This window comes from Marmota monax, unplaced genomic scaffold (assembly GCF_021218885.2).
Source record: "Marmota monax isolate L192 unplaced genomic scaffold, Marmota_monax_Labrador192_F-V1.1 WCK01_AAM20220418_F8-fsc00011, whole genome shotgun sequence".
Classification (NCBI taxonomy): Eukaryota; Metazoa; Chordata; class Mammalia; order Rodentia; family Sciuridae; genus Marmota; species Marmota monax.
The window spans coordinates 13,894,120-14,038,298 of NW_026693082.1; the positions used below are offsets into that span (position 1 = coordinate 13,894,120).

The 144,179-nt window shown below is 36.2% G+C and overlaps 1 protein-coding gene and 1 long non-coding RNA gene across 2 annotated transcripts in view; both read left to right on the top strand.

Annotated features, from left to right (window-relative positions):
• The first annotated feature begins 13,507 nt into the window (after positions 1–13,507).
• Positions 13,508–87,694, top strand: Cog6 (component of oligomeric golgi complex 6). Its single transcript, XM_046454222.2, has 19 exons — positions 13,508–13,711; positions 16,303–16,446; positions 18,315–18,386; positions 21,504–21,562; positions 29,194–29,305; positions 31,044–31,126; positions 31,503–31,573; positions 33,948–34,041; positions 40,002–40,130; positions 40,209–40,300; positions 41,888–41,952; positions 46,803–46,894; positions 51,530–51,647; positions 65,652–65,783; positions 66,088–66,255; positions 69,412–69,519; positions 70,462–70,515; positions 73,308–73,387; positions 86,590–87,694. The coding sequence occupies exons 1-19, from the start codon at positions 13,559–13,561 to the stop codon at positions 86,735–86,737; spliced, it is 1,974 nt and encodes a 657-aa protein (XP_046310178.1). The 5' UTR covers positions 13,508–13,558; the 3' UTR covers positions 86,738–87,694.
• Positions 87,695–141,010: 53,316 nt separating this feature from the next.
• Positions 141,011–144,179, top strand: part of LOC124099213 (uncharacterized) — a 3,191-nt gene continuing 22 nt past the window's right edge. Inside the window, exons 1-3 of the long non-coding RNA XR_006853874.2 lie at positions 141,011–141,702; positions 142,327–142,491; positions 143,733–144,179. The exon at positions 143,733–144,179 is cut by the window's right edge and continues 22 nt beyond it. This is a non-coding gene — a long non-coding RNA (uncharacterized LOC124099213). The remainder of the gene's footprint in view (positions 141,703–142,326; positions 142,492–143,732) is intronic.

A 144,179-nucleotide genomic window follows, 5' to 3' on the forward strand; every position in this document is an offset into this window, starting at 1 on the left:
TGCTCCCGTTGGTTTTAGACCTGTGGTGAGGCAGTGTATTGTGGCAGGAGTTGTGGTGGAGCAAGTTCCCCTCTTCATGAAGAGAAAGGGACAGGAAGAAGAAGGGACTAGTGACACATAATTCCTTTCAAGGATGTACCCCAATGGCCTATGACTATCCTCTAGGCCCTGCCCACCTCTTAAAAGTTCCACCACCTCCTAATAGCACCAAGGTGGGGACCAAACCTTTAACAGAAGGACCTTTGGAGGACATTCCACATTTAAACAATAGCACCTCTGAAAGACCCATTTCCTAATACTATCACCTTTGGGGTATAAAAATTTGGGGGGAATATAGACATTCAGATTGTAGCACTTGAACAATTTCAGAGAGTACATAAGTTATCAAGTATTTGAAGACCAAGTAACTCACAAACTAGTAGGAATAATGAAAAATCAGTGGATAATTTACAGAACATGGAAATTATAGTGGAGAAATCACTTGTAGGATGATTTGAAAATGCACCCAACTTGGAAGATGTTTGGGAGATGAGATTTCTGAGCTATTGAGTAAGTGCTAAGGAAGAAGGAAGGAAGTGCATTCCAGGCAGAGGGGCAGGATGGCCAAGGAACAGCACAGCATGTGTAGGAAACTCAAGTGGAAAAAGAGTGCAACAGAAATCAGAGTGCCTCTGATAGGTTGCTTAGCTCTGCTAAGATGCCATGGTCTCATATAGTCTGAAAGAAAAATCAATACCAATCAATTAAAAGCAGAAAGCTGTCAGGTCTATGCAGAAAAGTCATGTGGATGCCTCCCAGAAAGAAGGGGGAATAGATAGTTTATATGGTAAAGCTGTTGCATAGAAATGAAACCTTGAAAATACTAACTGTGGATATTTAAATTGAAGACATCATTACACAGATATTAAATGTGTTATATGTTAAATGAGAGGGGCCAGCTGGCAACCCTGTAGATTGGGACCACAAGAACAGACTGTGAGCCCAGTGAAAGCTTGCTTTTATAGAATAAATGCATCCTTGCCATGAAAGAGGACCCAGCCCAAGCTTTAGATGGTACATGAATATTTACACCTTAAACTATGCATTTATGTGCATGCATGGACATGTGTGTGCCAGATGAAACTAGAAACTGAAAGGAAATAGAAAATGTGTGAAAATATTTATGCATTTTTTTGAGAATGTGGAAATGTTCTGCAAGACTTGGGCAAGAAGGAAGGCTTGTTACATAGTTGCACTGTACAATAATAGCTAGTGGTGTGAAATTGCTTAGATAAATGTGGCCACTGTGTGCTACTTTATGGGCTAGATAATACAGCCTGTACACAAAGTCTGATTACTCTATAATGTAGGTATTGTTATGGTATTTTGCAGATAAGGGACTAAGTCCCAGTGGCGTAAATTGATTTGGCTGGTGTCATGTGGTAAGATCCAAACCATATTTTATAACTCTCAGATCAGGGCATTTTAGCTGTGGTTTTCAAACGTTCTTCATGGGCCTTTGGGTTTTGCACATTTGCCTCAGGGACAGCATGGTGAACATGTGTGACTTTTTGATTGTCAGACAATATTTTTCTTTTGATGACAATGCCTCAGTATCCTTTAAAAAAATTATTAGTTGAAGCTTTTTAAAAAATATATATCTAAAAATAAATTTTGTGTACAGAAAGGAATCCTTACATCTACATTCATTTTCATTAATAATCCAGATATTCAAATTTTATTATTTATGTATTTATTTGTTTAAAGGCCTACTGGATTTAAGCTAAGGAATTAAGGCTTTATTCACCAAGTATTGAAGAACAATTAAACTCTATAGCCCAGAAACTTTCCCAGAGATACTTCTTTTTTTTTAGAGAGAGAGAGAGAGAATTTTTTAATATTTATTTTTTAGTTTTCGGCAGACACAACATCTTTGTTTGTAGTGGTGCTGAGGATCGAACCTGGGCAGCACGCATGCTAGGCAAGCACGCTACCGCTTGAGCCACATCCCCAGCCTAGATATTCAAATTTTAAATGTGAATTGTAGACAAAATTTACGAATCAAGTAAATCTACTTACATATCTAGTAATTGCTAATTTATACTTGTGTAGTTTCTGAATTTAGAGTATTGTTTCTCCAAGCATTTATATGCAACTTTAGTTTATAAGTTATTTTGAACATTTCATATTAAGTTCACCCAAGTCATATATTCTCCTAAATATTCAAAGGTCTTTGTAAATGTGATTGATTTAACAATCTGAAAATTTTTGACTTCAAGGAAATATCTAATGTGGAATTATAAATTTAACACAAAAACAAGCTTTTCTTAAGTACTCAAATTTACTTGAGCACTTATAACTGGTACTAAGAAGCCTAACCATAAAGATTTAATGATTCAGATCATTTAAATTTGATAAATAAATTTGATAAATATAGTAGTTTCCTCTTATCTGTGGCATCACTTTCTGCAGCTTTGGTTATCTGTGATCAACCACAGTCCAAATATTTTAAATGGAAAATTCCACAAATAAAAAATTCCTAAGTGTTATTATAGCTTATCATTATAATTGTTTTAACATTATTTATTGTTGTTTATTCCTTAAAGTGACAATTTACAAATTAAGCTTTATTATAGGTATGTAATTATAGAAAAAGACATACTCCAGATAGGGTTTGGTGCTATCCATGGTTTTAGTATCTACTGGGGGCCTTGGAACACATCCCATGCAGATGAGAGGGCATTAGGTTCTCTCTTCAAAACTTACCAAATAATACTACATATTTTTAAATGAAAATCATCATTACACATCTTTTCAAACTGAAATTAGATGTTTAGTTGTCAGATTTAGAAACAAAACAATGTATATTATTCAGTTGATTCCACACGGTTTGAATGGCTCTTTTTATTTTTCATTTATTTTTCTTCAGTTATGGCACCTCAAATGACTTTTTGCTTTCTAAATTTGGTACAAAACTATAGATACCAAGGATTTTATCTCGATTTTTGTCTGTATGTTTATTTTTACACTATCCTGGATTACTAAGTCACTTATCATCTCTTTACTCAAAACGAATCAGGCTGTGCTTAGAGATTTTGGATGGGGACCTGAAACCTAGTGGCAATTTGTAGAGATATTCAACCTGTGTTGTGGGGTAATACACTGAGCCTGTTCATGTAGAAAGGGGGCTTTTTAAGTCTTTTCTTTTTCTTGCAAACTGCTACAACTGACCCCTCCTTAGCTATTTTATTTTTATTGCAACTTCTGATATAACTCTTAATGTAATTTTTCCCATCAATCTAGTTGCCTAATTTGGGTACACCACTTCTTATTTCTAACCCACCTCTTAACCCCACCACCCAGTTGCAATTGATCTCGGCTCTCTGCTCAAGTTAATTGAAATCTGCGCATTGGCCCTTTCCACTCCCCCAAGCTGGAACTGTGACTAATCTTTTTACTATCTACTTGGATTTCGCACCTTTCTTATATAGATTACTTTCTTACCTGTCTCGTGGACCACAAATGTATAGTTATTACGTTGACTAGAATTACCTCTCTGGTGGTGTGCTGTCGAGTTGGGACAGTAGATCATGGTGTCATGACCAGTGAGCAGGCATTTGGCCAAAGTGGACTTGCTTCAGGGCTTTGAGTGTTGAGCAAAAGCAGAAAAATAACTAGCAGCAGTGTTCAAAAAACTGGCAAATGTTTCCTGCTACTGAGATCTCTTGTTGCTGGTTGGTTTCCAGCCCAATTTCCAGTCTTTTTTTTTTTTTCAGTTCTTTGAGCTGTTTCTTATCCTTCCAAGAAATTACCCTCTCTGCTGCTTTGCAACTGCAGCCCCCCTGCAGCCACCGGGGGCTGCACAGACGACTAGATGGGTACACTTAGCAGAGAGAGGGCTGGAGGCCATGTTCCTGCTCCTCGGATCAGTCACTGCTACCTTTCTGCAGGTTTCATTTGAAGAGGGGACTCTATTGCTAAAGGTTTTGAAATCTTTACATCTGTGACTTGTGAGGTTTCAATCACTAAACCCAAATTTGGAGAATTTCAAGGACAAATTAGAGGATAAAAACAACCTCGGAAAAAAATCTCTGAAGCAGAAAGAAAATGGAGCAGGTTCCAAATTGATGAGGTAACAGAAAGAAGAAAGAAATCAAGGGATATTTCTTTGTGAAAATCTTCAATGCCTAAAAATTGAGGACTCAGCAGTGAAGGCAAATAATAGGAGGCACAAAGAAAAGGCCAAGAGAGTCATGATGAAAGACAGGTCGGAAACATGGGATCCGCACTTCAAAATCCCTGAGGGAGAGGGAGCACAGAGTACAGGGACTCCAGAACGAAAAGTTAGTTACAAGGACTTTTACAGAGGAATTGATGGGACTAAAATAAAAGGTAAGATTTTGTCCTTGATTTCTCAGCGTTTCTAGAAACTAGAAAATGTACTTTAGTTTCCACCAATCAGACACACAAACACAGACACATGATCCAGGGACACAAGGAAACTGGCATTGTGAGGAACGGTGATGTTTGTGTCACAACATCAGTTTCCAGGGCCGGTAGTGCTGCTGTGGCTGATGACAGGTGTGTAGAGAATCAGCTAAAGAATCTAAGACTCAGCTTTCAGGCCACTGATGTCCTTATCAAACTGGATCTAGGGAGGCCTTTCTTCTGTGCATCTGACGACTGGATTTAACTTTGTTTCTGCTAATTTTCTAAGTTTGATTCTCCAGGTTTCTTTTTTTTTTCAACTGTGATTTGCTAAATTTCTTCCTATTTTCTGAGCTTGATTCACTCAGTATCACAGAGCATCTTTGATTTGTCCATTAACAACTAATTCTGAAGGAAAACATGGGAGAACTAATATTTGTCATCTGGTCTGATGGGTGCTGAAGACATTAAAACTAGATGTTACCATTGGATAGTGCTTGAGCAGCTTGGGGCATGTGGTAACTCTTGCTACCTGTGGTGAGCCTTGAGAAACAGGCCTATTAATGGCAGGGCTTTGAGAGGACCATGTACCTACTACTGGAAGAAGAACATAAAATTCAGTTATCATGGAGTGAGTGACTCTGTCTTATATTACTGAACAGTACCAAGAATGACAAGCACAGATTCCTAAATCTTTGGTTAAAGATACAAACTGAGATTCAACAACTATGTATGAGATATGCCAAAAGAATTTCTGTCCTTTATAGCTACAGGACAGAGGGAACCAGAAAGAAAAAAGAAAAGGAAATAAAAGGAAAGAAGGAGAGAAAGAAAGAAAACATGGCAAAATTTGTCAAGTGATTTGCCCAATGTCAATCAATGCACTGTCTTACCAAGTGACTTATGTGAGAATTAGGACATTGATTGGTAAAGACTCCAGAACTGGAATGTACATATGCAATCAGATTTGGAAAACTTAGAATACTCAAATCCTCAACCTACACCAGAACGTCCCTTGACATCCCAAACAGCACATACTCTCCTGTATAGGATGATGATCTTCAGCCTAAACTAGTCAGATGTCAGCCTTTGCTACTTAAAAGAAATCATCAACAATTTATGTAGTATGTGTAGGAATACACTTCAAGGGTGAATATAATTTTAGCTCTGACTGAATGTACTGAGGTAGATACACTTATTATAAATTCTTGTTTCTGTAGACCATGTGCTGGCTCTGATAGCTGGAAGAGGTTAAATTGTTCAGTTCACAGATTTAAGGTTCTCTCCATTCTTGCCTATGATAAAAGAAGTTGAAGTACCAGAAAATACTTGGTTTAATGTGGAGGAAGGACTCAACATGCTTAAGGAAATAAAGATATTCAAGTGTTGGGCTTTATTTCCTCCTGATTCTAGCACCTCCCTAATTTTGTCTTTTAAGGAGAATCTAAACACTGTCTTCTCTAAGGACTCAAGGCATAGATTGGTATGAAAAAATCCTTGAAAAACTTGGAAAAACTTGTGAATACTGATGGAGATATAACAGTTCAAATGGTTTCCACAATTTCAAACAATATGGTGTAATCATTTTGCATTCTAGCCAAGCAATAGCACATAACTACCAGGCAAGATGCTTATGATCACTACACTGGGTAGCATGGCAGATGTTATAATATGATCCAACTTATAAAAATATTCAGCAGTGCATAGAACCCAAATTAAATACTTCATTAAGGTCTTTTTGATTCCTTTATCACTCCTACCTCAGCCATACTCTGGCCTCAAGAGAAGTTCACTGTGGTTGATCACATAGAAAGCAGAATATTTGAACCAAGTGTGCATGCAATATTGATGCCTGTAATTCTTCTACCAGATAAAAGCCATCTGCTGTAGATATCGATCTGTTTCATGGATGTTTCTGAAGGACAGTGGAAAGGGAAATCTTCACATTTTGCTGTTCAATTTACCTGAGAGAATAGGATCGAGATAAGAATTTATGCTGGTTCACAAACAGTGGATAAGGGTTTGGTTCACTGGCCAAACACCTGTTCAAAACAAAGAGGAAATACTGGTGACAAGAAGGCTTAGAGAAGAAATATGTGACTGTGTCACTTGGGGTCCTGGGTTAAAATTTTTCTGAGTCAGATGAATATGTGTATGAATGAAAAGGCCCCATTGCAATGAATGCTCTCAATAACCAGATGGAAAAAAACAACAAACATTCACTCTGTGGACTTCATTCATTTTTCTTCCTAACCACCCCTGATTTACTAATTTATGCCCATGCACAAAGTAAAACAGTGACAAGGACATCCAATCTATAACCTGTCTTTCCCTTCACCTGACTTCCACCACTGCTGAGTGCCCAATTTGCCAGTGGTAGCCAAACCTGAGCCTCTGATACCATTTCTAATGCTGCCCTTGAAACTCTTTGTTTATTAAATCTCTGCTGCCTCTTGAAACTGTTAAAACAGATGTTTATAACTGAGCTTAGGTCTTGTGATTTAAGCTGTTAGGATGCTTGGATTGAGAACTTATAAGGTAAAAACATTCCTTAAGCATATGTGTATGGGGGTGGGGAGAGTATATGTTGATATTGCCTATCTGAAGGACAACCTCTGGTGGACATTTGGCATCCACCCATCCATTCATCCATCCATTCATTCATTCATGTGCTTGTTAGTGGGAATGGAGCTTGCACAGTACATAAATTCTTTTTCTGTATTGGATCAATTTTCTATTTTCTCAGTTCTCCTGGCATTAGGTCCAAACCTATTATCTAAGCTCTGAAATGAGAAGCATCTGTCCTTGACCTTTTTTTATTTGTTTATTTTGGTACTGAGGATTGAACCCAGGGGCACTCTATAGCTGAGCTACATCCCCAGGTCATTTTATTTTGAGACAGGGCTGTTGAGCCTATTTATTTATTTGTTTGTTCTAATTAGTTACACATGACAGCAGAATGTTCTTCAATTCATTGTACACAAATAGAGCAGAAATTTTAACTTCTCTGGTTGTACCCAAAGGAGGATTACACCATTCGTGCAATCATACGTGTACCTAGGGTAATGATGACTGTCTCATTCCACCATCTTTTCTACCCCCATGCCCTTTCCTCTCTCCCCTTTGCCCCATCCAAAGTTCCTCCACTCATCCCATGCCCCTGACTCATTTTGGATTAGCATCCACTTATCATAGAAAATATTTGGCCTTTGGTTTATTGGGACTGGCTTACTTTGCTTAGCATGATATTCTCTAACTCCATCCATTTACCTGCAAATGCCATAATTTTATTCTTTTATTGCTGAGTAAATGGGGAAGAGAGGAAGAGCATGGGAAGAAGATTACCTCTACATAGGAAAGAGGGGTGAGAGGGAAAGGGAGGAAGAAAGGGAATTGCATGGATGGTGGAAGGAGACCCTCATTGTTATACAAAATACATGTATGAAGATGTGAGAAAAAAAAAAGAATAGTGTTACCCTAGATTAGGTAGAGAGAAGTGTTGGGAGGGGAGGGGAGGGGTTGGGAAGATAGGAAGGATAGTAGAATGAGACAGACATTATTATTACTGTGTATATACGTGACTGCATGACCAATGTGATTCTGCAAACTGTATACTCAGAAAAATGAGAAATTATATCCCATCTGATTCAAATGTTTGATATGTCAAGATCATTGTACTGTCATGTGTAACTAATTAAAAAAAATACTTCATTGTGTATATATACCACAGTTCTTTACCCACTCATCTATTGAAGGGCATCTAGGTTGGTTCCACAGTTTGGCTATTATGAATTGACCTGCTGTAAACACTGATGTGGCTGCATTACTAGAGTATGCTGTTTTTAAGTCCTTGGGGTATAGACTGAGGAGTGGGAGTGCTGGGTCAAATGGTAATTCCATTTCCTGTTTTCTAAGGAGTCATCATACTGCTTTCCAGATTGCCTGCACCAATTTGCAGCTCCACCAGCAATATGTGAGTGTGCGTTTTCCCCCACACCCTTGCCAACACTTATTGTTGTTTGTATTCTTGATAATTGCCATTCTGACTGGTGTGAGATGAAATCTTAGTTTTGATTTGCATTTCTCTAATTACTAGAGGCATTGAACATTTTTTCATATATCTGTTGATCGAATGCATATCTTCTTCTAACAAGTATCTGTTCAGCTCCTTAGTCCACTTATTGACTGGGTTCTTTGTTTTATGTTAAGTTTTTTGAGTTCTTTATATATCCTGGAGATTAGTGCTCTATCTGATGTGCATGTGGCAAAAATTTGCTCCCCAAATGTAGGTTCTCTATTCACCTCATTGGTTGTTTCTTTTGCTGAGAGGAAGCTTTATAGTTTGAATCCATCCCATTTATTGATTCTTGATTTTATTTCTTGCACTTTTGGCTGGCCTTGAATTTAACAATCTTCTTGCCTCAACCTCTGGGGTCACTGGGATTACAGATGTGCATCACAGCACCCAGCCTGTCCTAGACTTTGCATCAAGAGAAAGTGACACAAAAATCATGGATAGTGGAGACTTCTTCAGGGATAATAGAATTTTAGGCAACACAGTTTCCAGGCACAGCATCAGCAGCTGTGCCACAGAGGAATCTTGTGTCTAGGATCACTATGTGGGTAGAAAATCTGATGACAGTGGATCTATGACAAGCTGTTCTGTGCAGTGATTTTGTGTATTTGCTTTTGGTGGCTTCTGCCTCTCTTACAAACTTGGTTCTTTCTCTTTCCTATTGATTCTAAGACATACTCAAAATTCCTTCAGTAAATAATTTTCTACTTAACTCATGCACAGTTTGCTCCTTTTAGCTTCACTTATGAACCATAACTTATAAAACCATAAAACTTCAATACTTTTCATTTGTTAAGGATTTAACTTACTGATATATGTTATGCAACATGCTGTGCTGGAAACTAGGAAGGTAGAGATGCCTGACAGAGTCTCCGTTATGTAGGTACTTTGAGTCTAGCTGGAGAACAGCAAATACATAAATCATTTTTTAAAATAATCAGATGAGGCAAGTTATAATAGGCATCATATGTTAAGGGCTATGGAATTTGCGTAAGAGATTAGTTAATTCTGCTTAAGGAGAGCTGCATTGTGAACATGCAGAGAAGAATTGATATCTGTGGGGAATCCTGAGGATAAATATAATTTGATCAATCTCACAAGAGCAGGCATTCCTAGGACAGTGGTGTTAGGTCTGAGTGTTTGTTAAAATTCATATGTTGAAATCCTAATCCCCAAAATGGGGATATATGGAGGCTGGCAGAGCCTTGGGAAGTGATTAGAGCATAAGAGCAAAGGTCCCAGGTTTGGGATTATAAAGGAGACCCCAGAGAACTAGCCAGTCTCTCCCTTCCACCAGGTGAGATTAACAATGAAAAGATGACTGTCTATTGGATCACGAAGTAGGCCCTCATCAGCACTGAATCTGCTGGCTACTTGATCTTGAACTTCCTAGCCCCCAGAACTGTAAGAAATCAATTTCTATTATTTATAAACCATCCAGTCCAAGGCAATTTTGTTATAGCAGCCTGACTGGACTGAGACAAGAGGGTTGTAAGAGTGAATGAATGGAGACTTAAGTTTGTGATGTGTTTGTATCCAACAAATACAGTATCACAGTCATGGAGCAGGTGCCAGAATTAAGGTTAAAGTGATAATGTGAGATCTGATCATGAAGGTCTGATTATGAAGTCTCATGTGTACCCTGCTAAAATGTTCTTTTATTCACTAATTGCCATCATGGCTTTAAATTTTTTTTTATTTGTATATGACAGTGGAATGCATTATAATTCTTTTTTATGTAAATTTTTTATTTATATATGACAGCAGAATGCATTACAATTCTTATTATACATATAGAGCACAATTTTTCATATCTCTGGTTATATACAGCCATCATGGATTTTAAAGCCAAAAAAAAAAGCACTAAATCTGTGTTTTAGAAAAATAATGCTGCTGTCAGTGTGAAGACATTAAAAACCATGTCAAGACCAACACAGAGCACATTTGAAACTTCACCTGCAAAAGTTTTTTTTTTTTTTCTCTTTTGCCTACATTTCAAGGAGAGGTGTATACAACTCAAAATTGGAACCAAGGAAGCAGTAATAGAATCTTGTTTCTAACTGCCAAGTGAACGAGTAACTAGCTATGTGATCTGAGGTTAGTCATATGACCTTGGAAAGATTCCTTAGCCTTAGATTACTCATCAGTAACAGAGTACTAATTACATGATAACATGGGAATGATTGTAGGGTAATTGTGAAGATAATAATAGTGTATGAAAAGAGTCTAGCAGAGTCTGATACTCAATAAATGCAGATGCTAAGTAATGGGAGCTATTATTATTAATGTAATGAAAAATGCAGAAGGCTGAAAATTCTGATTCACTAAATGTGGATTTAATAAATGTCCTTTTGATGAAACCACAGTGGTCAATGTAATGTGACTTCCACTTATCTTGGAAGCCAAAAAGCAAGTAAGCTTAAATAAGCACTCACATGAGGGTGGGAAACCGGATGGGACCTCCCTCCATTCAACTATCATTAAGAAAAAAAATGCTAATTTATCTCAGCTTGCCGTAGCTTGGCAAACATCCTTTACTCTTTTATATGCACAGATTTGTTTTCCCATTATTTGGGTCAGAGCCTTTCTTTTAATTCTGTTAGTGTTCTAGTATACTGTGGAACTCAATATACAAAATTATCTTAAATATTTTTGCTAAAAGAAAAACTTCATTCAAAAATATATGTAAGTGATAAAACACTTGAGTACTTACTTTGATTTTAATATTGATTTTTTAGCGCTTACACTATAACTTATAGTTAGCGTCACAAAATTATGTGATACCAGCTAAAAGTTGCAAAGTGTTATCCTGAATGAATGAAAGCACTCTAATTTGTTTAGTCCCCCATAGATAACACTTTGGTTGTCTGCCTCCCTAACTTTCTCCCCACTTCTCTCTCTTCCCTCCCTGTGTACTTCTATTTTGTTTCTTTCTAATACAAAACATGATGTGGTGAATATCTTTGATCGCACACTTTGGGAAATTTTTGTATTACCTCTATAGTAGATACCTAACAGTAAGAGTGCCACATAATGATGACATTCAGTCAGCTCTGTGGAGAGGCCCACAGAGCTAACTTATATCAACATGTAGCATTGAGTTGCCAGCTATATGAGTGAGCCATCTTGAAGCAGATCCTCCAACCCCCACTTTTAGATGATGCAGTCCTAGTTGATACTGGACTGCAACTTCATGAGATACCTTGAGCCTAAATCACCTAATAACCTTGTCAACTCATGCTGTAGTTCCTGATCAATAAACTGCAACGAATATTCTTTTAAAACACAAGTTTAAGGGTAATTTTTTCTTTTCTTTTCGTTTTGATACTGGGTATTAAAACCAAGGGTGTTTTACCCTGAGCCAGATCTCCAGTCCTTTCTATTTTTTGGAAGTACTGGGGGCTGAACTAAGGGGCACTCAACCACTGAGCCTCATCCCCAGTCCTATTTTGTATTTTTATTTATAGACAGGGTTTCACTGAGTTGCTTAGCATCTCCCCATTGCTGAGGCTGGCTTTGAACTCGTGATACTCCTATCTCAGCCACCTTAGCCACTGGGATTACAGGTGTGTGCCATTGTGCCCAGCTATGTTTTATTTTGCAACAGTTTCATGCTAAATTGCTGAGGCTGGCCTAGAATTTGCGATGCTCCTGTCTCTGTCTCTGGAGGAGCTGGGATTACAGGTGTGTGACACTGTGTTCAGTTTGGGTAATTTGGCAAAAGTAGTATTAGGGAGCTAATATCTTTAAGGCTTAGAATAGTGGTTCTCAAGCCAGGGCAAATTTGGCCCTCAGGGACATTTAGCAATTTATGAAAACATTTTTGATGGTTCTAACTGGGGATGGTACTACTGGCATTTAGTGGGTAGGGGCCTGGAATGCAGCTAAACATCCTATGATAAACAGAATACATCATGATCTCTTGTAAGCTTTTCTCAATAAGTCAGAGGTCTCTCATGCAATCTCCAGGTACCTTTTTGTGTCTCTCCAGAATCTACTCCACTGCCCTGGCACAACTGGGCTATGCATGTGACAATTGGTGAGCACTGCAGGAAGTCAAAGAAAATGCTGAGCACAGAGACTATGGCAGTTGGAAAGGGGAAATGTGGTGTGTGAGGCCGGGGTGGGGGGGCGTGGCAACTATTATGGATGCTTGGGGACCATCTTTTGAATATGGCGATTGATGCACCAAACACCCCCAAAAGTATGGAAAATACTGTTGCTAGTGAGCAAGCATGTATAGCCTAAAGAGTTATGCAAGATAGCAACAGTGTGGGATGAGCAGCAGCTCACTACAGAAGCAGATCTGCAAGCCCAAGTCCGTGTTAAGCAGTTGCAGGAGGAATTAAAGTTGGAGCGTGAAGTGACTTTAACTCAAGCACGGACTACAGAGGCCTGGGACAAGCTGATGGAGGAGCCAGAGGCAGGAGCCAGAACAGTTATAACCCCAAAGGTAGAGACGGATAGACCTTGGCCGGTGATGCTCCTTTCCATCCAGCACACACAAATTCTCCACGAGAAATCATAGTGCTGCTGAGTTGGCAGAACAACTTTAGACACAAAGCCAGAGAGAACATAGCAGGATGACTGACGTGTCTCTCACACATAACGTATTTTCTACAGTCTATCAGAATCATATACTCTGTATTCAGTAAATACTCTTCCGAAAGACGAAATTTGGATAAAGTGAACTTAAGAAGAATTGTTTCAGTGAACGCGTATGCCAGGCACAGGATTCAGTACAATTTTGCGTTTAACTGGCTCAGAATTTCTTAGATTCAGGAATCACGAAGCCCCTTTTAATACCTCGAATTTCTTCCTCTCACTGGAGCTACTTCTCCCCTTGCTCTCTCCCCAGGAGCCGCAGCCGGTCAGCCTGGATGAGCCCGCCACCTCTCCCCTAGCTCTCTCCCCAGGAGCCGCAGCCGGTCTGGACGAGCCCGCTCTCATCAGGACGCATGCGCAGACCGATATGCACATGCGCAGTTCTCGCTCTGCCCGCCTGTTACCCAGTTAGGGCTGAGCTGGCAGCACCGCCCCTGGGGGCGGGTCGTGGGTCGTGGCTCGCGAGTCGCTATGGCAGAGGGCGGCGGGGAAGTGGTCGTTGTGCCGGCCTCCGGGGCCACCAACGGCTTCAGCAATGGGGCAGGCGGGACGTCGGCGCAGACCAGCAACCCTCTGTCGCGCAAGCTGCATAAGATCCTGGAGACGCGGCTGGACAACGACAAGGTAACCCGGGCGAGCAGGGCCGCAGGTCCTAGAACCCCTCTTCTCCCGGGGTTGGAGCCGCACAGGGGGCGTTGTCGGTCCGCACACTCTGACCTCTACGCGGTGCCGGCTGCGCTGGGAGCCGCGAGTGACCCGAGACCCCCCCGGCGCGCGGCTCTGCCAGCTCGGGGCAGGTGAGAAGACAATCCCGAGAAGACCCTGGAAGGGAAAGGGGCTTCCAGTTGTGGCCTCTCGGAAGGCGCCTCCCCTCACCCCCAGGTGTGAAGGTGTCTGAGATGGATGAGAAACCCCTGCCCGAGACAAAATTCTTGGACTGCTTGGTAGGGCGTCGCGATTGGGCGTTAGTAGGGCCGAACAGTGTGAGCAGGGAGCATTTTCACTACCGGGTGAGAACAGCAACAGTTTGCAGCGCCAAAGATCTGCTTTCTACCCAAGGCGTGCATGAACTCATCTACTAATTTTTGTTGTTGTAAGCTAAGTGCTGCTTATGACTTGTGGACTTATCCACTATTTATTTTTTTTAAAGATAAGCAACCTACCAAGTTGCTTCTGAAACTAGGGTTGGACTTTCCAGCTCCTGTCATAGCTAAATATCATTTCTATATCACGCAGTCGCCTGAAGAATGCCAAAGGGCGGGGGGAGCTAGTAAAAGTGAGAGCTTTATAGGTAAATATGTAGGTAATTGGAAAACAAAAGGTCAGTAAGAATTTGTAACATGACAGTGTCATGAGTTGGAAAAGAAGGGTTCTAAGGCCATCAGTAATTGTTAGCGGTAACCACCACATTTGTGCATGGTGATTTGAGCAAGTTCCTTAACTTCTCTAAGCTTCTGTTTGGGAACTGGGAATACTGCTAGTGACTTTCTCAGGGTTGTTGTGAGGATTCTAGAGAATATCGGTGAAGTCCTAAGCACAGTGCCCAGCACTTGCTGTTTCTTAACAAATGTTTATTTTATCATAAATTGGCATTGCTTAATGTGTCTAACATTGTTATTTACTGTTTCATGCAATACAACTACTCTAATGTTGATAACATTCTCTCCTTTTTACCCAGGAGAAAAAATAAGGAATGGAGGGAGTGCAACTAGGTTAAGTCATGTAACAAATAACTTTAGGATTCTGTCCATTCAGCCAGGCCCTAGAATATTTTAAGGCAGTCTTTGTGTGTGTGTGTGCGTGTGTGTTTACAATAAGCATTTGTAGTTGTAAACATTTTTACTAATATTAAATTGCATTTAAATACTTTATTTTTGTCAATCCAGACAATATTTTAAATTAATGTTAGGTGCAGGACAGGCTGAACGAATGATAGCTGCAGGATAATGTTAGCCCCTAGTGTGGTGGTCACTTTCCTTTCAAATAACATAACTGAAAGCTGGAAGGGTAAGCCTCTTAGAATATACAGTAGTTCAAGTGTAGGCATTTTTATCTGTAGAATGCCAGGTTCTATGAGAATATCCTGAACAGAATTCTGCTCTCTCCTCCAACCATATTCTCTCTGTAGGTAATAGATCTCCTTTAATTTTATAAATAGCATTACATATGATGACTCTCTAATCTGTAACCCTGTTACTGACACCTGTACCCAGTTTCAGATTTTGTAGAAATAGTTGTCAATTATTATGCCTTCAATTGAACACCTGATTGACATTATAAAAACTTAACAAGGACAAAATTCTTGATTTTCCCCCAGACCAATTCTGCTCTCACTGCTAAAAAGAACATCACCATTCATCCATTCAGGCAAGAAGCATATAAATAATTTTTGGTTTTAGTTCTTTTTTTCACCTGTGCCATGCAACCCATAAATGAAACTCTTTTATAGACTGTACATTTAAAATTTTTGGGGGGCGGTGAATATTTCTTTTTCATCTGCGCTGCTACCGTCTTGGTGAAAGACATCATCAAGTCTTGCTTAGATTATTTTAGTTTTATTTGTTTGCTTTCTTACCTTCCTGTACCATCCATTCTTAAAAAGTTGGAATAAACTTTTTAATATATATATATTTTTAGTTGTAGTTGGACACAATACCTTTATTTTATTTACTTAATTGTATGTGGTGCTGAGGATTGAACGCTAGGCGAGCTTTCTATTGCTGAGCCAGAACCCCAGCCCCTGGAATAAAGTTTAGCTGTATATAACATATTGTGTTACTCTCCTGCTTAAAACCTGTAATAGTTTTCGGGAGCTTTATACCTTGCAGTTTCACTTACTATATCTCAGCTCATACCAAGTACATAAAGGATTTCTTCATTTTGAAAAATTAATATGTCATCACTTATTTAGCCAATTTTTTTAGGTGGACATTTCAGTTATTTCCAATTTTTGTAATTCCACACAATTTTGCAGTGAATAACCTTGTATTTAGGCCATTGTGTGTAAGCTAAGTATATACCTATTATATTCCAGAAATAAATTTACTCTTCAGTAGTTTGAAGGTCATCCAGTAGTTTGAAGGTCATCCAGTAGTTTTTGGATTGTTGAATGGAAACAAATTCATCAAAAGTGATTTCAGTACATTTTATCTTGAGATTAGGAAACCACCTAAAAATTACTCTCAATAATTTTCTTGTATTATAAATTGAAACAGGAGATGTTGGAAGCTCTCAAGGCACTTTCAACATTTTTTGTTGAAAATAGTTTGCGGACTCGAAGAAATTTACGTGGAGATATTGAACGCAGAAGTTTAGCCATCAATGAAGAATTTGTAAGCATTTTCAAAGAAGTGAAGGAGGTATGTGAATTCTTTTTGTTTAGCACTCCTTGAGAACTTACTGAGTATTGTTTGGATGAGTATTATTTTGAATTAAGTTGGTTTGTTTGCTGTTAATGTACCATGTTCAAATAGAAAATGACTTGCTGTACTCCAGCTGTATGTTTAGCCTTTATTTGAAATAGGGTGATTTCTGAATCTAAACTCTGCTAATGCTTGTTCTTAGAAAGTGTAACATTTGTTCTAGGAAATTCTCTTAGGAATTTTAGTGTTTTAACAAAAAATAATATTTCTCTAAATAGTTTTCCAATAGAAAAATCTCCTCATTGAATAACTTTCCTGTGGATAACTACTTTTTCATGGGAGAGTAATTAGTATTGAATCACTTTTACTTCATCCTAAATTATGCAAGTTTCAGGGATCAATTATTTCAATGTGTAAATAAGGTTTCATCAAACTTGAGTGCTGTTTATTCCCCATGAAAATAAGTTTTATTTATTTTTTTAATTCTATAGTATTTTATTATGTTAATATATAATATTGTTAATACGATATTGACATTTCTTTGTGAATGACATGGAAGTGTTATACATGGTTACAATAAATATTTTAACAGTTTCATAGGATTTTATTGACTGCAATAAATATTTTAGCAGTTTCATAGGATTTTATTGACTGAAGGTAAGCTTAACAATGAAAAGATGACCGTCTGTTGGATCCTAGAAGGGCAAAAGAAAAGTTTGGTAGAATTCATAAAAAAAGGAAGAGATAGTAGTGATAAACACATCCAAATTATGGTCTCTAAACTTGATTTTATCATTGCCAGAAGGTAAGGAAACTGTCTAGGAAGACTACTGGGTAAGTGTCGAATTGACTCTGGAGGTAAGCTTCTTAAAGAGGCTTCTACTGACCAAAGATAAGTCAGTTTGAGCATCAGTAATTATTGTAACTGCATTGAACTGAAACACATCAAACATGAAATCTATGAGTTTATAATGATATTAAAAATCAAACTGAATCTTCATTGGTTATCTTCAGTAGATATAAGGAAACTAGCATACTTTGAAAATTGCTAACTAAGACGAAAGGCTCAAGCATTTATTTTGTCTTTTTTACCAATTGCATCATGCAGTTGTTAAGGGGAGCCTTGTTTCTATAGAAGTGCTTTAGCTCATAAATAAAGAAGGAATGATGAACAATTAGAAGGCAATTGTGCAACCACTTTAAAATTTTTTTAGTAGTAGATAGACACAATATCTTTATTTTATGCGGTGCTAAGGATCAAACCCAGTGCCTCACACATGCTAGGCAAGTGCTCCACCCAGTCTTGCAACTACTATTGAATTTATAAATCTAGATATTTAGCCTTGGCACTGTTTACATATGGGGCCAGACAGTTAGGGACTGTCTCTGAGCTAAAAGATTTGTGGTAGCATCTTTGGCCTCTCCCCCTTGATTTGTTCCCCAGGGGTCACTGGCAATGTCTGGAGATATTCTTTGTTGGAACAACTAGGGGTAAGATGGTCCTACTGGTATCAAGGCTATATCTCAGTGGTAGAACATTCTTGGGTTCAATTCCCAGCACCACAAACTAAAACAAAACAAAACAAAACAAAAGTCCATGAACAAACAAAAATTATGCATATTTTTTAGACATTTATGTTTTCTCTATACTCTCTGAGAGAATAGATTAACTTCTTTATACCTTTTTAGAACTAGGTATTTGTCTTTTTAAGCATTTCTAGTTTAAATGTGGAAATCTCTTATTATGCCTTGACAAAATGTGTGTGTGAGTGTGTATGTGTATGAATGACTAAGGATTTGGCCAAGAGAGGAGACATTTATTTAATAGTATATATAATATTTGATGCAAATTTTCTCCTTTTCAGGAACTTGAAAGCATAAATGAGGACATTCAAGCAATGAGCAGCTGTTGTCAAGATATGACAAGCCGCCTACAGGTGCTGTAGAATGGCTAGATTTTAAGCATAGTTCCTGGTGCAAAGTAAGCTTTCAAAATTATTAGATAGGTCTGCAGAATATATGGATATCTGATGCATTATGCTGTAAAGGAAGTTTGAATATAAATATTACACTTTTTAAAAATACTTATAAATGTTTGAGTTTCTCTGGGTGCTGGTTTATTAATATTATCCAGTTAATTCTAGAAACCTTTATATTTGGTCTTGTCAGTACAGAGCTAACTGTATCCACTTGAAATGTTTAAATTGCTTTCTACTTCTAGGAAACAACCCCTATAATCAAGATGTAAAGCATTTTCATCACTTGCAGAAGATTTTCTCCATAGCTTTTTAATTTTTTTAGATAGTTGATCACCTGCTACTGTTCACATTCAATTTTGGTGCATGAGTCATTTCTTAGCTCAGCAGGCCATTAGAGCCATGATTTTGAGTTTTGTTCATTCTCCCCAGTTTTTCATAAAGTTAATTTATTTGGTTGTAATGTTATTGAAGTCTTAATAGCTCCCATTCATCAACTATAATGTTTTTAATTTATCCATTTATAAAGAGAAGTATTTCTTAAAGTGTTCTATCTCTTCTTTTTTTCATAGTGGTTATTATAAGGGTTAATTTAATTACTTACTAATTGTTAAAATACTTTAAACATGGAGCATTTAAAAAATGACTATTATTATGAGATAACATTTAAGAATTTAATCAGTATGCTGGGCAGAGTGGCACATGCCTGTAATTCTAGTGGGTTGGGTGGCTCAGGCAGGAGGATCACAAGTTTAAGGCCAGCCTCAGCAATTCAACGAGACCCCAAGCAACTTGGTAAGACCCTGTCTAGGGATGTGGTTCAGTGGTTGATGCCTGGGTTCAATCCCTAGTATTAAAAAAAAAAAAAATTAATCAGTAATTTTTTGTGTGCTATGTTTTACTCCTTTGGGTGTGGTTTTTCTTTCATAAATTACATTTATATCATGTTTATTACTTAATAATAACCATCCTTAACATTTAAGATAAATTAACTAGAAATTATTTTAGGATGATAATCTTCACTTAGTACTATTAATTATTATTTTGGAATTAAGACCACAATTTATAAATAGAGAGTAAGGAAATATAAAAAAAATGGAAAATATTGGTTCTGTTACACTATACTATTATACTAAAATATCCTATTTCATTGATTAATTAGACTTTCTTTTTTTTTTTTTTTTTGGTACTGGGGATTGAACTCAGGCACTCAACCACTGAGCCACATCCCAACACTATTTTGTGTTTTATTTAGAGACAGGGTCTCACTGAGTTGCTTAGCACCTCGCCATTGCTGAAGCTGGCTTTGAACTCTCCATCCTCCTGTCTTAGGCTCCTGAGCCACTGGGATTACAGGCGTGCGCTGCTGTGCCTGTCCAATTAGACATTCTTGATTGTAATGTATGCCACCAATTTAATGACTAGGAATAAAAAGAAGCTAATTAGCAATTTTGATATTGCTTTTGTTAAGCATTCTTTTTTCCAGAAATATTAAAATGTAAACATTTCTGAGAATTAAGTAAGTAGTATATTTGAAAAAAATTGTACAAGACAAGTTATGTATAATGGTGAATGGTAAACTTTAAAGTGAAATGATAAAAATGTAAGCCTTTGAAGAAGTTATTGCATTTAAAGATTCACAATTCAAAAGAGTGTCTAGGAAGCCGTCATGTTCGCCTGTATTCTTTAAAAATCAGTGTTATTCTGAATTATCGAAGTTTAAATTTTTTTTTTATGTAGCCACTGTTTGATAGTAATATGATTTGGTTGTAAGGAACACACATTCAAAATTTCTTCACTAAAGAGTGAGATGTGGGCTCTCTTATTGTCAGGATGCATGGGAAATAATAAGGTAGAGTTTGCAGAAGGAGGACGAGGCCTTAGCAGTTCAGAGCTGGAGTGTCTAGATTTGAGGCAGCTGTAGAAATCTCAGCAACTGGAATACAACATTATAGTATTCTAGCATGAAAATGATCCAATATCTTCAGGTATTTTCTCTGGTATCCACCCTTTTAGCAGATTGACTCACTCTCTGTAGTTTCCACTCTGCATAATTCTGGCTTAGTGTCCCTTCAAGGCATGAACCCTCTGTTTCTCATGTCCTCTTGCCTCTTTTCTTGCTTTTTGTCTTTTTTTTTTTTTTTTTTTTTTTGGTACTGGGATTGAACTCAGGAGCACTGGACCAAAGAGCCAGAGCCACATCCCCATCCCTTTTTTTGTATTTTATTTTGAGACAGACTCTCGCTAAGTTGCTTAGTGCCTTGCTTTTGCGGAGGCTGGCTTTGGACTCATGATCCTCCTGGCCTCAGCCTCCTGAGCCGCTGGGATTACAGGTATGTGCCACCATGTCTGACTGCTTTCTGCCTTATTTTTGTAGCATTCTCCAGTTTGAGACTTTGAGAGAGAGTCTTATTTACTACACGTGTGTTTTGTTTGAATCCATTTCATAAATGTTTGACTGATCTTTGGATAGAATTCCTTTTCATCATTTTTTTCTGATCTTTTCAGTCTGGCTTGGGGGAGGGAGCATTGCTTGGTATGAATTTTGGTCAGGAATTGCCCTTTGTCTTTTAGATGGGGTATCTCTGATCCTTACCAACACTCTGTTTGGTAGGTATCTTACATATTCCAACTCGCAAATTTTTGTCTCCATCTCATGCATTTCTGTTGAGCTCCATACCTACATTTTAGTGACTTAATTTATGGCCCTGTTTAGAGGTCTCTTGGTTTCCTAACCTGGCATATTCATAACTAAAGTTATGTTCTCACCCTTAACTTGCTCTTCAAGTGCTTCTGTTTCACTGAAGAGTTATGAACTGTAAGTTCTTTAGACAGCAACAGATACCTTTTTCTTTTTTGTAAATTTTAGCATTATGTGTATATTGAGACTTATGAGGGAACTCCTCTTATTAAAATTAGTGTATGAGCCTTGAATCATCTATTTGGGTCACTTGGATATTTTAAACTTTCAAATTCTGGAGAGTCTGAACTCCATAGGTGTTGGTATTCGTTTTCTAAAATATAATGCAATTGGAATGTATATATGTTTATGTATGTTTTGTATGTTTATAATTTTAGGCAGCAAAGGAACAGACTCAAGATTTAATAGTAAAAACCACTAAGCTTCAAGCTGAAAGGTAAGTTTTTATTTGTATACTCACCTCTTAATTAATTTGGAGGTTAAGTGGAAAGAAAATTTTCCCTAACTGCAAATCAAAATTAAAATAATATAAGTATAGTTAAAATTGATACAGCACCAAAACCCAAGTTATTATTAGTAGTAATTTAAGCATAAAAACAGTAGCTTAAGGCATTAAACATGTTACTAAGTTTGAGAGATCCTTTTTTTGGAACAGAAATGATGATGTGTTGTTTACTATGAAGTTCAGAAACGATTGTGTTTTAAAATGTAATAATTTTCTTACACTGTTTTTTCAGAATTATTGCCTCTTAGGTTTTACTATGATTAATCCTTTTTGGTATAATTAAGTATAAATATTCCTTGTAGTTTATGAAAGTAAGTAGACTGTTGATTGACAAGTGAATGAAATTAAGTGCAATATGGATTATTATAATATGTTGGTTGAATGCTGTAAAATTTGTTAATAATTAAGGTAAAACTCACTAACTGCATTCTTATGTCTGGAGTTTATAAAGAGGGAGAAGCGTTATACAGTGATACAGTATACCTGTCATTCACTCTGTAGCTTGGTGTATCATTTTAATCTAAGAATTCTGCATGTTCCATTGATAATGTGGAGGTATTACTACCTTAACTGCTTATTGTAGAGTAGCTCAGTGTACAGTAACAGATTATAGGTTGTCAAACTATGACCACTGGTCAAATCCAACTAGCACCTGCTTTTTTAAATGACGTTTCATTGGAACACAAGTGTTCATAGATTGTCTGTGGCTGCTTCTATACTCCTATAACAGAGTTGACTGAGACCACACATGGCTAACAAAGCCATGTGTGACTTAGTTTAACAGCAGGGTTAGTAGTATGATAAAGATCTCATCAAGTGGCATAGAGCTGAAAAACCAGAATTATGTATTAGAAGTATAGATCTAAGAAGGACATGGTGTTTCTCTTCAAATATTTGATAATCTGTCTAGTTTTTAAAAAGCTAGATTTATTCTGTGATTTTGCTGAGGTTGGAATGAAGTCTCAATGGAGAAATTTGCAGGTGGTACCTTTTGGCTCACTATAAGAAAGAATTTTCCATCCATTAAATTTGAACAATTACTTCTTTGGGAATAACTTAGTCTGATGTTACATGTACCCCAATTTTCCTCTTTTTTTTTCCTCACAATGCTGCCATTCTTGTTCCTTATACTTTATCATAGCAAATGTAGAACCATCTGGAAGCTTAATAGGATGGCACATTTTGGCCTTTTCCTCAAAACTTCTCATTGTATAAAAGTAAACAACTATTTTCTGATTAGTGATTCAGTCATTCTTGGGTTGAGCTCAGGATCCTGCCCTGTTAACACTATCCCTGATATTTTAATGCAGGTGGCCCAGAGATGACAATTTGAAAAGCTTTGCCTTAGCCCAAATGGTATTCAGATCTTTCATATTTCTTGGGATGTGCCCTCTCCCATAATTCTCCCATAGTAACTGTTAAGCTTGAAAATACATTTTAATATTTTTAATTAAACTTTTAATTTGAGATAATTGTAGATTCATAGGCAGTTGTAAGAATTCAAAAATCCCTTGTAGCCTGTACCCAGATATCTTTCATGGTTATCTTGAAAACCACGTAATACCACTACTAAGATAACGACTTTGATAAAATACGCTAGTCATACTTAGATTTCCCAGTTTTGCTTATGCTCATTTATGTGTACATATGTAGTTAATACATAATTTTTACCAACTGCATAGGTTCATGTGTGCACCACCACAGTCAAGAGACCAAGTAGTTCCATCACCACAAAAGTGTGTCTTGTTAGTGGGTTGGATGGTGGTGAGGAGAGTTATACCTATACCATTGTGAAAGGATGGTTGATGCTACAAGGTGCCAGCTCTACAGGAGAGGCAGTTAACTGAGTTTCTGTAGACAGAGTGAGCCTATGACCTTAGCACAAAATTATGTTTTTCATATTACAACCACTCTTCTGAAAGAAGTTTACTAGAAAAATAACTTCCCAGTTATAGATCGAGAACATAAATTTTTCTCTTTAATGTTGGCTAATAAACCAGCATTGATTTAGTTTAAAAAATGTGACTAAAACCAAGAAGATAACAGGTCAGCCATCTTACATATAAGGCTGATTTAAACTTTTCCTGTTCCAGGTTCAATCTTTCTGTTACCATCTTTATTGTAGTGTCTTTTACAGTTTGCTATTAATTGTTGTTGGTTTTTTCTTTCTAAACTATAAGCCCCTTACGAACAATGACAGTTTCTTGTTCTTTTTTGTAACTCCAGTGCTGATGCATTAGATTATAAATATTTTTTGAGTGAATGAACTACTCCAGCGTCAGAAAAGGAACATAAAATGAAAACAGTAAGCATTGTATTAGCTTGTAACATATGAAAATGAGACTGATTAATGTCTATGGGAGACGATATAAGAACACTATGCTTGTTCACATTTTCTCAAAACTAAGCAAGGTTGTTTACTTTCATTATTTTAGTAAGCCTCTGAAAGAGTTTGATCTGATATTCTTTTGGGAACTGAAAATTTGGTGACATTGTAGCATCCTCAGAGCTATAGATTTGATGTGCCAAGTAAACATTATAGTGTGTGTGTTTTAGAAAAATTACATAGCAGAAATTATGAAACAGGTTCCTAGGGGTTGGCAAAGAATTGTTTTCCTTTTTAAAATATTACCTTTTCTTTTAACAGGATTTTTTTAAAAAAATGAGCAGTTTGCTTTGGAAATAGAAATGCTATGGGCTTATTTGGATAACATGATATCTAATTGTTTTATTCAGGCAATTTATTTTGCACAAATATACATGTAAAAATGTATTGCAGAAGCTTGTATGAGGTATTTTCTCATTGCTTAGTGAAAGGTTAGGGTAATCCAGAGAGCATCACTTCTTCCTTCTTCAGACTCTCTGATTTGGACCTAGAAGCAATTTGGACCTTCTGCCTATCCTACAGAAGATACTGTTGGTGATATGGAGGGGTCCCTCCAGCTTAGACAGTTTATAAAGTCTCTATTTTCACTGGAAATGAAATCTGGGAGGATAAGGCACAAAATAGTTTATTACAGTGACCATGCTGTAAAGGAAAAGGATAAGAAAAATGTGTAAATAACCTTGAATTCAAACATTCTTTAAAATTGGATTTGGAGATTTAATTAATTTTTAAAAATATAATTTTGATCTTACACATTTTATCCCCCTCAATACATAGGAGCTTGCTTTTTTGTGGGCATACATATTTAAAGTGGGTAATGTTGTATGCTTCCTGATTTGACTGTGTTTATTCACCATACAGACTTTTTCTATGTTCTTATTCATTCTGTCTGGAATTCTGTTTCCCAGAATGTATTTGTTGAAAACACATTGTCCTTTAAAGTCCTAGTATGTGTATGTTATATACGCCTATCATACATTTAAAAATATTTTACACAATTAAAAATTCTAGGCAACCATGTGTATGTGTGTGTGCATGCATATACATGTTCCTTGAGAATTATGTGTATCTATGTATGCATATATATATTTCATGTGCTTCCTTATTACTTTGAGAATTAGTTTATTTCATAGGAAGTTTAGTCGACCTTTGTAGTTCACAGTTCTCTTATCTAGCTGTTTTCCATGTACATCCAGCCACCTTTACTCAGTACAAGAACAGGAGTGAGTGATTTCTTCTTTTATTCCCACAGGTTGTTGCTCTCATAGTGCATATCTTCTGCTCTCTAATTCCTGAACTCTTGCTGGGTGTAGTGGTCTTTGATTTCTAACTGGATATTAAGGGCAGAGTCTTACTGCTCTTTGTACTAGCTGCTTTTTACATGACAAGGTTTTTGTATTGACTGTGTTACTTTTAAATTTTAAGTTCTTATTGCTGATATTGCCTATGATATTCTTATGTCTTGAGACTTTGTGGGAGTAATACTGATTGTGCTCAACTTAAATAAAAGTTAATAAGAATAAAAAGTATTAAAATAAAAGAAAATATCAGATGATTTTTAAGGCTATATTTTATACAGTGATGCTAAGTGGCATTTTATGTATTTTGGTGTATTTAAAAAACATCTTTGTTGATATAATTCACAACCATAAAATTCACTCAAAAGTGTATAATTCAGTGTTTTTTTGGTATACTTACAGAGTTTGCAGCTATCAAATTTAGAACATTTTCATTACCCCAAAAGAAACCTTGTGACCTTTAACAAATAGTCATCAGCCTTAGTCAACTATTGATCTACATTTTCCTATATAGCTTTGCCTGTTTTCTAAACCTTTCATGTAAATGGAATCATACATGTCTAGCTTCTTTAGCTTAGCATGTTTTCAAGGGTCATCTATGTTAACATTATTGCTTTTTTTGCAGAATAATATTCTGTTGTACAAATACATAAGATTTTGGGGATTGCTCAGAAGTTGATAGATAATTGGATTATTTCTATTATTTGGCTATTATGAATAATGATGCAATGACTATTTATGTACAGGTTTTTGTGGAGACATGTTTTTATCTCTTAGGCACATACCTAAGACTTGCTGGATCAAAAATGATAATTCTATGTTTAACTCTTCAAGGAACTGCAGACTGTTTTCCAAAGAAGCTATACAGTTTATAGTTCTGATGTAGTCCAATTCATGCATTTTTGTTAATTATACATTCTGTATTTTAAAAAAAAGTTTTTGTGCCAAAATTATTTTATCTGCTAGTTTCTAAAATGACAAGATAAAAGATTCACAAATTTATTTTATTTGCTGGATTTTTTAAACCATAGCATGAGTTGGAAAGGGTGCTGTATTTTCTCTTGTGAAAGAATCCACATATTTAACCATTCTTAAATTATTGAATATTCATATTATTCCCATTACTTAAAATAATGGTTCAGAAAATGTTTTTAAATCATTATGTACATTTCAGATTACTTGCTCAGGGTTAATTCTTAGCATTGTAATGAATCAGTGATATAAACTTTTTAAAAGCATCCTTTTTTAAAAAACTTTGATTTATTTATATTTGGTGCTGAGGATCGAACCTAGTGCTTCACATGTGCTAGGCAAGCACTCTACCGCTGAGCCACAACCCCAGCCCCAATGATATAAACTTTTAAAAAGTATCCTGATGTGTATCGCCTAAATTTCTGTCCAAAATGCTATACCAATTTATACTTCCAAATACATGAGAATATCTTTTACTATACCATCATCAGCAGTAGGTATTGTCATCAAAAACTTTGCCAATTTTATCGAGGAAAAGTATTATCACACTGTTTTAATTTTGCATGTCATTGAATAGTGGAAAAATGACATGTTTTTCATTTTGTTTTGCCATTTATATTCCTTCATTTTTCATTTTGTCTCATACACTGCCTGTGTGTGTGTTTTCTTATTATTTTGAAATTACTTCATTGAGGTGAACTTAGAGTATATCTTCAGGAAAAGAAAAAAGTATCAGAAGATTTATATGTTCTGGAATTATTTGAAGGAATCATGAAGACTGAGTAGTCTTAATTTAAATACTTGGGCAATATGTAAGTGCATGTATTGGAAATTCATATGTGTGTGTAGTTTCTTTGTAAGGAACAATGGAAGTTCCTGTGTATATATTTCTGCAACTTGTCTTAGATCACTTTGTACTAACATCTATTATCTACCTCATATTTTTAAATGCTGTATATTATTCAGTACTATATATTTTCCATATGTATATTATATTACATGTGGTAATTGTGTGAATATATCTCAAGTACTATAGAAATTGTAGTTTATGATTGTTTATATTTTTGTATTAGCATTTATTTTATATAAATTTTAGATATCAAAACCCCTCAGAAGTTGTATATGTCAGTGTTAATGTGAGGTGAGGGCAAGGTTTGCATCTCATGTGCCTTTTGTCACAGCAGGCTCTGCTACAGCCTACAAGTTGTAAGTCCCCACTAATATCATTTCAGTGCACTAATGCTGCCAGACCAAACCATTGAGCCATCTAGAGGTAGCTTTCTGTCAGAATGGTTGTGGGAAAGATTTACTTGGAAAAAGTAAATGTTATAAAACTAAAGAGTTATATGATTTTAAAATATATTAGAATTTATTTTTGTCACTACTTTAAAAGTTGCCATCTTTTGATACCTAACCCTTGTTTTAGCAGAATAGCCATTCTTGAAAATGTTTTTGGGCCATCTCTTTTGTAGATATAAAGTCTGTGGTTCAGTCTTTATCTCATGGATTGATTTTTAGATCCAGTCGACCATATTATTTGGGATCAATTTTAGTGATTAAGGGGTATGATTAAGATGGGTAGCACTAGTTTTAGTTAAAACAAGTGAAAACATAAAGTGATTGATTTTCCTTGGCCCCTAAATAAATTGTTTCTAAATATTGATTAAAAAAGCTCCAAAAGGGATTTTAGTTGAGTCAGTTTGTATTATCTCAAGGAATTTTATGAAGTTTTATAATTACTTTAAATCTTGTGTGATAATGATTACAACTTTAAGAGTATAAAATAAACCCTCTGAAGGTGACTTTTAGATAGTAGTAATAGGACAGTTATAGACCTGTGCTCTTCAACTCTTCAAACCCAGTTAAGTTTTATTGTTTAAAGTGAAAACCTGGACAACTGACTTTTCCTTTGTAGATTTCTATGTTTGTAGAACTATAAACTGTATAGCTTCTATGTTATTCAACTGGAATATTTAGTTTTGTAAACTCAAACCCTCCAGATCCGAAGGTGCAAATAAAATAATGAGGGCTGACTTGTCGTGTTATCTGTACATGTTTATCTTTGTTGATTATACTTTTACAATCATATTTATGTACTTCCAGATCCAAGATAGAGAAACCAGGAATGTGGAACAGGTTCTGTTCAGGGAGTTCATGTTCCTAGGTGACCTTTAGATGGTTGGCAGTCCACCTAATCCTTTATGTCCATATAGGTTGCTTTTCAGACTAGAGTATGCCTTTTTCTGATTGTCAGCTAGGCTATATAAGATTGTATTTAGATAATATAATTTAAAACATTATTTTAATTATCATATAGAAAATATGGGGAACCCCAAGTAGAGAAGAGACTTTGGAGATTGGGGAGAATCAGTAGGATTCTTCACTTCTCTTTTAATCTAAAATTTAAAAAATGAATGGACCTGATTTTTGGTGTTTGTGTACTTCATATGAAAACTTCAAAGGTTAGGATATTTTAGTGACTGGGAAGAAACTGGTTGAAAACAGGAGTATAATTCTGTCTTCAAAAATAACCTTGTCAAGTTATACATTTAAATTATCCCAGTACTCATAAGTGGCTGAAAGTTTATAATGCATAGACCATTTATGAACTTATTTCTGCTTTTACATAATGATTGAGTCCTTTAAATATCAAATGTTGAATAATGTCAGCTAGTTTGTATCACATACTTGCCTGATGAGTTTCCAGTTACTTTATCACCTGATGCATTTCCAATAAAATGAGTTTCCAACATTTAAGGTAGAAACAAGGTTTTCAAAGATACTTAGAATCTTTAACAAATTTGTTTTACAAAATTATTGTCAGAGGGTACAATTTGTTTTATAGATATGCAAATGCATTGCATGCTTGATTTCTATTCCTTGTTTTTTTTTTTTTCCTATTGTAGTCAAAGATTAGAAATTCGAGCACAAGTTGCAGATGCCTTCTTGTCTAAGTTCCAACTGACTTCTGATGAAATGAGTCTTCTCCGAGGTACAAGAGAAGGGCCAGTTACTGAGGTATCCTTGCTTCTATTAGAATAACTTTAATTTAAGAGTGTAGCAGCTACACATGTTACTTTAAAGCTTATTCTAAATTGAGAAATTAAGATGCACATTTTAGCTTTTAATTTTTATTTCTCAGAGTTACATTTGTATTTTTAAAAAGTCAGGGTACGACACAACTTATAAAGGAACCTGGGGCTGGGGCTGTAGCTCAGCGGCAAAGTGCTCACCTAGCACGTGCGAGGCCCTGGGTTCGATCCTTAGCACCACATAAAAATAAATAAATAAATAAATAAAGATATTGTGTACAACTACAACTAAATATATATATATATATATATATATATATATATATATATATATTTAAAAAAAAAAGAAAAAGAAAAAGAAACCTGCCTCACTGTTCCATTCCTGTCTCTTCAGTCTCATCAGCTGGTTTCATCCTTGTTAACTGCTGCTTTTGCAAATTCTGTTCTAGATCTTGAATTTAGAATATATTTTTGTTATTTATTGACTGTTTTATGTTGATTCACTATCATGAAATATGATTTAGTCTTTTACTTCCTCTTCTCCTCCTTAAGCACAACAGTACACACCTGTGTTCTCTTTATCCCCTCCGCAGCCCTCAGTAGTCTCATCACATTTCCTATTTGTGAGTCACAATGAGGTCACTTTGAGTAGGTGTTTCTTTCTTTCTTTCTTTTTTTTTTTTGATTTTTTTTTAGTTGTAGATGGACACAATACCTTTATTTTATTTACTTATTTTTGTTTGGTGCTGAGGATTGAACTCAGTGCCTCATATATGCAAGGCAAGCACTCTGCTGCTTAGCCACAATTCCAGCCCGGAGTAGAAGTTTCTTATTTTATAACTTCTATCTTTCCTGGAGTTGGAAATTGCTTATCTTTTCATATAATTGACTTTTTAAGCTTATGCCATTCTTTGCAAACTGACCAACAGAATTATGAAACCTCTCAAAATGTTAAATAAAAAAGAGAAATTTCAGGGTTTTTTGTTTTGTTTTTTTTCCCCTTGAAGACAATGTGGTTTGTTCCAGAAAAGAATATTTTGGTCTCCTGATTGGAAGGAGCTATATAAACTTAAGCCTGATGTTATCAGGGATCAAAGGGCAAGAAGGGTTCTTGAGGTGGTGATGGAATCTCACTGAGTGTCTCAGTAGTACATTTTCTGGAAAGTAAGGCTCTAATATGTTTTCCTTAAGGAAAAAAAAATCAGTAATCAGTTCAGCATCAGTCAATTCTTGGTATGTAATGAGCGTCTTTTATGTATCCAGCTTTGCATTCTGTTCATGGGTAAGGGGGAAGGAGAAGAGAATGGCTGCATAGCTGACATATAAAACAGCATCTTCAGCAATTAGAGTGATGTGCTTAAGTCATAGATATGTAATAGTGGGCGTGTTTTTGCTTTTTGTGTTAGTCTTCAGGTTTTCATTTGTCTCTCACTAGATTATACACTTTTTGAGGACAGGGACTTTTGTCTTTAGAAATTTTATATTGCTGGCAACTTAGCATGCTATTTGGTACATGGAAGGCATCAAATTAATGTGTCTTAAAATGTGAAGTGATACCTCTTATACTTTGTATAAAAATTGGAAGAAAGTTAGGATTGGTATAGAGAGACTTCATTAGAATATATGAAAGTCTGTCTTCTCTTTATAGTGATCTTTTAATTTAGAATAATATAATTTTACCTGACAGCATGGACATATTTAAAGTCATCTTCTTAATTTTAAAGGATTTCTTCAAGGCATTGGGCCGAGTAAAACAGATTCATAATGATGTCAAAGTTCTCTTGCGAACAAACCAGCAAACAGCAGGGTGAGTAACTGTTTCCTGCACTAGTAGTATTGCTACTTATGTTTCCAAAGTCTCAGACACTTTAGATTGTATTTAAAACTATATGACATTTTGTGAAATAAGGACTTAGTCCATTATTATTTATCTTTGGGAAAGACAGAAGTTATACTCTGACATTAGTTATACCCTAGTAGTAGTTGATAAGTAAGTGATACTATTAAAATTTGACATTTATTTAATTAGAAAAATTATTGAAAAATTATTCTCCAAAATGAAGTTAACATAGGATAGCTAAATCATTATGTAATTAAATAAAAATAGTTAGGTGCTTAGATATAGCTATTGACTGAAAGTTTAAGTTTGTAATCTTCAATTTATTGTTTTTTTTTTTTTTTAGTTTAGAAATTATGGAACAGATGGCCTTACTTCAAGAAACGGCATATGAAAGACTTTACCGGTGGGCTCAAAGTGAGTGATTTCCTTCATGTTGTGTAGTTTCATGAATATCAGTATTTGATAATTTTATTTGGCCTTTATTTGCTGTAATTAGATTTTAGTAATCAAAAGTAGTTTTGAAAAGAAAAGTGAACTTTACATTTGAACATATTGTCTTCGTGTTTATATCATGAGCATCTGCTCTCAGCCAAGAGCATATTTGATGAAGGATGATGATAAAAAAATGAAGGCAGTGTTTCTGTTTTAGGTTATCATTAAAGCTGATTGGGCATCTCTTGTTATTTACATAAAGTTACAAATGATGAATTCATTTTCTTTTTCCACTGTAACAAATTACCACAAACATAATGGCTTAAAACAATACAGATTTATTATTTGGCACTTCGAAATCAGGCATAGTCTCACCATGCTAAAACCCAAGTGTTGGCAGGGCTGCTTCAAGGGACGGTCTGTTGTTTCCTAACTCATTCAGTGTATTGGCAGAATTCAGTTCTTGCATTTGCAGGATAGAAGTCTAAGTTTCCTTGCTGGCTGTCATTGAGGGGTTTTCCTATTTTCTTGAGGCCTCCTGCATTCGTAGGCTTATGACCCCCTTCTCTGTCTTCAAAGTCAGCAGTGATGAGTCAAATCACTGTCTCACTTTGAATTTCTTCTGCCTCTTTTCCCACCTCATATCTCTGACTAACTCTTCTTCCATTTTAAGACTGTGTAATTGCCTTAGACCCAGTTGGGTAATCAGAGAAAACAATCCTACTTTAAGGTTTATCACCTCAATTACTTTGCCAAATCCTGTTTGCTGTGTAAGGTATCATATTCACAGGTTCCAGGGATTTGGTTGTGTGTAACTTTGAAGGGCTATTATTTTGCCTACCACAATACTCTATTTACATTTGTTTTAGGATGTTTCAGTAAATTGTTTGCAAAATAGCATGTTAAAACGAGAGAAGATAGTTGAAATGAGCAAGAGTGGAATAGGTACACATAATATTTTACTGTGTGTTTCTACCAGCTCACTGTTGGAAGGACCTGGAATTAAATCTAGTTAGCCAGTTACACCTGTACTACTGTACTGGGAAAACCCAGTGCTCTGGTTTGGATGAATTTATCTTTTTTTTTTTTTAAATATTTTTTTAGTTGTAGATGGACACAATTTCTTTCTTTCTTTCTTTCTTTCGTGAGGATCGAACCCACTGCCTTGCCCCTGAGCCATAGCCGCAGCCCCTGGATGATTTTATCTTTGAGCCTGCTTGTTTTTCTGCCTCTCTTCTTCTTTACATTGTCTGCTCCCATCAGGAGTTGTCTGACTTTCTCTCTTGGAATTCAAATCCTGTCTCAACTTTCAAGTTAGTGCTAGGGTTCTCTGTCTTCTAGAATTATCCATAACTGTAGTAAAGCATAGTGACTTCCCCTTTCTGAACATTAACCTCTGGAAATATTTATTTAGCATCCAGAATTATGCTACACTGTTATGATATAACTTTTCACACATACATCTTATCTCTCTAGTTGGATTTCTACTTTCTCAACAGCAAGGACATTGCCTCACATTTCTTTCTGCGATCTCTACAGATGACATAGTGGTTCTCAACATTTACCATTGGACCTTGAATACTACATTCTGTGGAGCCACGTAGAGATGCTTGGGTTTTTCTCAGTCAGTGCATGCTAGAAAATAAACTATTGGTGCAAGGTCCTCATATACCAGAAGATTGGGAATTTCTGAACAAGTCATAAGTTCTTTGAACATAGTAGTTACTTGTAAGCACTTTATGGATAAAATTGAATAGTAAAATAAGGAAAATGTTGACATAGAGATTTTTTAGTTTAAAATGTAAATTTTTGGGGTCTGAGGTGTAGCTCAGTGGTGTGGTTAAGTGCTTGCTTCACATGGGCAAGGCCCTAGGATTGATCCCCAGCACCACACACACAAAGTTTCATAAAATCCAAACTATTTTGAAATCATAATTTTATTACCATATATCAGTTATTCACACTAACATTTTAGCACACTATTTAAATATTGCTCCTGAGGAAATGCACTGGTAATATATTTTTAGTGTTCCTTTCCCCTCCCTTATACTACCATGTATATGACAGTAATTCAGTAAATGTTTATTCATTGATTTTTTTTTTCCAGAACTGTAGTTTTTCTGTAATAAAAAAATACAGATCTGGAGTATGGTTGACAGCATTTGTGGTTATGTAAGGTTATATAAGTATTTAAACTTACTTTTCTAGTTTGGTTGACCATATAAAATAGGTTTTGATTGACATATTCTCTACATTTTAAAAGCATTTTTGCTATAGAATTTAGATTGCTGGTATACAGTGGACATAATAAATATCCAATTTTAATTTTAACAAAGGTTATAATGTTGTTTTACAGGTGAATGCAGAGCATTGACACAAGAGTCATGTGACATATCTCCAGTTTTAACTCAGGCAATGGAAGCCCTACAGGATAGACCTGTGTTATACAAGTAAGAAGGCCCTACATTATAGACATGTATTATATAAGTAATTTTCTTTGATAATTTTTATTGATTTTTTAAATACTAACAAATTCATGTATAATAGTTTAAGTAATTATGCTTTTCAGTGATATTTTCACCCTGTTGTATATTATTTGAATGTTACTTGCTACAGAATACAATATGGATGGGAAGACCAAGGTGTCCTGTATCTAGTTGTCCTCCTAGATATGTGGAGGTTGAGTGGCTTAATTAGCCTGTTATCTCATTAACTGCCTTATAAGTCACTATAACTCCTATATCAACTTTTCCTTTGAGAAGACAGTCATATAGGGTCTGTGAGATATAATCACCCAGAGATGAAATAAGAGTATTTCTATCAGTAGGTTCCATCAATAGGATTCAAGTAAAGAGAGGATCCTGGTCTTTGACCTTATAAATTATTACCAATCAAGAACTCCATGGTAATGTTTTAGATGAGAATCCTATGCATTTAGCTTGTTTATTTATAAATCATCCTGTATTTTATTATTTCTCATAAAATAAAAAGTAAATATTTTTTTTTTTAAGTGCCTGGAGTAGTATGAAAATAAGCTTTCAGAAACCCAAGTAAACAGCCAAGGAACTTGTACAGAGCCATTGATCGGATCCTGCTCTGAAACATCTCTTTCAGAGGATTTCTTCTTTACTTTCTGATTGGAACATTACTTATTCTATCATAGACTCAGAGAACACAGGGCTTAGGATGTAGCTCAGAGTGCTGGGCCAGCACATATAAGGTACTGACTTCAGTTCCCAGTGTGTGTGTGTGTGTGTATGTGGGGTGGGGGGAGTTACAGAATACAAAGGTTGGGACTTCTGGATAAAATAGCAACACTCTAGTGTGTTAAGCACTGTTCTGAATGCTGGAGACACAACATCAAACTGCTTTATTTTATAGAAACAGACATAAGAAAATGCATTTTAATAAAATATACTAATTGCTGGTTTAGAGGGAGAATCTCAGGTGTTGGGTTGTTCACATATTCTGGGATAGGGGAAAGAAATGATCGTCAGGGAATATTTCCTGAGGGAAAGAGTTATAAAGTGATTTCTGTGGTTGAATAAGTATTTTTCATGGAAGAAGCTACTGAGTAGAACATCCCAGCTTGAGGAAATAACAGGTGCAAAGATGTGGACTGAGAGCGAACATGCGCTTTTGGGAGATTCATTGCAAAAGTTTGCCCTTGATTTAGCAGTAAGAGCCAGATCATAGTACCCTGAATGTTGTGCATGGTCACTGTTGATCAGCAGCTTAGCAGCTTGTTTCTACTTTGAAATTTCTTTCCAGTATTTTTACTTCAAGATATTGGCAATGATTATAAGTCTCTTGGTATGTAAAACATTTGGTGTTTAATTTTAATCAAGTGTTAGTTAACATTGTCTGCAGATTAATATTTGTTCATAAGGTTTTGTTCTAAAAGATGCTTCTGTGCCTTTTTGTGTTTCAGACACATAAAAAGGACAGTTGACTTCTCTAGTCAGCATTTTTACAGAAATGTAACTTTTCCATTTCCCAACACATACTGTATATATTAATGGGATTCTCTGTGCTCTTTCCCTACATGCATACAGCATGCAGGGATTGTATCCATCCATCCTTCTTCCAGTCTCCACCCTGCGGCCTCCTTCCCAATCTCTAGTAATCACTGTTCTGCTTTCAGCCTGACTTTTTGTTTGTTTTCAAGTGTGACAAAGAACATACAATACTTGTTTGTTGATGTCTGGCTAATTTCACTTATGATGTCCTCCAGTTCCATCCATTTGGTGCAGATGACAGGATTTTATTCTCTGTGGCTGAACAATGCTCCATGTTTGTATACACCATATTTTCTTTATCTGTTCATCTGTTGATTGAGTCCATATATTAGCTGTTGTGAATAGTGAAGCAGTAAACACAGACATGTGTGTATCTCGTTTGCATTCTTACCTCATTTCTTTTGAACATCCAGGAGTGGGATAGCTGCATCACATGGTGGTTCTACCTTTAGTTTTTGAGGAACCTCCCTACTGTTTTCCATAATGGCTCTTATAACTTATATTCCCACCAGAAGTGTATAAGAGTTCCTTTTTCTCTACATTCTCATAAGCACTTGTTACTTTTCTTTTGCTAATATCCATTCTAACTGGGGTGAGGTGGTACTCACTGTAAGTTATCATTCTTGATCAACCCTTGGAAAGAAGCAGTTCAATATGAATTCATAAGGTGAATTTTTGAGTAAGATTTCTTTTTTGGGTGGGGTGTGGGGAGTACCTGGATGGAGCCCAGGAACACTTTCTACTGAGCATTAACTCCAGCCCTTTTTATTTTTTATTTTAAGATAGGGTCTTACTGAGTTGCTTAAGGCCTTGCTAAGTTGCTGAGGCTGGCCTCAAACTTGTGATCCTCCTGCCACAACCTCCTGAGCCAGATTTCTTTTTAAATTTGTAGTTGTGAAAATTCTTTCTCGTTTTTTATTATTGATATTTTTATATATGACAGAATAATGCAATACAATTTATATTACACATATAGAGCTTATTTTTTCATATCTCTGGTTGTATACAAAGTATATTTACACCATTTTGGGTCTTCCATACATGTACTTTGGGTAATGATGTTCATCACATTCCACCATCATTTCTAACCCCCTGCCCCCTCCCTTCCCCTCTCACCCCTCTGCCCTATCTAGAGTTCTTCTATTCCTCTCATGCTCCCACTCCCTACCCCACTATGAATCAGTCTCCTCATGTCAGAGAAAACATTTGACACTTGTTTTTTGGGGATTGGCTAACTTCACTTAGCATTATCTTCTCCAACTCCATCCATTTACCTGCAAATGCCATGATTATTCCTTTTGTTGCTGAGTAATATTCCATTGTGTATAATGCCACATTTTTTTAATCCATTCATCTACTGAAGGGCATCTAGGTTGGTTAGATATTGTGAGTTGTGGTGCTGAGCCAGATTTCTTAAGCAAGCCCTTGAAAGCTTCATTTTCCTTAGCTGTAAAATGAAGATACTGATGGTACATACTTTGCAGGGCTCTTGTGAAGATTAAATTGGTTTATTCACATGAGGTGCTTTAGAATATTGCTTGGCATAGCATTAATTTTAGATATTATTTATTTGGAAAGGAGATGACTAAGAAACTGATAGTTAAGTAGGGATGTATTTAAGGTCTATATGACAAGCAGGGGAAAAGCTTGAAAGATGGAATGGAGAGGCAAATAGAGTGGTAAAGGTTTATCTGGGAAAGACACATGCCAGGAAATGGGCAATGATGGCAAATTTAAAAGACTTTAAGAGGCATTAGGGAGTGGAATGGGGAAGTAGTTTTTTAAGAACATTTACTGGGATATGATGAATGCTTAAAAAGAGAAAATTTGCCTTTTCTTAAGTAATCATCTGTCTTCCAAGGAGTAGTTTCATTAAATTTAGGAAAAACTTAGTATTTCATGTTAACCACCAGATGGCAGTATTTGAACTTCTTTTAAGTTATGTGTAAAAGCTTCTCTGTACATTGTGTCTCAAATGTGTTATCATGTGCAAGAAAAGTATCAGTTATTGAAAATAACCTAACTCAAGTGTTTCTTAGGTAGTATATAACTGTAATACTAATGTATTATTTTAATAAATCAAGTACAGAAATTTCTTTAAAAAAAATTTATTATAAATGGAAATGAAAAAATAGATACCTTCTCTTTCTAAACCCTCAGAACATAACTTATTTGAGAATGTAGTAGTTTTTACAAAACTTATTTTTCTTCATTTTTATGTGTTTTTGTTGCATTCCAAAGAAAAACAACTATACTATTCTTTTATCACTTGACTTTTAATCAAAATCTTTCTTTTAATTTGCCTTTTAACCAGAATTTTATTTTATTTAATATAGATGAACACAATTAAAAAAATTACACTAGGGAAATTTTAGAATGTTTAGACAATATGAGTGTTTATAACCTTTATAAAGCAACATTTTGAAATTTTGAATTTTATTGGAAGAGAGTCTGATTTTTATCAAAATTTTTCTGTCTTTGAGAAAGATGTTTCATGGCCACGGATATTTTGAAGATTCTTCATGGCTCAGTCTGTTTTGCTTAAATTATATTTGTTTTGCAGAAGGATTATAATGTTTACTAATATCCCATATTATATCTGTTAAATTGCAGTGTTTACCTGGGTTGCTTATCCCCTCCCATTTAAAATAACCAGTGAATTTATGTGTTTCTGGTATAACTGTCCCCCCAGTGAACATCTTGGAACAGAAATCATGTTGTTTTTCTTTACTATGGTAGCATTTTAGGAAAGGAGATTAGTTTTATGTATTTAAAAAGTGAAAAGTTGGGCTAGGGTTGAGCTTAGTGGTAGAGCACTTGCCTAGCTCACATGTATGGGGCACTGGGTTCGATCCTCAACACCACATAAAAATAAATAAATAAAATAAAGATGTTGTGTCTCTCTAGAGCTAAAAAAAAATAGTTAAAAAGTGAAAGGTTTATGAATTTTTTACTGTAGTGGGTTGTCTGATCATAAGTGCCTTATTTCATAGGATCAGATACCTTATTCACATAGATCATATGTGTAACTGAAGAGTAAGAGATCCAAATAGAAGTGTGCATTTTGATCCTCATATGTTTAAAAAAAAATGGAGGGCGGTCATGTAGTTTAACAGGCCTTTCTGGTAGTGCATTTTCCCTTTCCTAGGCTGGTGTGTCACTGCAGAGAATTTCAAAACTATTTCCTTTTAATTGAAAGCAAAAACACACACAAAGAACCACAGTCTAGTTAATAGTGAACAGTCCTCAAAAAGGTTTGGATTCCTAAAAATTCTAGTTATTTGCCACTTCACTACACTTTTCCTTTTAGTTGAAAATAATACATCTCCCAGCTTTCTCATATTTAACAAAATGTGGAGTTTTCATTAAGTTAGCAACATGCCAAAGAATGCAGAAGTACCTAAGGAATGAATTCTGCTGGAAATCTTTGGGAAATGTTGGTAACTTTTGTTAAGGTATTATTGGTTAATAAAAAATAATTCTTAATATTTAGACTGGGAGAAAATGTTAGGAATTTAAAAGTCGGGGTGTGAAATCTGCTGACTTTAGGTTGATACAAATATTTTTCCTGCGTACATTAAAATAAAACTTTTAACTGGGGAATGGGTGTTAGGAATGATAATGATAAGAGCAGAGTCCAGTCAGTGAAATGGGTACTCCTGGCAGCTCCAGGCCATCCTCATAAATTGCTCCCCAAATTTTCCTGTCTTCCCCTCTTCCCTGTAGAAAAACTTTCCCCCATTTTCAGTTACAATAGGTGACTTCTAAATGTCTGTTAAAATAAGAGATATTTGTTATGTATGAATGATTGGTTAATAAACTTAAGGAACATCTAATCTCTATTTATTGGAGTTAAAATAAGGTTTTAAAAATGGATAACAATCTGGGGGGCAAATTTTAGTGGTAAGTTGTAATAGTATCATAAGGAGAATTTTTTAATGTAGAAGAAAAAGTTTTAATTTTGGATTACACAGTTCTAATCATAACCAGCTTCTGAGAATTAGGTATATGATTTCACATAAAACTCTACATATTTTGGACTGCAAAGAAACCAAAACCTGAAGAGTTCAGGATTCCCACCTTGACTCGATTTTCTTACTTTTGCTAATCCAGGATGCTATTCCTTGTTGCCATTGAGGAATAAGGAACTGTTTTAATCCCAGTCCCAGCATTCTTTCTTGGGAGAAGCATTCTTTCTTGTACTTTTAGACTTAATTTTCAAGATGCTAAACTTACCTCACAATATTTATTTTTTAATTTAAAACCAATATAACTTGAAAGAGAATACCCAAAGATGCTTTAACTGTGTTTGCTTATCTTAGAAATTATGTGATTAGCTTGATGTAATTTAGGAAAAAACCCCAAATCTCTCATATAACCTTGTCTTCTAGGTATACCTTAGATGAATTTGGAACAGCCAGGCGAAGTACAGTTGTTCGCGGGTTTATTGATGCTCTTACAAGAGGGGGCCCTGGAGGTACCCCCAGGCCCATTGAAATGCACTCCCACGACCCTTTGAGGTACAGTAATCGACGTCAGTAGAGACATCAGTTGATCTTTTTCCCAGGACATTTTTACTAACATGTAGTTGTCATTAGGTATGTGGGAGATATGTTGGCGTGGCTTCATCAAGCTACTGCTTCTGAGAAGGAACACCTGGAAGCCCTCCTGAAGCATGTAACAGCACAAGGTGAGTGCACAATTGGTGTTGTATTGCTAACACCAGGCAGAAAGCAGCACTAGGCTCTTGAGGCTCTCTATTTCTGTTCTTGTTGCCCATCTTCTTCACTGAGATAAACACTTCACATATAGATGGTCTGGTAAACATCCTCATTCCTCGTCCTTGCTATGACTCCCCCCACTGCATGCTGCTAATAGACTTCCTCCTCATTGCTGTCATCCTGTCATGCACAGTTCAGTTTTGTAGCAGACCCTCTTACCTTCCGCATCAAGCCTACGCTCCTCTGTTTTGCTCCTAAAACATTTTTGGAGTGTCTGGTGTATTATTTCAGATCCTCACCCTGACACTTTAAAGGTAAAAATTGGTATTAATTTCATTGTATCTGTGAGTAAACAGGCTGAGTAACTTGCTTACTGTCATTAAGTTGCTAATTCTTTTATTTCTATCACCAAGCATCTTTTTTCATTCTCATGAAACTGTTATAAAGAGGTTTTGTTACGACGTGTACTAAATGTACTTAAAATTTTTGTCTTGGTTTCAAGGGAGAACAATGACTACATTTAATAGCTGCTAATATCTCTAGAATTTCAAATCTTCTTAGTTGTGACTGCCTTCGAAGGCCTGGTTAGAGTCTGAGGGTTTGATGTGTAATTGAGAGATGCTCCCTTTGATAGGAAGTGAAGGGAAATATTTCATCTGGTAATACTTGATTGTTCTGTGTGGCTCAGCCGTACATCACTGTGGTTTATCACATGATATATAAGAGGCCATGTACAAATTGGTGATAATACTTTCATAAATTTCAGCTCTTTAATATTAGATGCTATATATATCTTAGATTGGCATATTCTCCATTTTTAAATTTTTAAAAATCTGTTATTATCCAGTTTAAAAAAATGTATTTCTTTAAAAGTGTTTTAGAAAAGTATACATGAGGGGCAATATTAAGAGGTAGAGAAAATAGTAATATATAGTCTACTTATAGTATATATAGTATGTAGTAGGATGTATAAATTAGATGAAAAAGGTTATTCTACAGCAGTGACTTAAATCTTCTGAGCCTGTTTCTTTATATGTAAAGATGAAGGTAGTTATAAGTAGTAAATGTCATTACCCAGTACAGTGCCTGATAAGTAGTTGGTATTTTAAAAATGTCAGTGTCTTCTGTGAGATTGCAGTGTTTGTTTTTCATCTTTGTCCTTGTCAGTTTTTGTGCCCTGTGCTGCACCTTGAAAAAGGTTTTTGTAGAACAAGTGCTAGCACATCTTCACATCTTCCTTCAGTTGATATGTTTCATGGTCTTTTTTACCATTTCATACAGTTACTCTTTTTTCACGATGAATGTTCATTTTATTTATTTAACAGTCAAAGGAATTAAGAAGACTTTTTGAGACACACATCAGTCATTGACACAATTAGTAATATGTTATTAAGACAACTAGTAATGTCCCCAAACATATCAAACTTAATACAATATTGTTAATGGTTATTTTAAATGTCACTAATGCCATTGATCCTGGTATTATTGTTAGCTTTTAGAACTTATGTGAAAAAGTTACATGGAAAAAATTTTTAATTTTGAGTACTTAATTTTAGGTGTTGAAGAAAATATTCAAGAAGTTGTTGGGCATATCACTGAAGGTGTGTGCAGACCTCTAAAGGTAAAATATTTTGTTTTTATATGTTAAAAAGTGTCTGGTTAAACAGTGCTTTATTCTCATGAGTTTAAAGAAACTGATAATAGCTTGAGCTAAAGCTGTTATTTTGTTAATACATTTACCAAGCTCAAATAAAGTACATTTAAATATAATCATTGTCAGTTTTTTCTCTAAGAAAGAAAATTAAAAATATTCTTAGTTTGCATATATTGACTTATTTTTTTACAGATTACTTCCCACAGTTATTTACACTAATCAGTTGAGAAAAGTGTTTTAAATTAAAATAACTAATGTTTTAATTCTTAAAGATTTCCTATGAAAATGTTAATTTGTTTTATTACTTCATACACAGTAATCTTTTGTTTATTATAGCAATAAATAATTATTAATCAACGGTTAAAATAATATTGTATACTATTATCATCATCAATATTATTTACATTAGAGGAACAAAATTTGGAATCAAACTTGGGCAGAATTTTCCATTTTACCATTTAATTGTATGTTGCTTAACTCTTCTGCACCATTATTTTCTAACACTTAACCTGAATGTGGGAATAACTGCTGTCAAGGGTCACTGTGAGGACTAAATGAGATAACTGTATACTTCCTAGTGCTAAACTTCGGAGCAGATTTTCTTTTCTTTTATTAGTATTTATGGAATACTTGGTAATTGTTGTCTTTTCTTTGTTGACTGATCTCAATTTAGCATATAGAAGTTGAAATTTGTGACTTTTGTGGCTTATTTATATCAAGAATTAAGGTTCAAACTAATTTCTTTCATTTCTGAGATTTTTCTTTATATTTTATCTCAGGAAAGAAAATCTCAGACAACACACCCAAATTTAATTATTACTATAACTTGATCATCTTTGGGTCCAGTTGTGTAACAACTATAAACAAATAGCAAAGTATTTAATACACGTTTCCCAAATGAACTATTTTTTGCCATAGTTTGATTTTCAGACATTTATAGCTCATATAAATGTTGCTTGCTTTGTATACTAGCAGTTATTAGAAAAGTAAAAAAAAAAAAGGAAAAATAAAAATAAGATTTTTTTCCCCTATGCTTTTTAGACCTTTTTATAGTCACTTACGGTTAAGTGAAACTCCTAGTCACTTTGATAAGTAAATTGTACTTTATCTGCCTTGCCTATCTCCTCCTTCCTTACTTATAGTATTATTTCTATTGCAGCTTTTCTTTTTAAAAAAGTAATTACATAAAAGATTATAATTCTTTGACATTTCAATGGATCTTATAGTTTCCTGTCTTAGTCTGATTAAGAAATGTTCTATGTTAAAATTGTTTAACACTTGGGGCTGGGGTTGTAGCTTAGTGGCAGAGCACTTGCCTCGCATATGTGAGGCACTGGGTTCTATCCTCAGCACCACATAAAAATAAATAAACAAAAAATAAAGAAAAAAAATTGTTTAACACTCATTACCTACATAAAAAATTTTATACTCAAGTCTGCCTTTGTTTTAAAATGTACTTAGAAATTCTTATTTCATTTTCCTTAAATGTATATACACAGAAAGGTGTTGATAACAATTATAGGACATTACTATGACCATCCCTGGCAAATTGTAATGTAAGATACCAAAGGTAAAAAAGAAATACAGTTAACAAATACCTTTTTTATTTGTAAAGTGTAAAAAGAATCCTTTTGGTTTCTGAAGTGGCAGAAATCTTAAATCTTTCCATATGCTAGTAATGTTTATTGCATACTGCAGAGAATGCTTTAGAGGTGTTCACAGTTGTTATAGTCAAATGAGCTTGGTAGTGATTTATTTCATGATCCAACAACTCTTGTACCTTCCCTTCCTTTATACACTCACAGAAAATGTTAACTATTGAAGAATTTTCCTCTTATGTGACTTCATTTGGCTATCTGATATCATCTTCAATGATGTAGTTGTTAGCTGAGGAAAAAGAAATCTTACTTTAATATTTTCTTTTGCAAGTATAATTCTGAATTTTTTCTTAGAAATTATCTGCTTTTGCATTCCATTAATACAACATTTCTTTCTTTTAGACGAACAACTAACCTTTTCTTAATGACATATGATATTAGATGTTTTGACTGCCTTTCTGTCAATTCAGTCTTTTTTCTTTGTAGGAATGATTTTTTTTAAAGGACAGGGGACATTTTGATTTTGAGACATTGTTTTGCTTTGTTTTCTTTTGTTCATTCTGAAACCCAACAGGACCTCATGCATACTAGGCAAGCATTTTACCAATGAGCTACATCCGCACGCAGCCCATGGAATTTTGATTTTTTGAAGCATAAAGAAATGGTCTCAGTGGTCATAGATACATTTGAGAATCTTCATTTTTTATTTGCTCTATCCTGTTCAGCCTTTTCTTTTCCAATAAAGAAAATTTCATAGGTTGTAGATCTAAATATTTGCAAGCATATGCATTAAGACATGATCTTTATACTTATTTCCTGTTTAAAAAAAATCTGTGCCCTAAACTTAAAATTAAATATATTGTGTTAGGATTCTATGGCTCATCAACATCCAACCCATTACTTTTGAAGGTGTATTCACTGCTAAGTTATAGCTAGAAACATCAGAATCCATACACACACACAACCTTTTGTTCTTTAAGCCCATGGGTAAGATGGTCCTTTAATGTAAATGTAAATGTAGATTCCTGAAAGATGCAGCCCTCATTTGGATTCTATTTCTTTTAATAAAAATTTAATGTATGTAAATTACAGTGGGTTCTATGAAAATGGGTGTTTATGAAGGTAAATGGTATGGGAAGTAGAGCTGAATACTGTACTGCAGGATACACTCATGGTGCCCCCAGGGACTACTGGAGACCTGGGGATGTTTTCCTACTCTGTGCCTTACCTGTGAGACTGAGGCAAGGGAGGCTTGTCAGTATCCCTTCCTGGCTCCCTTCTCCCCGGGTCCCCAGGAGCACCACTTCTCATGCCTCCTCACTCCTACTGGCTCTGGAGAAGAGAGCCACTGTTCCTATGTCTTGCCCAGCTTTTCTGCTGTTGGACTGCCTGTTTTGCTACTTTAAATGTCTGCCTGTCCCGTCCTTGCCCTTCTCATAGTACAGTTATGATTTACTGAGTGGTTATTATGTGCTAGAACTGTTATACAAACTTTAGATCTACTTTAAAGTTCTGATAATAATGTTTGTCCTTCACAGTCATTGCCATTTTAATTTCCAATCAGTCCTTGCTGCTACCACTTCTTGAGTCTCTTTTTATGTTTTTTATTTTTGTTTCTCTGGTCTCTGGTTGTTTTTCCTGATACTTCTGGCTTTTGCTTAATGGTTGGTCTCTTACTAGCTCTCATAAGACATGTTGCTCCTTTCTATGTGGCAGACAAATCAGTCTTGATGTGTCATTTGTGAATCTCCTGATGCTGCCGCCCGCCTCTGTCGTAGTGTCTGCCTTCACTGACAGAGGCCGCTTTCCCTCAAAGCCTTTGTGGCATGACCCTTCAGGTGGGCATTGCTTTTCTTTCCTCTTTCTTCTTTTCTCCCTCTATTCCCTCTGCATTTTTTTCCTCCTTTCCTGCCCGTCACTCCTTTCTCTCTGTCTGAAGAGAACTGGAATAAAGAATATTTTCCTGATGCTTCTAAATTCTAGAAGGCAGGTTGCCAGATAATCTCAGATGGTGTTATAAATCTGCTAAGGAAAAACTCTGTCTATAGTTAACAACCTTTATATTTTGCTCTAATAATTATATTTGATATTTAGAAAAAATATCATTTTATTGATGGAAGATATAATTTAAGTTTCCATGAGGCCTGGATCTAAAAAGAAATCATCAAGTGGAATTACGATTTTTAAATTCAAATGCCATTCATGATTTGCAGTATAGTGTAATTTGCTCTTCTGTTGCCTTATTCCAAAGGATCAATTTTATAAACACATCAGTGTAAAGATAAATTAATTTCTGTAATTCGAGAGGTTTTGTATGGTGTTACGCATACATTTATAAATCTCATTTTATCAGGTTTCATTTGTTGGCATTGTGACATATTCTGAAATCCAATTACAGAGAAACTTCAACTTTCAAAAGGATTTATTAAATATCTGTTATGTATGTGCTGTTCTACCAGATGCTGCAAAGATGTAAAGGAAGCAGAAAACACAGTGCAGTGTCTGTTCATATGTAGAATTATGAAAGCAAGAAGCTACAATATAAGTAGTAGCTTAAGGGCAGATGCAACATATAAGTAGATACATATCAGTGTGGTTGAGAGTGTGTTCATTAGCAATGAAATACAAGGGAAGAGAAAGATCAGTGAGAGATGGAATTTTAATTAGAGGAGAGTCCTCGTAGCTAATGTTGAGCCAGATCTAATTATTACCCCAGTAGTTTTATAGTTAGGTAAATATGCTGATACTAATTTACAGTTTATCTCCTTTCCTATACTCTGATTAATAGGAACAAACTTGGCACAATAGCTTAAGAAATTCTTTAATTTTGGGAGGAATATTTTGTGACAGAGCATTTATTTTCACCAATTATATGTGTTTTAAGAATATAGCAACTGATTTTGTGATTTATTGTTGAACTAAATTTATTTTCAAACTGGTAATAAACTTCAGAATGACCCCATTTTATGTGATATTTCTGATGATAATTGCCCTAAGCCAAATTCTGCAGATCACAGATCATTTTTGTAGAGTATACCTATGTTTAAGATGTTTATCATCTCTTATGACTTACTATTAGTAAATATTATTAAGAAAGTATTTTATGATCTCTGCATGAATGAAATTGTTCTTTCAATTTTGATGCTATTCATACCACATCATTAATAAAGAAAAGACATTTTTAAAGAAATGTTTAATTTTTGTTACATATTTTAATAGGTTCGAATTGAACAAGTGATACTTGCTGAACCTGGAGCAGTTTTATTATATAAAATTTCTAATCTCCTAAAATTTTATCATCATACAATCAGGTAAGTGGAATAATGAAATGTGCTTGTTAAATCCCTTGGGATATTTCTTATCAGTTAGAGGACAGTATAAGATATTTTGTTTTCATTGGGTGCTTAAGTGTAACTGGTAGAACCTCCACATGGTCTGATTCCTTATGTGCCTGTTATACCTGCATATTTACCTTGATGTCATTTCGCTTTCTTTCTTTCTTCTTTAAGCATAACCACACATATACAAACACACACAACTTGTATGACAATATAGATCTTCAAAGTATTTGAGTTTTCCTATATTAGTAAATAAGGTCCATGACAACTGAAGCAACTTTATAGGACGTAATGAGTGACATATCCTATTCTGGATGTAAATAACCTAAATTGTTCTTTAGCATTTGGTTTCCTATCAGTGATAAAATAGAGTGATAGTTTTATCTTCTCTACATAAAAGCAACTTTGTCTTATTCTAAAATTTGCACTCATTTTTGCTTTGCATGTCTTTTGGTAGTACACACTTGAGCAGTATTATAAATGTCACTGGAAATCTGCACTGTATGTGGAATTGTTAAAACAATGTCCTTCTAAGCTATATTTTTTATAATCTCTATATATTTCCATTAAAAATTATTTAAAATCCAGTATGCCTGTATCAGGATCAGAATTCCAACTGTTAAAACCCAAGAGGGTTATAACTGTCTGATCCAGAGAGGTTCAGGGATCACTAATTCACAGAACACCACAAAAACTACAGTGATGACTATCTACCTGTTAGAGACTGAGAGTAGCCACTCAAATGTCAATCTAAAAAAAGGACTTCACATCCCATTGGTAGATTTTCAAATAAAACTAAGCCACAGGCTATAGCACTAGATTTGGGTTAATATAACATTTTAGATACAAACTTATAATTAATATTCCTCATACTTTAACAATAAATTAGCTCCAGTTGTAATGAGTTAGACTTCTTAAAATGAGTATGATAAATACTTAGAAAACATAGGAGCAACTAAAAGCAAATAGACATAGTAAGTGGTATGTTATAAAAAAGTTATAAAGTAATTTAAAAAAATTGTTTGGTAATACCCATGATTGGTGCTTCATAAAAACCTATTTGAAGGTAATGACAACTTATTTTCTAATGTAGAAAATGCTATAAATAAAATCAGTTGGATTTTAAATATAATAATAGGTTTTTTAGGCTCTGAGAATTATAATTGTTCTATATTTGATCATGGTATGGAGGATAACAATCAAAATCTTTTGATATAGTGTTTTTGCATGTTCCTTTTCTACTTGGTGACACATTCCCTCATTTAGTCAGTTAAAAAGTTGACTGTAAACTTGTTGGTTTTCTAGTTGCTAAGGAAATAGCAACGAACAAAACAATTCCTAATCTTATATTCTAACAAGGGAAATGTATGATTTTAGATAGTGATAAGAGCCCTGAAGAGAAATATAGCAGGAGAAAGGAAATAGAAATTATAGGAAGTGACCGTGTATGAGTAGGTGCGTGTTTGTGACAATTTCTGAAGCTCTTTCAGTGGAGGTGACGGTTGAGAGTCCTGAAAAATGTGGAGAAGTTGGGCATGGAAAGATCTTGGAGAGGGATCTCCTATGCAGAAGTACATTGTTTCTGAAGCTAGGAAAAGGTTGCACTATGGAGACTCAGAACGGAGACCAGTGGTTGGACTCTATAATGAATTGGAAGGAGTAGGGGAGTCAGAAAGGTAGAGAGAGGCAGGTCATATGGGACTTGTAGACCAGGCTGAAGATCTAGATTTGACTTTGAGTCGTTGAGAAAGATTTGAGAGGATTTTGTGTGACCAGAGCTGAGTAATGAGTAGAGTTATTCTGGAAACTATGTGGATAATATAATGTAGTGGCATTAAGGGGAAGCAAGGCAGGTATTTAGGAAGCATAGACAATGGGTTAGACAAGAGTGATAGTCTTCAAGGTGGTGATTCTGGAGTCATTTTATGTTATAGCCAGTAGGACATAAATTGTTCAGGTAATGTGAGATGGGAGTAGTCAAGGATGAGTTCTTGGCATTTGGTTTGAATAAAAAGGTGGATGATATTGTTGCTTGTTGTGATGGGAACTGTTGGAGAGGAATAGGCTGATGGGGTGGTGGTGGTAAAGAGTCCAGTTCCGTTTGGGCCAAGTCAGATATGATATACCTGTGAACGTAGAGTAGAACTTGAGTGAGTGACATAACAGAAATGAGGGCCCAAACTATAAATTTGGTAGTCTTCAGCGTATAGGTAATATCTGAAACAATAGAACTAGGTAAGATTACTTAAGGAGTGAAAGAGTGAGGAATAAGGCCTAGAACTGAGTCTTCAGGCATGCCAGTGTGTAGACGTCAGGAAGAGGAGAAACTCATGAAGAAAAGTGTAGAGGAATTGCCAGTGAACTTAGGGGAAAAGCAGGAAACATGCACAGTCTAACCAGTGTACTTCCTGGATGTGGAATCCAAGAAACAAGGAATCTAGCACACTTAGATTCTGTATCCTTTCCTAGAACATTTCGCCCTAAGTCAGTAACTGCTCTGTTTTTGTATTTGTTTACTTTCCTTTGCCCTTATCACTGTTTTAGATCCAGTCTATTAAATGGGCTGTACACTTCCAAGAGATATAGCCTAACACATTAAGCAATCCCCTTGCCCTCGTTCCTCCTGACCTTCCTCTTGGAGCACTCTTGTCTTCCAGTCCAGGTGGTTACTCTCCAGGCCTACTGCATGGCTGTCAGGTGGGGTCCATCTTCTTCATCAGCCTGCTTCTTCACCATGTTGGCTGGCCCCAATTCCTTGTTCAGCTCTGAATAGTATTAATGTGCTTATAAAGGTGTAAGCATTAAATATTTATCAGAACCCTATAATCATAAGTGTATTAGGAAAGCTGGGGAAGGTCATGTTTGGATATGTGGTAGGAAAGAACTGTATGAAAGAGTTTTAACTCTCGTCTTCTATATCAGTATATAATACCTAGAACTAAAACAGCAATACGCAAATAAGCATGTTGGGTGGAAATATGAAGTGAAATATCAGAAGAAATGTCTGTAAGTATCTGGACCAGTTACTGAACACTAGTGAGTACTCAGTAACCGGTAAATTCCAGTCCTGAGTAACTGTAAATTACAACCAGTAACTCCAAAATACTGTAAATATATCTTGATATTTCTTCATTTTTTTCATCAAAGTATCAGTTTCTTTTTGCAATCATTTAATTTACATCCACTATTGCTTAATATATACATTTATTTTGAGGAAGTCATTTTGATTGTTTGCATAGGCATTTGTGGGAATTCTTTATAATCTATTTTAGTGTTTCACTTATAATATTTTTAATTGAAATATTTATTTCTTTTAAAAATACAGGTATTGTGACAGATACCTGTTTAGTAATTCGATTGTATTTTACTGTTTGCTTTAAACATTTTTTAACTGCTAATTTGCTTTCTTTGTATGAACTGTGTAAGAATCTATCCAATTTATTTCAGTTGTAGAATGTATTGAGATATATAGTATAAATATTTGCTTTTGTAGTAACTCACATGTAATATATAATTTATCAATAAATTTGCTGTATTTTTAACTTACTATTTATCATTATTTATAGATGTCATCATATTTATCTTGAGCAATCTGGTTTAGGCATTATATGATTTTATTGTGCCTTTACAAATTATAACTTGCTACCAAATTATAGTATATTTTCACATCAACAAAAAATTTCCCTAAAAACAATTTAAAATTGTTTTTACTATATAAATTAGGAAAATAAAATTGGTATTTGTTTTATATGGATATTTATCTTAGATTCTGGCAAAAATGGAAAACCATTTGGATGGATGTAAGAAATATTTTATAGTAGTAAATTAAAAATTATGGAATGTACTAATGTAATTGAATATTCCAAAATATCAGATTTTTCATAATTAGTCTAAGGGTCCTACTTTTTAAGCAGCCATATTAAAATTGAGAAGCTATAATTTTAGTTGTTATTGATATAGCAGTTGGTAATCAAAAGAACTCAGTATTTATACAATTTAATTATTTTATTAGTAGAGCTGTTGATGGAATGCCTTTCTTAGAATTAAAAATAGGCCTTGGATAATCAAGACTCATTTACTCTAATAGAGGAAAAATAGAGGTACAGTTTACACATTGCAGAGGTAGGTTCTAACCTACAGTTGTGCTAAAAGAGATTGTGAAATACTAAAAATAGTGTAGGTTGAGGATCCCTTATCCAGACTGTTTAAGGCCAGAAGAATTTTAAACTTAAAAGTTTTCAGATTTTGAAATATTTACATAGACTTTATCAGTTGAGCATCCCTAATCTGAATATCCTAAATCCAGAGTGCTCTGAATCAACTTTTGAATATAAGATGACACTCAAAAGTTACAGATTTTGGAGCATTTTGGATTTTGGATTTTCAAAATAAATATGCTCAACATATAGTTTGTTTTCAGTTTTCCTTTTTCATCATTAACTAAAAAAACCCATAATTTTATATGAAGCTGGAATAATTTTTTTGATTCATAAATTGTATTCTAAATAAAAACTTTCATTTTAATATAGGTCTTTTTAAAGCATTATACTAAAAAAACTGAATTGTTTTAGTTTCTGTTTTGCAATCTGAAATATTGTTTGCTTTTAGTGGCATTGTTGGAAATAGTGCAACTACTTTATTGACTACCATTGAAGAAATGCATTTGCTAAGCAAAAAAATATTCTTCAATAGTTTGAGTCTTCATGCAAGTAAATTAATGGACAAGGTATGTTTGAAAAATACAGTTCTTAAACTATGTGACTGTGAATTTTTCGCATTTAGAGATGTTTTAATGTCTTTACATTGGTTAATGATCCCCCCCCATCTTATTCAATATTCTTTTGAGTTCTTACTTTGAGAACAAATTCATATTGAGTGGCTTACTGGATCCAAGTTTATAATCTGTCTTCCTGGAATAGTATAACATTGAGTCATAAGTGGAGATAGAATGTCAAGCCCTAGTTTCACTACCATTTTTTCCATAACCAAAAATGTGTAACTAAAGCAAACTTACTATATTTAGGTAGGAGCCAACACACCACACAGATTAGAAAACTGGAACTCTTAAAAAACTTTTTTTCAAACAGCTTACATTTTTACCCTCTGATGTTATAACATTGTTCATAAGAACTTTGTCCTCCTTTGGTTTTTATACTATAATTATTTATAAAAACAAATAAATTAGAAAAAATACCCCACAAAGGATAAATCAATGACAAAAACCTGGAAGAATCCTATAAGATGTAATATTTTAATTTGAGCAGGGTATTGTGGCAGGGCCTGTGGAATGGGTTCATAATGGTTAAATTTTTCTTTATTTTTGTTTTATTATTAGTTTTTTTCAGAGATGTGTCCCAATCACCATGCTGTTTTTTTTAATTTGTTGAGGACCTTTATTTTTATTTATTTATATTTGGTGCTGATAATCAAACCCAGTGCCTCTCACATGCTAGGCAAGCACTCTACCACCGAGCCACAACTCCAGCCCAATGCTGGCTTTTTGATTGTATAACTGTATCCAATAGTCCAATCATATTATTTTTGATTGTATAACTTCATCCAGTGGTCTGGTCGTATTAGGCATAGGTTTTATCCTGAAGAATAGTATTAGATAGTGTCAAATAGTTAGTAGCAGAGAACGTGGTCCATCTTTGTTTTTTTAAGCTCAGTGAAGCCTTAATAGGAGTCTACTTCATGGTAACTGTGCATGACACAGTTCTTTTGGAAAGCAGCGATAATATATGGAACTGAAGTATCTATCTTATATTTTTTTTCTTTGTGTATGTGTTTGCACCAGACATTTATTAACAGTCAATTCTGGTTCTGTTTGTTTATATGAGTTCTTATGTAAATTAATTTTTCTGAAATAATTCATACATGATACAAACATTGAACATGAAGAGACAAACACTAGCTAATAAGAGTGCAGTGGCCTCTGTTGGCCTTAGGTCGTGTCTCCTTTATGGGAGAATGATCAGTGGAATCAGTGATTGCTATACTCATCACATTTTATGAAACTCCTGTGCTTAGGGTGCTGTGTTAGCACAAAAGAAGGAGTGTGTGGCAATCCATGCATGCTTCTTTTCCGGGAGAGAGGTGCTAAAGGGAACTTTGAAGGACATATAGGATTTTGATGTTGAAGAAGGAGGTAAATAGAGGGTCTTCTAAGTAGAAGAAATAAATAGAATATGCCAGAACACAAGCTACAAGTCACCAATAAACACATTTTTTTTTATTTGTTAAGAAAATCACTTGGAAATTGGTGTGTTGTGTGAGTAGGAGGGAGGCCAGATGGGAGACAGGCATTGAAGGGAGTACTGAAGCCATTTGTGGAAATACATGACCTAAGAGGGATTCGGAAATACCCATGATGGACAGATACTTGAGGGGTGAAGGTAAAATCTTCAAAACTTGATGACTGATTGAATATGGATAAGAGAGAGGAATGGGTCTGGAATAATTTCTCTGTTGATCGTAAATCTTTGGAATACAGAAAAGGGGTAAAATTTGGGAGATAAAAAAAAAAATTGGGAGATAAAGTAGAAAAGTTGAATTTGAGGGACCTACCTGTGGAATATCTCTCTGGAATTGGAACTCTGCATTTGGATTTAGAGTTTTGCATGAAAGATGTATTTGAACCCTTAGGTTTAAATGAAGTTACTAGGGATAATTTTTTGTAAGAATAAAGCTACCAGGAATCACAGTTGGGGGAACACTGACATTTAAGAGAGGAAAAAAGTTACCACTATGATGCTGAGAGAGAATAACCAGTGGAAGGAGGAAGATGAGAGTGTTTTATCAGAAGGCCAAGATCGTGGAGCTTCCAGGAGGTAGGCTGGTAGATGACAGGTGCTGCATGAGGAGTTCTAGTCAAGACAAGGCAGCAGGCTTGCTCTCTGGCACTGTGTAGATGACCAGTGGCCTTGCTGAACAAGATTAGTCTTGTGGTAGGGACAGCAGCCAAATTTCAGTAAGTGGAAAAGCACAGGGATAAGTATATTACTCAAAGCTGCATGAGGGACTCAATGACTGAAAATAAAAATGTATTTGTCTTTCATATTTAGATATTCAAAAGACAATAATAATAACACTGTGATAATTAGGAAGGATGAAATCAAATTTCTCTGACAAATTGGAAAAGAGAAAAGCAGAACTATTTAAAAGACCAACAAAATTGATGACCTTCTAGCAAATCTCATTAAGGAAAAACAAATAAAATTTAAAGATTATAACTTTAGAAATCAGAAAATTTGCAGAAGTGGATTAAAACTTTGTAGAGAATACCATATGCAATTTTATGCTGAAATAATCTGGAAAACTGCGTAAGAAGAAAAATTTTAAGATGATATAAATTGATTTTAAAATAGTTAAAAGATAAGAGGAAACAGGGAGACTAGCTTCTCATCTTGTGCTGCAGCCAGGGCCTCTCTCCAAATGATAAACTGGGTAGATGTAAGCCTGCCTTACTGTTACCTCCTCACAGGATCACTGTCCTTCAATTCCTGCTGTCCAGTGTCCAAATAGTTTTTAGAAGTGTATTACTTGTTTGGTATATGAGGACCGTTGCACACGTAAAGGAATTAAAGTTCTGTCTCCATCAGAAAAAAAAAAATGAAATAAAAAAGGATGGCAAATGTAAATACACCTTGGGAGGGAGGAAAGGCAACTAAAGAATATTCTGCACGGCTGATCTCAGATTGCCAAGATGTTTCATTCATATCTGTGAGGAGTGGACAGTTTTATACAACACAGAGAAATAGGAGGAGCATTCCAGTTCTTTGACAGTATAATACTGACATTAAAACCTGTTAAAGGTAGTGCAGTAGTGATGACCACAAGTCAGTCACTTTTTCACTTTCCAAAAAATGTGTCATTAGGTCAGACCCATCATTATATTAAGACCAGGTGTGATTTATTCCATAAATAGATAAAACCAGGTGTGATTTATTCTACAAATATAAGAATATATCAGAGTTAGAAAATAAATGTTTTAGGTGATCAAGGATACTATTATATACATGTTTATGTGTGTGTATATATGTATACATATATGTTAAGTGTTTACACATTAAAATATGGTGATTAAAAATAGACATTAAATATGTAAAATATGTTAAATTTTATATTGTCATGATGTTTAATCAAATTGGGGAGAAAAACCTTAGTACATAAGTAATGGAAGAATACTTCTTTAATAATATGAAGATAAATAGAACTAATAGCCTACATAATTAACATAGAAGTTCTAGAGGCATATTCCTATCTAAATGAAGATCAAGAATGCTTGCCAAGACTTTTGGATAATAGCCAAGGTAGACAGACCAGATAAAGGGCTGGGGGTGTGGCTCAATGGTAGAGTGCTTACCTAGCGCTTAGCCTGGGCCAGACCCAGAGTTCAATTCCCAGTACTTCAGAAAGGCAGGGGTGGGGAAAGAGATCTAAATATTTCAAATGAGGAGACATTAGATTATTGATGAATGTTATGATTGTCCACTGTAAAAACACAAGAGAATCAGCTGGAAAGCTATAGACCCAGAAAACAAATTTTCCTAAATCCTAGATCACAAGGAACTCAGTACTACTTACCTGAATGACTGGGTTCCCTTTTTGAAAGCCCATGTTCCGTCATTATCTTACTTTCTCTTTTACCTTTGTCACTTTACCGTGTTCACTTTGCAAAACCATCATGGATTAATTTTTGTATGTGTTGTCACCACTAAGCATTGCTTTAAGAAATTATGAAATTATATATACTGAAGATCGAAAATTCACTAAGATGAGCAAAGTCCTCTGTGATGTCCAGCAAATGCTGTGTGATTGTAGGCAGCCACTCCTCTTTACCTTACTTTCGACCATCTGGACAAGTCTACATATAGCCTCCTGTCAAATGTACCAAGCCTTGCCAAGACTGAACAGTGGGTATTTTAAAAGATCTTTGCCAATATGGTGAGCAAAAAGTGACATCTCATAGTTTTTCTCACTTGAATTTCTGTGATTCTGTAAAGAATGAACATTTTATTTATCTTTTTTGCCTGTGTGTGAGTTGTTGAGTCCTTTGCCATTTTCCTACTGGATTATGTCTTATTCTTAATTTCTGATATTCTTTATACCTTAAGAATATTAACATTTATGTTATAAACATTTTCTATAAATTATCATTTTCCTTTTAAATTTGCCTATAGTCTTTTCTGATCAACTTTTAATTTTTCCATGGCAAAATCTTTTAAGTTTTTTTCTCCTTATAGTTTTTCCCTTGAAAACATGCCATGTTTGAAAAGTTCTCCACAGGAAATACATTTAGAATTTAGTTTGTGATGAAGTTAGCTTTCATTGGTAAGAAAATTATAGGTTGTTTAACTAATTTGTTTAGGTGTATGTTCTTAGATGTTTCTAAGGTTTCACTCAATATTTTTGATGTTCCTGAAGTTTGTTTTTGTCTATACTAGGAACTTTGTTTACCTTTCCAAAGTGGGTGCCAGTTTGTTTATCTCCCTATCAAATGTTAAATTTCTCTATATTTTATTACTCATAGAAGTTAAAATGAAAGTTGCAAGAAAATAGGAAGATAAAATGGATAACAAAAGGCAGCTTTTAAGGATGGCCTCTTGCAATGAAAACCTTGAACAGTGTAAAAATGTGAAGAAAGCAGTTGTAATTTGAATCTATTAATTACCAGTCACCAATTGCAGCAAATGTGAATATACAGCAATGAATGGGTTCTAATGATTATTGTTGTTTTTGTTGTCATTGCTGTTAATAATTGTAGCCTGAAACGTTTTTCTCAGATATGAATTGGGCTGAATTAAAGGATATTTTCACATTAAATTAGATTGGCTTATGGTACTCTTTTCAACATCTGTGTTGCCCGTAGGTATACACACACAGACACACATAAAACTGTTTCAAATTTCTTTCAAGAATTTGATACTTTATATTAATTATATCTTTTCTCATTCTGCTTTTTATCAACCATTTCACTTCCTCTAAAATGATTCTAATGATTCTAACCGTATAAAGAGAACAACACATATTGCAGAATGTTTTTCATTAGGAGAGCTCCCACGTGGAAATTTTGGTTAATAGAAATTTAAGTGGATAGTAAAATTGTTAGGAAGAATATATTAAAAAATAATAAAGGTATAAGCAGAGAGAAACTTTTTATATAAAAAAAGAAAATTCAAGGACTTCATTTATTAAAACATGTACCTCTTTTCCTCACAAAACATTTGGAGCACTTGAACATTCATGTGTGTACTCTCTTCCCTACCAGGCTTTCCTGGAACATTTCATGACTACAAGTCTAGGAGAGCAAAAGATAGTGCTGTATCAATTCAAGCCACACAGATATTTTCTGAAATTCTTCTTACTGTAATAATAATATAATTCTAATTTATAAAGGATATAGTCTGTTATAAATGAAACCCACACTAAATTAATAGAACTGATTTTTGCCCATTCCTCTGAAAACAGCCCTTCATGATCTTTTAAAATACGTTGTGATTAAATTCCAGGCTATGGTTATTTAGAGTCCCTTTTTACTACTCAAAGCAAAGGATCACCTGGGAACTTATTGTACATGCAAATATCTCAGGCCCCACTCCAACCCTAGTAAGTCGAATATGTATCTTAACAAGATTTCCAGGATATTCATGTGCTCATTCTAAATGAATAGTTTTAGATTGTTCCTTACAGATTGGTCTGCCAAGAAAAAATAAATAAAAAAGATATTTTTCAATCGAAATGCTTTTAACATTATTTCAAACAGATATTTGTTTGTATTTTTTATCTTGGATAATTTTATTGACTTAAAAACTTTTTAATTCCAGCCGGGTGTGGTGGTACATGCCTATGATCTCAGCAACTTGAGAGGCTGAAGCAGGAGGATTGCAATTAAAAGCCAGCCTCAGCAACTTAGCGAGGCCCTAAGTAACATACACCCTTTCTCAAAATAAAAAATAAAAATTGCTGGGGATGTGGCACAATCTGGGTTCAATCCCCAGTACCAAAAACAAACAAAAAATTTTAATTTTGGTGGGCTGGGGTTGTGGCTCAGTGGTAGAGCGCTTGCCTTGCACACGTAAGGCACTGAGTTCGATCTTCCGCACCACATTAAAAAAATTAATAAGTAAAACAAAGGTATTCAAAAAACCTTAATTTTACTTATTGCCCAAATATGTATGTCACTTATCATGAGCAAAAACAGTCTGTATGTAGAATAAGGAAATTAATTTAAAATATAAAGGTGTTTTTTGGTTTATATGTTTTCATTTTTTAAAGCAAATGCCCGAGGAGATTTTGAAATTACAGAACAGAAAATTGGAAGATCTTAAATAGAAGATATTTGAAAGAATAAAATAAAGTTGCAGAGAAATGAAGTCTAGAAAGAGCTTTTGCAGTTGATATGGTGCAAACTTTTCATTTTTCTCTAGGAAAGTCAAAACTTATACTCTAAAAGGGATAAAAAGCGCCTAGTCACAAGAAGAATGAGAGCTGTTTTTCATGTTATATCTCTACACAAAGAAAGTAATATACTGAATATGAAGTTTTCAGTAGACTGAAGAATGTTTTTAAATGTGAAATTTTTTCTTTATACTTCAACTTAATTATTAGGGAAAATGTACATACAATTATGGGTATGTGTTTCACAAAACTCTTGGGCATTAATTAAGTATTATCAATGATCACTTTGTTTATAAATTTTTGATATTACATGGATATATAATGTCCAATACAGAAGTCATAGTGTATACTTCACTGAATCTTTATATGTATGTACTCATTAACCGTCATCCCTATCAAGATATTATACCTAACCAGCACCTGAGAAGGCTTCCTCTTGCCCTGACCAGTCAGTACCTTCCCCAGCATGTATCACCATCTGACTCTCTCTCCCCCCTTTTCCCTGCTTTTTAACTTCATGTAAATAAATTTATACAGTGTATACATTTTTGGCTCTTAGGGTTTATTTAATGTTATGTCTGTAAGATCCATTTGCATGTTTAGTAGTTCATTTTTTAATCATTGTGAAGTTCCTTTGTATAGATAGATTATATAAACACAGTGCAATTTGTTTGCCTATTCTATTGTTGATGGGTGTTTGGGTTATTTCTAGTTCTTGAATATTGTAAATAAAGCTGCTGTGAATATTTCTGTACATCTTTTTGCTGGGCATAAGTTTTCATTTCTGTTGTTTGTATCCCCAGATATGGAATATATCTGGGTGATAGAACTGATGAGTTCTAGTAGGTATTTCTCCTGAAAATATTTTCCTATTACTCTTCCAGGAATGTGTGAAAGTGTTAGTTGCTCCACATCCTCCCTAGTCCTTGATGTTGTTGGTCTTTTTAATTTTAGCCATTGTGGAAAGTATGGGACAGTATTTCACGTGTGTAGTTTGCATTTTTCTGAAGACTAATGGTGTTGAACAGGTTTTCATGTTTATTGGCTGCTAGATGTAGTCTTTTGAAGTTTGTTGTCCAGTTTTCCATTGGGTTGTCTTTTTTTTCCCCCCTACTCTTTTGTAATAATTTTCAGTTTTTGAATTGTTTTATCACACCCTTAATGATATATTTTGATGAATAGAAGCCCTTAATTTTAATCCTTTCCTGTGTACTAATCTTTTGAAATTAATTCATTTTTGTGTTCTGTTTAAGAAACCCGGGCATTGAGGGTGTTCTTCTATGTTTTCTTCCAAGGAGCTTCATGAGTTTTAGTAGGTATTTCCACATTTAGGTCTTTGATCCTTCTCAGATTGATTTTTGAATATGAGGTAAGGTAGCAGTGAGGATTTTTTTCAACCTGGATATTCAGTACACTTGATTCAGTACCATCATAAAGACTGTCTTTTCCCTCTGAATTACAGTGAAAACATGACCATGTGATTGGCTTTATTTTATAAATGTTGATTTTATTGGTTTATTTTTCTATCCTTTGTACCAGTGCCACATTCTTTAATCACTCTACAGCTTTGATATCTATTACCATAAATCCTTCAATTTTGTTCTTTTTTTTGATAGTAGTGCATTGGCTATTTTAAGCAATACAATTTTAAGTTCTGTGCAATTCCACGTGGATTTTAGAATCATCTTGTCAATTTTTCAAAGTAAAAAGCTTTTTAGGATTTTGATTGATTTACTTTGGGAGAATTTAACATCTTAATAATGAATTTTCTAGTCTGTGAATGTGGTATAGCTCTCCCTTCCTTAGTTTCTTACAGTAATATAATTTTATGGCCTTACACATCTTTTGATAGGCTTATTCTCAGATATTGGATCGTTTCTTAATGCTGTTCTCAGGGTGTTGTTTTTTTTTTTTTCTTTTTAAATTGTATTTTCCACGCATCTGCTACGAGTATAGAGATTATAGTTTGTTTTGAATGTTACATACTTTAAGACAATTGGATTTTAAGTGCAAGGATGAGTCATTGAAGACTTAACAGGTTTAGTGAGAGGGTTGACCTTTTTTATTTACTTTTAAACGTTTAAAACATTTTGAAAATATTATTTTGGCTGATGTATGGAGACTGGAAGGTAGAGTAGGGGAGATGAGACATCTCAGGAGACTCTTGGAGTCGGCCAGGCAACAGATGACAATGCCTCGCTGTTGGGTGGTAGCATGGGGACAGTTTGCAGCATTATATATGAATATATCTTAGTGATACAGGGCTTGTTGGTAAATGAGGTCAGGGAAGTGAGGAAAAGAAAGATCATAAAATACTTTTGGGTTGTTGGTTTGATGAATGGGATAGTATTAATATTAAAATGTGTATTAAGGTAAAGTTTAGCAAAAACTCCATTTTGTACATATACCATATTTTCTTTCTTTATTCTTCCACTTATGGACACCTAGGTTGGCTCTGTAGTTTGGCTATTGTGAATTGTGCTGTTATAAACATGTATGCATGTATGGCTATAGTATATGACTTTTAATTCTTGAGGATAAATGCTGAGCAGTTGCATAGCTGGGTCATATGGTGCTTCCATGCCTTGTCTTTTAAGGAACCTCCATACTGATTTCCATAGTGGTTATACTAATTTACAGTCCCCCCAGGAGTGTAAAAGTGTTTCTTTTTCTTCACATCCTCTCCAACATTCATTTGTATTCTTGATGACTGCCATTTTGACTGGTGTAAGATGAAATCTGTGTAGTTTTGATTTTCATTTCCCTAATTGCTAATGATGTTAAACATTTTTTTTCATATATTTTTTGGCCATTTGTATTTCTTTGAGAAGTGTCTTATTTATTTACTTGCTCATTTATTAATTGGGTTATTTGCTTTTTTTGGTGTAAAGATTTTTGAGTTCTTCATATATTCTAGATATTAATCCTCTGTCAAAATAGTAGCTAGCAAAGATTTTCTCCCATTCTGTAGGCTCTCTCTTCACATTTTTGATCATTTCCTTTGCTGTACAGAAACTTTTTAATTTGGTGCCATCCTGTTTATTGACTCTTGGTATTATTTCCTGAGCTTTAGTGGTCCTGTTGAAAGTTGTTGCCTGTACCGGAGTATCGACCCTACATTTTCTTCTAGGAGTTGCAGTTTCTGGTCTAACTTTGAGTAGATTTTTATGCAGGCTGAGAGATAAGTGTCTAGTTCCATTTGTCTACATGTGGATAACCAGTTTTCCCAAGACCATCTATTAAAAAGGCTGTCTTTTCTTTTTTTTTTAATAAAATGCACACTATTTTAATTAAATGCACACTATTATTTCAAAGTTTGCATTTTACACAGTTCATTTTTTTTAAAATTCTGCATTTTACAATATCCACTCACATTCAACAATTTTCATTTTTTAGATTTTGTTCTAAGTGTATGTGCTGTGTGTGTGTGTGGGTGTGTGTATATGTATTTATATATTTGTTGTGTTTCGTTTTGCTGAGCTTTGGAAAGTAAGGGGCAAACATCTAAAGTTTCACCCTTAAGTATAATAGTATATATTACCTGAGGGGAAAAAAAAACTCAATGTCATTATCACACTGAATGAAATTAACAGTAATTCTTTAAATACCACCTAATATGTAACCATAATCAAATTTTCTCTGTTGTGCCAAAACATCTTTCATTGGTTCTTTTTTTTTTAATTTTTATTGTTGGTTGTTCAAAACATTACAAATTTCTTGATATATCATATTTCACACTTTGATTCAAGTGGGTTATGAACTCCAATTTTTACCCCATATACAGATTGCAGAATCACATCAGTTACACATCCATTGATTTACATATTGCCGTACTAGTGTCTGTTGTATTCTGCTGCCTTTCCTATCCTCTACTATCCCCCCTTCCTCTCCCCTCCCCTCCCCTCCCCTTTTCTCTCTCTACCCCCTCTACTGTCATTCATTTGTCCCCCTTGTATTATTTTTCCCTTTCCCCTCACTTCCTCTTGTATGTAATTTTGTATAACCCTGAGGGTCTCCTTCCATTTCCATGCAATTTCCCTTCTCTCTCTCTTTCCCTCCCACCTCTCATCCCTGTTTAATGTTAATCTTCTTCTCATGCTCTTCGTCCCTACTCTGTTCTTAGTTACTCTGCTTATATCAAAGAAGACATTTGGCATTTGTTTTTTAGAGATTGGCTAGCTTCACTTAGCATAATCTGCTCTAATGCCATCCATTTCCCTGCAAATTCTATGATTTTGTCATTTTTTAATGCAGAGTAATAGTTCATTGTGTATAAATGCCACATTTTTTTTTATCCATTCGTCTATTGAAGGGCATCTAGGTTGGTTCCACAGTCTAGCTATTGTGAATTGTGCTGCTATGAACATTGATGTAGCAGTGTCCCTGTAGCATGCTCTTTTTAGGTCTTTAGGGAATAGACCGAGAAGGGGAATAGCTGGGTCAAATGGTGGTTCCATTCCCAGCTTTCCAAGAAATCTCCATACTGCTTTCCAAATTGGCCGCACCAATTTGCAGTCCCACCAGCAATGTACAAGTGTACCCTTTTCCCCACATCCTCTCCAGCACTTGTTGTTGTTTGACTTCATAATGGCTGCCAATCTTACTGGAGTGAGATGGTATCTTAGGGTGGTTTTGATTTGCCTTTCTCTGACTGCTAGAGATGGTGAGCATTTTTTCATGTACTTGTTGATTGATTGTATGTCCTCCTCTGAGAAGTGTCTGTTCAGGTCCTTGGCCATTTGTTGATTGGGTTATTTGTTATCTTATTGTCTAATTTTTTGAGTTCTTTATATACTCTGGATATTAGGGCTCTATCTGAAGTGTGAGGAGTAAAGATTTGTTCCCAGGATGTAGGCTCCCTATTTACCTCTCTTATTGTTTCTTTTGCTGAGAAAAAACTTTTTAGTTTGAGTAAGTCCCATTTGTTGAAAGGCTGTCTTTTCTCCAGTGTATGTTTTGTCACCTTTGTCAAGGATCACATGACTATAGTAGATATGTGGGATTGTCTCTGTCTCTTCTATTCTGTTCCATTGATCTGTGTGTCTGTTTTAGGCCAGTTTTTGTTATTAGAGCTCTGTAATATAATTTGAAGTCAGATATTGTGATGCCTCCAACATTGTTTTTTTGGCTTAGAATTGCTTTGGCTGTTCTGGGTCTTATATTCTTCTTCTTCTTTTTTTTTTTTTTCCTTAGTTGTAAGTGGACACAATACCTTTTTATTTATGTGGTGCTGAGGATCAAACCCAGGGCCTCACACATGTGAGATGAGTGCTCTACTGCTGAGCCACAGTCCCAGCCCCTGGATCTTACATTCTTACAAATGAATTTTAGGATGCTTTTTTCTAGTTTTGTAAAGAATATCACTGGTATTTTGATGAGGATTGTATTGAATCTATACAATGGTAGTATGACCGTTTTAACATTTTAACAATATTAATTTTGCCTATCCATGAACATGGAAGGTCTTTGCATCTTCTGAGATCTTCATTTCTTTTTTCAGTGTTAATATAGTTTTCATTGTAGAGGCCTTTCACCTTATTTGTTAGATTTATTAACAGGGTTTTTGTTGTTGTGGTTGTTGTTTTTGTTGGTTGGTTGTTTGTTTTTAGGGTATTGTGAATAGAATTGTACTCGATTTCTCTCTCAGAACTGGTATATAGGAAAGCTATTTTTTTTGTATGTTAATTTTGTAACCTGCTATTTGGCCAGATTTGTTAATTAATCCTAGCAGTCTTTTGGTGGAGTTTTTTAGATCTTCTAGGTAAAGGATCATATCATTTGCAAACAGTGATAATTTAACTTCTTCTTTTTCTATTTTTATTCCTTTTATTTCCTTCTCTTGCCTAATTGCTCTAGCTAGAATTTCTGGCACAATATTAAATAGGAGTGGTGAGAGTGGACATCCTTTTCTTATCTCAGATTTTAAAGAGAATGCTGTCAGTTTTTCCCCATTTACGATGAAGTTAGCTTTGGGTTTTTCATGTGTATCCTTTTTGATGTTGAGGTCGGTTCTTTCTATTCCCAGTTTCTTCAGTGTTTTTAATCATGAGTGGGTGCTGAATTTTGCTGAAGGCCTTCTCTGCATCTATTGAGATGACTAAGTGATTTTTATCCTTATTTCTGTTTATGTGATGAATTACATTTATTGATTTGCATGTATTAAACTATCCTTGCATCTCTGGTTTAGTGTACAATCTTCTTAATATGTTGTTGAACACAATTTTCTTATACTTTATTGAGGATTTTTGTATCTAAGTTTATCAGGGATATTAGTCTGTAATCTTCTTTCCTTGACCAATGTCCTTATCTAGTTTTGGTATAAGTGTGAGACTGGCTTTATAGAATGAACTTGGAAATATTCTACCCTTTCCTATTTCATAGAATAATTTGAGGAGTATTGGCATTAATTCTTCTTTAAAAGTTTGGTAGAAATTAGCTGAGAATTCATCTGGTCCTCGGCTTTTCTTTATTGATTTTTTATTACTGTTTTCATCTCATTGCTAGTTATTGGTCTACTTGTTTTTATGTCCTTTGATTCAGTTTTGGCAGATCATATTTGACTAGAAATGTATCCATTTCTTCCAGGTTTTCCAGTTTATCAAAGTTTCCAGAATACTTCCTAATGGTCTACTGGATTTCTGTGATGTCTGTGGTGATTTCTCCTTTTTTTTTAATCTCTTATTTTATTAATTTGGATCTTCTCTCTTTTTCTTTTGGTTAGTTTGGCTAAGGGCTTATCTATCTTGCTTATCTTTACAAAGAACCAATTCTTTGTTTCATTGATCCTGTGTATTGTTTGTTTAATTCTCAGTTTAATTGATTTCCAGAGCCCCAGATTTTAATGATATTGTTTTTGTGAAGTGATTTGCAATGTGTATGACCCATGGACTGGCCTCCTGACACTGCTGGAATATGTGATGAAAAATTGATTCCTGGACACCTAACCTGGACATAACTGGACAGATCATTTAGATTTAGGCCTGAGAATGAGTGATGTTTCTCAACTTTATTATAGTTGGAATGTCACTAGTCTGTTTTTTCTTATGATGTGGGCTAAAAGCATACAAACAAAAAACAAGGTCATTTCAAATAACATTAAATATAATTCTTCAATTCAAATGAAATTCTGAGATAATCTGACCAAAGTTGTATTGCTTTTTGTGTTGATTAATATAGTTCTAAATAAGCTACTGATAAATTATAGACTTCTAATGTGTTAGCCAGTATTTTTTATTTTGTACATGTGTTGTTTTTATCATGAACTGGCATGTATACCTAAAAATTTAGTGGAAAGATAAAAGTTGAGTGGGTAAAACGTTCTTTATTTTAGGTTGAACTCCCACCACCTGATCTTGGACCAAGTGCTGCACTCAATCAGACACTCATGTTGCTGCGTGAAGTTTTGGCATCGCATGATTCTTCAGTTATACCATTGGATGCTCGTCAAGCTGACTTTGTGCAGGTGGTTTATGAATTCATTTTTAGTGATTGCTTTTTGCTCCTTTATTGTACATTCTGTTTGAATGCTGGCATTTGTAACTCATATATTTAGATAACCCCTTTTTATTGTCGATCTTTATTTTAAATGAATTTATTCACTCATACCCATTTTTAAAATTATATGGTTATTATCATTTACTCTTTTTCATGTTCTTCTGTAAGTTGGCATCTTACCAGTTAGTTTGGCATTAATTCTGAAATGCCAGTAATCCAGGAATGTATCACTCATTAGGAAATAAAGAATTGATTTTGTTTTTCATGTGCAGGTTTTGTCTTGTGTATTGGATCCACTCCTCCAGATGTGTACTGTGTCAGCCAGTAATTTGGGCACAGCTGATATGGCCACTTTCATGGTTAATTCACTATATATGATGAAGACAACATTAGCCCTATTTGAATTCACTGATAGACGTCTGGAAATGCTACAGTTTCAGGTAAATTTTGCTAAAGAATGACCATTCCTTGTGATGGAACCATTTTTCTTCTTGTGATCACTTTAAGCTACTGGTTTTGACAACGTGACCTAATTACTATGATCCCTTGATTTAATGTGGTGGAAGGATGGATACATAGACATACCACATGTTCAGTGTTTTGGTTTTCAGCTTTGGAGGAGCCAGAGTATGAAATTGTTGAGATACTTGGTTCAGACCATAGTATAGCATGGTAGCATGCAGTGTATATGAATAATTTGAATAGTTATTCACTGCTATATGCAGTCTCAGATTTTGAGCTGTGAATAATATGCCATATTTTTCAATCTCTGTAGCTAATGCAAAATGTGTTACAGAGGACAGATATATTTTTATCTGTGTGTAAACCAGTGTTAGGCAAAACATTACAATTTGTTATTACCAGTCCCCCCTTCTCCAAATGGTATTGCTTAGGATTCTGTATGATGGCTAAAATAAAGCTATTTGTAAAATTCACCAAATACATGAGTTCCAATTTTAAAGTGATATTGGTAGGTATGATGTTAAAAAAAAAAAACAAAACTGAATTATCACAAGTAGGTAGTAGATATAGTAAAAATTCATTTGTTAAACTTTGAGTTTTTCTGAGGAATGAGTTTTGCTAGGTCTAAATTTGTGATATTTTCTAATTTCTAATTCCTTCTTTTAAAAGAAATATTTCAAAATTATCTATATTAATGGTTTAGAGTTAAGTAATTCTAGAGTTTGTTATAAAAAGAAAGTGTACCATCCTCTCCACCCAAACATCTTTCTTCTGTTCTCCTTCTAAAAAGGACAACCTCTTTCAGTTCTTATATTTACCTCTTTTGGTATTTATATTTGTAACTAAATATTTGTATTGCTACTTACTAATTTTTTAAAATATAGATTTAATGTATTGAATGTGTACTCTGAGTGATAAAAATTTATTTCTTTACTTACACATACACACACAGTAATTGAGTATACTGAGAGCTTTCCCATCCTTCAAATGTAGTTATAATTTTTATTTAGACTTATACTGCATTAAATTATTATGACTGTAAACACCATTAATGGTTGAGCCATGTAATGAAGAGTGATTTTTTTCCCCCATTCTTGAGTAACTTTTTGGCTTTTTGTGGAATTACTAACATTTTCTTTAAAAATTTTCACTTTTTTTTTCTGTATTTGCCACTGATTCAAATCCAAATCTCTGAAAGTTGTCTAAATCTCTTCTTAAGATATTCAAATATTTCAGGTATTCATCAGCTTGCTTTATCACCAGTATCAGGTTAAGTGTTCCATACTAATTTTTTGCATGGTACAAAGTTCTTTGTCTTATTAATTTATTGAATTTATTAATTTATTCACGTTCTCTAGATCCTTGGTTATTTTTTTCCCCATAAAATGAGTCATCTGGACTTTTGACATATATTTCAGCTTTTCCTCCAGAAATCTCCTCAGGCAAATCTTTATTACCATAGGGGCATTTTCAGTAATTGTTCTGTCAGCAGAAATTTCAGATGCCCCTTTCTCACGCCTCTCTGAGCCATTTCCTCACTGCTCTCCCAGAATCCACCAGCAGACTCCTTGAGTGGATAGCAACCCGTGATGTGGAAGTGTCAGTTAAGCCCGTGCTTGGGTCATGCTTTTCATGTGCCATGGCCAATGCTGGTCACACAGAGCACCCCGGATTCAGCGTGGGAAAGGGCTGTGTTAGTGTGACTAAGGGAAGACCTGGTTTATTGGGGTCCTCCAATTTAAGGATTTTTGTTGGGCTAAGAATTCTTGGTTTTCAGACCTTTTCTATTAATTGTCTTATTAGTAACTTTTCTGCTCTTCCAGTGACTTTTTTAGCATCTTCCAGTGTTTCAAGTAAAAAGACCAGGCTATGTCTATCCATATTTTTAGAAGTGTTTCTTTTTCCATCTTAGACTTCAGAGAGCCATTTCAGTTTGAAACTTAAACCGTTCTTTTGGTCAGTAAAATTTTCTGTTATTTCTTAAATCTTCTTTATATGTTATTTTTTATATTCTAAAGCTTCTGCCTTTGATTGATTTAATCTTAAAGATGTGTTCTCCAATTTCCTTTAAATTTCTTCCCTTTAATCTATTTCTTTGATATTTGTTCTGTGTTAGTTTCTTTCCTTTTTTCTTTCAGATCGCTTATTTGGTTCTTGTTAGTAACTACTCTCTTTTTCACTTTCTTTAAAGGTTTACATTTGCACATCTTGTTTTTCTTTGATTTCCAATAAGTCCAGTAAGTAAGAGCTCTAATTATACATCACTGGGCATTAACTTTAAATAAATGAAAGTTGTAAGGGGGAAGAGAACAGCTATTGCAGTTGCTTGAACAAGGCAAGCACTTCGATGGTGGCAGATAACCAGAGTTGGTAGTTGTCTGTACCATTGGTAAACAAACTGGTAAAACTGGGGGCTTCCCAATGAGGTAGAAGGAAGAGTCCAGGCATCTTCCTATTAGGAAATGCTGCCACTGGTGAATTGAGTGTTCCTATCATTGCCTTCTGCCCCCACTAGCATTAGGTGGCTTCCCCAGAGATAGCACAGATCTGGGGAGCACATGCCACTCACATCTTCTTGACCATTTCTGAACCTGAAATCTTGGACCCGGGTTCAGCTCTCCCTGCTTGTCACAGACCTGCTGGATCCTCAGGAGGATTTACTGCCTCAACCTGGGGGGATTTCCTCCAGGCTTCTCCAGATGTTGATTTGATTTGTTGAGTCAGTCCAGCAAGTTGACGGTCAGGAGGTCAGGCATACAGAGCCCTCATCTTCTCATAACTCTTCCTAAGTGTTTTAGTGGACACAGTTGTTGTGGTGTTTTTTGTTTGTGTTCTGCTAATTACCAGCTTTAAAAGAGCTGAGAAGCACCGTTTTCTTTGGTGAGTGGGTAGTCTTGGAATCTTCTTTGGTGTTCACTCCTTTTGAGTCAGACTTTCTCTTCCTTTTGTAGGAGGACTTCCTCTTTGGGAGAAGAAAAGGCCTTTTTTAGAGACACTGTCTGAAGGCTCCTGTCAGTGCCATTCCAGGAAACAGGTTCCTGGTGATGAGCCTCAGCCTCCGGGTGGTCTGCTTCTACTCTCATCAGTGCTATTCCTCTTTTAAATTGTTTTCTTTCTACTGTGTTTTATTTTAGATTGAAGCACATTTGGACACACTTATAAATGAGCAAGCGTCTTATGTTTTAACTAGAGTAGGCTTGAGTTACATCTATAACACCGTACAGCAACACAAACCTGAACAGGTAAGCATTGGTGTTCTTAATTGAGGAAATAGGTCAGTGTAGAGTGTGGCCTCTGGATTTTAATCTTGGCTTTCCTACTGATTAGCTGTGTTTTCCTGGGGAGGTGAGTTTCTCTCTGTGTCTGTTTTCTCAACTGCAGATTGGGAATAAAAATAGTATCTGTTTCATAGGACTGTTCTGAAATCGAGATGATTCATGTATAGTTCTCGGACTGAGTGGGGTACCCCCAAATAGTGTCCTTCCTACTACAAATGGTTTTGGTTAAAAGTAATGAAAATAGGGACTGGGATTGTGGCTCAGCTGTGGATCGCTTGCCTAGCTGGGCGGGACCCAGTTTCGATCTTCAGCACCACATAAAAATAAAGGTATTGTGTTGTGTCCATCTACACCTAAAAAATAAATATTTTTTTAAAAAAGTAATGAAAATATATAGAAACTAATATCATGTGATGTATAGAGAATATTCATTTATCAAAGTCACTTGTTTTTATCAGTTAATTTAATACAGAGATTGCTGTATAAATGGTAGTTGTCTTCTTTTTAATTTAACAAATCCTTAAAGGAAAGCGGTTTGCTTCTAGAACCAGCATAACCTAACATGGTTATACAGCCCCAGTAGAAATATAGAAGTAGAAACCAATTCTGCTTTCTTTCTTTCTTTTCTAAAATTATCAAAGTGAAATTCTTCAGCCTCATCTTGCTAGCATCTTCTTTTTCTTGCTTATGAATAAATAATATTTCCACTATTGATGAGCTTATGTGCTTCTAACTCCCTCAAAATCACAGTCACTGTTCTTACTGAAGTTGAAGAAATGATACTTCTTCGGAAATAGCTAAATGACTTCTTAAATTGAGGCAGCCCACTAGTGTACCATGTTCCCTAAGTGAATTAATGTGTAAATCCACATTTTCATATCTTGTTTCTGCTTTTTTGTTAAATAGGGCTGTTTAGCCAATTTGCCCAATCTAGATTCTGTGGCACTGAAGGCTGCAATGGTAAGTGCATAATAAAACATTTCAGCTTATATTTCCTTAAGAAACGCTGTTCTAAAGTTTTTCTATTTGATAATTTGGTTATGCATGATCATTTTGTTGTTTTGATGAATTGTGTTCACATTGGGTCCAATAACACCAGACGAGCATATATTTCTTTAACTGATCAGATTAACCAAGAGGGTGATTTACAGTAACATTTCACCTACTTTAATGGCTTCATCATTACTATTTAGGATTTCTTCATTTTCAGAGTTTTATTGCTAACCTAATGAAGAAACAAGACTGACAGACATAAGGAAGTGGGGCTACATATCATAGAGTTGCTACTGCCATGGTTCCTGGTTTATAGTTCTTGACTTGTCCCTGAGATGATAATTGAAATTGGATTTCAGTTTTAAAACAGAATATTACTCTTGAGCATGAGAATTTCTGAAGCTCCACTTTATTAACTTCTTTTCAGGTGAAGAGCTTGTTCCTTCCTTTCTGCATGAGCTCCATTCTTTGTAGCATGTTTCTCTGTCTTAAGTATGTATTTTGCATATATGTATAACCATTCGTGCTTTTAATTTGAAGTCATGTATATATACCCTATTCCTTATACAAAGGATCCCTTTTAAAAGCTTTAAATAGTACTACTATTAATAGTAATAATAACAGCAATGAACAATAACAGCCTTTATCCTTTACTGAGCATACCTGCCTTTTTTTTTTTCTGCTTTAACTCCTTAGTCCTCATGCTAACCACATTCAGCCCAGGAAGCTGGCCTGCAGAGCCAGTGAGCTTAGCAACTGTACTATGCCACCTATCCAAGTATTTAAAATACTTAGTACTAAGATAACTGAACCTAAAAATAACTGAAGAGCTAAAAACAACTGAAAATAAAGGGATAGGCTTACAAAATACCTAACAAATACAAAGAACACAGATGACTATGTTAATACTTGAGAATTTAGAGCACTTAATAGGAAAGATAAGGAACATTATGTCATCGCAAAAGACACTATGTATAGAGGTAATAATTATAACTTCATGTATCAAATAAAACTAGATCAGTGAACACTATAAAACTGCAAAGGAAAAAGCTCAACTTAAAATTAGTGAAAACGAATCTTAGATTCATTACAAAAGATATAAGATTCTGAGAAGGTTATATGTAAACTCAACACATAAGTCAATAATTTCACATAAATTTTTATTTATCCTCACAAAATGAATATATATATATGTGTGTGTGTGTATATATGTGTGTGTATGTGTATATATATATATATATATATATATATATATATATATAAACAAAGATTAGTTACATTACTTGTAAATGTATGTTTCCTCCCTTTTTCTCCTTCTGACACATATTCAGTCCATAACATAATCTATAACGTATTTTTAAACCCCATTCAAAATTTTATATGTCTGGTATTGATCTGAAAAATAAGTTGCATATGTCTCAGAAGAAACAAAGTTTTGATTGAGTTTTTTGTGTGATTTATGGTTTTATATCTACTGATTGTAACCTCCAAATGGGAGGTTTCAGGAAATCCGAAACTAACCCTGCCTTGCCAGACCCAGGTTCTCCTCCAACTGCTTTTAACTTAGAGAGGAATAAGAACATCTATCCATTTATCATTTTAGCAGTCATTAACCAAGTGTCTGCTGTTTTCTATGCATTATGTTAAGAATTGGCATGAAAATGAACATGGTCTAGTAAGCAGTACAGCTGTTACACAGCTAAACAGATGGATGAAGAATGCATTTAAGTATTATGATAATAATGTGAATTACTTAAGAGATCCAGAATGTGAGAGTCAGTCCCCTCTTCCTGTTATCAGTAACCAAATCCTGGCGACTTTGCACTGACTCTCAAGTGCCTCTGCGCCTCCCTCCTTGCTGCCCCTTGAGTCTAAAGTGCTGCAACAGCTGCCTACTGGGCACCTTGCTTCAGCTATCGCAGTCTTCCATTCATTCTCCTCTCCATGCCTGATTTAGTTCCTTAAAACGTACGTCACATTATACCCTAACTTAACTTTGGTGGCTTACTAATGTTTTTATGTAAAGTGTGCAAGTCCTATGCGAGCTGATCTCTACATATCTAGCTATTTTCCTTCTCCTCTCATGCCTTCTCATATGCAGTCCCCTCTCCATGAACCCTCTCCCTACTTATGTAGCTTGTGCTCATCCTAAACTCTCAATTCAGATGTCCTCTCCTTACAGAGGCTTTTGCCAAACCCACAAACCTGGATCCCTGACTTATACTTATGCTACCTTGGTTTTCCCATTGTAGTATTTAACACTGTGTGTAATTTTGTAGTATTTATATTATTGGTTTTTAAATATCTGTCTCACTAAGCTCTGTGAAGCTAGGGATTATCCTCTTAACTATTATATCCCCATTAGCTAGCAGAGGACCTTACTAATAGCAGGTACTTGAGAAATACCAGTTGAATGAATGGACAAAGAAGCAGATTAACAAATACAGTAGATGCATGGAAGATATACTTGAACCAGAGTAACTTTACTTCTTGTTAAACTTGGTGAGGGTGATTTAAATGAATGACTTAGGTTCAGGGTTTTAAAACAGGTGTTGCTAGTAGTGACTCTATTAAATAAAGTTGGCAGTTTTAGAAAAATTCAGTTAGATGTTTAAGAAATACGCATTTAAACAAAAAGATTTAGTTATTTGGAATATGGGATTTTTCCTAAGATTTAATCCTTAAATTCGTAAAATAAGTTGTTCTATTTGAAATGTTTTGAAAGCTGATCAGTGAACTTTATGTGTTTCTCTTTCAAGGTTCAGTTTGATCGCTATCTGTCAGCCCCAGACAACCTATTAATGCCACAGCTGAACTTTCTCCTAAGTGCTACAGTGAAGTAAGTGGTTTTGGTCTATAGTTGCTAAAGAGTCACATATTTTTAACCATCAAGCACTTTTCTTGAAAAAAATTATTTTCAACACTAGGAGATTTACTTTTGAAGATGTATAGTTTTTTACTTTTTCTCTGGCCTCAGCACCTAAGGGTTCTGACCTGACACTGTCCATTTTTTTATTCTTTGCCAAAATTTTTCCAAAATCTCTAATTAGTAAATGATTGTAATTAAGTTATGATTTTAAATTGTTTTCATAATAATTGGAGCTGTATAACCATAATGCCAAGATTTTATACATAACCTATTTAAAGAGTACAAACATGTCAGAATAATGTTGCATATGTCATGGGAGATCAACAATATATTTATTGTGTGATACAGATGATTATTTTATAGACCATTTTGGACCACAGTGCTTTCTATAAATGTATTATAAAATTGTTCAATATAATATATATACTTCAATTTAAGATAGTAATATGTACTGATAAACCCATCTTAAGTTGAAAATATGAAAAGTCAAAACTCATTTAATCCACTACTGACCATGGCAGCTTAGCAGCATTGCACAATGTGGAGTGCCAGTTCTTTTCCCTCTTGATCCTGTTGCTGACTGGGAGCTGCAGATCACTGCTGCTGCTCAACATCTAATTAGAGTATTGTTAGCCCAGGAAAAGACCAAAATTCAAAATCTGCAGTATGGTTTCTATGAAATGTGTATTGTTTTCTCACCACTGTAGAATTGAAAAATAGTATGTCAAATCATCAAAACTCAGACACCATTTGTATCAGGAACGGGTTCAGGACAAAGAACCATTTGTTAAAATATTAGAACCACGTAATATTCCAAAGTATTAGAATATTACAGTTAGAAGTAACTGATAGATCAGTTACTTACCTCCTTAATTTTAAGAAAGAAATTAACGAAATTGTCAACACTAAGTAGAAAATTAGGCAAAATTATCTATATATTCTTTTCTTTCCTTTGAACAACTGTGCATTAAGTGCTTTCTTACTAACAGGGCAAAAATTGATTTAAAAGGCTTTGTTCTGTCCTCATGGAGCTTATAGTCTGGTGGGTCAATTAAACATGTAAGCAAATATGTATATTTTTTTAAACATTTATTTTTTAGTTGTAGGTGGACACAATATCTTTATTTTATTTTTATGTGGTGCTGAGGTTTGAACCCTGTGCCTTATATATGCTAGGCGAGCACTCTACCACTGCCCTTAAGCAAATATTTATATTAAAAAATTCAGAAAATAACTACTGAATATGTCAAGTATCCAAAAGGGTGTTGTTCCAGATGTGGTCCAAACCTGTTGTTCTGGAGGGAAGGACTACAGCAGTAAGCTGAGCAAGGAGGCAGCTGTTGATTCAGCATGAAGAATTGGCTAGGAGTGGGAAGGACTGTATTTTTCTGAGACAGGGAAATAGGAAATTCCTTTAATAGGTGAATGTAAGAGTAAATGAATTTAATGATATTTTGGTGACTTTATATTTGATTATCCCAAAACATTTTATACATAACCTACTTAAAGAGCTAAAAGACTATAAAAGAATCACCATTATTCCATGGCTCAAATTATGAGGTTTTCCTTAAAAAAAATTGTAAAATGTCATTTGTAAAGTACCTTAAAAGTAAATATGATCTGTGAATGTATTTTTGTTCAGGATAACTGAAATCATAACCAATTTGACCAATTATTTTAACTCAGGGTTGCTTTGAAAATATATAGCACTTTTTATGCATTCACCATTCAAACAGATATTCTAATGTGCGTTTCTGCCTTTGTCTGTTGATGGCAATTCCTTTTATTCCCCCAAATAATTTTTATCCTTATTTCTGGTACTGTAGAGGCACAGTATTTGTATATTTGATATTCTTTATAAAGTATTTGAAATAATAGGAAATAACTTTTATTCAGTTGAATTTTGAGCCTTTTTAAAATGATGATTTGTTTTTAGGCAAATGTTATTTTACGTCTTTATATTCCTAATTCCGGTCTTTCTATTCATATTTAATATGTCAATTGAGTCTTTGAAATGTAAAGCATTCTTTTAAAATCCTGCCTGTTTTGCTAATGCTGTGTTCTGAACTTCACTTTTCCCTATCTTTGCAGTACTTTGGAACACGTATTACTCTCTCTCCCCTTTTCTGCCAAAGTTTGACTGACTTTCAAAGGAGATTTTGTTTAAACACCTCAGCCTTAGAATAAACTGATGAATAAATGTAAATAGCCAGGAAGCAAGACAGTATAGATAATGAGGGAAAGACTAGGAAGAAAAAATCATTTTAAAGAATTCCTTCTTTCTTTATTTGGATCAATTAAAAGGGAGCTCTTCTTTTTCAATGACAAACTCTCATATTCACTTTGTAGTGGCATGAAAATAGAAAATTTGGATTGCAGAAACCACAACTATGGATATATAAACTGTTCTCAATAAATCTTTGCTTATTGAATCAGAATGATTTCCATGGGTGACAAGAAATAAAGGAAATGTAGATGCTACCTAAAACGAATATGTAAGAAGGTAGATATGACTTGAGAACTTTTTTATTCAAGATTCTTTCTCTGTAATATATGTTAGAAATAAAGCATGTGCCTATGAAGAAACCATTTTCTTTTTGTTATAAGAGAAACAGAATTCCTTTTTTTGGTAACTACTACCTATATTCACTATCAGGAGTACCCATATAAACAGATAAAAAGCAAGTTGGGAAGAAAGAAGGGAAGGAAAAAAAGAAAATATCAGAGAAAGAACAACTTCTGAGAATCTATGAGCAGAAAAGCACCTAGAACTTGGACCATGCTTTGGAGACCTCAGAAAGCCCAAGGGCTGATTTAATCCTACAGTGAAGGGTATTTTAGATTCACACTAACAATGCTTAAAAACAAGTTATCTAAAGGACCAAGATAATTTTAACTAAGTTAACTGCCTTGAGAACAAATGAGGCATTCTGAAGGATGACAACATACAGTCAACAGTGTAGCTTCCAGAATGCTAAGCATACAATCAGAAATATTTAGAAGGAGAAGCAAAACTAGAAAATAGACCCAAAATTAATGCTTGCAAATTACTAGATGTTTAAAGGAGCTATTAAAAATGTGGTCAAGATTTTAAAGGAAAACATTATATTGAGAGAATAAATAGGGATTTTAGAAAATGAGAATTTTAAACTTGAAAAATACAATATCTAAAATGAAAATTTTACTAGATGTGCTTGAGAACCAGCTGGCCAGTCTTGAAGGAAAGATCAGTTAACTTGAGGACAGTAGAAACATCAAAACTGAAGCACAGAATGATTTAGAAAATCTAAATTTAGAAATTGTAAAATAATATTAAGAGGGGAGGGATGGGAATTGGAAAGACAGTAGAATGAATTGGACATACTTTCCTATGTTAACAAATGAATGCATGACCAGTGTAACTCCACATTGTGTACAACCACAAAAATGGGAAGTCATGTATATGTGATGTCAAAATACATTCTACTGTCATATATAACTAAAAGGACAAATAAAAAATTTAAAAATATTAAATAATCTTACATATAGATATGATATAAAAATGAAAAATCATTATGATTGAAACAAAACATTTTGAAAAAATAATAGAGTTTTCTTCAAATATGATGGAAAGCATGAATCTGCATATCCAAAAAGCAAAATAAATCCCAACAGAGAAAACTATACCAGGCATGCCATAATTAAATTATTGAAAACCAGTGACAAAAAGAAAAATCTGAAGAGTAGCCAGAGGAAGAGAGCAGGGAGTAATGATAAATACTACCACTGACTTTTCATTCCAAACTAAAAAATAATGGAATATTATCTTTAAAAAGCAAAAACAACAACAATAAAAATCTCCACTGTCAACCTTGATTACATGTTCACCAAAAGTATCTTTACTAAGGTAAAGGTGTAAGCTCTGTGGTAGAACATGCAATAACCATTTAAGAACAAAGTAGCCCCCAAATAAGGCAAGAGTAGCAGGCAGTATTCACAGACAAAATTGAATTCAGGGTGAATAGCATTAAAAGGCCCAAAGGGAATATTTTGTATTAATAAAAATCATACTAAAAATCTTTGGTATAAAGCCTTTCAGATATTGTAAAAATCCTTAATGAAGATAATAAACTAAACATGCCACTGTACTAAAAGGGAACCATATCAAAGCCAAAGGATATAAAGGGAAAAAAAACTTAATTTAACCTTATTACACATACCAGTTGAAAAAAAATATCATGTAATCAGGTTGGAACATTGCAAGTATACCCACAGACATCACCCTTAATGAGGAGACATTAGAAACATTTTCACTAAACTTCAAAATAAGATATGTCAGACTATCACATCTATTTACCTTGGGTAGTCAGTATAATGAGGTTAGTCATTAACTATTAAAAAGAATAAAAATTATTAGTTTTAGATATTTAGCAAAAAAATGAAGCAAATAATTAATAAACTAATAGAACTGGAATAGAGTTGTTACTTGGCCAAATTCAAAATTAGCATACAAAAATTAGTACATTTGATATACACTGACAATATTTAGTTAGAACAAGTAATGAAAAATAAAAGCCCTTATTGTAATAGCCATAGTATTGTTTTCTAGGAATGAGCACACAAACATAGCTATAAAATTTTATTAAGAAGCCAGAAAACTTTATTAAAATTTTAGAGAAGATCTGAATAAATAGGCATACTGTGTTCATAAATGGGAAAATTTACTAGTGGAGCAGATGAAATCTATAAATTTAACATAACTACAGCAAAAATTCCCATATTAAATGTAATATTTTGTTGAATATTTTATTCAATATTTGTCTACAAAGAAGTGTGACTGAATAAAACTCTATTGTGTATGTATTACTGAATAAAACTTTATTGTGTATGTATATCAAATTTTTATCATCCATTCATCTGTTGAGGGGCTCCTAGGCTGGTTCATAACTTGACTGTTGTGAATTTCACTGCTATAAACACTGGAATGCATGTATCTCTATGGTATGTTGACTTAATTATTTTGGATTAATACCAAGGAGTGGCATAGCTGGATTACAGGTGGTTCCATTCCTAGTCTTTTAAGAAATAAAACGATATCTCTATACTGATATTGGTAGAAGTTGTATTATTTTAGAATCCCACCAGTAGTGTATAAGTATTTTTTTCCCTACTACCTCATCAGCATTTATTATTATTTGTAGTCTTGATAATTGCCATTGCAACTGGGTGAAATGAAATCTCAGAGTAGTTTGATTTGCATTTTCCTTATTGCTAAAGATGTAGAGGACATTTTCATATACTTGTTGGCCATTCTTTTGAGAAATGTCTTTAGTGCCCATTTAATGAATTTAGTTCTTTTGGTATTTTTAAAAATATTTTTTATGTATTCTGGATATTAATCCTTTGTTGGAAGAGTGGCAAAGATATTCTCCCTTCTTTAGGCTCTCTCTTCAAGTCTTATTTGTTTCCTTTGCTATACAGAAACTTTGAGGGCAGGGAGTGGGGGTGATACTAGAAATTGAACTCAGGGAACTTTGCCACTGAGCTGCATCTCTAGTCCTCATTTTTTTTTGTGACAGGGTCTTGCTAACTTGATGAGGCTGGCCTTGAACTTGTTGCTGGGATTATAGGTGTGTGCTACTGTGTCTGGCTCTGTAGAAGCTTTTTAAATTTGATGCCATTCCCTTTATTAATTCTAGGTATAATTTGCTGAGCTCTAGGAGTCTTATTGAGGAAGTCATTGCCTGTGTCTGTATGTTGGAGTGTTGCCCCTTTGTTTTCTTGTAGCTGTAGCATAGTTTCTTAAGTTCTGGGTTTTAGTCTATATTGAGCTGACTATTTTACGGGGTGAGAGGGATCTAATTTCATTTTCCTACATAAGAATATTCAGTTTTCCTAGCACCATTTGTTTAAAAGGCTGTCGTTTCTCTAATGTGATTTGGCAGCATTTTTTTTTAAGGATTAGATAACTGTATCTGTGCGGGTTTGTCTGTGTGTCTTCTATTCTATTATATTGATCTGAGTGTCTGCTTTGTCTTGTTTGCCAGTACCATGCTGTTTGTGTTACTGTACCTCTGTGGTATCATTTGACCTTGTGATACTTGCAGCATCACTTTTTGTTCAGAATTGCTTTGGCTATTCTGGGTCTTTTATTCTTCCATGTGAACTTCAGGACTGTGTTTCTCTAGTTCTATGAAGAATGTCATTGGTCTTATTTATTTCATAAATGACAATAGTGGAATGCATTACATTCATACTTATCCATTCACAGCACAATTTTTCATAACTCTGTGTATAAAGTATTGTTCATGGCAAATTATGTCATTGGTCTTTTGATGGGGGTTGTATTGAATGTGCAAATCTTTTTTGTTAATATGGCCGTTTTAACAATGTTTATTCTGCCTATCCATGAGGGAGATCTTTCCATCTTCTAGTGTCTTCTTCAGTTTCTTTTTGCAGTGTTCTGTAATTTTCATTGGTAAGATTTATTCCTAGGGTTTTTTTTTATGGTATTGTGAATAAAATTGTTTTCCTGACTTCTTTTTCAGCAGATTCGTTATTGGTGTATAGAAAAACTATTGTGATTTTTGTGTGTTGATTGTATCTTGCTACTTTGCTGAATTTATTATCAAATCTGGAAGTCTTCTGATAGAGCTTGTAAGCTATTTAGACTATCCTATATTTTTGTTAACCCTTTCTAAGATGTTGATAGCATTTTACTTTTTTAAAGGATGCTCAAAGATGTGTGGCATATGTGATAGAGAATACTTATGTGAGATATGTTCCTAGGACTCATATGAAACATGTCTACATTTCATTTTGAGAGACAGATGACCTGGGGTGAAAAACTGACCTGACCCATTGTGACATTTTTAATGTTTATATTGTGATAAAGAGAAAATGTTTACACAATCTGTTATTCATAAGTATATTGTCATCATTTTAGATTTTCAGCCTTGAACTGTTGACACCTTTTTTTCTGTGATACATTTGATTGCACTATTAAACATGGTGCTGTAATAAAGCTCAATTGGTGATAACAGAACCTGAATATTGAAATAAACTATTTTTAGAATTGCTGGGTTTATGGTAATGGTGAAAGTTGTATCATGTTGTTATAGCAACCAAAATTCTAAAGTACTGATTAATGACAAGCTCTCTGATTCTGAAAGTAAGCACTTCATTTCTTAGCTCAGTGCTTTATATTTAAAATACACTTAATTTCTTTGAACATATTTTAAAATGAGAAAGATTTCTCCATATGGTTTTAAGTTATTATTTAAATTTTTTTTAAACATATAACACTAAGTTGTTACAGCATTGTGACATTTGTACCTGGACAAATAGAATTTCTCAATTTTAGAATTCTATTGCACAAGTAACTTAAAAATGTTGCCCTTCTGTAAATTTGTGTAGCAAGCTAATCTTCTCCTTCAATTCTTTTTTCTTTTTTTCTGATAATAAATTAACTATGTGATTATTATATTTGCTGTATGCTACACTGGTACAGCAAATTGCTTCCTAAATGCAGCAAATTGAGGAGTTTCCAAAATTTGGAAATAATGTAAAAAAAGTCCAGAAGGATTATTTGTTTAAGTGAATGTGCCTTTGTTTGATTCTGTTCACTGTTCATCAAAGGTCTCAAACTATGGGGGTATGTTAATTTGTAGATTCTGTCTTGTAGAAAAGATGTCCCCCGAGGTACAGTTAATGTGCTGTGACACATTAAACTGTTTTCTATCTAAACTGTTATATTCGAACCTTCTTTTTCAAGTGCCTATAAATGATGAATTCCTTAAAATGGCCTGTGAATCAGCTTAACAGTTTTAACATTTCAATAGTTGTTTTTTCATTAATAATTTATTAGAATTTTTACTTGTATTCATTCTTTATTTGTATAAAGATTATATTTTAAATTTTCAAAAATTATACTTGTCCTGGATAGATTATTAAACCATCCAGAGGCCAGTAGAGCACCATTTAATAAATTAGTCCCAAGAAGATTTTATGGTAGCAAAAACTAATGGTCTAACTTTATAAATGATCACAGCTTATATTAAAATAAAATGTCTACCCCTTGTGATAGACATCTTTTGGCCTCATAAAAAACAGGACTACGATTCTAGCATGTAACAATTCAAAACCTACTCTTCATCTACTAGCTATGGCTTGACTGTGATTGTTCAATATGCAGGTGGATTATATCTCTGTTAGAATCAGTGCCTGCATACTCTGCTGATAAGAAAATTGCATTTCCTATAGAGATCAGTAGATAAGGATGTTCCAAGTTTCCAGAAGTATGTGTCTGCACCGTTGATGATTTGGTTGTTTTAGATTTAGTTACAGAATACCTAAATCCTTTCCATTTTTGATAATTAATTATCTGTCACTATATTGACACCATTATTTGAAACCCTGTATTTCATATATGATATTAGTGATTAGAAAAATAATTTGGTCCAAGGAAGGAAAGCAGACAATATGATGGATTAATTTATTAAATGGTGCTCTATTGGTGTCTCTGGATGGTTTAATAATCTATCCAGGACAAGTATAACTTTTGAAAATTTAAAATATCAGTTACTCATATATAAAAGTATGTTTCTGTAATTCTAAAATGGTTTTATTCTCTATTTTTTATTTTATAGTTTACTATTTCTTCCTTTTTATTTTTAGAAGTAATTATAATGTAGTTTATCCTTTATCTTAAAAGTATATGTAAGCATCTATCGGTCATTTGTCTACCTACCTACCTACCTACCTATCATATCATCATTTAGCAAACCCAATCCCTCAAAATAATGTCTGTACATGTGGAGGTAAATAGACACATAGAAATTTCTTTTTAAACAGGAGTTCATTAAAATGCTCTTATTTTTCAATTGAATAGTATAATTTAAAAGCTGAAAGTGTCTTATAATATTGTCTAGTTAGTACTTCACAGTAGAGGGATTAATCCTGGAAGTTAAAGGCAACAATAGTGGCGGAGCTTCACCTGAGTCTTCTGACAGCAGTTCCTTCACTGTGCCATTCTGTTGCACTGTGTTAGATGGACCTCTCCCTGACTTTGGGGGTGATGAATGAACCCTGTTTTGTTCAGAACTGTGGAATCACACTATCAGTCAGAGCTCTTGCTCTTTACACTTTGAATTTGACGTGGATTCACTTCAGAGAATCTCCCTTTCCCTCTTGTCTCTATCTGGTTGGCTTTAGCAAGCTGACTGGGCAGAGGGAAGTTTCTTTTGCTTCCCTTTTTTTTCCCTACTTCATGAAAGACTTCTTTTCTTCACCAGCTTTGCTAACTTTTCACCTTCCACAGCATATCTGTGTTCATTTTTAGTCTCTTTACTATATATAGACTGAAGAAGCCCTATTCCACCAAATACAACATTTAAAAAGTCTTGCTTGGTTTTATTGGTGTGGTCTTATTTATCTTTGTTTTAGCAATATTGCTTTATTCTGTTTTTCTGTATTGCAAACTTATGGTTTTTCAGCTACATTGTGAATTGTTGACATTTTTAGCTAATTTATCTTAGAAACAGAAATGTGCTTTAAGTTATAACTGAATTAATATATGTAAATTTTTTCATTATTAGGATTAGAAAATAAAATTTAAAATTTACAGCAGAGTTTTCAATAATTCTAATTTATCAGTTTGTCTCAATTTTTAAAGTTTATTTAATAGTCATACCTTATTCTGATTTTTAACTTCAATTAAAAAGAAATAAAGAAAATGTATATCAATATATACAAATGAGTATTATTCAGTCATAAAAAAGAATGAAATTAGAACATTTGCAGAAACAAATAGATAGTACTGAAGATCATCATGTTAAGTGCAGCAAGCCAGACCAGTGTCACATGTCTTCTCTCATATATGGAAGCTGGAGGTGGGGGGCCTATCTTCATGTCTTCAATGAAGAAGGGGAATGGAGAGTAAGGAGATGTGTTGGGGAATCCAGTTGATCAAACTATGTTATGAGCATGTACAGATATACCACAATGAAAGCCACTATTCTGTATAATTAACATGCACCAATAGAAAAACAACAGCCTTATTTCTGTATGTTTATATACTAGCAAATATACCCTGTATTCAGATTAAGTATAGATTTTTCAATTATGAGGTGTAATGAATGCCATGACAGCCCCTCAAATCTGTCATATTGCTCTAAGTAAAGAACTAAAAACAGTTTTTCTAAAATCGAGTAAAGAACTAAAAACAGTTTTTCTAAAATTGAGTATCTGCCTTGTTACAAAATGGTTATCAAATGTATATTATATCTGACAGTTGTTTCAAAACCAGTTTAGAGTATTTTTCAACTATTAATTTATTAGAACTATCTTGCATCATTTGTTGCATTCATTGTTAGTTCAGTTAATTATATGAAAGATCTGCAGTCAGTAGATCACAAAACATCTTGGAGTCTCATCTGGTTAAGTAGAGTTCCAAACCAGATTCTACCTTTATCCCCTCTAGCAGAAAGGTGGCACAGACCCTAATATCAGTCCACTTTTCTCAGAGAACTTACTAAGTGCATCTTTTTTCTACCTACTCTAATTTTGGAAGCTTCAGCAATATATGGAAAATGTCAAGTTGCTTTAGTTTTAAATAAAATGTTAGTTGCTAAGGATATAGGATCTCATCAGAATGAGGTACTGATGATCCAAGATCATAGGTGAACTTCCCTCCCCATTCCACCCATCCATTTATGTCCTAGGCCATGAATATATATTTCCACAGATAGCCATCAAATATATTATTTGGTCTATTATTATCAAAAAGAATATAGTTCCCAGGAAAACAACTTAAAGAATATGTTTTGTTGATTGTGATTTCTTGGCATTGACTTGTATGACAACACAATTTGTTATTACCACCATCACTGTTACGTTAGTCTGATCACACAGTATACTCGACTATGTGGAGAGAAAGCTTGGCCTGAAATAGCCATTAACCCAGTATTTATGAAAAAGAATGATGGCTCAACAACCCAGAAATAGGGCTACTTAAATTCATGAAAAGTTATTTTTCTCCTTCAGTCATTCAATGAGCAATTACAGTATCCTGGGTTTTTAGGGAACATAAGAATATGAACAATATCCAGTTACTTGAAGTTTTGCAGGATAGCTGAGGTATGAATATCTTATATTTGTGTAGTTTCAGATGTTTTTAAAAGTACATTTTGACATTTTAAGATTGAGCTCTTTTGCAGTTGGTATATAGATTTGATGTGGAACTCTCCCCTCCCTCAGCATAAAGCTATTAGGATATGAGAATTAAGAAAATGTAGAACCTTAAAGTTTAAGGAGTGGTAAATGCCGTAAGAGGAACAAAGAAAGTGCCATGGATGTTTCAAAAAGGAAATGATTGTTTCTAGCTCTGCAGATCAGAGACTTCATGGATGAGAGTACATTTTTACAGAACATTAGGACATTTAAAGTAGTTGGAGGCAAAATGGTTATCAAATGTATATCAGGCAAATGGAGGAGTGAGTACAAGAAATGAAGTCCCCAAGCTCAGGGCAAAGAGAGCAGTGAGGAGCTGCATTGGACTCCAACTGAGAGAAGTGATCCAGAAAGTACTTGAGGGAGGAATGTTGATTTCTCTGAAGCCACCAAAGCTCCTCAAAGACAGCGGGTAAAGGAGAGACTTGATTAAAAGTCTGCTTCAGAAAGGTGTATCTAACAGCAGTGCTTACAAAGGACTGAGTATTCGAAAGACGGGAAAGGGGAAGACCAAGTAAGAGTGTTCTTAGTCCTCTAAGCAAGAGATGATAGGACTCAGTGATACCATTAACAGAAATAGGAAACATTTATAAGAAAAGTAGTTGTAAAGCTTGAAAAGCATATTTTTATGTAGTTTTTGTAAAAATCGGGATATAGAGATTGGCATTCTCAGGACCAGGAATAGTGATGCATGAATAGTTCAAGCAGCTGGGGAAAAAAGAAGGTGTCACAACAATATGGAGGGAGGTGATTGCAGATTTAGAAAACCCAGTGCTCGGGGCTGGGGATGTGGCTCAAGTGGTAGCGCGCTCGCCTGGCATGCGTGCGGCCCGGGTTCGATCCTCAGCACCACATACAAACAAAGATGTTCTGTCCGCCGAGAAATAAAAAAAAAAAAAAAAAAACCCAGTGCTCTTCTCTAGCATGATGATTTTTAAAAACATTGCAAGGCTGCATCTGTTGTTCTTCCAGGTGCTTTTTTAGAGCCGTGTGAGAATGCTGCAGTTGGTTCCAGGCAAGTGTCATGGTTAGCCTGGTGATGATATCCAGAGCTGTGGAGGAGCCTAGGAGATGTGGTCTCAGCGTAGGGCCTCCAGGTGAAACGTCAGTTTACTGTCAGTTTTTCTGAGACAAAAGCTTTGATAAGTAATTACAAACTTATTTCTTTAAGGTTAATGTATTAGTAGTCACTTTTGCAAAATCAATACATTGATGGAGGTCACAATTCATTTCTTGTTTAACTGTCTACTAAGATGGCCCTTGACTTATAATGGTTTGACTTAGGATTTTTCAACTTCATGTTGTTGCAAAAAGTGTTACATTTTCAGTAGAAGTTTTGAAGTTTGATCTTTTCCTAGACAAGCAACATGCGCTGTAGTATAATCATGATTTTGTGCAGCAGTGAGCTGCGGCTCCCAGTCAGCCTCGTGATTGTGAGAGTAAACAGCTGAATACAGTTGTCCGCTATAGTGTAGTGTACATTGCTTGAAATATTCAGTACTATATTATAGAATAGGCCTGTGTGAGATGATTTGGCTCCAGCTGCAGGCTGATATTAAGTGTTCTGAGCATGTTTAAGATAGGAGGTTCAATAGGTCATCCTACCTTAAGTGCATTTTTGATAAATGATATTTTCAATTCACAGTAGGTTTATTGAGTGTAATATGGTCATAAACAGAGAAGCATCAGTATAGCCTGACACTGTTATATCCCTAAAGATAGAGCACTGAATAAAACACAGTCCCTGCCCTCTGGAACCTACATAGCAATGAGAAAGACTTTAATAAATGGTAAATATTTTAAAATATCTTTTATCCCCAAACCAAGAAAATAACCTGTAGTTGTGCAATGATTTTTAAGTAGTAGTGGAGGTTTGGTAAATGTGGAAATGCGTTGATTCAAATAGGAAGTTTCTGTATAATTCCTAGTGATCATGTGTTCATGCTTTGTTTGCTTATCCACAGAGAGCAAATTATAAAACAGTCTACAGAATTGATCTGCAGAGCCTATGGTGAAGTGTATGCAGCCGTGATGAATCCAGTCAATGAATACAAAGATCCAGAGAGTATTCTGCACCGGTCGCCCCAGCAAGTGCAGACACTGCTCTCCTGATTGTCTTCCTTGGTTGTGTTAGCAAAATATCACTTCCCTAAAATACTGAAAGTTGTTTTGTTTTTCCGTCTATTTATCTTTGAAATTTCTGAGTTACAGATTTCTTTGTACCATAAGATTGTATATGTCCCAGTAATTTTTTTCCATTTTCAATTGTATGGAAGTAACTAGACATTGACCTTTGTTAGTATTGTATGCATCTTCTTTCTGGATAAAGTTATTCTCTTCTTTGTTAACTACCTCTCCATCTCTGCAATTTCTTCTTTATTCTGGAACATAAAATCTATGGGAAAAAGTAATATGAAAGGTTTAAGGATAGTTTTAAAAAGACTAATTCTATATTAACACCAAATTTTGTTAAAACTATCATTAATTATAGTAAATGCATCTTTACCTGAAGATTTCTTTGCATTCTTGTTATTAATGTGAGTATGTAGACTAAATAGTTTTGTTGAACGTTTGTTCCCAAAATAACTATTCTAAATGGGTGTTGAGAAAGAGGAAAATAACAGTGGATTGTGCTGCTGGTATATATAGCAATAGTCTCATTTCTGCTTTACTTTCACACATAGCACATAAATGGTTATATACTTTTTAATGTCATTTTAAATATATACTCAGCTAAAAGGGAGAACAAAGAAAGTAATTTAAATAGGTTGGAGTCTACTCTGAATACCCTGGATGGAATTCAAAGTAGAGCTCATCACTTTGCTGAGTTTTAGATGTGTAGGTATCCTGAGCTACATGTTAGTCTAGTATTTAAAGATAGCATTTGTCATATAGTGTGGGTCCTAAATATAACCAAAGACAAATTTATCTGGTGTTCAAACCAATATGAATTATTTTGGAGCAAAAGAATTACATCATCCATTTTGGTGAAAGTATATAATTGTATTATTTTCTCTACAATAAATATACGTGATATATGTGAAAAATAAAGCATAATACAAATCCAAAGCTTAAATTTTTACATATTTTATTTGTTCTATGAAAAACAATTGATACCATTAGTGAATTCCTTTTTTTTCTAAGAAAAAAAAATGTATTTTTCTTTTAATCTGGTTTTCTCAAGTACAATATTGAACTATTTCTAGAGCAGCATTCTTTGCCATACTTTTGTATATCTTATTAATCTATTTTTGGAAAAGGTATTAATAAAAATATAGGGCAAGGGCTGGGGTCGTGGCTAAGTTAGTAGAGTGCTTGCCTAGCCTGTGTAAGGCACTGGGTTTGATCCCCGGCACTACATTAAAAAAACAAACAAAAACAAATAAAGGTATTGTGTCCATCTACAACTAAAAAAAATTTAAGAGTGTGTGTGTGTGTGTCACATATATATAACAGCTGAATATTGGAGCGCATGCCTATAATCCGAACAGCTCAGAAGGCAGAGGCAGAAGGATCACAAGTTAAAGCCAGTCTCAGCAATTTAGAAAGATACTGTCTAAAAATTTAAAAAGACTAGGAATGTGATTCAGTTGTTAAGTATCCCTGAATCTTTATCCAAAAAAAAATATATATATATATATATATATATGTGTGTGTGTGTGTGTGTGTGTGTGTATGGCAAATCTGAGATAACTAGTCAAAGACAAGCAGGCAAATGTGGTATATGATAAGATTTGAGAACAAAGTCAAAATAAAAGATTATAAGTGGTAATAATCACTTATAATCACAAGGGTAATACTTAGATTTGCTACATAGGTCATAGTTTGCATTTTGGACTATTTTGATGTGTCATAAGTATAACCTTATTAAATCAAGGATGACCTAAGTAAATGGAAAATGCCTAAGTAATATGCATTAGAAGACTTAAGATGCCAGTACACACCAAATTGATCTATAGATGCAACATAATCCCTATGAAAATTCCATCTACCTTTTTTTCTTTCAGAAATGGCAAAGCTGACCCTAAAATTTGTATAGAAATAACAGAGGACTGCTTAATAGGTTTTAAAACTTAAAAACCTGTTACAATGCCACCATAATTAAAAGTGTCATACTAGCATGAGGATGGACACATAAAGATGCTCTTCAACTTACCGTAGGACCACGTCCTGATAAGACTAATGTAAGTTGAAAATATCATTAAGTAAAAAATTCATTTCATACACCTAACCTACAGAGCATCAGGACTTAGTTAGCAACACAGTGTGCTGTAGAATATTGGTTGTTCACTCTCCTCTCAGAATCATGTGGCTGACTGGGAGCTGCAGCTCACTGTTCTTATACAACATTGACAAAGAGGGGAAAAAAATCAAAATTCCAAATTTTGAAGTACAGTTTTTACTGAATACATAACCACTTTCCTACTGTCTTAAAGTTGAAAAATCATAAGTTTAGCTGTTGAAAGTTGGGGACCATCTGTAGTTCAGTAGAATAAAATTTAGAGTTTAGAAATAAACCCATGCATCTATGCTATGCTTAATTTGTTTTTGTTATTTTGTTTGTTTTTGTTTGTTTGTTTTAACAGGGTTTTTAGGAGCATTCAGTGGGGAAAGAATAATCTATTTGGCAAATGGAGTTGGAACAACTGTAAATCTACCCCATGTTACATTGTATTAAAAAATGAAGTCAAAATAGATGACAGTTCTAAATATAAGCACTGAGACTAAAACTTTCAGAAGAAAATATAGCTATATATCTTTATGGCCTTACATTTGGCAAGTTTTTTTTTTTTTTTTTTTTTAATGATGTCAAAAGTATAGACATCCAAAAGATGGGGAGAGGACAATTTTAAGTTTTAAAGTATGTTCAGTAAAGATCACTATTGAGAAAAAAGGCCCAGTGGCCCGTGGCGGGACAGAGCTTCCAATCACTCCTGCAAGGTAGGCGGGCCTGCGACCCACCCGCAGAAGAGGAGCAGCGGCCTGCTGAGAGGCAGAGCCGCCCCCTCCCCCTGCGCCGGCAAGGTAGAGGGAACTGTGACCACCCACAGAGCAGGCCCAGCGGCCTGCTGAGGGGCAGAGCCGCCCCCCACCCCCCGCGCCTGCCAGGTAGGCGGAACTGTGACCACTGACAGAAAAGGCCCAGTGGCCCGCGGAGTGGCAGAGCTTCCAATCACTCCTGCAAGGTAGGCGGGCCTGCGACCCACCGGCAGAAGAGGAGCAGCGGCCTGCTGAGAGGCAGAGCCGCCCCCTCCCCCCAGCGCCTGCAAGGTAGACGGAACTGTGACCACCATCAGAACAGGCCAGACCTGCAACCGAGAGACAGAACAGGCCCAGTGGCCTGAGGAAGGGTAGAGCCCCCCCCCCCGCCCCACGCCTGCAAGGTAGGCGGACCTGCGACCAGAGGCCTGCAAAGGGGCAGTGCCGCTGCCTGCGCCTGCAAAGTAGGCAGAACTGCGACCACCGACAGAATAAGCCTAGCCTCCCGCAGAGGGACAGAGCCGCCGCCCGCGCCTGTAAGGTAGGCGGACCTGCTACCGACCGGCAAAGCAGGCCCAGCGGCCTGCCGGCGTGGTAGGCACATTGCCCCAATTGGAGGAGGGGCAGAGCCGCCGCCTGCGCCTGCGAGTGAGACTTTGCAACTATACAAGACCAATATAAATATATAGGGGGAAAATTCAATAGCACAACAGTTTCACCAAGTAGCAAGGAACGTGAACAGTATGAAAAGACAAGGAAAGAAAGGACCACAAGCAATGCAGGTCAACTCAACGTTAGAAGAGGTAATAGCTGCAGCAGATGGAATGTCAGATAAAGAATTCAGGATATACATGCTTCAGATGATCTGGAGTCTCAAGGAAGACATCAGACAGCAAAATCAGACAATGAAAGATCACTTCAACAATGAATTACATAAACAAATCCAAGAAGCAAAAGATCAACTATACAGGGAGATAGAGGTTATAAAAAACAAACAAACAGAAATCCTAGAAATGCAGGAAGCAATAAACCAACTTAAAAACTCAATTGAGAATACTACCAGCAGAGTAGAACACTTAGAAGATAGAACATCAGACAATGAAGATAAAGTATTTCAACTTGAAAAGAACATAGACAGCTCAGCAAGACTGTTAAGAAACCATGAGCAGAACATCCAAGAAATATGGGATAACATCAAGAGACCAAATTTAAGAGTCATTGGGATACAGGAAGGGACAGAGTTTCAAACCAAAGGAATGAGCAATCTATTCAATGAAATAATACAAGAAAACTTCCCAGACTTGAAGAATGAGACAGAATCCCAAATCCTAGAAGCCTACAGGACGCCGAATGTGCAAAATCATAAGAGACCCACACCTAGACACATTATAATGAAGATGCCCAACATACAGAATAAGGAGAGAATTTTAAAAGCTACAAGAGAAAGGAAGCAGATCACATTTAGGGGTAAGCCAATCAGGATAACAGCTGATCTTTCAACACAGACTCTGAAAGCTAGAAGATCCTGGAATAACATATTTCAAACACTGAAAGAAAATGGGTTCCAACCAAGAATTGTGTTTCCAGCGAAATTAAGCTTCAGGATGGAAGATGAAATTAAAACCTTCCACGATAAACAAAAGTTAAAAGAATTTGCAGCTAGAAAACCATCTCTTCAAAACATCCTTGGCAAAACATTACAGGAAGAGGAAATGGAAAATAACAATGAAAACCAACAGTGGGAGGTAGGACAGTAAAGGGGGGAAAAATAATCAAAGAGGAAAACAAACCATGTTTAGTAACATAAATAAACAAATATGGCTGGAAGAACAACCCATATCTCAATAATAACCCTAAATGTTAATGGCTTAAACTCACCAGTCAAGAGACACAGGCTAGTAGAATGGATCACAAAACAAGACCCAACAATATGCTGCCTACAGGAGACTCATTTGATAGGAAAAGACATACATAGGCTGAAGGTGAAAGGTTGGGAAAAATCACATCACTCATATGGACTTCGGAAACAAGCAGGAGTGTCCATACTCATATCAAATAAAATAGATTTCAAGCCAAAGTTAATCAAAAGGGATAAAGAGGGACACTACATACTGCTTAAGGGAACCATACACCAACAAGACATAACAATCATAAATATATATGCCCCAAACAGTGGTGCAGCTTTGTTCATCAAACAAACTCTTCTCAAGTTCAAGAGTCTAATAGACCACCACACCATAATCATGGGAGACTTCAACACACCTCTCTCGCCACTGGACAGATCTTCCAAACAAAAGTTGAATAAGGAAACTATAGAACTCAATAACACAATTAATAACCTAGACTTAATTGACATATATAGAATATACCACCCAACATCAAGCAGTTACACCTTTTTCTCAGCAGCACATGGATCCTTCTCAAAAATAGATCATATATTATGTCACAGGGCAACTCTTAGACAATATAAAGGAGTAGAGATAATACCATGCATCTTATCTGATCATAATGGAATGGAACTGAAAATCAACGATAAAAGAAGGAAGGAAAAAGAATACATCACTTGGAGAATGAACAATAGGTTACTGAATGATCAATGGGTTATAGAAGACATCAAGGAGGAAATTAAAAAATTCTTAGAGATTAATGAAAACACAGACACAACATATCGGAATCTATGGGACACATTGAAAGCAGTTCTAAGAGGAAAATTCATTGCTTGGAGTTCATTCCTTAAAAAAAGAAAAAACCAACAAATAAATGATCTCATACTTCATCTCAAAATCCTAGAAAAAGAAGAGCAAAACAACAGCAAAAGAAGTAGAAGGCAAGAAATAATTAAAATCAGAGCTGAAATTAATGAAATCGAAACAAAAGAAACAATTGAAAAAATTGACAAAACTAAAAGTTGGTTCTTTGAAAAAATAAACAAAATCGACAGACCCTTAGCCATGCTAGCAAAGAGAAGAAGAGAGAGAACTCAAATTACTAGCATACGGGATGAAAAAGGCAATATCACAACAGACACTTCAGATATACAGAAGATAATCAAAAATTATTTTGAATCCTTATACTCCAATAAATTAGAAGATAGTGAAGGCATCGATAAATTTCTTAAGTCATATGATCTGCCCAGATTGAGTCAGGAGGATATAGACAACCTAAACTGACCAATATCAATTGAGGAAATAGAAGAAACCATCAAAAGACTACCAACTAAGAAAAGCCCAGGACCGGATGGGTATACAGCAGAGTTTTACAAAACCTTTAAAGAGGAACTAATTCCAATACTTTTCAAGCTACTTCAGGAAATAGACAAAGAGGGAGAACTTCCAAATTCATTCTACGAGGCCAACATCACCCTGATACCTAACCCAGACAAAGACACTTCAAAGAAAGAAAACTACAGACCAATATCTCTAATGAACCTAGATGCAAAAATCCTCAATAAAATTCTGGCGAATCGGATACAAAAACATATCAAAAAAATTGTGCACCATGATCAAGTAGGATTCATCCCTGGGATGCAAGGCTGGTTCAATATACGGAAATCAATAAATGTTATTCACCACATCAATAGACTTAAAAATAAGAACCATATGATCATCTCGATAGATGCGGAAAAAGCATTCGACAAAGTACAGCATCCCTTTATGTTCAAAACTCTAGAAAAACTAGGGATAACAGGAACATACCTCAATATTGTAAAAGCAATCTATGCTAAGCCTCAGGCTAGCATCATTCTGAATGGAGAAAAATTGAAGGCATTCCCTCTAAAATCTGGAACGAGACAGGGATGCCCTCTCTCACCACTTCTGTTCAACATAGTTCTCGAAACACTGGCCAGAGCAATTAGACGAAAGAAATTAAAGGCATCAAAATAGGAAAAGAAGAACTTAAATTATCACTATTTGCAGATGACATGATTCTATACCTAGCAGACCCAAAAGGGTCTACAAAGAAACTATTAGAGCTAATAAATGAATTCAGCAAAGTGGCAGGATATAAAATCAACACGCATAAATCAAAGGCATTCCTGTATATCAGCGACAAATCCTCTGAAATGGAAATGAGGACAACCACTCCATTCACAATATCTTCAAAAAAAATAAAATACTTGGGAATCAACCTAACAAAAGAGGTGAAAGACTTATACAACGAAAACTACAGAACCCTAAAGAGAGAAATAGAAGAAGATCTTAGAGGATGGAAAAATATACCCTGTTCATGGATAGGCAGAACTAACATCATCAAAATGGCGATATTACCAAAAGTTTTCTATAGGTTTAATGCAATGCCAATCAAAATCCCAATGGCATTTCTTGTAGAAATAGAGAAAGCAATCATGAAATTCATATGGAAAAATAAACGACCCAGAATAGCAAAAACAATGCTAAGCAGGAAGTGTGAATCAGGCGGTATAGTGATACCAGACTTCAAACTATACTACAGAGCAATAGTAACAAAAACAGCATGGTACTGGTACCAAAACAGGCGGGTGGACCAATGGTACAGAATAGAGGACACAGAAACCAATCCACAAAACTACAACTACCTTATATTTGATAAAGGGGCTAAAAGCATGCAATGGAGGAAGGATAGCATCTTCAACAAATGGTGCTGGGAAAACTGGAAATCCATATGCAACAAAATGAAACTGAATCCCTTTCTCTCGCCACGCACAAAAGTTAATTCAAAATAGATCAAGGAGCTTGATATCAAATCAGAGACATGCCGTCTGATAGAAGAAAAAGTTGGCTACGATCTACATTCGGTGGGGTCGGGCTCCAAATTCCTCAATAGGACACCCATAGCACAAAAGTTAATAACTAGAATCAACAAATGGGACTTACTCAAACTAAAAAGTTTTTTCTCAGCAAAAGATACAATAAGAGAGGTAAATAGAGAGCCTACATCCTGGGAACAAATCTTTACTCCTCACACTTCAGATAGAGCCCTAATATCCAGAGTATACAAAGAACTCAAAAAATTAGACAATAAGAGAACAAACAACCCAATCAACAAATGGGCCAAGGACCTGAACAGACACTTCTCAGAGGAGGACATACAATCAATCAACAAGTACATGAAAAAATGCTCACCATCTCTAGCAGTCAGAGAAATGCAAATCAAAACCACCCTAAGATACCATCTCACTCCAGTTAGATTGGCAGCCATTATGAAGTCAAACAACAAGAAGTGCTGGCGAGGATGTGGGGAAAAGGGTACACTTGTACATTGCTGGTGGGACTGCAAATTGGTGCAGCCATTTTGGAAAGCAGTATGGAGATTTCTTGGAAAGCTGGGAATGGAACCACCATTTGACCCAGCTATTCCCCTTCTCGGTCTATTCCCTAAAGACCTAAAAAGAGCATGCTACAGGGACACTGCTACATCGATGTTCATAGCAGCACAATTCACAATAGCAAGACTGTGGAACCAACCTAGATGCCCTTCAATAGATGAATGGATAAAAAAAATGTGGCATTTATACACAATGGAGTATTACTCTGCATTAAAAAATGACAAAATCATAGAATTTACAGGGAAATGGATGGCATTAGAGCAGATTATGCTAAGTGAAGCTAGCCAATCCCTAAAAAACAAATGCCAAATGTCTTCTTTGATATAAGGAGAGTAACTAAGAACAGAGTAGGGTCGAAAAGCATGAGAAGAAGATTAACATTAAACAGGGATGAGAGGTGGGAGGGAAAGGGAGAGAGAAGGGAAATTGCATGGAAATGGAAGGAGACCCTCAGAGTTATACAAAAGTACATACAAGAGGAAGTGAGGGGAAAGGGAAAAATAATACAAGGGGGACAAATGAATGTCAGTAGAGGGGGCAGAGAGAGAAGAGGGGAGGGGAGGGGAGGGGAGGGGGGATAGTAGAGGATAGGAAAGGCAGCAGAACACAACAGACACTAGTATGGCAATATGTAAATCAATGGATGTGTAACTGATGTGATTCTGCAATCTGTATATGGGGTAAAAATGGGAGCTCATAACCCACTTGAATCAAAGTGTGAAATATGATATATCAAGAACTATGTAATGTTTTGAACAGCCAACAATAAAAAGTTAAAAAAAAAATAAAAATCATAATCCTGATGATAAAAAAAAAAGATCTTTTCAAGGAGTCTTCTCCAAGTTCTTTCATATATTTAGCTTCTATCATAACATTTAAAATATGATGTAATCTAGGGAGTTTTTAGAAAAAAAATCATCCAAAATTGAAAACAGAGCATAAAAATGAATGTCTGCCTATTTAATGGCACATTGGAGGTGTGCCATCCAGTTTGGTAGCCATTAGCCACATGTGGCTATTTAAATCAAAATTATGAAATGAGTATTAAACAAAAAATTTAAGTCCTCAGTTGTCCTAGTGACATTTTAAATGTTCAACAGGCACACATGGCTGACGGCTGCTGCACTGAACCACACACAAAATAATTCCATCACTGCAGAAAGTTCTACTGGGCAGCACTCACTGTACAGCAGCACTAACTGACAGCAGCACTGAATGATCTTTGGAAATAAAACTTTGTTTGACATACTTTTTACTACTGAGTGAATCCAGATTCTAATTGTTTAAAATATTATTTATTGATTTAGGTGGTACTGGGGATTGTACCCAGGGCATGCTAGGTGAGTGTTCTGTCATGAAACTATACCTCCAGCCTTGACCTAGACTCTATAAAAATTGCAGAGGACTGGCATTATACAAAAATTTTTGTCTAGTGTAAGTACAAAGGATTTCTGCCCAGATGAAAAATAACATTTGCACCTAACTTTGCGTTCTCTCTCTCTCTCTCTCTCTCTCTCTCTCTCTCTCTCTCTCTCTGATATATATATCAGTTGTAGTTAGATACAATATCTTTAATTACCTAATTTTATTTTTATGTGATGCTGAGGATCGAACCCAGGGCCTCCCCCGTGGTAGGCAAGTGCTCTACCGCTGAGCCACAACCCCAGCCCCCAAAGGAAAAAAAAAAAGATCACTATTGAAAAAATGAAAAAGGACCCCACACAGTGGAAGAAAATATTTGCAAATCATATATAGGTAGTGGTCTAGTATCTGAAATTAGTATCTTCAAAATATAGCTTACAACTCAATTATAAAAAGACAACTGTATTTTTAAATATTCAAAGGATTAGAATAGATATTTCTATAAATAAGATATACAAATAGCTAATAAGAAAATAAGTTTGACATTATTAGTCATTAGGGAAATCCAAATCAAAACCATAATGTGGTACTGCTTCACACATAACTGGCTGATTACAATATTAATCTTAAAAGGACAGTAACAACTTGGTGTGGATGTGGAGAAATCCATACCCTCATACATGGCAGAAGGGAATGTAAAATGGTGCAGTTGGTGTGGAAAACAGTTTGAGGTTCCTCAAAAAGTTAGAGTCACCATATAATACACCTAACCTACAGAACATCAGAACTTAGTTAGCAACACGGTGTGTTCAGTATTGATAGGAGAATTGGAAACCAATGTGTACACAAACATAGCAGCATTTATAATCACCAAAAAGTGGAAACAACCCAAGTATCCTTCAGCTAATCAGAGGATAAACAAAATGTGATAAATCCACAAAATGAGGTATTATTAATCAATAAAAAACAATGAAGTACTGATGATATGTGGATGAAATCTTGAAAGCATCATGGTAATTGAAAGAAGCCAGACAGAAGAGGCTGCACTGACTCCTGTTTGTATGAAACATCCAGAATAGGCCAGTCTGTTGAGATGTAAAGTAGACTAGCAGTTTCCAGGGATAGGGAGAGGAGGAGATTATGAATGACTGCTAAAAGGTACTTTTTGAGGTGATAGAAATGTTCTGGAATTAGTGATAGTGACTGTATAACATGGTATACATTAAATACCACTAAATTTTTCTTTTGAAATAGTAAATTTTATGTTACATGATTTTTATGTCAATAAAACTAGATTAATTGCAAATATGTGTGTGTGTGTGTGTGTGTGTGTATATGCCAGTGGCATGTTCTTAATTCAGATTCTGTGATCTTATCATTTTTGAGATTTAGGGAAACCTTTCTGACAGCCATTTTTTGAAAGTCAAAAAGTGAGGTATCTTCTTTAAGCTGACAATGGTAGTGCTAGGTAATTGCCCAATTTGTGACTCTTTTATAGTCTATGGACTTTAAAATACACAAGTAAAATGCAGATTCACATAGTAATATTTAATACTTGCAGCAGGTCAGTTAATTTTCCTAGTTAAATGTTTTTTAGATAATATGGATGGTCCCACAAATGGTTACTTTGGGGGCTATGATTATATTTAAGCATGATTATCAGTCACCTTGAAAAATACATATTTATATTTCCTCAGAGAGTGCTTTTGGAAATACATACTATAATTATATTTTTACAGGTCTAAACAGAAAATTACTACAAGTTAGCTGAGAAATTAATATAATAACCATATTAATAACAGCATGCCAGTCTATCAAATCCAACTAAAATTAATGCCAGTGAATGTTAAAAATAAAAATTTCTTTGCACTGATAATTTAATAAGTAAAAATAACTGGTACTAAGCTTACAAAAATGAGCTGAAACATGGAAAATTTTTGATAGGCCAAAAATATTCTTATGAATTATTTGCTTTCTTCGAGGAGATACATTATATTTTGGCAAAGTATTTTAGTTTTGTGTATTTAAAACAGTGAAACTCTAAACCAGTCTACAATTTTCAAAGTTTATTGCTTTAAAATTAATTTTCTTAAATATTTTCTTTGTTTCCATGAATGTCAGATCTGAAATTCCAGGGCAGCAAACATAGCTTTTGCTTACTCAAAGCAAAGTGACAAGGAGGAGGAGGGCCAGCCAGCATCCAGAGTTGGTTCTCCCTGTTGAAAGGTTATGAGTCTTTCAAGGGATGCCATCGGTATGAGTTGTTTGAAGGACTCAGGCAAGAGCTGGCCACTATTTTGCTAGCCAGGCCTCAGAAGGAATATAAAATGTAATGAGGATTGAATTGAGGTAGAAAAACGCATTTGCCTTGGAAATGAAGTCCTAAAAGGAAACCAAATTTTTGATTAGTATACCACATAGTTGGAATACATATTTAATTGTAGGCCAGGAATTCTTGCTTACAGTTGTATTCATTTCTTTTAATAAATAAAGATATAAGCAAGGCAAGTGTTAAAAGAGCCCCAAAAGTTTGCTAAAAAAAGAAAACAAAAACATCAGGTCAAGGTACCCTGCCTTTATTCTGCATCTTTCAAGAAAGAAAATTACTTTTCCACTGAGTAGTAACAGATTAATGATTCATATAATAATAAGCTATAATAGAATTTGCATTAACCAAAAAAATGTGCAAACACACCCTTAAGATTTACCGAAAGACTCACTTTGAAAGTGGTAAATCATTAGCCATGGAATTGCTCCTGGTAACCTACAGCCTCTGGGGAATAATGCAGAGTTGGTATTGCTTCCTTGGTGTGATCATGGTGGGGTGAGGTGAATGCCATCTGTCATAATTGAAACTTCCATGAATGTGGATAAATTAACTTATGGATTTTTACTGCATTCTTCTAGTAGATTTACTTATTCCTGCCCAAATAACAATTATCTTAATTATTATAGCTTTATAAAAAGTCTTAGTATATAATGTTCTATTTCATTTTCTTCCTCTAGAGTGACTTAGCCATTCTGGCTTTATGTTATTCCACAAATAACAACTTAATATTTGTCAGTATAATAGAGAATCAACTCAGATTTCTGGAATAGCTATTGAGAATATGGTCAGAGCCCTGCACAATCATGCATACCTGTAATAATCCCAGTGGCTTAAGCCAGCCTCAGCCACTTAGCAAGGCCCTCAGCAACTCAGTGAAACCTTATGTCTAAATAAAATATAAAAAAGGGCTAGGGATGTGGTTCAGTGGTTAAGCAACCCTGGGTTCAAGACCTGCTACTGGAAAAAAAAAAAAGAAGATGATTGCAATTGTTTTGTTGCTTTGACCCTATGTATCAATTAGGAAAAATTGATTTCTTTATAGTAGTAATCAAAATCATAGCATATTACATTTTCCTTATTAGGATAATTTTAGTAACTTTCAAACATATGTTATAATTCCATACAGATCTAAGAAAACTTTGATATGTTTATGCCTATGAAATTTATAGTTCTTAATAGTATGATATATATTTTTAATTACTTTTTTAAATTATTTTTGTATGTAGAAATGGAGTTGATTTTGTTTGTTAATTATATTTCATCAAGGCACCTTTTTTTTTTTTTTTGTGGTTCTGGGGATTGAATCCAGGGCCTTGTGCATGCAAGGCAAGAACTCTACCAACTGAGCTATATCCCCAGCCCCAAGGCACCTTTCTAAATGACTTATTATTTCCAATGATTTTGCATTGATTTTTCTGTATGTACATTTATATTATTTGAAGCTAAATGATTTTGTTTCTTTGCAATTTATATATCATACCTCTCATTGTTTTTTAATGCCATCCCAAAACTCTAGCACAATGATAACTAAATAGCAATGATAATAGTCACTTCTCTTAATTCAGTTTTTAAAGTAATGTTTCCAATATCTTACCCTTAAAAACTATGCTTGATATAGCTTGATAAAGATTTTCAGTAGGTGATTGTTATTGAAAAGGAAGTTCTTTTCTGTTATTATATGTTGTTTTTATATTATGCGTGGATTTTGAATTTTATTAAATGATTTTTAGAATCTGTTGAGGTGATAGTGCAGCTTTGTGGTAAATAATATTAGTAATTTTTCTGATGATAAACCCATCTCACATTCCTGAGATTAATCTAAATTGAGCATAATAATTTCTCTTTCTGTATAAATCACTGGACTTAGTTTTATATATTGACTAGTAATCTTGCTAAATTTACCCATGAATTCTAAACTTTATCTACAAATATTTTAGAATCTTCTAAATAGGTACACATATAATTTGTGATAGCAACAGTTTTGTTTCTTTTATCCTTTTTGCTTTATGGCATTGCACAATGTTCAACCAATATAACAATGTTACATAGTTTAACAGAATGGGTCTATCAGTGGTCACCTTTGTCTTTTTCTGAATCATCTGGAAGGAGAAGAAGCTTTCAATTTCACTAGGTAGATATTTCGTAGATACACTTTATAAAACCAAAAAAGTTTCCTTGTGTTCCTAGTTTGTAATTACTTTAAATCATGAGTGAGCATTGAATTTTATCAAAACTTTTTTCTATATATACTTATATAATTATATGTGCTAGGTATGAGGTGGCATGCTCCTGTATCCCAGGGATCTGGGAGGCAGAGGCAGGAGGATTGCAAATTCAAGGCCAACCCTTCAGCAACCTTGTGAGACCTTGTCTCAAATAAAAGAGCTGGAGATACAGCTCAGTGGTAAAGCACCCCAAGGGTTCAATCTCCATTACCAAAATACATAACCATTTCCCAGCCCTCTTAATATGGAAAATTTCATATGTCAGAACAACTTTGCATTTCTGGAATAAACCCCATAGTCATACTATACTATATTTTTAATATATCTCTTGACTGACTTTGGTAATATTTATATTTTTTGCAACTTTTTTCATGAGGGAAACTTGCCCTGTACTTCTCCTTTCTTTCACATCCTTGTCAGGTTTTGGTAACTAGTAACTGGTACTAAACAAACTGGGATAAAGTCTTTTTTTCTGTTGTTTGGAAGATGAATTCCAGGTGAAACCAACTAGCTCTAGATATGTCTTCATGGGAAGGTTTCAAATTAAAAATTCAGCTTTTCAAAATGCATATAGGACTATTCATTGTTCTATTTCTTCTGTGTCAGTTTTGGTAAATTTTATTTTTTCAAGGTTTAGGTTCATTTTATCAAAATTTATTGTCATAATGTTCTCCTTACTATCCTCTTATCTTTTAATGTGTATGGACTTGGTATTGGGAATTTAAATTTTCTTTTCTGGTTAGTTTTGTAAATAACTAATCAAATAAAATAGTTTGGATTTTATTAGTCTTTTCAAGGAAATTTTTTTTACTGTAGATTTCTTTATACTTGTTTTCTATTTAATTTATTTTTGCTGTATTTTTATTAATTTGTTTTACTTTCTTTGTGTTCTACTTGGTTTTTTTTCCTCCTTCTTGAAGTAGAAGTTTATAGATTGATTTTTGGATATTCTTTTAAGTAATATATTTATTTAAATGTCCATTTAATATGTTTATCTATATTTCCATGAAAGCACAGATTTAGCTATTTAAGTTTTGTATGTCATGTTTTCATTACTGTTCAAAGTATTTTTTAGTTACCATTATAATTTGACCCCTTATTTCTTATTATTTAGAAGTATATTTCCAAACATATGAATGTTTCCTAGTTATCTTTTTGTTGATGATTTCAAGTTTAATTCCACTGTAACCAGAAAATGTTTGGTGTATCAGTCCTTTTATATTTGTTTATATTTGCTTTGTGATCCAGCATACTATCTATTTTAGTAAATTATCCTCTCTAAGCTGGGAAATGAGAGTTTTCTATAGTTACTGGGTGCCATGCTGTATGTGAGCTAAGAGGATACCTTTTTTTAGGCTTGTTCAAATCAACTGTAGTCCTTCTGAGGTTTTCCCCCTCCCTAGGGGTTGAACCAAGGCATGCTTACCTTTGAGCTACATCCCCAGCCCTTTTTGAGGCAGAATCTTTCTGAGTTACTGAAGGTCTTCCTAAATTGCTGAGGCTGGCCTTACACTTGTGATCCTCCTGTCTCAGTTTTCTGAGTCACTGTGTTATAGGCATGTATCACTGCATCCCAGTACCCTTCTTGTTTTTAGTCTGGGTTGTATGCAACCTATTGAGCCATATTGTTAAACACTTCAACTATAATGGTTGATTGGTCTCTGCTTCCTTTTAGTTTTATAAGTTTGGGCTTTATATGTTTTAGGCTATTTCTAGATATTTAAATCTTATTCATTATAATTTCTTCTTTGAACTGTGAGTTACTTAGAAGTATGTTATTTGCATTTTTGCTATTAAATTTTTTAGCAAGGGAGTGAGGCAATAAAATCTGTTTCTTAAAAAGAATAATCAGTGGGGGTAGATTTCTTTGGTATTGCTCCTCTGGTGCCTCTTGCTCTCTGTCTCCTCTTCCACACTTATAAAAAATATGCTATAGACTTACTAATTAAGCAAGTCACAGATAATTGAAATACTGGCAGCTCCAGTTGCTTTGATTCCATGATAAACCAAGCCAAATTCTCTCAGCATATTTAGGTGCAATTTATTTTGTTCATCTATCTTTCCCTGGATTGAGTTTCTTGGATTCTTTTGGCTTGACTGTTTTTTTAATACTAGCATATGACTTTAATCTCCAAAAGATCTCAGTGTCTTATACACTAGAGATAACCTGATTTCATTCACTGGCATAGCCTTATCTCAAAGTGAGTTTTGGGACTTAATTATATACTAACTAGTATAAATAAGTGATGTAGGTAACATTGGTTTCCAACTTCCATGTTTTTTTTTAGATAAAATATGAATCCTTTTTATAACTGGGTGTTGCAAATTTTCTTCTAGATGATTTCTTGAACAAAATAAGGAAGCAATTTTCTTGCTTGGTGGGCATCCTGCTGGCTTTAAATTTAAACCATCCATAATTTGGAGACTAAACTTAATGTAAAACTCTTGAGTTTGGTTTATACCCAGTAGCCTCTGAGACATTTTCATAGAATTTTGGTGGTCGGCAAAGGAATTCTCTGTATAAAAACATCACAGCTTCTGTGCTGTGTGCAGATAGTTACTAAGAGTGATGGAGGAATTACTCTGTACTGAGCACATATTCTGAGCAATTAGGACAAGTGCCAAGACCATTAATGCTCAGATGCCAAGCGCCTGAGGGGAGGGTTCTGTTAGAGGATTTAGCAACCAACCCTTGGCTCACTTGCCAGAGGGTGGCACTCCAGGTTTCCTGATAGCTGTGCCAGCCTGGCTGAGACTCAGCAGCTGCCACCCGGCCACTTCTGGCTTCTAGATGCGCTCTCTCCAGTGCCGCCTCTGACTCCACCCTCCTGGCCCATCTGCCCTCCATCTGCCTGCCACTTGAGCAGTGGGTGCACAGTGGGGGGCACCTAACCAGTCGAGTCATGACACCCAGCTGACACAGTATAGTCTCCTTTCCTTGCCTCCACTCTCCTCCAACCTCTTCTCTAGCTTGGCAGCTTGGAAGGAAAGGGTTGCCAATTCCTGTTTCATAACATTTCAGGGGCCTCCATTCAGAGGCTTCAGGAGTATCCTGGCGCTCAGGGAGACTGGGTATGAGAGTGGGGTGGGGAGACTCACTTAAGGGATTGCAGACATCCATCCACCCCTGGCCTGCACCCAGAAAAAATCTGGGGGTGGGGACAAGAGTATCCTTTGTAACTCTAAAATTTCATCAAGATGAACTGAAATCTGGTTCTGTCCTTTCCCCATCCCATCCTATTCTCCCCCAACCCCCAAACCAGAGCAGTGGAATATCTTAACAATTTGACTTTTATCCAGAACTGAGACTTCATTTGTTAAAGCAAAACATTTGGTCCAAGATTTTCTAATTCTTTCTGTGGGAACTTGAATCAGCACCCCCTCCCCAAGCTCCCACGAAAGAAGCAGATGGGGATCTGGGCGAGGTTCAGAAGTCTGGGACTTGGACAGGTTGAGAGTTCTGTTTGCCAGGCTAGATTGCTTGTAATTAAAAAGCTTATCCTCCCCCTTTTTCGCACTCCTGAACTTATCTGAGGAATCCACAGAGTATTTAATCACACATAGAAAGAAATCTGCCCGTATAAGGGAAAATGGGCATTTGAAGTCAAGGGCTTACCAGCAGAGGTGGGTCACATCAGCTGTGAGGGTGGAGCCTGGAGCCCTCCCCTGTGGACCTGATGTGTCCTGTTTCTCCGGGTGCATGGTACAGTCAGGCTTCTCGGCATGGGTTAGGATTGGACTACACTACCCTCTTCCTTCCTTCCTTCCTTCCTTGGACATTTCCTTCCTCCATCTCCTTGCCTAAGCTGTACCTAAAAAAAATATTCCACATGTTTTGGCCCCTTAGCAGCAATACTTACTGACATCAGATTGTTAACATTTATGTGCTTTGTAATACAGAAAAGAAAATAACTCATTAGTCTTGACATTTTAATGCATCAGGGTTCTAAGACAAAAGTTAACTTTGCCCCTTTCGGCCTAACTTGTGCTAATTGCCAGATTGTGCTCCTGTTAGAGAATTGAGAACAAAATGAAGCGTGACTGCTTGTGGCTGTTGAGGTAATAAAAAGTCCTAAGGTATTGTCAGAAATCACATTTTGTGTGTGTGTGTGTGTGTGTGTGTGTTAAAATGTTCTAGAGAAGGTGAGAAGCTGAGATGTTTCTTCCTTCTGGAGAATTCCAGGGCAGAAGTGGAGGTGGCAGTGCCAGGAAACATTGTAGGTGGTAAAACTGTGAGGAGAGAGAAGCATTGTCTCCGGGTGATTTCATGGAGAGTGCACTTCCTGGATCTCACCAAAGCTTGAGGGTGTGTACACTTCCTGGGGAAAGTGCCACTTGTATGGGCTTTCTTACAGGGTGGCAAGGACATGTTCTGCTTTGCGGGGGGGGGGGGGGTGAAGTATTGTGCCCAGCAACGAAACCGATTCTTACATTTCCCTGACTCCAGCTCTGAATTCTGCTATGAAGGTATCCAGTCATGAAAAGTGCCATGTTTTACAGCTGACTTGAGCTTGTAAACTCTGGCGACAGCAAAATGATAGGGAAGAGCTTCCCTCAACCAGAGCTTTAGCTTCCAAAATGGAGACCTCCTGGGTCCAGGAGATAAGACAGAGTCACAGTTGGTCAGCCCAATTCTGAGCCACCATTACAGAAGAGCAGCCACAAATCAGGGTTCACAACCTGCAGTGAGGATCCAGTCTCCTGCTCTCTAGGTGGCATTGCAGGGCACTCAAATCTCACCAGCCCAGTCATTTATGCAGTTCATGTTTTTTCTTGCTGTTTAACATATGTGTCTATCTTCTTCACACTCACACAGAATGAGATTTAGTAACTCATTTTAATGAGGCAATTATATTTTAACTCTATTATGCTCAATTATGCACTTTCTTACATTGCCTCAGCTGGAGTGCCCTGGTGTTGATATCTCCCTGGCACTCACTTGCTGGCCCCCAGGCTGACTGGACAGCTTTGCCCACTGCTACTTCTGTTGCCCCTACTATGGCTCCACAGGTGGCTTAGTGCTGCCACAGGGCAGGGACCGTTGCAATTTCCTTGCCCACCCAGTGGAGCTCACGATTGCTGTGTGGGTGGCCTAGATCTTTCTCATTGGCTTGGCTCTACTGGCAGGATTATTTATCCAGACTCCAGAGCCCAAGTAGTCCTCCAACTTGAAGGGACCAGAAAAATAAACTTCAATAATCATAACCATGCACCTTGGTCAGATTTATTGTTTATTTTCATCGAGGCTTTCAGTGCCTGTGGGTGGAGATGGGAGGAGGAAGCTCCTCATTTACCCATCTACCTTTGAAGCTCAGTCTCAGTTGTACCTTTGAAAAAGGAAGTTCTAATTATGTACAGCTTCACTGAAAATAATATATTTAATTTATATGTTAATCACAAAGCATAACAAAGCAGTCACCTGTGGCCCTCACCACCCAACTTAATGACTAGAATGTTCCCAATACTGTTGCATCTACCTATGTGCATGTATCCCGTGCCCCACCCACCAAGAGGGAACCAATGGCTAAAAATCTGTCCTTACTGTTCACTTGATTTTTAAAGAAATTTTATCACATATGTAAGTGTCCCTGGTTATTGTTTGTTAGTTTTGCTTGCATTCTGTCTTATTAAAGTGATATCATCCTGTAGGTAGCCTTCTGCAACTATTTTCTCCACTTAGTTTAAAGATTCATCTCTGCAAGAGTATAGAGAGAATACCAATTCATCTCTCTTTGTCGTATAATGTTTCACTGTGTGACAAATCACATCTTTCTGACAAATTTGGGCCTTTCTAGTATTTTTTGTTGGTTTTACAATCTCAATAATGCTTCTGTAACTGTCCGGTGTACGTATACTAGTGTAAATGCGTGAGAATCTACTTTGGAGTAGAATTTCTGGGTTGTAGAATATGGGAATATTCAAGATTATAAGAGAGTGCCAAACTATGTTCCAGAGTGATTGAATCAGTCCCTATTCCCTCCATCTGGGCAACATCCTTTGCACTTTTCCAAATTCCCACAGTGTTTTACATCCAATGTGCATATTGGCCAAGACGTTATTTTAATGTGAACTCCAGCTATTGACTGTGGGGCTTTGGAAGAGTTACTCTCTCTAAAGCTCAGTTTTCTCAACTCTGAAGTGGGGATTATCAGTTGTCATAATGTATAAGTTTATTGTGAGAATTAAAATAAGCCATATAAAATCAAATAACCTAGCACAGTGCCAGATACACAATGGTGTCCAACAACTACTAGCAATTATGATTTTATGTCAAAATGAAAGCTAAGAGTGGAAGGAAATATTTCAATACATTGCTGTCATGGTCAGGATGTCTGTGTTCCCCCCGCAAATTTATATGTGGAAACCATACCCTCAAGGTGATTGTATTGAAAGGGGAGATGGGGATGTGGTTAGGTCACAAGGGTGGGTTTCTCATGCAGGAGAATAGTGCCCTCATCAAAGAGGCCTGAGGGGGCTTTCTTTACTTCTGCCACCATCTGAGGGGCACTGAGGGGCTACCATGGTTGAGGCAGAGAGCAGCCCTCACCAGACTTTCAATCTACTGGCACCTTGATCCTGGACTTCCCAGACTCTAGAACTATAGGAAGTAAATTTCATGGTTTATAAATCACCCAGTCTGAAAGATGTTGTTACTGTAGTTTGAACTAACGAAATAAGTACCTAACTCCCTTATGAAATTTCAACATCCGCAATAACCCAGTGCCTTAACATTGCCAAACACAGTTGACCTAAGTTCCTGTGCTCTTATTTAGGATGTTTGGGACTTTGTCCCATTCATCATTCAAATCTATCCTGCAAAGAAAATTGGAAATCAGTATCGCAAGGTAAAAATATTTTCTGGTTTGCATCACAGGTGGCAATTTTGGTAATTGACCTAATTAACATCCTCCACCAGGGCTTGTCCTTATTAGCGGGGGTTTCCCTTTGGGCTGCCTGTGGAATGCCATGGCCTCAGAGCCCCACAAGGCAGCACATGCTATACCCAGCTTCTATGGAGGGGATGGGACTGTCCTCAGAGGCAGCCACCGGGGGGTGCCAGGAGCAGCTAACATTTGCCCCGGACTTTCACCAACCTCACACACACGTGGGCTCTCATTGGCCTCTGCTGAGAGCCTCAAAGTCACATGTTATTTCTAGTCCCATGTTTACAGATCCAAAAAAGAAAGAAAGAAAACAGAGATAAGCGATTTGTCTTAGGTGACAGAATCTTGACTGTCCCAGATCTTCTGTCACTGGATCCAATTTTTTATTCTTTTTTTTTTTTTTGTCACCGTCTCCCCCTGCCTCTCTGTACTGTACGCCTTCGTATGTGTTTGTTTTTCCTTTCAGTGTTATTTAATTTAATCCATTTTATTATGTTAAAAAGAAAAAGAAATCCATTTGTGTCTCTAGAGGTGGCCCTAGCCATTAGTCAGAATTACTGAACAAAGTTCACTGTCAACTTTGCTATAAGAGGAACGGCTCAAGAATTAATTGTGAAAGGCTTATTTGTAATGAGAAAGGCTTAAGATCACAGGCTTTCATTTCTCCCAATCAAGTTTTAATTACCGAAGAGTTTAGTAACCGCCGAAGCGTGTAGCTACCAACGTTCTTTGTTGCTGAGAGATTTTTTTTTTCAAAAGAGCTTCCACCGCTTCGTTGCCTTCTCTTCTTGTCTCTGCAAGACCTCACTCAATATAGTGTTAATCGTCTTTTTCATGTTCATTTTCTTTCAAAACAAGCCTACGTTCTCATTCTCTGGTGTCAGAGCATTAGCTGTTCCTCATTAATTGCTCCTGGAGTCGTAGGTAGGGGCAGAGCAAAACCTCACAGATGCAGGTGTGGCAGGCTAGGTACCACCAGCCCAGCAGGAAGACAGCCTGCTACCACCCCGTGTCATCTCATACAAGGCTGATGGGCAGAACCTCTGGATCCCACAGCTCAGGGTCTGGCCTTTGTATATCATCTCAGCAGGTGACAGATCACCCAACCATCCTGCTGTCTTATTGCTTTTATTCTGTCTGTTTTTCCTGGTACTCCGTATTGAACCCAGGGGCACTCTACCACTGAGTTACATCCCCAACACTTTTAATTTTTTTTTTTAATTTTGAGACAGGGTCTTGCTAGATTGTTCAGGGTAGCCTCAAATGTGTGATCCTCCTGCCCCAGCCTCCCGGCTCACTAGGATTACAGTTGTGCACCACCACACCCAGTCTGTTGGCTTATTTCTTCCAATACTGGAAAGCACTTGTACTAGTCAAGTCATACTGCAAGATCTCCAAACATTGCATTGTATACCATTTTCATGTTGGAGACAAGCTCAGCCAGGTATGTGTCCCAGCAGAGTTACAATGTGGGCGACCAGCACCTCAGCCTGTCCTCAGCACTCTCCAGTGAGGCCCTGCCCTGCCGCTCAGGCCTGTCACCTGGTCCTCAAACTGATCTTGTGTTGGACCCTGGGGCAGTCTTGGAAGTGTCTTGGTCCAGGACAGGGTCCTCTGCAGGGACACAGTGATGATCCATGCCTCCTTGGTTTGCTACCTTGGTGGAGTGCATTAACCACCCCCTACCACCATCCTTTGCTTCTTTGATGGAGGAAGATAACACAGACCATCTGCACACTTCAGTAAGTTGTTTGAGCATCCTTTGAAAACAATGTCCTAAAGCCTTATTTTTAAAAGTAAATGAAAATATTTTTAATCATATATATATATATATATATATATATATATATTATACTTTTATTTATTTATTTTTATGTGGTGCTGAGGATGGAACCCAGTGCCTCACACATGCTAGGCAAGTGCTCTGCCACTGAGCCCCAGCCCCAGCCCATGAAAAGCATTTTTAAAAAGTTATTGAAAATGGATGTGGGTCCTTCTTATCCCATCCTCTTGCCTCGCAAGTTTTCTTTCTCATTTATCCATCCAACAAATTTTTGATGCCTGCATCCTGGGACTCTGTTTAGTACTGGGGAGAAGAATTTAAGAGAGAAGAGAGGATGTTCAAGCTGGGCACAGAGGAGAAATCAAGTTTCCAACTTCCCCTTCTAACACTCTCTGAAGTTAAATACCAAGGCCCTGGCCTCCTCCCCCCCGACATCCCTGGCAAGGCCCTGTCCTGCCACTCCAGGTTGGGTGCTGCTCCCCGCAGCAATCTGTCATTAGACCCCAGAGCATGTATCTGAGGATATGTGCTCTCTAAGCACATCCACAATTCACCACTATTCATGCTGTTTCCTGAAACATCTCCCTTTGCCCTTTTTTAATTAAAATCTTACAATATGCCATCAGACTTTTCTTGATGTATTCAACTAACCCATTGGTGTGTCCCCCGCCTCTCAACCTCCAGAATATATTCTACCTGCTTCTTATAATCGTTTACATCCTTCATCCAACACACATTTCTTGAGTCCTATCATATGTGTGCAGGCATTTGGTATTGTGCTCAGCATTCAATTTAAACAACACAGACAAGGTTCCTGCCCTCCGGGAGCTTGTATTTCCTTAATTCTTCATTGTTCAAGGTCTGAAGCTGGGGCTTACTCTTCATTTGTCCTTAGCAGGGACACCAGCAGCTGTATAGCAATTGAACTGGCTTGGTTGTCAAAAGTCAGAGGAATTCTAGGTAACCACCTGAGATACATTTTCCTAAAGTTAACCCCTGGCACCATGGTGACAAATCACTTATCTGGACTCTGCTCAGACCCCCCTTCCTGGCCTGACAACTCCATTCTCAACTCTCAAAGATGCTCCAAGTACATATTTGATTCACCTTGTGGTCTCTTTAAGAAAAAGAAAGATACCCCTTTTTCAATGTCCTCAGGCTCTCTTGCTCCCGCAGAGGAACTGGTAGGTCTTACAGAGCAACCAGCTGTAGTTAGCAACTCTCGTGGCAGCATAGTTACTAGCTGGTGAAGGCCTGCACCCCTCACTCTCCTCAGAGACCCTCTTCTTTCTGTACACCTGCCATTTGGGGTCAACAATTTGGGGCCAGGTCTTTGTATGTTTTATGGTTCAGCCCCACAAGGTAGACCTGGGTTTTGCTAATTTTCAGAAAAGAATGAAGAGGGTCTGAGAGGAGGAAGGACTTGCTGCAGTGTCTCAGCAGGGGTCAAAGCTATTTCTGCCCAACTCATGCTTCTCTACCTCCGAGCCCTCCCTCCATCCTAATGCCAGGAAAGGAAAAGTAGCAGGGTGCAGGTCATTGGATATTTACAAATACTTTTTATTTTTTGTTGCTGTTGTTTATTACTAGGTTTTTAAATTTTTTTTTTAAATTTAATTTTTTAATTTGTTCTAATTAGTTACACATGACACCAGAATGCATTTTGACACATTGTACACAAATGGAGCACAACTTCTCCTTCCTCTGGCTGAATATGGTGCAGAGTCATATTGGTAGTGTAAATCATACATGGGTATACAGGGTAATAATGTCTGTCTCATTCCACAGTCCTTCCCATCCCCACACTCCCTCCCCTCCCCTCCCCTCAGCCCCCTCTGTATAATCCAAAGTTCCTTCATTCTTCCCTACCCCTGCCCATTATGGATTAGCATCCACTTATCAGAGAAAACATTTGGTCTTTGTTTTTTGTAGGCTGACAGCATGATATTCTCCAGCTCCATCCATTTACCTGCAAGTGCCATGATTTCATTCTTCTTTAAGGCTGAGTAATATTCCATTGTGTATATGAACCACATTTTCTTTATCCGTTCATCTGTTAAACGGCACCTAGGCTGGTTCCATAATTTAGTTATTTCGAATTGTGATGCTGTAAACATTGATGTGGCTGTGTCATTGTAGTATGTTGATTTTAAGTTCTTTGGGTATAGACTAAGGAGTGAGACAGCTGGGTCAAATGGTGGTTCCATTCCAAGTTTTCTAAGGAATTTCCATACTGCTTTCTATATTGGTTTCACCAATTTGCAGTCCCACCAGCAATATATGAATGAACTTTTTCCCCACATTGTCAACAACACTTATTGTTGCTTATAATTGCCATTCTGACTAGAGTAAGATGAAATCTTAGAATAGTTTTGATTTGCATGTCTCTAATTGCTGGAGGTGATGAACATTTTTTCATATGTTTGTTGATTGATTGCATTTCTTCTTCTGTGGAGTGTCTGTTAGTTCCTTGGCCCATTTATTGATTGGGTTATTTGGGGTTTTTTGTTGTTGTTTTTTTTTTATTGTTGTTGTTTGTTTGTTTGTTTTTGTGTGTGTGTTATGAAGAGTCCTTAGTTGGGATGGAAGCAACAACGAATACTTTCCAAATTCACTTCCTGGCAGTTTGCAGAGAAAGGTCTTCTTATGATTTGAATTCCCCTCACAGTGACTATCTTAAGCACTGGAATTATCTATTTCTGTGACTTCTGGCAGACCCAGAGCATGTGATTTTATGATATTTGCACATTTCTCAGTAACAACCAAAGAGGCCAAAATACCATAATTTTCAATTATTAGTGAATAATTTTCAATTATTAGTTTATTGTGTGTTTCTACCTCGGCTTCTGTTAGAACAAGATAAAAAAACAAAATGAGAGCCCTGAGCTGGAGCTTGTATGGTTTCAGATTGACGGTGCCCCTTTGGTAAAAACTGGACCAACTCTCACCTGTCCTCGCGTGACCCTGCACCAGCCTGACTTCCATTAGGATTCTATTAAGGCTGGTAGTTTTATGCACATAGATTAATTCTTTTCTATGACTTCACCTCCTTCCGTGTCATAATTGGCTCCTTACTGCTTAAAAGTCCACGAGTTCCTTAGAAGAAGAAATGCTGTGGCTAGCCCACATGGAAACCATCGTGCCGAACTCATGTTACAGGTGGAAATGGAAACTGTAAATCTATCGATGTTTTAAAATTTGCATTCTTATTTTTTACCCCACCATGTTTAAATATTGGCTGACCTGAACCTAAAAGTTAATCAGACAAGAGACCATGAAGTCTGTCAGGCATTTGAGCGGAAATGCACATGAGTGTGTGGTGTGTGCTGAGCTGGCAGGCCTGAAGCCACCTTGCTGTTCTCAGAGCACAATTGTCTCATTGTAGAGAAAGGCCTGGCCTACTGCTTCCCTGTCTATTTGGGGGGTAAATCAGAGCTTGTTATTTACAGAATGCTCTCCAATATGCCCCAAGTTCATATCTGCCAAAAGAACCCTTGATCACAACTTTTGAAATCTTTCACGTTACTTATTTTGCATATGATTTCAAAAATTTATAAATGGAATGTACATTGGAGGGCGTCTCTTTGCCAGTGGAAATTCATTTTCTAAAATTGTTAGGCCCATTGTTTTTGGAATTTAGAGAGGAAATATAAGAAACACATTGAATGTGGTTTTGAAAAATTTGAGAACTATATTTAGTGTTGGGTACAACTTATGCTCAAAAGCTTTTCTGTTCAATCTGTGGTTTTCAATATTAGGAAATTTATTATATATATATATTTTTTAGTTGTTGATAGACGTTATTTTATTTATTTATATGCGGTGCTGAGAATCCAACTCGGTGCCTCACACGTGCTAGGCAAGTGCACTACCACTGAGCCACAGCCACAGCCCAGAAAATTCATTTTTACTTTTATAGATTTTTATACTTTTTTGGTAGGTATTCTTGATTAGAATTACCTTTTATCAGTGATTTGGTCAGAATTTTAAAATATATTTATATCTGGGTAGTTTACAAAGATGGGAAAAAGTGGTGAAGTTCATATTTTGACATCGTTGCAAAATCAATGTGATTATATTCCCAGAATTCCACAGGAGTGAGATTGCAGGCTCATTCTTAGTGATTGTGTAGAAGAGAAGCTACAGAGCTGCAAAGCTGCAGCGACCACATGGAAATATCAGGGAAACAGCAACACCCAGGCAGGTCAGCAGGCTCCCCACCCACCACTGTCCCTGCCCCAGAGGGAGGTCTGCTTTGTCCCTTGTAATGGCAGCGGAGGGGAGGGGGGGAGGGAGGGCAGGGTTGGAGCTAGGCCTTGGAGTCCCGTCCTGTGTCTGCCATCTGTCACCTCAGGTAAGTTGCTCTGGCAAAGTAACATATCGTGCCTTATTTCTTCATTGGAAAGGTGGAGATGATGATGTGACTCAAATAAATTGAGGAACACAAAAGTACAGAACAGTGCAGGTCACAAAATAAGAGTTTGTTGGTTTCATTCTATTTATGTTTCTGGAATGAGGTTGGAGAAAATGGAGGGGAAACATACAACTCTTGTCTCTCCTCACTTAGTCCTTGGTATAATGGAGGAATTCCCGATGAAGAAGGAAGGTGTCTGGGATCTGGTCCTAACTTTGACTCCTACTAGCTTTGTGACCTGACTGCACCTGGGGACATGGTTTCCTTGTCAATGCCATGAGGGACTTGTTCAGGAGGCTCCCTTCTCCCATTCACCTCTCTCATTCTGTGGTTTTGCCCGAGTATCTGACAAAACCCTAATAACTGAGTTATTTTTTAATGTGGTATTACATTTTAATAAAATATCAAGACAAAGCATCCAGAAGCCAACTAAAGTGAATGCTAGAAATATCCTCAAATCATCTTTTCAGGGATGCTTCTGAAAGAAGTGTTCTCGTCAAAATTCTGATGGACAGAGTGGGAAAAAATATGACTATATTTAAAAAGCTAAAGAAAACAAGAGAATAGTAATATCAGCTCTTTTATTTTAGCGTTTGGCTTTGTTTCTAGGAACTATCAGATGAAAAGGGGGGCAGATGAGGGGAGGGGAGGAGGAAGAGGCAAAAGGAGAGCCAGAGAAATTAAGTACAACGTGTGTGTTATAAATGGTTTTTTTTTTTTTTTTTTTTTTTTTTTTTTTTTTTTTTTTTTTTTTTTTTTTTAAATTTATTTTTTTATTTAATTGATTTTATTTTTTTAAATACACAACAGCAGAATGCATTACAATTCTTCTTACACATATAGAGCACAATTTTTTATATCTTTATATATAAAGTATGTTCACGCCAATTCATGTCTTTATACATGTACTTTGAGGTTTTTTGCATTACATTTCTTATTACACATATATACCACAATTTTCATATCTCTGTTTGTATATAAAGTAGGTTGACACCCAACTCATGTCTTCATACATGTACTTTGTTTTTTTTTTTTTTTTTTTTTTTTTTTTTTTTTTTTTTTAATTTTTTATTGTGGGTTGTTCAAAACATTACAAATTTCTTGACATATCATATTCCACACTTTGATTCTAGTGGGTTATGAACTCCCACCTTCAAAATGGTTGTTATTTAAAGGAAATTTATTCTGACCGATTTTGTTCAGATAAATCAACAAACACCCAGAAACAATCTGCCCAACTTTTTATTTTATTTTTTAATTTCCATTATAGACCTAATCAGAATATTCAGGTTGTTTTGAACAAGTTTCCAGTGTAATGACTGTCTCTGTCTTCCCCAATGTTATTGTTAAATATTAGCCACTCATTGGGCTGGGAATATAGCTCAGTTGGTAGAGTGCTTGCCTTGCATGCACAAGGCCCTGGGTTCAACTCCAGCTCTGCAAAAAAAAAAGAAAAGAAAAGAAAAAATTAGCCACTTGTCCTGCTCAGCCTCCTTGCTTGAAGATGTTAATATATAACATATTGTATATTTTCCATTGGAAAAACAAAGGGCAGCACGTGGGAAAAGATGTAAAAAAATACTTGTGTCCTTTTTATAATTATTTTATGAATGAGTCTGAGAAATTGGAAATAAGAAAAGTCCACTAACTCGGCCAGAACTCTGATATCTAGTGCTGCATATTTTCAAGTGGTTCGTCGGGTCTAGTTTTTAGTGACTCAAGTTACAGGGAACTTACCATTGTCCTAGTGGAGACTGTCTCGCTTCTAGGAAAGTTTGTCAAATTCCCCTTGCTTTGTTTGATTTTCTCGTCAGTCTGCTTTGATTTGGCTCAGTCAATTGCTTATCTTCCATGTCTTTAGTTCTTCATTACTTTATTTGTGTCCTTTCTTTCTTTTCTTTCAGCGTTCCTGTCTTTACTTGTTGCCAGGAATAGGTGAGTAGTAACTAATTTATGCATCAATAAATTAGCAACAGCAGCTTCACCATGAATCGAGCACTTACTGTTATCAAGTGTTAGGCTAAGTACTTGGCGTGTATTATTTCAGTTCTTAAGCAACTGCTATTAGCCAGACACTGGGAGTACAAAGATAAATATTCTGTGATTATTGTCCAGGAGCTTCCCAACTAGGGAGACAAGCATTTAAACAGATAATGTCAACACAGGGACACTGTGCACAGGGCTATCTTCAGTCACACTGGAAATTGGAGTTGGAGCTGGGAGGTTCTGCAGAAGTAGAGAGCAAGAGCAGAGGCCAGGTGGGGTGAAAGGGACATAAAATAGAGGAGATGCTCCCTAGGATGAATTCCTAAAAGAGTAGGAGTTGACTTGGCCAAAAGAGGACTGCGATATTGGAAAGAATAGTTGCTCAGGAAACTGCAAGGTGTTCCATATATTCAGGTTGAAAAACATGAAAATTATTGGTAGATCACATCCTACCTTCTAGCCGAGGTAGCACATCCCATCACTTTTACCACGTCATACTTATTAGAATCATCCCTAAATCTGATTCACATCAAGGAAGCAGGAGAATTTTACTCCACCTTTTGAAAGAATTTCAAAGAATTTTGAAGCATCAAACTGTGACCTTGGGTGATTTATTTAAACATCTCTGTGCTCCAGTTTTCTTCATCAGTAAGATAGAAATAATACTAGTATCTGCCTTACAGAATAAGAATAAAACCATGTCCCATCAAGACCTCAGAACAATGCAGGGCTTGTATTTAATAAGTAGGGCAGTTGTTATGCTGATTGCTAACTTTACTCTGGACCCCTCTGGCCTGTGCTGGACTAATTTGGAGGCAAACATAATAGAGTCTGGGATCATGGATGGAGGGTGGCCTTAAATTCCTGTGACAGCCCTGTGTCCATGCCCTTCGCTTGGGCTTCTGTGAACTTGGATCCTGTTCTGGCCTGGGCTGGGTATCCAGGACGGGTGGTGTGCATTTTTCTGTGTTACAAAGCCTTGTTATTCTTTTCTTACCAGAGGAAGTGGTCTGGGAAGGTGCCAGCCAGGCTGCACCATTTCTCAGGTTCAACAGCAGGGACAGAGAAAGACCAAATGGCGCCCAGGGATCCTGCTGAAGTCAGAGGTAGAAATCTCAGCTGCAGGCTCCAGGGGCCATCCAGGAGGCCCTGAAGAGATCCTTTCAGATTCTTTGCGTGACTTCACTGAACAAGGACCTCTCCAGTAGTCTGACCTGAAGTCACCTCAGAAAGGTGTGTCTCTGACATCTTAGGAAATGGACCAGAGTCGGAAACCAGTTTGTTTCCCCCACCTCCATGTCACCTCTGAGAACTGAACCATCAGGTACAAATATTGAAAGAATGTTCAAGAATCTGGCTACCAAATAAGTCCATAGAGGTGTCATCCTAGACTGATCAAATTAACAAATATTCATTAGGGAGGTATTATGAGCAAGGTATAGCATCTGCTAATCTGGAAGAAACTTTCTGTTGGCCAGGCAATATGTTTATAACCCATATAGAATCTTAGATTAGCCACTATGTGCTGCAGTCAAAATCCATAGTGATGTCCCAAGAATATGTGTCATTAAGTCGAATAGTAAGAGTTTCAAATATTTGAACTGTAAATACCATGCATTCTCATTGGAAACCAAGATCAGTACCTGCTCCTCCCAGGTACAGGTCTCGCACCAGCAGGCTTACTTTCAAGAAGAAGAAATTCTCAAGCATCAAGATAACCCATTTCCTGATATCTGATCAAGTTAGATTTAAATGTTCACAACTTTTGCTTTTTTTATCTTAATTTTATTTTTTATTGGTGCATTATAATTATACAAGACAGTGGGATTCAATATGCTGTATTGTACGTGCACCTACATAATTTGATCCATTCCACTCCCCATTACCTTCTCTTGCTTTTGAATGTATAAAACAAGGTAATAAAAACCAAGATAATGAGGAAGCATAAATGTCACCCTGCAGTTGACCCTTCCCTGAAAGAAATGGCCCTTCTATCTGAGGTTGAAGTAATCCACAGATATTAATACAACAAATGAAAATGACTCCTTCTGTTCAGGTGTCCATATTAATATGGAAGAAATGAGAAAAAAGATCCCATGGTTTCTTAATGCATGACCCTCTCAGTCAACCAAATAGAAGATAGCTTTAGGATAAATGTATGGATATTTCATAAACCCTCTATTATCTATTATTTAGTGAGGTCTGGAGACATTGGACATGAAAGATTGTAATCAAGTTAAAGCCCATAATTTTTCAGGCCAGTTTACCTTTTCAAAATGGATGAAAAGCCACCTACTTTCCCCTTGTGTTTATTCATATGAAAGAATCCCACACCAGGAACCAGGCAGAGAGACAAAGATAAGAGCTTGTCTTTCCCTTGCACAAAAGTCTGCACAAGAAAAGGCACATGGCTCTCAGCACCGAGCGCAGATGCACAGCCGTGAACCACATGGCTTTCTTTTCTTCTTGGAAAATGGTCTCAAATGAGTCTAGGACATTAGGTGAACTGCTGCTAACTAAGTAAAAAGTTCATTACTCTGCAACAGTGAATGCCATTGAGTTATATCAGCAGTTCTGAATTCTTTTTCCTCCAAGGACCCCATTTGGCCTCAAATTCTCTTTCTCAAGCCCTCCTCCCCTCTCTTAAAAATGTTTCCTATTCACTGTGAGGCTCTCATCCAAGGAAAATAGAGGGAGGTGAAGGGCCCCTGGGTGGGACAGGGACACGAAGGGGAGCTGTTTTAGAGAAGAGAAGGGGAGGGGAGGGCTGCTCCCATAGACACTTACAAGAGAGCTGCAGGACTTTAACAGTATTTTTTTTTTTTTTGGCAAACATCAGATTAGGTCCAAGCATTCATCCAATTCACAGGAACATGCAAAACCCAGCTGACAGGTTAGAAAAGAGAGATTTTCAATTTTTAAAAATTAATTGTTCTCCTAAAAATATGAAAAGACTGTGGGCTACAGAAAAGGAAAAAAATAGCTAATAAGGTAATGAGAATTTTTTTTTTGGTAGTTTCAGAAACTGGCTGGAAAAGAATGACTTTATATTTTGATGCAGTCTGTGATAGCTGAATAACCTTCTTATTTTGACTCACATCTCCACACAATGCAGGCTTTCATCCTATGAAGAGCCCCAGCAAAGGGTTTTGGGCCATTTTCTCTTTTTATTCATTTCTAAGCCCCATCTCTCCCCCCCATTCATTCCCCCATTTCCTCTGTCTGGGTTTGAATAGCTGAAGTGCGCCCACAATATGTATGTACTAGACGCTTTGCTACCAAAAGCACCTGTCGGGGTCACCAGCCTCCTGAGTCCCCCCCATGGACACTGGCTTAATTCTTTGAGTGCAAAACATCCAAATACATTTTTTCCAATACTTTTAACAAATGCATTTGTGCATTAGAAATATCCTAACGAATGGTTTTAATAATACTTTTAGAAGTGGAAAGAAAATAAAGCTTCTCATATTTTGTGAAGTTTCAGAATTTTCTTTCTACTCTCCCTCTCTGCTTGGACCCTTTCTGCGTGTGTTCTTAGCATTAAGATGTGAACTTGTTCTTTCCCACATGAGCCAGTGGGAGATGGGATTTTTTAACTGATTTTTTTTTTTTAAATCTAAGCCTTAAAGTATCTTCAGACTTTGTGGTCACAAGAGTAGCAACCACACATATTGGGCAAAGGAGAACACACTACCCAGTATATAGAAATGCATAAGGATAAGATGCTCTGTGTTTCTAAAAACTCTTTCTTCTCAAGAGGCAGTGAATTGTCAGAGTTGGTCTCCAGAATTCTGCCTCCAGCCCACATGGAGTGTAGGGACTAGCTGTACCCTACTGCCTGAAACAACCAAATATCTGAAAAAATTATTTGCAATAATAGTTTCAAGATACTGGACAATAAATAACCTAAAGCAGATGCATTATTTTAGTTAGAAGTTTTAGTTAGGGCTAGCAGCAAAAGGGTTTCATTACTTCTTTGGTGTGGTGTGGGTGCTAGTTTGTAGGAACCTGTGGATACCCCTACTTTCATGTGGGTCAGACAGGGGTCCTCCCTAAATATCATGTGCTGCGGTTCTGCAAAGAGTCCATCAGAAATGGATTTGGCAGAGGAAAATAAACCTCAGTCTCTGTTTCATTTTCATCTGGACCGAGTTTTCTGACAGAAACATAGCTAAACAAAAATGTAGGTTAAACCTGCCTTTGAACATGAGCATGAACCAATCATGTCTGAAATCACAGAAGACAGGAACCACAGACCTTAGAGGCTGCTGATTTCCCTCATTACAATAGGGGTTGGTGATGGTCCCCTTAGGGGCAGCTCCTGTGTCGTGATGCCCAGGGGGCAGTCTTGTGCTTTCCTGCCGCAGTCTGGCTGCAGCAAAATAAGGGGGGGGGGGAGTGACGAGTGGGAGCCGTTTATTGTAGGACAACAGAGGTATTTATACATTTTGCACAGCTTATCTTAATTAGCATAAACTAGATACATCAGTCAACCAATAAGGAATCTCCACACTTAATGGCTCGCTGGCACGTTACTTCTCAAACCACTTCCCCTGGCAAAATGCCAGGCGCCATCCTGACTTGTTTACAGACTCTAACACTTTTCAGCCCCTGAGCTTCTTTCTCCTGATGAACAGGTTCAAACCTAAGATTTCGAATCCAGGTTTATAAGCAAGTGTGATTTGGGAGAGGGCCTCCAGGATGCTGCTAACCTGCTGTCTTGAGCCAAGAGACAGAGTCATGGGTGTGTTCGTTTGATGATCATTCATCAAGCTGTGCATTCACGACTGTGTACTTTTTAAAAACTGATGCATTGTTATACATGGTGAGATTGTTATTTATTCACACATGCACATAACATAATTTGGTCACCTTTTCCCCCAGTATCTTCCTTTCCCTCCCTTCTTCCTTCCCCCTCGCTTCCCTCCTCCTCCTTACTGACCTACCTTGTACTTCACTGTGAACTTTTCTATGCGTACAGTACAATCCAATAAAAAGCTACATAAATAAGCATGATGGTTTGCATTGACTTAGTCTTTTTTTTTCATGGATCCTGTTTTGAGCTAGTTATTACTTGGAATAGAAGAATACAATAGTGAAGCTTAAGCTGTGATCCGCTCATATTTCTAATGGGGATCTTAGAGGCCATACATATTTTCAGCTAACACATAAAAACTCATTCTTTTCATTCCTGCAGGTGGAGACAAAGCTATATCATTCAATTCTAAGCCCTTTGTTAAGAAATCTTTACTTCCAACTAGAAATAAGTTATTGTCCTTGACAAGAGCATGGCGGTCACAGGGCTAGTGGGTTATTATTTAGAAATTTGCTGATGCTCAGCAGCCCAAAGGCCTGGAATTTTTAATAACTAACATTTGTTTGTTCATTTTTTTTCTAGTTTTCTTTTTTTTTTTCCATTCTTAATGTCATAACTGAACACAATACCTTATTTTAAAATTGATTTACTCTCTTCTGTTTCATGTTAAATTTTCATAGTCAGGAACTGTGTCTTCTATTTTAAAATGGTGTTATAGTTGGCAGAGTTACTCATGTGCTTGTGAGATTGAAAAGGACAGTACTTCCCAGAGGCCTTCTTAGACTAGATACCAATTCAAACTAACCTTGAGGAACCAGATAGTCTATATCATGAAATATAGCCTCCAATTCAGACTCTGACTCCACGCCAGCAAACGACCCAGAATCTGTCTCAATTTAATCCCAGGACATTATATATCTGTCAGCCTGTGTCCTCCATCCTTAGTTTAGGAATGGCCATATACAATTCTAACACAATTCTCATGTAGAAGTCTAACTGCTGATTTTACTGAGAGGGGTTTTCATTTCCCTTATGTTGAAGATCTTTTTGGGGAAAAAAATACAACCCCACCCAAAGTGAGATAATTTTTTATTCTAACTTAGAGGAAGTGGAAACTGGACTGGAAATGGCCCCAAACTGTTTGGATTCTGGGGCAAGAACACGATGGACAAGGGAAGCAAACTGGTGGCAGCATGGCTTGACATGGGGCCAGCTCACTCTGCTTATTTTATGGTCCACTCCAGGCAGAATGGCAGACATTTAGGAGGGCCCAAGAAGGATATGCCCGGAGGAACTGCATTACCTTCACAGCAAGCCAAGAGCTTCTGCTCATGGGACTCAGGAGCTGCCCGTAAGCCGCAGTCGGACTAGGTCCAAACACAGCCCACCTGACATCACCTGCAGAGCTCAGGTTCAGGATCTCTACAAGAGCATTTCTTGAGAGTAATTGCTATAGTTTGGATCTTGAATGTCCCCCAGGTGTTCATGTGTTAAAGACTTGGTTGTCACCACACCCTCTTCCCCATGGCATTATTGGAAGGTGGTAGAACCTTTCAGACACAGGGTCTAGAGGAAGAAAGATAGGTCAACGGGTGCAGGCCCTTCCTGTATCTCTTTTTTTCATTTCCCAGCTGCAATAAGAGGAGCAGATTGCTCTCTCACTCATTCCTCACCATGATCTAATGCCTTGCTACAGGTCCAAGAGCAATGGAGCAAGCTGACCACTCACTGAAACCTTTGAAACCATGAGCTGCGGTCAGCAAGGTCACAGGGTTGGGTTGCCCAAGGCCTTCGGAACTTATATCATGCTACCATGTGCCTGGATGCCAAATAGGCATCATTGGGACTTAATGTTTACCCTGCTAGGTTTTGGTCTTGCTTTGGTCTGATTCTTCCCGTCTAAGCCCCTATTTCTCCCTTTTGGAATGGGAATGTTTCCCCTGTGACATTGTATCTTGGGAGTTTTAACCTGTTCTTTTGATTTTCCTAGAGGTCTACAGCTAAGAGTTGGTCTTGAATCTCAAAGGAGACTTTGAATTTGGACTTTGTTTTCCTTTTGTGGTGCTAAGGATTGAACCCAGGGCCTTGTGCGTGAGAGGCAAGCCCTCTACCAATTTAGCTATTTCCCCAGCCCTTGAATTTGGACTTTTAAGCAATGCTGGAACTGTTAAGAATTTGGAGACCCTGGAGATGAACTGAATGCATTTGGCAATGTGGGGTAGATGTGAATGTTTGGGCCCTGGGGCAGAATGCTTTGGTTTGGAGCTTCAGTGGGCTCAATCCCTAGCCTGTGGTGCTATTGGGATATGGTGGAACCTTGAAGCAGTAGGTTCTAGTGGAACGAAGGTAAGTCATTAGGGGTGTGCCCTTGAAGGACATATGGGGACCCTGACCTCTTTCTCTCTTTTAGTTCCCTGGCTGCCATGAGATAAGCAGCTTCTTTACCTCATGCTTCCGCCATAGTGTACAGTCTGCCACCGGCCAAAGCAACTAGATCAAGTGACCGTGGACTAAAACTTCCGAAACTTGAGCAGAGATAACCCTTTCTTCATTATAAGTTTATTCATCTCAGGTATTTGTCGCTGTGAAAGAAACCTAACAGAGTAATGGCACTGCCTAGAAGAGCTATGAGCAGTGAGTGGTGGGATTTAGAAGCAGAGGCTAGAATCCGATGGGAAACTCTAACAGAGAATGGAGGGAGACCAATACCACTAGGAAGAGCAGGTGGCCCCAGGGCATGAGCACCTGGGCAACTAGTTTTTTTCCTGAACATTTCGTCTTCATGGGGGGCTGTAAGCGTAGAACACAGAAGTTAACAAGATATTCACATGGAATTCATCACTTAGAACACAGTAGGCTGTTCTCTTAGTTGGAATTAGTGGAAACTGTCAATAATCAGAGCTTTTAGTTTTTGGTGAGAGAAGAAATAATTCATATGGCAATTGTCCAGATGCCTGCAAGATTTCCAACTCTTGTCCTCTGAGATTTGAAGTTAGCAAATTTGGATGAAAATGGTATCATTTACTAAGGCCCAGGGACAACAGAGAAGAATAAACTTCTCCAAATGGATTCCCCAAGAGGACAGAAGAGAAACCTCCTGGTTGGCTCCTACTCTAAGGTGGATATTGAAGGAGACTGGTGGTCTGGAAGCCCCTAGTTTATGGGTTCTGGAGAGGAACCCCCTTGGGGACAGCATAGTGGCTTGTGAAAGTGCCTAAGAAAAGGAGTTTGAATGCCAACACGTTGACTCGCCTGAGTTCCTTTCTGGGAACTCCCAGGACTACATTGTGGAAGAGTGAGTTGAATTGCCACGGACTGAGCAGGAATTGGAAAGAAGGCCTGGGCTCAGGCCCTCAGTCCTGATCATGACCAGCTGCAACACGCTCCGGGTTTGTGGCTGTGGTATGGTCAACAGAGGATCCCTGAACTGTCTGGAATTCAGCTGGCTCCACCCTGGGTTGCTGTATGTGTTCTTTGTGGCAGCAACAAAGGCAACTGCACAGGGTTCCTCTGAGACTCTGCTCCAGAAGTAAGGCTGTAAGACTGGGAACCACCTTCAGATTTTGTAAAACACCTGGGAATTCTGGGTTGTAACAGGATATATAGTGGCAATGTAGGAAAGCTGGACATAGGAAGGCAGGAATCCTCAAATTTCCCATTATCTGACCATGTGAGAAATTTAGTATTTTACCTTGAGTCTCTACTGGTAACTGTTACCCCCTCCCAGTTCCAAAGTGGACTTACCACTGTGGCATGTTCTAGTGACTCTTCAGGAGTCCTCTCCTGCATATCATACACATTTTAAATTGTGAACAGGTCCATTCAGACGTCTCCAACAGAAACAACAACAACAAAAAAAGGATCAGAGAATTTACCCTAATTGAGGAATCTCCAGCAATCCTTTATTTCTTAATTATTCCATGTTTTTAAGAGTTAGGGTACTCAAGAGGAAATTTCAGTGGATGATTATATTTCATGCAACACTTTGCTTTTCTAGCTATTTGTTTAACCTTTATTTTAATTAAACCCTTCAGGTTAGGGATTAAAGCAGAAAGAATACTCCCAAAACAGAGCCAGGGTGAGAGCAGGGGCCAGGGTACTTGGAGGATGAAGGATTTTCCGCTTTGCTCAGCTTTGGAGAATGAAGGAAATGATATATCAAAGTAAGGACAGAGAGACAGACCTCAATGCCCTGGGATATAAATATGATGTATTGTACAGAGCAGAATGATCCCTCCAAGGTGTGGTCAGCATAGAGCCCAGAAGTGCCCCAACCATATACATCTCTGTCTCAGGAAATCCTGCACTCTGTCAGCAGGAAACCTAGGAGCACATTGAAATTCTAGTGCTTAGAAGGGACCTCTCCCTGGTAGAAGGGAGGTAGCAGGCTGAGCAGAGGAAGCTATAGAACTCAAGTGAGAGAAGAGAGGAGGAAATGAGTTGCCCAAAACAACTAGGTTGAGAGGCCACAGGAGGGAGAAAATCCCACCCCCCATGAGATTACAGGAAGCTGCTCCAGACCTCTGCAGCCACATGAATAGGCAGAGGAAGGAATGTGGAGGCAGATAAAGAGGGTGGCTGCAACCCTGGCTCAGCCTGTCTTCATCCATGTGACATGGAATGGAAGAGCAGTGGGAGCCTGGAACTGGGCATGTGGCTCTGGGTGATAGTGGGATCCTGGGGAGCTGGCTGTGAGTGGGCAGGGAGTGCAGGGGGAAGGCACAGCGGTCAGAAGGGACAGTTTGGGAATCACATTTTCTACAAAGTAACCACCACGGTAATGTGATATTGAAGCAAGTTTTGCAGAGAGAGCACAGTGTTCCCTCGAACTTGAACTTGTAAAATCCAATGGCAATGGCATTTGAGATGAACACGAAAGCGAGAATTGTTTTCTAAAGTGCTCCGGAAAGGAAAGAGCCATTCTGTGACGTCAATTCTAGTCGGCCTTGCTGACTTGGGATCTCCAGACTCTGGAGGTGACGCTGGATTTCATTCACAGAAACCCTATTAATTTATGGTTAGAATCAAGCAAAAAGAATTTTCCTGGTAGATTGATTGATTGGTTCCCCATAACCCCTCTGAGATTCGCGCACCCATGAACAGAAGACTGAGGCAACCATCTCCTGTTCATAATTCAGTGACTGTTCTTAAGAAACCATTTTATCTGGAATGCTCAAGATGGCTGAGACACTTGATATTATTAATCACCTTATGAGCCCTAAGTGATTGCTTACTGGAAAGTATTTTGAGAAATTTGCAGATGGGAAATGGAAGGCACCACAAGTCTGCTGGTTCTCTGCCCATTTTTAATTTTTTTTCCCCAAAGGTAGGAAATGTCTTTTTTCACTGTGAGATTGGCTCACCACTCTGTGAACTGGAGTGAGTGGACTGGGTCAAGGGTCAGGGGAGTGGAGTGAACAAAAGAATGTGGGTGGCCACTGCACAAAGGGCCACTTCCAGGCAAGGTGGTCAAGTTTGAACTCAGCAAAGAACTCCTGCATGGCCTGCCAAGAGGATCGGGTTAATTAGGTAGGAAGGTGTGGGAGGAAACCGATGTTAGTGGAACATTTAACTGGATGCTTCAGTGCTTGACTGGATTCTGTATCAACTGGGGGGTGTGAGTGTGTGTGCTCACACACACACACACAACAAGCTTCTGTAATGAGAGTTAGTAGCCCTATTTTACAGATGGGAAACCTCAGGTTAGATAATCTTGCATGGGGGAACAGAGTTATTAAGAGGCATAGTATATACATATTGATGTTTTCTGGGTAATAATAAATATTATAATATGTATATAATATATAATAATATAAAGCCATGCTTTCTGTGGAATTTCAGGCACTTAGGAGAGAAGAGTGGAAAAGGATATTTTGGCATGAAATCTTCTCAAACTGCCATGCTTAAAGTTTCCCCATGTCACAACTGTCATCACTATAAAATAATTGGTGATAACTACCAATAGCCTAACTATCCCTCCCAGAGGGTAATCAGTCCATAGTCCTGGATAGATCTTCATTTCAGCCCTCTCTGTGAAAGCTCAGGAATGTGAAACATTCAAAGCAGGAAATTGCACCATCAGCAACATTGTCTTTGAATGTTGGTATTTGCTTTGGTTGGGCTACCCCATGGACCATCATCATCATCTTGTGACCTGTGCAGGACCCTGTGCTTCTGGAGTCATTCCAGTGGTGGGAGGTGATTATGTCTTGGAAAACTGCCCAGAGGTCTGGCTTATAGAAATGTGGCCGGATGGCTTTGTCATCTGCCCTTTTCTGTAGCTCTTCATTTGATAGAAACACAGTGAGGTATGAGCAAAGGGAAATTCCAGAATAATGCAAATTGTAACATACACATATGACATGGAGGGTTGCTGTGAGGGCTAAGTAACCATAAATGTGTATAAAGCACCGAGAACAGTGTCTGGCAAATGATAAGCACCAATTAAGTGTTAGCTGTCACTGTTATTATTGATGTTCTCATCTTAAATGTTTGTGTCTTTCTAAATGACTTGAAGTTTAGTGGATTATTAAAGGATGAGATGACCTAAAGGAAAGCATGCCCTAAAGATCCATTTACTGAAAAGTCTTTCCTCTGTCACTCTTTCCTTTTCTCTTACACTCTACTGTTCTCCTTTGTGTTTTCACTAAAATTGCTTACTTCAGTTGGTAGAGATAACATTACCCCGAGTATGATTGAAATGTCCACACATGTAGTTGCTGGCTTAAAAATGCATTATTGAAAAATAGCTAATAATATGTACATGTGTCTTAACATGTGTTAAATATTCAAAAGATACAAGAGGATAAATAGTGAAACCAAGTCACTTGAGATTATCTGTTTTGAGAAGGAAAAAGAGAAAATAAAGAAAAGCGAGCAGAGCTTACGGGACTTAAGGAACACCATCTAGCAGACTAAGAATTATTATAAGAATTATAGAAATAAAAGTAGGAGGGGGTAGAGATGTTATTTGAAGATATAATGGCTGAAAACTTCTTAAATTAGAGGAAATGCATGGAAATTATACACACACACACACACACACACACACACATTTCATCTCCTTATTGTGTCGGCATAATTTTTCTGAGCTCTTGCATTTCTCCTAGATGTTCTTAATTTAGGAAAGTGGTTTCTTGTTAAATATTTAAAATTTATAATTTAAATTAAATATATAAATATATATTTGGTCAAAGTGTCCATTTGTTAACTGCAACTTATGTCCCCTTTGGTGCAAGTGATTCCTGTCCTATTTAAAATTTCTCTTTCCATCCTTCTCTTCCTCCCTTGTGGTATTTCTGGAAGAAAACAAATTACTTTTGGATCAGTCATTTGTAACAGGTCTGTGTGGATGAGGTATCAGCGCCATGTTTCAGGATGGCAAATATTCTTAATATTCAAGCTTGTGTGTATGTGATGAGATACCAAAACCTTATATCTCTCTTTCTAACTAAACTCAGTATTTTATCTCCTGGTGTCACTGATACATTGATAGACTACTCTCTGCAGAGGTGGCTTATCTCTATGATTCCTCAATCCTTTTTTTTTTCAGGGGTGCTGTATCCCTGAGCTACTTTCCAAACCCTTTTTATTTATTTATTTTAAAAATTTTATTATATTTTTAGACAGGGTCTCACTAAGTTGCCCAGACTTGCCTCAAACTTGCAATCCTCCTGCCTCAGGTGCCTAAATTGCTGGAATTACATGTGTGTGCCACAATACTGGCTCCTCATTCAATCTTAAATCCAAAGCTACCAAGGGCTCCCATGCATGTTGTTTCACACAAGAGATTGTGGGTTTTATCAAATGTTGGAGAACTATATTCTGCTGTTTCTCTGAGATCTGAAACTCTGAGCCTTATAACTTCTGAAAAACAAACAAAAAATACCTCCTATTTTTGCCATAGATGGAGCTTGCATTACTACTTCTCTCCTTGTTTTCCACTATCTTTCTACCATGCCAGGAATATTATAAATGGTGGTTTTAAAACACAGACCATTGACATTAATAACTTTAAAAATCCTTTCTTTTGTCTCAGATATCTCTGCAACAAAAACTGGGATCATTGAAATTTTAGGTGAGACATTTTGAAAAGTCCATTTTCATAACATAGTGGTGCGAAAAAATGGAGAAGAGATGATGTTTACCCCAGAGCTGATGGTTATTGTGTACATATGAGCACAGAGGAACCATGTTTATCACTGACGCTGGGTCTGATTGAGCAAGTATATGCTCTGTTTATTTCTGCCCTTTACCATTTTTATTATGTCTTACCTTTTTTTAAAATATTTGTTGTCAATGGACCTTTATTTTATTTTATTTATTTATATGCAGTGTTGAGAATTGAACACAGTGCCTCACACATGCTAGGCAAGTACTCTACCCGAGCCACAACCCTAGCCCATGCCTTACCTTTTTTTTTAATACATTTTGAGCATATCTACTCAACACAGTTAAAGATTTTTTAAAATTATTTAAATACTTTGGTCTGTGGGAATAATCAATTTGGAAGAACGCTTGAATATTTCTATACCAACCAAATTACCCAGGTTATTTCCATATATTCAAGTTATTACTTGATGCTGAGATATCATCTATTCTATTTATGCCTCTTTTCTCTGACTTTACAGACAGATTAACTCTGTGGTGGCTTTTCTTCTTTTCCAAATATTTTATTTATGAATAGCACCTTCTGATTCACATTTTCTATGTTAATGCCAAAGTAATGTTTGCATACTAGCAGTAAATGGAACTGTTTATGCAGTATAGCCAGGCTGGTCTGTCATGGATTCAGGGGAGAAAGCTCTAGTGTTGGAGATCAAGAAACCCTTTTAGAACTCATCGACAGTAGCCAAAAATCCTTTCTGTACAGCCAAGTATACTAGTTTAGGTCCTTTTCTCCAACAGGGATTAAAGAAACAAACATAAAAACAAAAAACAACCTATTCGATCACACCCTGAACTGTGTTAAGCCAATTTGTGCTGAGGTGATACTAAGAGTTGCAATTGCCTTCAGATTAATTCTGTCTTTCTTTGAGGTACATATAAAATATTTCCACTGTACCTCCCGTCCCCCAAAACTTTCTTAATTCACATCTTACCTGGTAAGACTCTGCAGTGCTTAATGTCTCTATTAATGATGTTAATATTTGATGAATATTTACCATGTGATTTCCATGCCTGACCTCCCTGAATCCTCAGAACAACACTATGAAAACAGACCATTACTACTCCAATTTGCCACTAAGGAAATTGAAGGCAAGAGAGGACAAGATACTATATTGTACATGGTCACATGACTAGTGTTAGTACCAAGATTCTAACGTAGTCCATCAAGCCACTAAGCAATGCTGACCCTATGTGCACACTGTCTTCGACTCTGGGCTTCTCTTGTTTATATTCTGATTCCTTAATCCAATGGGTTTCAATCCTGGCTGCACATTGGAATCACTAGTTAAATTTTAAAAACAATATTAATTTCCAGATATACTGATTTAATTGGTTTGGATGAGGTTCAAATTTCAGAAGTTCCCAGAGTTGAGAACAACAGATTTAACCATATGCTTTCTTTCTTTTTTTTTTTTTCTCACAGAGTTGTTTAGTGCCTTGATGTTGCTGATGCTGGCTTTGAGCTCAAGATCCTCCTGCCTCAGCCTCTCGAGCCACTGGGATTACAGACGTGTGCCGCTGTACCAGGCAACCATGTGCTTTTAATGTAAGGGCTTGGAGACCTAACATGCTGGTTTGTATATATTAGATTTCAAATGAAATCATTTTTAAGTGAGTTAAGTAGTAAGTTGTTAACTGATTTGTGTAGAATTTGTGGTATAGTTGTGTGCACTGAAAGAGGAATATCTTAAGCAGTTCCTTTTACGAGGTCTCAGAGATCAAAATAATTTATCATTGTAAAGCCACTGCTTGCTTTTTTATTCTTAGACTCTTCTGACTGTTGAGTGCAGTTTTCCTGAGGCTAGAGGATGTGAAAGGACTTTAATCATTCTGACAGATAATCAGATGTAGGCAGATGTCTTTGTATTTTCAAATTCTCTTGGTTTTAATTTCAAATATAGTAAATACAACTAAATATAAGCTCTTTGGCTTCCAGAATAGTTTTTAAAGATTGTAAAAAGTGTTCTGAGATGAAAAAATGTGAGAACTACCATCTTAAGTGACACTTTGGTGGCTTTGATAAGTAAAATATTTTAGAAAATATGAACATTGTTATCTAAACTAACAATAGGGTCTCAAATCACTACAAGTCTTGCCTCTCATCATATAGTCCAACAACCAGGAGTGTCAGTATGTCTGAGAGCTTGTTAGATAGGAACACGTTGGGCATAAGAACTTCCTGAATCTAAACCTGCATTCCTACAAATTGCCACATGATTTTTGTGGCCATTACTGTCTGAGAAGCACTGAGTTAGAGAAGTAGCCTGTATGTTAGTAATTGATCCCATGTAATCTTTTCATCTTAATGAAATACAAATCTTTCTACTTGTTTCTCCCTATCTCTTTTTGAGCAGTATGCCCTTGTTTAATCTAACCTTGTACAGAAGTTCATGAAAAGTGTTACCATCTCAACTTACAGATGGAGAAACTTAAAGATAAAAGGCTGGAGAGGTTTGACTATCCCATAGTTCATTGGCAACCTGGGAAGATATTGCAGAGCAGTGGATCCATGAACTGATTCATCTCCCATTAAATTATAATGGGCCTCAGTACATTTCTAAACATAAAAACTATCCACTCGATGATACTGTATTTAAGGCTGTGTTGCTCACGTGGTGATCAGTGACTTGGTCTACTGAAGCATTGATCATTTTGTACAGAAATTACAGATTTATATGTTAGTTGCCCTAACTAGAATCTGTGATTTTTTTAAAAATATTTTTTTTAGTTGTTGATATACCTTTATTTATTTTTACATGGTGCTGAGAATTGAACTCAGTGCCTCACACATGCCAGGCAAGTGCACTACCCCTGAGCCCCAGCCCCAGCCCTAGAATCTGTGATTCTTAAGATAAAGGACTATGTCTTATTTTTTCTTTCATTCTCAGCATTTACCCCAGTACTAGGCACATAGAAAGAGCTCAATAAATGCTGTCTTAATTATCTCAGGCTGCCATAACAAAATACCATATACTAGGTGTCTTTAACAACAGAGATTTCTTTTCTCACAGTTCTGGAGGCTTGAAGTCTTAGCTTAAAGTGCCAGCAAAGCTAGATTCTGGTGAGGGCTCTTTTCCTGACTTGTAGACTTCTGTGTCCTTCCTTACACAGCAAGTAAGGGCTGTGGGTCTAGAGAAAGAACAAGCTCCCTACTGTCTCTTCCTATAAGGGCACTAAACTCATCCTGGGGCTCTAATCTCATGATATTGTCTAAACCTAATTATCTTTGTAAGGCCTATCTCCAAATACAATCACATTAGTGGTTAGAGTTTCAATATACAAATTTGGGGGGACATGAACATTCAGTCCATAATAAATACATAATGAATAAAAAGGAAAAATAGTACAAAAAGAGTAGATTTCAAGAAAGTGAATCAAACGTAATTGGAAAGTTATACAACTTTCTGGGGGGAGGGTGGAAAGATGGTATAAAACCCCAAATCTTCCACTTTGTTTTGAGCCAAAGTAAATAAATTGAAGAAGCTCACCAGTTTTATCGTCTTTGTAGTTTGTTTCCTTCCTGATTCTAATCTCCAAACTTCAAAGCAAATGGTTTCTCAAAACATTTATTATATTTTGTGAACAACCATGTTTAAATGTATGGCAAATGATTTTACTTTTACCTGCAAGAGCATCTTTTCTTCTAAATGAAGGATAGTTTTTGACTTAAGGAATGGTAGGACAGTTTGGACCTCAAGCTAGAAGCTGTGGAAAGACAGAATAGGTGCACATGAAAACTTCAGAGGGCATGAAGATCTGTGGACATCTGAAGAAAATAGGTTATAGCCATGATACTGTAATAGAACGTTTAAGACCACAAGAAGCTAGGAAGTGACTGTTTCAGAAATCAAGACATTTAAATACATCTAGAGAAAATTGGAAGGGAAAAGAGAAAGCACACATGGACCAAATCAATACATATGATCAGAGAAGTCATAAGAGCACTTCAAGCCATTACCTTAGGCAGTTCTGAAGGCTCACAGGGCCACAAATTTGTGCAAGTGTTTTGTGTTGGTTTCTGAGACTGAAAAAAAGAAGTTATCTTTGTTGTTGTTTGTTTGTTTTCTTTTCTTTTAAAGAAGCCCAATTTGAATGACAAGCCATATAAGAAAACATAACCCAGTCATTAAGATAAAATAAATCTCCAGAAATAATTTTTGAAGAAACTTATGCAGCAGAATACTTTAAAAAAATCTCAAGTGTGCTCAAAGAACTAAATGAAATAAGGAAAACAATATGTAAATGAAATTAAAATACCCAAAAAGAAGAAGAAATTATTCTAAAAAAATTCAAACAGAAATTCTGGAGGTGAAATACATAATAACTGAATTGAAAAATTTAATATCGGGTTTCAAAAGCAGACTTGGAAAAGATGGAAAAGTAATCAACTGTCGCGACCCCCTCGCCAGCAAGGAAGACACGACACAGGATTCTTCTTTCAGCTGTTTATTCAGGCCTTAATTCTAGTCTTCTCTCAAGCGCGCTCCCTTAACTCTAGCTTTCTCTGGAGCGCTCTCTGTCCCTCGCGCCCACACACAGCCTAATAAAGCTTGCTCAAGTCCAATCCAAAGCTGCCACGCGGGGTTTTCTCATTGGGTACTGAGGGACAGCGCGCCAACTCTCCCAAATAAGGAGTTGTTTACCAAGATCCACAACGGAGACCGGCGCCATCTTCTAATGGTGGCAGCGGTCTAAGAACACGGCTCACCACAATCAACAAATAGGAAGACAAGTCGTTTGAATTATCCAGTTTGAGGAGCAAAAATAAAATAAAGAAAGAATAAATAACATTGAACAGAGCCTGAGGGATTTATGGAAAACCACATAACAGACCAATACATGCATTATAAGAATTATAGGAGAGGGGAAGGCAGAGAGATTATATGAGTAAGAAATGTCTGAAAACTTATCAAATTAGAAGAAATGTATGGATATACAAATCCAAAAAGTTAACAAATGTTGATTAAGATAAACAAAAAGAGACCCACACTGAGACACATGATTATTAAATTGTTAAACTCTGAAGACAGAGTGAGGAAAAGCAGAGAGTGGAGTGACTTGTTATATAGAAGGGAGCCTCATTAAGGTTACTGGTAGATGTCTCAGCAGAAACCTTGTGAAATGGAAGGCAGTGAGATGATATATTCAAAGGGCTAAAAAATCCAGAACAAACCAAAGATGGGGTGGAAACTCTGTCAACCAAGAATTCTACATACAATAAAATTGTCTTCCAAAAATAAATGAAGAAAAAGACATTTATGAACCCTCTCCATCAAAAAAAAAATCTGCTGGACTTCATTAATATTTGATTTATCCAAGAAGAAATACTAATGGAATCCTTTAGGTTAAAATGAAAAGAAACTAGAAAATACCTTGAAGCTAAAAAAAAAAAAATAGGAAATTCTTTACATGGATTAAAATAAGTATTATGGTAATTTTGGTTTATAACTTCACTTTTTATTTTATTTGTGTAATTAGTAAAATCAATAACATAAGACTAGCAGAGCTATAAATGAATACACTTTTTGTATGTGATTAAAGTTGTATTAGGGTTCTCCAGAGAAAAAGAATCAATTGGAGATTAGGGATTTATCTATATCTATAGGTATAGAGATTAGGGATTGATATATATATATATATATATATATATATATATATATATATACATATATATATATATATATATGTTAGATATTAGGGATTGATATAGATATATATAGATATCTATATCTATATATAGATATGAATATATATGTATATGTATATATTCATAAAAAGAGATTTATAATGATGAATTGGCTCCCATTGTTATGGAGGCCACAACCTGCCATCTGTAAGCTGGAATCGTTCCAGTCCAAGTCCAAAGGGCTGAGAATCAGAGGTACAAATTCAAGCCCAAGGGCAAGAAAAAACTGATCACACAACGCAAGCTGGTAAATAGAAAGAAAAAAAGAGATGATCCTTCTTCCTCCACCTATTTTTCTATTCAGACCCTCAATGGATTGAATGATTCCTCCTTAGTTTGAAGAGGGTAATCTACTTTGCTGAGGTCACAGGCTCAAACGCTAATCTTATTCAGAAATACATTTAGAAACACACCCTAAAACAATGTTGGATCTGGGTACCTGGTAGTGTAGTCAGTTTGACACACAAAATTAGCCATCACAGAAGTTAAATTTGGGTCAACTTATACATCATTATAAATTTAGGATATTATATGTGATCCTGATCATAACCACAAAGAAAATATATAGAATATGCACAAAAGGAAATGAAAAGAGAATCAAAATGTGTCACTGCAAAATAAATTAAACAGGAAGTCAGCAATGGAGAAAATGAGAGACAAAAAGCTCTGACACATGCAGAAACACAACAAAATGGCAAAAATAAGTCCTTCACTATCACTAATTAAATGTAAATGTATTAAACTCCCTAATCTAAAGACATAGATTGTAGAATGGAAGAAGCAAACACACAAAGACTAAACTACATGCCTATATACTGTCTGCATTTTAGACATAAAGATATGTGTAGGATCAATAAAAAAAAAGATACGTGTAGGCTAAATGTGAAAACATATAAAAAGTTATTTCAGGCAAATAGTAACTAAAAGGAAACAGTGTTAGGGACTGAAAGTGTGGATCAATGGTAGAGTGAACAGACAAAATACTCAAAAACTTTTACAAGAAGCAAAGAAAAACATTACATAATGACAAATTGGCCAATTTACCAAGAAGATATTAATAATTATAATTATATACGTGCCAGGTTGACCACTGTAGAATATACATGTAATCCTAGCTATTCAAGAGCTGAGGCAGGTGGATCACATGACCAGGAGTTTGAGAATAGTCTGAGCAACATAGCAAGACCCTATCTCAAACAAACAAAACAGTGATGACAAAACGTTTATGTCCCAAGTATGTAAGAGTCCAAAAATATATCAAGCAAGCATTGACAGAATTGACTCTAAAATACATCAAAGCAGCAATTGATAGAATTAGGAGAGGAATAGATGGCTCTACAAAACAGAAATAACTTTAGTACTCCACTTGTAATGATGGATGCAAACACCAGGTGAAAGATCACTAAGAAATTACTGAACTTGAAGAACAATAGCAACCACTTGGACCTAAAGGTATTTATAGAACAGTATACTCAATAGCAACAGAACATACTACAGATTTTTCTCAGATTCACATACAATATTAACCAGGATTGCCAATGTGTTAGGCTCCACAACAAATCTTAATAAATGTGAAAAGATTGAAATCATATAAAATATCTTTTATGACCACAGTGAAATGAAACTAGCAATTGGCACAGTAGGAAATCTAGAAAATTCACAAATATGTGGAAATTAGACAATTTTATACAACAAATGAGTCAAAGAAGAAATCTCAAGGAAAATTAGGAAATATCTTCAGTGAAAATTAAGATACACTATATCAAAACTTATGAGCTTCAGCAAAAACAGGGCAAAAAAAGAAATTTGTACCTGTAAAAACATTGAAAAGAGGAATGATCTCCAATCAACAACTTAAATTTACCCCTTAAAGAAATAAAAAAAGAAACTGAAGCCCAATGTTGGCAGAAGGAAAGAAGTCATCATGATGAAAGCAGAGGGAAATAAAATAAACAAAAGAAAAATAACAGAGAAAATCAATGAAAACAAGAGTTGGATCTTTGAAAAGATCAACAAAATTAACAAAATTTTTGCCAGATTTACTAAAAAAAAGGAGATAAGCCTCAAATAATGAAATTAAAAAATCAAAGAGGAGACATTACTATTGATTTTATAAGAACAAAAAGAATTATAAGAGAATATTATGAAAAATTATATGTTAACAAATTGGATAGCCCAATGAAATGAACAAATCCCTAGAACCACATCAACCACCAAAACTGAATCATGAAGAAATAAAATTGACCTAAATTAGTAAGGAAGATTAAATCAGTAACCAAAAACCTCCTGACAATGAAAACTGGAAGATGGGTTCCCTAACAAGTTCCACTAAACTTATAAAGAAGAATTAATATTACTCCTTTTCAGATTCTTCCAAAAAAATTGAAGAGGAGGGAATACTTCATAATTTATTCTGAATCCAGCATTACCTTGAATTCAAAACCAGATGGAGATACTACCAAAAAAAAAAAAAACTATGGAACAGTATTCTCAACAGAATACTAGCAAACTTAATTCAATAATGTATGAAAAAAATCATATGTAATAGCCAATTGTAATTTATTCTTGAAGCACAAGGATGGTTCAATATACAAAAATTAACCAATGTAACGCACCGTGATAATAGAATGAAGAGGAAAAAACATATAATCATCTCAATTAAAGCAGAAAATGTATTTGAAAAAAATTCAATATTCTTTCATGATAAAAATGCTCAACAAGCAAGGAATAAAAGGAAACTATGTCAGCAAAATAAAGACTATGAAAAACCCACAACTAGCATCTTATTCAATTGTTAAAAAAAATGAAAGCTTTTTTTCTAAGCTCAGGCTAACATGTCCTTTCATTATTTCTATTCAACATAATATTGGAAGTTAGCCCAGAGAAGTTAGAGGATAAAAAGGAATAAGAGGATTCATTTCCAAATTAGAAGAAGAGAAGTCAAATTATCTCTATTCATAGGTAATATGGTTTTATATGTAGAACACTATAAAGTGTCCACAAAAAAACTAATAAATTCAGCAAAGTTGCAGTATACAAAGACAACAAAAAATAGTTGCATTTCAATGCACTGACAATAAAAAATCCAAATTGGAATTTTCATACCCCATTTGAATCAAATGTATGATATGTGATATGTCAAGATCATTGTAATGTTTTGAGCAACTAATAAAAAATCTATTCTATTTATGATAACATAAAAAAACAACACTAACATAAATTTAGCAAAGAAGGCAAAAGATGTATACATGAAAAATTACAACACTTTGCTGACAGAAATTAAAGAAGACATGAATAAATGGAAAGACATCCCATGTTCATTGATTGGAAGACTTATTATTGTTAAAATATTAAAAATGCACAAAGCAATTTACAGATTCAGTGCAATCCATATCAATCCTGGCAGGGTTTTATTTTTTTGAAAAAAATTTTAAAAATATATCCTAAAATTTTTATTGAATCTCAAGAAACTCAGAAGAGCCCAAACAATTCTTAGAAAGAACAAAGTTGGGAGTCTCATACTTCTTGTTTCAAAATTTGCTGCAACACTATAGCAATCAAAACATAAAGACAAACATAAGACTGACCTAAAGACAAACATATAGACCTGTGTAAAACAGTAGAAATCCCAAAAGTAAACCTTCACATATATGATCCAGTTATTTTTGACAACTGAATATTTATACACAAAAGAATAAAGTTGGACTTTTCCCTTATGTATAGAAACCAACTCAAAATGGATTAAAAACTCAAACCTAAACCTAAACTATAAAACTCCTAGAAGAAAACTCTTAGAGGAAAAGTATTATGACTTTAGATATGGTAATGATTCCTTGAATATCAAACCAAAAGCAGAGTCAATGAATGAAAGAATAGATAAGCAGGACTTCATTTGAACTCAAAGATATTTGTGCATCAAAATACAGTACACAGAATGGGAGGAAATATTTGCAATTAATGTATCTGATAAGGGGTTGTTATCTCAAACATAAAAAGAACTTATACAACTCAACAATAAAAAAGTGACTCAATGAAAACATGGGCAAGGACTTTAATAGACATATGTACAAAGAAGAGAAACAAATGGCCAATAAGTGCATGAAAATATAGTCACCATCTATAATCATTAAGAAATGCAAATCAAAAGCACAACAAAGTACCACTTGACAGTCATTAGATTGGCTATTGTCAAGAAGACAGAAAATAACAAGTGTTGGCAATTATGTGAACAAATGGGAACCCTTATACTTTGCTCATGGGGATGTAGAGTGGTTGAAGGTTGTAGAAAACAGTAATTTCTCAAAACTTAAAACTTGGAATTATCAAATGATCCATCAATTTCATTTCTGGTGTATACCCCAAACAATTGAATTCAGGGACTCAGATATTTGTACACCGGTGTTCATGGCAACATGATTCACAATGACCAAACAACTCAGGTGTTCCCTCATGGATGCATGAATAAACAAAATGTACATTATATTATAGACGTACATTTAAGAGAATATTATTCAGCCTTAAAAAGGAAGGAAATACTGCCATGTGCTGCTACATTTATGAATCTCATGAACCTCAATTATGCTCAGTGAATTAAGCCAGTCACAATAGACAAATATTGTATGATTTCATTTATATGTGATACCTAGATTTTTCATAATAATTGAAACAGAAAACAGAACAGTGATTGCCCTGGTCTTAAGATAGGTAGAATGGGGAGTCATTGTTCAATGGATAGAATGTTTCAATTGGTGGAGATGGATAGCGTTGATGGTTACCTACCAGTATCCATATCCATGTGCTTATTGCCACTGAACAGTACATCTTATTCTATGTATATATTATCAGAATAAAAATAATAATACAAAAGAAAAAAAGAAAGAAAAGGAAAATAATGACACACACAAAATAAATCACATTTAAAAAAATACTCTTATTGGGTCTGATGACCTATCACTTTCCTCTTTTTCCTGGAAACTTCCTGCCCAGGGTCCTCTTCCCCCTTTCCTAATCTGGATATGTTGATCTCCAGGGACCCATGTGGTCATCCAGGGATTTCCCTTCCTGTTCCTGTTGTTGGAGTTGCTGCTCTCTTAATCTATTTCTTGATTTATCTCCTTGTTTTGGTGGATAATATTCTCTATGAAAGGATGTAGGGGCATTAAATCTTCTGAATCCTTGCATGTTTAGAATGTCTGTATTTTGCAGGCAGTCAAATTGAAGTTCAGTTCTCCTTTGAATTCTCAAAGTTCTCCATTTCCTGTAGGCTTCCAATGTCCTGCTATTAGTTGTTCTGTGGCATGTGTGTTAGGAGGCCTCAGTCTCTGTAGATTGGATTACCTCCATCTTTTGGGTTTTACTGAATCTGATTTCTAACTGGAAGATTCTCTCTCTACATGCTTCGGTAAAATTAACAAGACAATTGGTGAATAACATCCACTGATATTTTCTGTCCATTTTTACCTACTGTGCTTCATCCTTTGTTCCTCGATGTTTGAGGAAATTGTTGATATCCCAGAATTATAACCCAACTGCATAAAAAGGAGCTCGGTAAATTGTCTATAATCTTAACGTTTTCTCTGATTTTTTTTTTGTTGTTGTTGTTTGTTTCATTTCAAAATAGATGTGGAGTTGGATTCACTATTTTCTTTTACATAAAAAAGTATATTCCCAGAAGAGCAAAACATCAACTAAATGAAAATCCCAGTTTGGCCGGGTGCTGTGGCAAACACCTGTAATCCCAGCAGCTCCGGAGGCTGAGGCAGGAGGATGGTGAGTTCAAAGCCAGCCTCAACAACAGCAAGGTGCTAAGCAACTCAGTGAGACCCTGTCTCTAAATATAATACAAAATAGGGCTGGGGATGTGGCTCAGTGGTCAAGTGCCTCTGGGTTCAATCCTGGTACTTCCCCCCACCCCCCCAAAAATACCAGTTTGATTGAAAACTTAATTTGTTGGCTATTTCTTGTTACTTTCATATTTTCATTTTAGATTCTTATATTTAATCCAGAACTAGTCACCACAGAGCCCAGGTTCTGTGATCTCAAACAGCATGACACTAAGGGTTAAAAAAACATATTTTAGATTTTATTTCATTTTTTCCCCTCATTTTGCTTTGTTTTGCTTACTTTATGCTTTTGTATGTGTTCCCATCTAAGCATTTTTGGTTTTTAAATAAATATTGAAGACCCAGATCATCTATATTTGGATGCATGCATAATCAACATCACCTTCAGTTAAACCTTCTGCATTTTGCCACAAATGGCAGAAATTGACCTTGATATTTTCCGGGAGGACAAATTCATAAATATGAAAACAGAAAACAAAATTCTGCACCAAGGTAGCACATGACTCAGTGTAGCTTCTGTAGTGAAATGAAGACAATTCACAAGGCCAGCACCTTTGCAAAAAAGTACAATAAATCATATCGTACCACAAATAAGCACAGATAACATGAGCCCGAGCTTTATTAGTATTTTTTTTAATGCTGACAATTTTTATGTTACTAAAATTTCACGTGCTTCAACTTCAGTAAGTTTGGTCCATAAAAGCTACACATTCTGGAGAACCCCTCCCCCTACCCCAGCACAATGTGAATCTGTCATTTAAAATCTGCTTTGTGTCCAAAGGAATAAAATTAACTGGACTTTTTTTTCCCCCACATGTAAAGATGGAGTTCAGGAGAACATTGATAAAGGAAGTTTATAAATAGCTTTTCAAAAATGGCCAACACTCAGTAGTCCTGATTTAGTAAACCTTTCTAGCAGAGCAGCTAGCCAATAGAGCAGAGGTTAGTTTGAGATTCACTTGCTTTGTTGTTGTTGTTGTTGTTCCTAACTGATCCTTGACAGCACAGGAAATCTACATGGTAAGGCAGAGGAGGGAGCAGGAAGCAACCCAGGCCCCAGAAAGCACGTAAACAGAGGGAGGCCCAGAGCATGTCCTGGGGACTCAGGGCCCTTCCCAGCACAAGCCAGCTCCTCATTCTCAGGCATCTCAGCAGATTCAGTTTGTCCTTGTCTTTGTGTAGCTGTCCCCTCCACTCTCCTTATTTTAGGATATTTACCGCCTTCTCCTCTGCCCTCCTCAAGTCACTAAGTGGACCCAATATTTCAGTGCTCCTGTTATTTGCTACTCCTAAAGGTAGGCCCTTTTGTTGTTGTTGTTCTTTCTAAATATACATGACGGTAGAGTGTATTTTGACATATTATACGTACAGAGAATGAGTCTGACTTATTCTAATTAGGATCCCATTCTTGTGGTTGTGCATTCATATGTGAGGATGGGAAAGAGGGGTCCGATTCATTCTGCTGTCTTTCCTTTCCCCGTGCCCCTTCCCTTCATTTCCCTTTGTCTAGTCCAATGGACTTCTATTCTTCCCCTCCCTTGTTGTGGGTTAGCATCCACATATCAGAGAGAACATTCAAAGCAGGTCCTTTTAAAACAGGTTTAGTGCATATTCAAAGGTGGCATGTGAAGAACCACAAGCCAGCCACGGGGTGCCCATGATGAGCTTCATGCCAGGGTCTGTGTGTCTACTGTCCCATTTCATCCTTTGTTCCAGGCAAGCATTCTTTTCTCTTGGTTGTTAGAGAATTTTTTCCAGGTCACTTCAAAGCCCAGGTTTTTTACACTGCACCATCTCTCCCTCTGGCCCAAGTCAGACTCTAACAAAAAAGTCCTAAGGTTAGCAGTTTCTGGCTGCTGACCAGAAGTCTGGAGTCCTCTGTTCCCCCCAACTGTGATTTCCTTTCTTACTCTGCACAGCTCTGCTGCCCAGAGACTGCCACCCAAATGGATGTGCCTTTTATTCTCTGAGAGGATAAATTGCAGTTGACATCATCAAGGAAACACACACAGGCCTCGCCAGGAGAGAGACGTATCCTACCTTGAGCAGGATGTACCTACCATCCAAGTACCACTGCATCAGAGGTTACGGTTCCACATATGAATTTGGGGGGGGGGGCATTCAATGCACAGCAGGTGGGGTGGTGTTGGAAGAGGCTCCTGCAGGACCTGGCTAAGACAGTGATGGGGGGTGGTGATGTCAGCGGTGGCCCTGGAGACATGGAGAGACCATCCATGGAGGGTACCTGAGGCACATGAGAAGCTTAAGCAGCCTTAGGGAATTGAGGCTGGAGTGGTAGATGGTCCTAAAGAGGGCTCAAAATGGAACAAAAACACAACCACTGTGACTCTCACAGAGGGGACAGAAGGAATGCCAGGGAGGATGAAAGTGCCCCAGGGACACCCATGTGCAAATTAAAGGAGACAGAACATGCGTTTCAGTCTGGCCACCCTGAGATTGGGGACGCTGGTCTGCAGCTAGAGCAGCAGGTGATTCCCCTGCTTCCTGGGCCCCTTTTATGATTCACATGAACTTTTCCACCAGAGGCAGCCACTGAATACACTGAATTTTGTTTTCTCAAAGACACGCCCACATCTCCAGGGGCTGCTAAAACACTCTGTTCTTGAGTTGAACAACTTCCACTGCAAGAGGAGAGAGGGGCTCGAGGTATAAACACTGCATTCACCCCTAGGACACAGTTTAACTTCACAGAAAACATGATCAACAGACAAGTAATTAGTCAAAGCATCAGACACATTCCCAATGTCAAAAAGAGTCTAACCTATAATCTGAATCCTGAGAAAGCATGGAGTGAGAGAAAGCAGGGAAGTATTGTTGGAGCTTCTCTTCTTTTCCCTTCTATACTGACCCATGTGTCTTTACAACTTAAACTGTATTCTGCAAACTTCTCTCCCTTCTCGTTTTTTCCTTCTGCCTCTCAACTCTTCCTGAATGCCATCTCTGGGAAAAATGTAGGCATTTTCACACTTTGCAAACAAACAAACCCCAAACCAAAAAAACTTCTCTCATGTTGTCTCCAAGTCTTCCTCACTGTATGAACTTGACCAAGTTCCTTAATTTCGCCATACCTCACTTTTCCAATATGTAAAATGGGAGTAATTGAATAAAGGTTTTCTTAGAAATCTGTTGTGAGCATTAAGTGAGAAGATCAACGTGAAGAATTTAGCCTCGTTCTGATAATTGGTAAATGGTCATTAAATATTGGGTATTGTTTGTATCTTAGAATTAGTATTAATTTCTATCCTCATCCCTTGATTTGGCCATTGAAGCCATCATGACAACAGCTCTCCTTCCCATGGTTCAGGGACCGCTGTGCTTCCTGCAGCAGTGTGCACATCCTATGAAGTCCAGAAGCTGGAGCAGATGCCCAGATGACAGAGCTCAGCCGTCTAGGTGGCCTTCTTCATCTCTAGCAGATGAACTGAGTGCTCTGGAATCCTGAGGGGAGAGAGGAGGCAGGAGTCCCTCCTATGGCACAAATTCTCAAGAAACTGACCACAGTTTTTACTGAGGGGTCCAAGAGGCTGAACTTCATCACAGGTGTGTTCTGTTGTCCTTTAAACATATGATGTCACAGCCAGAAAAGTTCCCTTTACCAGCTGTATTATCAAATATTAGCTTACATGTGTGGCTCTTCTGCATTTCCACATGTATTTTCTTAGTCTATATTGTAAGTGAGGAAGTGGAGACTCCAAGAAGCGACCTGCCCTGCCCACCTCGCAAGTAAAAATGGAGCTAATACAGAAGACAG

Bases quoted from the DNA above. Each gene is read 5' to 3' on its own strand.
- Cog6 (XM_046454222.2), top strand. From the start codon at position 13,559: ATGGCAGAGGGCGGCGGGGAAGTGGTCGTTGTGCCGGCCTCCGGGGCC. The intron at 31,574-33,947 runs GTGAGTGATTTC...GTTGTTTTACAG, and splicing joins ACTTTACCGGTGGGCTCAAA to GTGAATGCAGAGCATTGACA. The intron at 69,520-70,461 runs GTAAGCATTGGT...TTTGTTAAATAG, and splicing joins AGCAACACAAACCTGAACAG to GGCTGTTTAGCCAATTTGCC.